Below are 109271 nucleotides of genomic sequence, written 5' to 3'. Positions count from 1 at the left end.
TGACACTCTGGGCACACATAGACACACACACAGTCCCAGAAACATTACATTATCCACATCTCTAAATATACAGTGTAACAGTGACATAACAAGAGCTCAGAGAATCAGAATCATAGCAAAGAAAATATGTAGATCAACCTATGCCTAGGTCTAATTCTGATAGTATGTCACTACTTAATTTACCTTTATTATTCAAATACAAACCGTTTCATTAAGAAGTTTCATCTTATTGACTCTGGTGTCGATGTCATCTTCCGAGTCAGCAACTTCAAAATCATCTCCCATGGGAAAGGCATTCATGACCTCTGGCAGACGTGGGTGTCGATGGAAGAGGAGAAAGTAGGGACTGTGTCTAGTGGAGTACTGATCACATAGGAAGCTTCCCATTAACTATTACATTTGTATTGAAGGGAAAAACTCCACCCTTGACATTACATATTAAATAAATTCATCAATTCAGTTTTACCATTGACAACTAACCGTAGATATTATATTTATAATAAGTAAGCATGTTAAAACACAACCTGCTTTGCAGTGTTGATTCCATACACCACAGCAGGAAGGTGGAGATCCCAGTCATTATGGTTGTCATTCACATACTTCCTGAGAGTACGCTTGATATTCTGATTGGTCCTTTCATCCTGTACATATCAATGTATTTATAAAGTTGACGAATAACCACAAGACAACAATAGATCTTACAGAAAAGATATCAAAGTGTTACCTGTCCGTTGGTCTGGGGATGGTAAGCACTGGAGACAGCATGTTTGATTTTCAGCGTACTGAAAATGCTGTTGTTGAGCTGTAGAGGGATTAACAGTTAAATTTGCAAGACTGGAGTAATTGTAGACAACAACATATATGTAGAGACTAGAGTAGGGGGAAAAAACATAATAAAACCTTTACAAAACTTCACCTTGTTGACAAACTCCTTCCCTTGGTCTGTAATGATTTTTCCTAACCATGCCGAACAAGTACAACTTTGTGGTTATTATTGCAGACACCTCAGCTGCTATCTTAGATTGCATTGGTTCTGCAATCACCCACTTGGTGTACAGGTCTGTCATGGTAAGGACATACTTGTTGTTGCGTGCTGTTTCTGGCAGTGGTCCAATCAAATCCAAACCAAGCTCTTCCCAAGATTCTTTTACCTGCATGGCACAAAATTAGCATCAGCCAAATGCTGGGAAAAATGTACACAAGCTTGAGACTAGCTTGTTAGTCTCATCAGTATGCTAAATTATTGTAAGCAGTACCTTAATGGAATGCAAGGCACAACAGTCTTGATGGGGTCATTCAACTGGAAGCGGTGACAAGATCTGACCTAAAAAGCAAAAAAAAAAATGTTTTAACAAAATATCTAGAAAAATATCCAGTTGATACAAGTTGGTGATGACAATAAATATAACTTCTAAATCAAGGAGGTATCGAAAAATCAGAGGTGGCAAAAATAGACACATCCTTAAGTACAGATACTTGTAAAGAAAAAAACTGGAAAAAGTAGAAGTAGAAGTAAAAGAAAAAGAAGAAAGTAAAAGTAAAGTACCACCAATAATTGTTTCACATCCTGGATAATTGTAGGCCAATAGTAGCCAGCAATAACCCTGTTTTGAGTGCCTCTGACACCACTGTGCCAGTCCCAGGGTTCCCTATCGAAAGGTCTCTCCTATTGCGTAAGTAGCTTACGCTATGGGAAAACTCCGTTTCTCGAGAAATATTGAAGTCTTTATGTAAAACGCATTGCAGCTGCACAGCAGACAGTGATGAGCGAGGCAGCTCGGTCATTGGCTGTGCTGCGGCAACTGCTCGAACCAGTGACGGGGCGACTTAGAACGCGCGACCAATGGGGCGCGTCCGCATTCGCGCGCTCAGAGCCTGCTGAAATTAGCATATGAGGGCTATATAATGAGCGTCCGTCATGCCAGTTCTTTTAGATTTAATCTCCTTCAGCGAAGACCTTCTCTTCGCTGGATCCTCCGGATTTTTGGAGTCTTTCGCCGCCGTGGACAAGCTTTCAGCGGGACTGCTGAGAGGACGCCGGCATCTTCAGCCGCCTTCGAAGCCTTCTGCTACGCCATCCGGCGCGCATCGCATATCCTTTACTGAACAAGCGTTCGCCCCCGCGACGCTTTTAAGAGTAAAAGAGTTATTTTCCAGGCGTTGTTTCAAATGCCTTCAGCCTGCGCCTCGTGCAGAGGCCCTCTTTCCGACAGAGATCGGCACATCATCTGCACTCGCTGCCTGGGTCTGGACCACGCAGAAGCTGCACTCATTCAGGGCGGATGCCCCCGTGCTGCCACCTCTGTTCGAGCCGCGCAAGAAAAAGCGCCGCTCACAGAGGCTGCCAGAGCACCCCGACTCCGGTGATGTCACGCCGGCTCAGTCCCCGCGGGCATCACCGCTACCAGATGTCTCCCCGCCGCCGGTCCATTTCGCGAGAGCGGACCTGCACCCCTCCAACAAAGCGGTGGGTCTCGTCTCGTTTGGCACATCAGGGGACGACGACAGAAAGGATGACAGCCTCTCTCTTGACGCTGCATCCGACGACTGGCCGGGCTCGTTCGACCCCGCGCCATCGGCATCAGCGGACACGAGCACGGGCAACAGCATGGACTCGGAGATCGTCCGTATCCTGTCTAAGGCCGTGGAAGACCTCGGGCTCGACTGGTCTTCTCCGGAAGAACCCGCCCGCAGCCGGCTGGATGAGTGGTTCCTGCAGGGGCGCCGGCAGGCCCCCCGACAGAGACCCTCTCCTTTCTTCCCTGAGGTGCACGACGAGCTCACAAAGTCGTGGAAAGCCCCGCACTCGGCTCGCCTAAAGCCTTCTTTCTCTTCTTCGCTCTCCTCAGTGGACGGTGCGAGAGAAAGAGGCTACGAGGCAACTCCGCCCCTAGAGGAGACTGTGGCCAACCATCTATGCCCACCCTCCACCGCTGGATGGAAGGCCAGAGCTTCTCACCCATCGAAGCCGTGCAGAACCACATCAGCTCTCACCGGTCACGCATACGCCACCGCCGGTCAAGCTGCGTCAGCGCTGCATTCGATGGCGGTTCTACAAGTGTTTCAGGCCAAACTTCTCCGCTCTATGGACGAGTCTGGACCTGAACCCGACGCTTTTAAGGACCTGCGCAGTGCTACGGACGTAGCTCTGCGAGCCACAAAGGCCACTGCCCAATCCATTGGCCGGGCTATGGCTAATTTGATCGTCCTTGAGTGCCATCTGTGGCTAACACTAACGGAGATGAAGGACGCGGATAAGGCACCCTTCCTTGACGCACCTGTCACTCCGAGCGGCCTGTTCGGACCTACGGTGAGAGATTTCACGGAGCGCTTCACTGAGGCACGGAAGGATTCGCAAGCTATGCATCACTTCCTGCCTAAGCGCTCCAGCTCATCTGAAAAACTGCCCCAGCAGCAGCAGCGAGCCAGGGCAGAGCCGCCCGTCTCCCAGCCGAAGAGCAGACCTGAAAAGGACGCTTGACGCCGCTCGCGTTCCGCTGGCCGAAGAAAGCCGCAGGAGCAATGAGGCCCTCGACCCAGAATCACCCTGAACACAGAGCCTCGTAAGTCTTCCTAGCAGCAGGAAGAAAGAGAGGGAGTACGCGTCTCGCAAATGCCGGACCGCTCCCTCGCAAACATTTAAAACATTACCCAGTCCCCTTACAGGCGGCTGGAAATGTCTATACAGCAGTCAATGGGCCAGTCATAAAACTCGCTCACCTGCAATCAAACGCCGTTTTCACGGCGACACACAGAAATCACCAAAAGAGTCATTTTCTGCCTGTGTCACTAAGGGTTCACATGTCCACACTAAAGTGCACATTCCCACATATCAATACTGTCCAAACAGTGACAAACACCTCCCCAGCTCAGGCTGGATGTCTCAAAAATGTAGATCATGTGCCTATTGTCATGTATGCACCACTACACACAAGCACTGTTCCCACAGTTATAAACACTTCCCCAGTAAAAACGGGAAGTGCTATAAGTGTAGTGCGTGTGCCTGCTGTATTGCACGCAAAGGAAAGATGTGTCACATGTTCTACGCACCGAGGTGCTCAAACTGATAGAGAAGAGCGCTATAGAAACTGTTCCTCCCTCTTTGAGCGAGGCAGGTTTTTACAGCCGCTATTTTCTCGTCCCCAAAAAGGACGGTGGCCTTCGCCCCATCCTGGATCTCAGACATCTGAACAAAGCGGTAATGATTCGCTCGTTCAGAATGTTAACAACCAAACATATCCTCGCGCAAGTTCGCCCCGGGGATTGGTTTCTATCAGTGGATTTGAAGACGCTTACTTTCACATCCCGATAGCGCCTCACCACAGGCCCTTTCTGAGATTCGCTTTGAGGGACAGTCATACCAGTACACAGTACTACCATTCGGCCTATCATTGGCCCCCCGTACATTCACGAAATGTATGGACGCGGCACTTTCCCCTGAGACAGCGGGGAGTGCGGATACTGAATTACCTCGACGATTGGCTAATCATAGCACAATCAGAGGTTCAGTTAATGACACACAGATCTTGGACTATCAGCCATTTAAAATGCCTGGGTCTGAGAATAAATTTTGCAAAGAGCGTGCTATCCCCCAGCCAGAATATTTCTTTTCTGGGAATAGTGCTAGACTCAGTGCAGATGACAGCGCGCCTCTCATCAGAGCGCACGCTCTCTATTCGACGCCTTGCAACATCGTTCAGAACGGGCGCGCACACCCCCGTCAAACGATTTCAGAGAATGCTCGGTCTCATGGTCTCGGCATCAGCTGTACTCCAGCTAGGATTGTTGCACATGCGTCCTCTCCAGCGCTGGCTCAAGAGCCGTGTCCCCACTCACGCGTGGCCCTCGGGCCACTTTTTGATCAGAGCGAATCACGGCTGTATAAAAGCCCTGACGCCCTGGAAAGCCATAAACTGGTATCAAACCGGCGTGAGTCTTGGCGTGAATACGCGGAGAAAAATGATCACGACAGATGCCTCCAAAATAGGATGGGGGGCCCTTTACGAGGGCAGGCCTGTTTCCGGCTTTTGGTCAAACCCGGAAAAGCGCCTACACATAAACTGTCTGGAAATGAAAGTGGTCGCCTTGGTTCTCAGAGCCCTGCTTCCGTACCTGCAAAACGAACACGTCCTGGTCCGAACGGACAACATGACGGTAGTTTCGTATATAAATCGCCAAGGTGGACTCAGGTCGAGCTCCCTGCACTCTATGGCCAGGGAGCTCATCCTATGGTCACAACACCACCTGCGCTCGCTAAGGGCAGCGCACGTGCTAGGCGTCCTGAACCAAGGAGCGGACATGCTATCCAGAGACAAAGTTCTCCCAGGAGAATGGTCTCTCCACCCTCTGACGGTTCAGTGGTTATGGCGAACCTTTGGCTAGGCAGAGGTCGACCTCTTCGCCTCCAAGGAAAACGCGCACTGTCCTCTCTTCTTCTCAAAAAGCACGGACACGCTCGCCCAACTTTGGCCGAGCCGCCCCTTGTATGCTTTTCCCCCGATCGCGATGCTGCCTCAGGTCATCAGTCGGATCAGGGAGGTGAAATGTGCAGTGCTCCTGGTAGCCCCACTCTGGAAAAACCAGACGTGGTTTCCAGAGCTGGTACAGATGATGCAATCTGCCCCATGGCTGATTCTACTGAGGCAAGACCTCCTCGGACAGGCCAGCGGGATGATTCTTCATCCCCGCCCCGATCTGTGGGCCCTCCATGCATGGCCCCTCAACGGGTTCCCGAGAACCTCCCCAGTGGAGTTCTGAAAACCATTACTGAGGCGCGAGCCCCTCTACGAGGCCTTGTATGCCCAAAAGTGGAAAGTGTTCAGTGACTGGTGTGATACCAAGAGCTTGAACCCCAAAACGTCGCGAGATACCAAGTGTACTCGCCTTTTGCAGGAGCTGCTGGAGGCGGGCCGCACACCCTCCACGCTCAAAGTCTATGTGGCTGCCATAGCGGCATCACACAATCCTGATAAAGGACATTCATTAGGAAAAACGATCTGATCGTTCGTTTCCTAAGAGGCTAGGAGGATGAACCCTCCTCGCCCACCTTCGGTGCCGATCTGGGACCTGGCCACGGTCCTGGGCGCACTCAAAGGTGCCCCGTTCGAACCTCTCCGAACCGTGCACCTCAAGCAGCTCTCGCTCAAAACCACGCTCTTGCTGGCACTCGCTTCAGTTAAAAGAGTGGGCGACCTGCACGCGCTGTCATCAAGCGCTGCTTGCCTGGAATTTGGACCTAACGACTGCAGAGTTGTCCTTAGGCCAAAGCACGGGTATATTCCTAAGGTGCTCTCTACACCCTTCAGATCACAGGTGATATCTCTGGCAGCGCTATCGTCCTCAGCAGACGAAGGTGATGCAAATTTACTCTGCCCGGTCAGGGCGCTCAGAGTATATTTGGAACGTTTTGCCCTGTTCAGACAGACGGAACAATTATTGGTATGCTTTGGCGGCCGAACTAAGGGTCTCGCTGTCTCAAAGCAACGAATATCGCGCTGGATAGTGGATGCTATAGCGCTAGCTTATGGAGCCAAGGGCCTTCAATGCCCCTTAGGCGTCAGAGCTCACTCTACGAGGAGCATGGCCTCCTCTTGGGCATGGTCGAGTGGGATACCCATTGAAGATATTTGTGCGGCGGCAGGCTGGGCCTCGCCTTCGATATTTATCAGGTTTTATAACCTACAGGTCCCCTCACTGCATTCCAACATTCTATCAGTCTGACTGTGGAATGAACTGGAGTATGTATATGCTGGGCATCATCTCCTCCTTTATAAGGTCCGTCTCTGACCGACTTTATTATGCGTACCAGTACACAAAAGCTCAGTACCTGAGATATGTGCTTGTGTTTGTACAAGGAGCGCCCCACCTTGAAGGCAAGGGCACCCTGTCATACCCCACTATATAGCTCGCCGCTGGAAAGCTCGTGGAATATCACTTTGCTTTAAGGCTCAGGCACCAGCCTCTGGCTTTATAGAGCGAAGTCAGCACGCACAGCGTTTTACATGGTGTTCCCATAGCGTAAGCTACTTACGCAATAGGAGAGACCCCTTGATAGGGAACGACTCGGTTACTAACGTAACCTCGGTTCCCTGAGAGGAGGGAACGACTATTGCGTAAGCTGCCTTGTCTGTGCTTGGTCAGTTCGCTTCAGTCGATTGAACCTAAAAGAACTGGCATGACGGGACGTTCATTATATAGCCCTCATATGCTAATTTCAGCAGGCTCTGAGCCGCGAATCGCGGATGTGCCCCCATTGGTCGCTGCGTTCTAAGTCGCCCGTCACTGGTTCGAGCAGTTGCCGCAGCACAGCCAATGACCGAGCTGCCTCGCTCATCACTGTCTGCTGTGCAGCTGCAATGCGTTTTACATAAAGACTTCAATATTTCTCGAGAAACGGAGTTTTCCCATAGCGTAAGCTACTTACGCAATAGTCGTTCCCTCCTCTCAGGGAACAGAGGTTACGTTAGTAACCGAGTCGTTATTGTGGCACTCCATAAGAACAGACCTCTTCTCTTCCTCTGACAGGACAACTAGCCGCATGTACTGCCTACTAGGACCGATGTAGAAGAGTCTGTCGTCTGTTTTTAGAGGAAAAAAGAAAAAGTTGGAAAAAGTAAAAAGACTACATTATAAACTACATTATATTCCATTTTTTTTTTAATACCTATGTATTAATATCCAGATAAGTGAGCTGAACAAGTACAGTTAACGTAGCTTAATATATTAGCTTAATAAGATATTTTAAACACAATTTGTGAATTAAGCACATGACCCTGGTTGTTCCAGACAGTCAGTTCTCTTTTTTCATTATAAAATCTCTAGGTATAAAGTTACCTTTAATTGTAAAATTCGTAGACGCCCGTTTCACCTTCCGACGCTCTGTGGGATTGTCGGGAATTTCTCCTTTTAAGAGAAATTCTTGAATTTGTACATACAACACAAAATAATCCATATTTAATTCAGTCACTCAACACCCCGACTCTATAAATCGAGCACATGGTCAGTACAAATCGTGACAGTAAAGGTAAAGTCGACCTGTAGTGCATACTGTCGTAAAAACGTTGGCGATGACAGGAAGTGACATCAAATATGAGTTTTCGCCACTGATCTATAATATGTATGTTTTTTGTTTGTTTGTTTTTTTTATTGCTTAAAGAAACATACAAAATACCAAACAAACCTCAAGATACAAATCTTATCCAATTACAAAGAAGTCTAAATAGCAGCACAAAATATAAATAAATACCATAAATCTGAGAAAAAAAAAAAGAAAAAAAAAAGAACTTAAATAACAAATAAAATATTACACAAGGGGGTAATCATCAAAAAATACCTTCAAAAGATTATACAATTTAAGGGCTTTTTTGTTATGCACAAGTCTTAAAGATTTAAAGAAGATCATTAAATCTTTATGGAAAAGTAAGAAAATGGGAGGGTACTTAAAGAATCTGCATTTGTGTATGAAGTAATTGGCCAACAGCACAATATTGTTCACCAAAAACTCATGATCGTAATTCAAAGAAAAAAACAAATATTATATAGTTTTAAAATTAAAATTAAAGTCAGGTATTTCATATTTCAATCTTAACCAACCATAAAGGTCATCCCAGAATTTCTTTGAGAATTTGCATAAATAAAATAAATGTTCCAACGACTCTATATCTGCTTCACAAAAGGTGCACTCATTACAATCCATATTAAATCTGTGTCTGAGGAAATCATTACAAGGATAAATATCATTAATAATTTTAAACTGAACCTCTTTTACCTTTGGAAAAAGTGGAAAAGTGAGAAATCTTGTTCTAATTTGACCCACTTTGTCTTTCAGGAAATCAAATATAAGAGGTCTCTTTTTAACTTTACAAGGGAAAGTCTCTATATTTACCAATGTTCTTAAAACTTTAATCTTACATCCCTCCTCTGTAAAATTAAGACCAGAAATTGTTAAACTTTTCAATCTCGGAATCACAGGTGAATAACTCAATGCACCTTTAACCATCTGAACCAAACCACCAGGAACAGCTTGTAACAAAGTCACATATAATTTCTGAGTGCAAATAAAATTATATCTTTCACAAAAATTGTCATAACTAAGGAAATTTCCTTCCCCATCCATAATGTGTACAATGGACCAGACACCTTTATCCATCCAGTCTTGAAAGAACACAGATTTCCTATTAATAAGGATACACTTATTATTCCACAAAGTCAAGTCAAGTCAAGTGGTTTTTATTGTCGTTTCAACCATATACAGTTAGTACAGTACACAGCAAAACAAGACAACGTTCCTCCAGGACCATGGTGCTACATAAAAACAACAAAGGACCAACACAGGACCACATGAGACAACACAACGAAATAAAATACCTATATAAAATACCTACATATACCTATATAAAGTGCACGTGCAAACATGTGCAAAAAGTACGGGACAGTACAACAAATTTCTGACAATGAACAGGACAATAGACACAGTGCAGCGCCGATCAGTACTAAGTAGTGCAAAAAGATGACAGTTTCTAAAAATGTAAACATAACATACTATGAGATAATGTTCTATGCACATAGCAGTTATTGAGGTAGCAGACAGTTATAAAGTGACAGTAATTAAAGTGCAAATCAGGACACGTGTGTGTGTGTGTCAAACCAGTCTCTGAGTATTGAGGAGTCTGATGGCTTGGCCCGAATGCTTCGCTACCTCTTGCCAGACTGGCAGGAGGGTAAAGAGTTTGTGTGAGGGGTGTGTGGGGTCGTCCACAATGCTGGTTGCTTTGCGGATACAGTGTTTTTTGTAAATGTCTTTGATGGAGGAAAGAGAGACCCCAATGATCTTCTCAGCTGTCCTCACTATCCTCTGCAGGGCTTTGCGGTCCGAAACGGTGCAAGTCCCAAACCAGGCAGTGATGCAGCTGCTCAGGATGCTCTCAATAGTCCCTCTATAGAATGTAGTGAGGATGGGGGTTGGGAGATGTGCTTTCCTCAGCCTTCGAAGAAAGTAGAGACGCTGCTGGGCTTTCTTGGTGATAGAGCTGGTGTTGAGGGACCAGGTGAGGTTCTCCGCCAGGTGAACACCAAGGAATTTGGTGCTCTTGACGATCTCCACAGAGGAGCCGTCGATGTTCAGCGGAGTGTGTTCACCTTGTGCTCTCCTAAAGTCAACAACCATCTCTTTTGTTTTGTCGACATTCAGGGACAGGTGGTTGGCTCTACACCAGTTCGTCAGCCGCTGCACCTCCTCTCTGTATGCTGACTCGTCGTTCTTGCTGATGAGACCCACCACGGTCGTGTCATCAGCAAACTTGATGTGGTTCGAGCTGTGCATTGCTGCACAGTCGTGAGTCAGCAGAGTGAACAGCAGTGGACTGAGCACACAGCCCTGGGGGGCCCCAGTGCTCAGTGTGGTGGTGGTGGAGATGCTGTTCCCGATCCGGACTGACTGAGGTCTCCCAGTCAGGAAGTCCTGGATCCAGTTGCAGAGGGAGGTGTCCAGGCCCAGCAGGTTCAGCTTTCCAATCAGGTGCTGGGGAATGATTGTGCTGAATGCTGAGCTGAAATCTATGAACAGCATTCGAACGTATGAGTCCTTATTGTCTAGGTGGGTGAGGGCCAGATGGAGGGTTGTGGCGATGGCATCGTCCGTTGAACGGTTTGAACGATACGCAAACTGCAGTGGGTCTAGTGAGGGTGGCAGCTGGGTCTTAATGTGCCTCGTGACGAGCCTCTCGAAGCACTTCATGATGATGGGTGTAAGTGCGACGGGACGGTAGTCGTTGAGGCAGGACACTGAAGACTTCTTTGGCATGGGTATGATGGTGGTGGCCTTGAAGCACGTTGGAACGACGGCGCTGCTCAGAGAGATGTTGAAGATGTCGGTAAGAACATCTGCTAGCTGGTCTGCACATCCTCTGAGCACTCTGCCAGGAATGTTGTCTGGTCCAGCAGCCTTCCGTGGGTTGACTCTATGTAGAGTTTTCCTCACATCTGCCATGGTAAGACAGAGCACCTGGTCGTTGGGAGGAGGGGTGGTCTTCCTCGCCATCACGTCGTTCTGCACTTCAAACCGAGCGTAGAAGTCGTTCAGTGCATCTGGGAGGCATCTTTGTCACAGGCAACTGATGTTGTCCTGTAGTTGGTGATGGCCTGGATGCCCTGCCACATGCCGCGTGTCACCGCTGTCCTGGAGGTGACTGTGGATTCTCTGGGCGTGTGCGCGCTTTGCCTCTCTGATTGCCCGTGACAGTTTGGCCCTAGCTGTTCTTATCGCCTGCTCTGAAGGCGGAGTCTCGGGACCTCAGCAGCGTGCGCACCTCCGCAGTCATCCACGGCTTCTGGTTGGAGCGTGTGGTGATGGTCTTGGAGAAAGTGACATCATCAATGCACTTGCTGATGTAGCTGGTCACTGATGCTGTGTATTCCTCCAAGTTGGTAGAATCGCCATATGTTGCAGCCTCCCTGAACATGTGCCAGTCAGTACACTCAAAAGAACAATAATGTGGGGAAAAATTGTGTTTGTATATCAGTTTCCAATAGAATAATACCTGACTATGAAAAGATGACAATTTACACTTTAGTTTTGATGGCTCAAAATCACACCTCAAAAGAAAAATCAATGCCCCCCAAAAAATCAAAGATTTTTGAAGAAAAACTAGACCAAACAGAATGTTTATTCCTAAGGAAAGCTTGAAGCCATCTCAATTTAAGAGTGCCATTCATAACATCGAAATCAATAATATTCAAACCTCCCTCACTGACTGGCTTCACTACATCTGATTTTCTTATGTAATGGTGTTTGTTTTTCCAAAGAAATTTATACTGAATTTGATTAATATCCTTTATCCACCTGTCAGAGATAGCTAAAGAATATGCAGGATAAATCAGCCTAGAAAGTATCTCAGTTTTCTGTAATAAAATTCTGCCAAAAATGGAAATATCCCTTTGTAACCACACATTTAACATATTTTGACTTTTTGTTATATTGTCTTTAGTAATAACAATACCTAAATATTTTACCTCATTTTTTAATGGAATATTAAATAATTGAGATTCAGTCCGATTATGCACTGCCATCAACTCACACTTTTTTAAATTTAATGTCAAACCAGAAGCTTTGGAAAAATGTGACACCAAATGAATGGCAGCTGGGATCTGCTCTGCATCCCTAAGAAACAGAGTAGTATCGTCTGCTAGTTGACTTATTAACAGCTGACTCCCCAAAACATTCAACGGCTTAACCTCTTTACTATTTTTCACATAAATTGCCAAAAGTTCAGCTATTAAAATAAACAAATACGGACTTGTCGGCAGGGCGGCACGGTGGTGCAGCGGTTAGCACTGTCGCCTCACAGCAAGAAGGTTGTGGGTTCAAACCCTGGTTGCCCCGGCCTTTCTGTGTGGAGTTTGCATGTTCTCCCCGTGTCTGCGTGGGTTCTCTCCGGGTACTCCGGCTTCCTCCCACCATCCAAAAGACATGCAGGCTAGGTTAATTGGTGTCTCCAAAAAACAAAATTGCCCTAGGTGTGGATGTGAGTGTATGTCTGTCTATGTGTGGCCCTGCGATGGACTGGCGACCTGTCCAGGGTGTCCCCCGCCTTTCGCCCAATGTTAGCTGGGATAGGCTCCAGCCCCCCGCGACCCTGTACACAGGATAAGCGGTTGACGATGGATGGATGGATGGATGGACGGACTTGTCGGATCTCTTTGTCTAATACCTCTGTTTATGTTAAAACGCTTAGAAGTCCCACCTGGAAGTGATACTGAACTATTAATATCATTATACAACATCTCTATCAATTTAACAAATTTATAACCAAATCCAAAAGATGTAAGTGCATGTAAAATAAACATATGTTCTACAGTATCGAATGCCTTATAGAAATCAAGAAACAAAATAAACCCATCATCCTTAATCAAATGTGCATAATCAGTTAAATCCAAAACAAGTCTAATATTGTTGTGTATTAACCTTCCTTTAATAAAACCAGATTGTGTTTCACTTATAACTTGACTCAACCTAAATTTTAGCCTGTTTGCAACAGCAGCTGTAAGAATTTTATAATCAACATTGAGTAGGGTAATCGGTCTCAGATTATCAATAACTCTTTTGTCTTTGCCTGACTTTGGGATGAGAATGATCAACCCCTGCTTCATAGTTGGAAGTAAAGAGTTAGAATCAAAACATTCCTTTAAAGCTTTAAACATATGTATGTTATATATATATAGCTCAGTGGTTTTCGCACATACGCGGTACCAATCGTGTTTCCGGTACGGATCGAGTAGTGACGCCACTGATCTATATATATAACATAGATCAGTGAGTGACACGCACAACCAAGCTTCGCCCCGCCTACTTTTCTTTAAAGCAACAGAGGTTGGAAATACTCTTGTTCAGAACCCATCCAAATAGATTTATAGCGCCACCTAAAGGAAAACAGGGTCCTTTAACAAGACAAACGATTCAAATGGACGCAAAACCCCGCCTTAAAAGCGTTTCTGACCAATCCTGTTTTAGCAACTGTTGCCCTGCCGCCATTACTTTAACACGCGTTTGCTATTTTCCAGTGAGAGCCTATGGTAGTAATGTGCGTTTGACTACTTTTAAGCGGGGTTTTATAAAAATAATTAAAACAATTTAAAACACGTTGTTGCCGGATCATTTGTAATAGTGACACTAGTTACACAGAGAGGATATCCGCCGTGTTCTTCTTTACTTAAAAAATCTTTAAATAAATCTGGAGAAGAGTGGATTAAACTGTCAGACTTCGTTCCCAAGCAGAGCTTAGCAAAGGGTCAAATAAAGAGGCACTATTTTGATTGTTATCTTGGATTTACAGCGACTCATAGCTATGTGGATGCAGCATCATTCACAATCGATAGTTTTCAATTACAGATGCCATTGTAGAAATTCACTATTCAAAATCAGCCATGATTAAATTTAAACCAAGAGTGAAAGCGTCCAGACTGTTACTGAGATGAAGCAAGTAGTATTCAGATGATCATGTGATTCTAAAATGGAAGCCTCCACGAGGGTGCCCCTGCCCAATGTAGAGTAAACTGCTTTTATAAATTTACTGATATGACAAGAGTCCTCATCTCATGTGAGTCATCATAATTTTAAACATATTCCGTAAAATTACAGTTTATTTCTTTAGGAGTAAAACTTTTTTAAAGGGGAAAATTACTGAATGCACCTTTAAGTAAATTATGTAAAAAACAGAAGGATCCATTTAACATGCTTTTTAAAATGCATTTTCAATTACAATGTCCATGTACTGGAAAATTTAGGTTGGCAGCTGTTTCATCATATGGACTTGAAGGCACTTGCAGGATAGTTCACCCAAAAATTAACATTTACTTACCCAACTGTTGTTCCAAACATTTATATGCCTTTAATTACATCATAGCAGATTTGACCATTTACAGAAAATCATAACTACATGCAAATTTTTTTTCAAATTTTTTTTATGAAGAAGCGTTTAAAGGAATAGTTCACCCAAAAATGCCATCTCAGATGTGTGTGGCTTTCTTCTGCAGAACACAAAGATTTTTAGAAGAATATCTCAGCTCTGTTGGTCCTCACAATGCAAGTGAATGGTGACCAGAACTGGATCGGAACAGAAGGTCCAAAAAGCACATAAAAGCAACATAAAGTAATCCAAATGACTCCAGTTGTTAAATCCATAATATTATCTGAAGCAATATGATAGGTGTGGGTGAGAAACAGATCAGTATTTAAGTCCTTTTTTTACTATAAATCTCTACTTTTGACCAGCCACAATCAGTTGTTGGCTGAATGTGAAAGTAGCAAAAAAATTGTAGCCGATGGTTGTAAAGAAACACGGAATACAAAAATATTTTGGGAGGGTTTTATTCTGACGGCTATTTATAAAAAAAAAAAACAGTGGTCGGTATACAAAAAATGAAATAAAACAATGAAATACGGTAGAGGCCAGTCATTGCACGTATGCCAAAATGTGGTGAAACTCCACACACAATCCATATGCATCGCAAAGAATTCTCAAAGGATGAACAAAACCGGGAGCTCTTTTGGACAACGTATCTTCCTTCTCACGTCTCTTTACACAAGAGAGTACTGGAAAGCAGGTTTCTCAAAACTCCGGTCTTAAAGGGGCCACATCCGATTTAGGACGAGTTAAATTACACAAAATTTCTCCACTTGGCTACCAAAAACCCTCCCCACAAATTAAATGGTAGCATGCTTTTTAGATGCAACCAAAAAAATCTGGCAAATGCTTTTATCAAAAGCAACTTCGTGTGCTCAAGGTATACATTTTAACAGTATGTGTCCCAAGAAAATCAAACCCATGACCTTGGTGTGCTGGTACTATGCTCTACCAGTTGAACTACATGGACTATAAATAAAATGATAGCATATCACATTCATTTATGCACCACAATAGGGAGTATAATTCCAGAGGTTAAATAGGAATGATTATCAAGAAAAGACATGAAGAGCAAAATCCTTTATAAAAAAAAAAACTTTGTTTTTCAGGATCTCACAAAGCATAAAAATGGAAGATCAGCTAAAACAGACATAAACATACACACTAATCATGTAAAAAACAAACAGAAAAAAACAAAACCATGGTGAACAAACACTAGTTGATAAAATACACAGGAATATAGATATAGGAATATATATAAAAAAAAAATATCCTGAGGTCATACATTTGGACACTTCTGGTTTACTTCAAGTCTGATATGGCAACAGTCTAAAGAGCCCCCCCCAAAAACCAACATAATTGTATTTCATAAGTCTAGCCCAAGTTACTGTACATTAGTGTGTCTGTCCTTTTTCATTAGTAAAAATGGCTACATGTTACAGATACTGTACATCTGTACACAGTGTTTGAATTATGTTGTACAAGTAATGATTGTCCATGTTATTCAGTCTTAGTATTAGCTTGTGCACTATGCCTAAATTGACATCTGAATCCACTCAGTGGAGTCAGCGCCCAGTGTCAAGGTCCCGCATGTAGTCCTGAAGAGCCTGGAGACGAGCATCAATCTCTGACAGGTCAGCACCTGTTTCAATAGATGTGTCTATGGGAGAAAAATATGTCTAGCTCAAATTTACAATTTCATATACTCCCTTTGTTATTATAATGCATATTGGTAAAAACGGGAATTTATGGGGTACCTGCAGCTCTCATCCTTTGTGCTGGAGTGCTGCACATTGGTTTTTTGTTTAAGTGTCTTCCTCTGGTCTAGAAGGAAAAACAGTTCAGTTGAGATGCTAAAGAATTATTTTATGTCCAATATTGCCACAATTTCGACATATGCAGAGAAATAGGTTTTTCCATTAAAATTATTTTAACCTTACTAAAAATGCAACACTCCAAATTCCTACTCACCCCAGGAGGACAATTATTCACTAGTTTCCTTCCCCTGTAAAACCCAGAAAACATTATAAAATAATTCCAGATCATTATAGAACTAAAGGCATAATAGCATATTACATATCAACTCTACTTAATTCAGAATTCAAGAACTTGGCAGGGGTTTTGTAATTCATTTGACATCATATAGATACATTAAATGAGTATGCTTAAAGGTACAGTAGCAAAAACAAAAATTGTCATGTAAAAATGTTTTGTGCGTGCTAGAAACCTTACATAACACAATAAATTCTTCTTAAATAAATATATAAAATGTACAAAGGCCTCGAACATGGGCCTTTAAATAATTATTAAACAGTTGACAACAGTTTGAAATGATTATCAAATCATAAGTCAGCAGACATTACATATTTAAACAACTGACTAACATGCAATTCCTTGGATAAGCAACATATTTCAATGAAACACTTGCCTGCTATTTAAAGGCTTAGCAAGCTCTTCAAACTCTGCTACAGATCCTTCGGAAGAGCATCGACTCCTGCTTTCCAAAGACACACTCCTCCCCCTGCCAGCACTCCCTCCTCTCATCAGCTGAGGAACGAGCTCTCTGGACCGTGAACGCCCTCTTTCCATCAGAGATGGTGAGGCCAACATGTCCCTTCTAATTTTCCTCTGACTGTTGGATACAAAAGCAAACCTCATGCATGTCTGTGAAGGTAGGAAACAGGCCAGTAGCCTACAGATATATTATATTAGCCAAACCTCAGTCAGGCTTTTAGCACCAGGCTTTAAACAGAGGTTTTGCTATGATCTGCCAAATTCATGATTGATAATATATTATTTGAAAATAATGGAATCGTGCAAGTGGCAAAGAGAGCTTATAGTTCACACCTTTCAAAGTAAACTGTATTTCTGCTCACAGAGATGGCAATGCTTGTAGACAAAGAGATAACCAATAAAACAACAAAAATAAAACTCCAAAAAATACACTGAATATGCACCAAGAAAGCACTTAAAAAGTTGAAAGGCTCTTACTTTTTCAGCTCTGCATCTTTTTGGCGCCGTTGTCTGTCCTGTATGTAAGACGTAGGATCAAACCGAGGCACCCGTGACCCTGTCAACAACAATTCCTTTACATTTGTAGAAGCTGAAGTGTATAATTCCTGTAACACTTAAGTCACATAACGGAATTTCAAAAATAATCGCGGTATTCAAACTGATTCTAGAAAAATCCCCAGACTTCCACTGATTTTACAAATAGATAGTCCTGTCTGGGATACAAGAAAGAATTCGAAAAATAAAATCGAAAAATAATCACACATCAGCTGTAAGACTTAAAACAGGGGTTCATATCCTGACTTTTTCATGACCTAAAATAATACATCCTGTTCAAAACACGCAATTACCTGTTGGAGACGGTGAGGGTCTTGAGATGTAGTTCCGAGACCCTGAAGAATCTGCCCTCCTCACTCTCTCCTCTGATCTCCTGCTCCTATCCTCAGGCCTCTCCCTTGAGCCCGAGCGAGCTCTCACCCCTACACGGGTCAAACTGCGCTCTCTGGATAAAGACCGATGAACCCCCCCATCACCTCGGAGTCCACTTCGGCCAGACATGGCCGGAGTCGTCCGACTGTCAAAATGGAGGAAAGTAGAACATTAAGGCGTGCCAATACACAAGGTTGAAGTGCAAAGAGGAATTGCTTCCAATTGTGCAAAAAAAAGAACAAAGATGGCGATCCTTTTTACTTACCCACGATGTAGCAAGGCCAACTCAGTGGTCAGACTTTTAACACGTATCCGAAGAGCCCGCTCTGAAGCCCTGAGCTCCTCCAGCTACCAATGAGAGTGAATTTGAAAGGTGGTTACAATATGGTACATACTAACCATTTCATGCATGACTATTTTCCATTGCCAGCAGCTTGTCTAGAATGGTCTGTCCATCTATTGACCATTTAACAACAATTGGCTTGGACACACCTGTTCCAGCAGGTGGCGCTGTTCCTGGCCCCTCTTGCTAGCTGAACGTTGGCTTTTTGCCCTTTCCTTCAGTAGCTGTTCCTCAAGGCTGTGGACTGCCTCTCTGAGCCCATGAGCCCCAGGTGTGGAACCGGCACCTCCCATCTGCAGACGATCCAGAGCCTTGGCCAAGGCCTCCTTTTCATCTCTCACCAAAGCCAATCTGATGAGGAGCATTTAAAAACATGATGTATAATACTTCAAAATATAACATCTCCCATTTAACATTCAAAATTTTGTTGGTTCAATGTATATTTTTTGACATCATCAAAGAATACCGCAGGTCTAATCATCAAAGCAACACACAATTAGCCCTTTTAAGGCGAAATGGCGATGGATCTTGTGCCGAGCCTGTGCTTCGCATGGTTCAAGGCCGGGGCAATATGGTACATAAATCGGCTGCAACTTTCTTGAAAACCAAATTATGACGTAACAGGCTACATGGTAGTTTAACAAACACTGTGCATCAAAGTGTTTGAATACAGCTTTTACTCTTGTTTATGAGGAAATATTTAAACATATGAAGTAATGCAATCCAACATTATCACATTGCTCAACAAGATTTTCAGAGGTGACATACAGGTTAAAGATGACATGCAATGCAATTACATTACTTTGTATTAACTACAGTTTAACTTGCTACATACTGTAAACTGTAACAGTGGAATAGTTATAAACATTGGTGTAGCAGATAGTTACAGTATATTTGGATTTTTGCCATAGCATATAATATTATGTTTACGTCTTGGTTGAGAATCCCACTGGTTTACTTAACAGATAGCCGCAACCTTTCGAACTTTATAACTAGTGAGTAGATGGTCAAAAATCCCCTTACAGAACAAAACAATGCACAAAATAAGATTACAACAGTGTTAGGAAAGCTAAAAAAGTTGGCAAATATAATAACTTGCTAAGATCAACTGCAGAGGACACTAGCGATTCTGTTTATATTGAGCATGGCTGCTTGAATTCAATGCCCCAGTTAGATAACAGGCTGTCTGTTGTCCAAGTCCAAAACATTGTTGCTCTGTCCACTGCCGCTTTTGCTTAGGTCCTTCTTATGGTCCCGGTACTTCCTTAAGTGTTTTTCAATTTGTTTATTATTTGACCAATTGTCCGACTGTAGCCGGCGTGCACCATTTTGTGCTGTATCTTTGTTCTTGAGGAATATTTATTTCCTTTGTTATCTCTCTAGTTTATCTTGGATCCCTGTAAAGACCATATTGCATGTAGAACGCTCATTTCCTGAACACTTTTGATGTATGATAATCTTGCGTTTTTTGTAATTGTTTTTATAGAAGTACTCTTTGCTGCAGATGGTAGCTACTGTTGTTGTTTGGGAAAACTTTAACTGGTGACGAAACATTATCCCGCCTTTCACCCCTGGAGCTGACGTAATTGGTTCCTGCATGGAGACCAGTAAGCTTTTGGGGCCGGTGTCGAACCAGGTTTATGGCCACGAAACGGCCTTTTTCTGCAGTGGAAATGCTTGTAACAGTTCCAGAATTCGCACTAACCCAGGTACCCCCGAACCATGTCAGTGGAAAAGGGCTGAGTGAGGTTCAAAAGTCTGAGACCATAAGTGAAAATGTGTCTTTTTTGCATTTTTCCTTATTTTGATTGAACAGAAGTTTTATTTATTTCTATAAATGTATTTATTAGTAATAAATAACATGAATTTCACAATTTCTTAGTATTTGGTATGTCCCCCTTTAGCTTTATGGGCCCCACAAGTTTGTGCTACTTAAATATTTATTGTTCATTTTATGTTTTATTAATAATTTTTTTTTTTTAAATCTTACAGTTCGGTTTACTTCCAGGTTTAAATTAACTTTGAACCCCAGATTTTTCATGTGGACTTAAGACTTTTGACCTTAACCGATTATAAAATTTTTCTGAATTAGAAATGTAAACTATTTCTATGTAATAAATAAAATTCAAAGCATTGAAACTCAAAATGATTTTCTTGTTAAAACAACATTAACATTTCACAAAAGAAAGAACTAACTCTGCGCGTAGCCTGCGTGTCTCCTGGTCTGACACTTTGTGGTCTCCTCTCAGTCCTAGAGATTTCAGCTCAGTTCTCAGAGCTCGAATTTCTTTCTGAAGCTCTGCTGGATCAGGTTTTCCAAGATATGGAAGTGGAAGAGGATAGTGTATCCTACACACAAAAAAAATGTCATCCGTTAAATACTCTTTTAAGAGAGATCACTACAAACAGTGATCAAAGCCACACATACCTGTCAAATTCTACAGTGTAGATGAGGATGAGGTATCTCTTTGCACTGAGAGCAGGGGACTGTGGCTGAGGACGAGGTCGGCCAACGACACCCGCCTTTCTGTTCCGTAGAAGCTCAAGGTCTGAATAGGTCAAGAGGTCAAGGGTCACAGATTCACTGGACTGCAAAAAGACAATAAAAAAAATACTAATAACTTCGTAAAAAATTATCAATTAATTAACACTCATTATCAATTATGTTGTCAAATAAGCACAAATGAAATGAATAGCTGATTGTATGTAAAAAAGATGCAATAAAACTGAAGAGACTGAGACTAGCATACTGCCTAAATTCCCTATGACAGACAGTCAAATGGCTTTGGAACAACATGAGGGTGAGTAAAAGATGATGGAGTCGGAAGCCCTTCAGACCTACCTTGTTGACTGCAGATTCTAACATGCTGCAGAATACTGGAAACTGTTTAAAATTCCCAGTTTTCCGGGTCAAGTCTTCAATATCTAATTTTATAAGAACAATAGGTAGTTTAGAAAAAAAAACTATGGAAAGCAATATTTAAGGTAATTAACAGACTGAATATTTAGTTTCAAAAGCACAACTTACAAGAAGGATCAAACTCTCCTCTCCACTGGTCCGCTGTAACCACATCTGAAATCTCAACAATAAGTAACCGCTCAGCCAGTTCAACCTTGACAGCAAATTCAGCCCCCCGAAATTTCAATTCATCCTGCACTGCTCTGCCAACCTCCATTTCGTCTGACAGCCTATAGGGAATCATTGTTGCACTGGGTTCAATAATATGCAGTTTATATTGACTGAAAAACAATTTGTGAGGTCAACGAAATATGAGAGGTTTCCAAATTAAAAGACTTAAGGTGGCTGATAATAATAATAAAAAAAGGCTTACAGATAGATAGATGTGCACAAATATTGCAGAACATTTAAATAGTGTGTAATCATACGGTCTTATTGCATCATCAATAGTCATTTAAACAAAACAGTACGACTTCATAAATCCAGCTATTGTTGGTGTTGTCCATGTCAAATATTTTTTATAAATATAGATTTGTGTCAGGAACCATTTCAATGAATGAGACTGATATTTCTTTACACTTCACTGAAATGTCATTGTATCAGAGCTGGATAGAGGTTGAAACCTAATTTATTCATGACTCAATATCCAATAGAAGAACCAAACTAAACATCTCAGCTGGTAAGCTGATGGATGACTTTTGTTACCTTGCTAACCTTAAAATATTTAACAGATAACTGGCAGCGCAGGGCTAATCGCATAATAACGATTTAAAATCATTAGATATGAAATCAGACATGATGGTTTTGAAGACTACTGAGGAACATTAGCCTACAAAGGATGATAAATGCGTGTGAAAAAGTGAATGATTATGTTATGATAGATGTATCTCAGTCCATAACTAGCAAGCTAGCAGCAACATACCCGTTATTGGTGGAAATGCGTTAGGCAGGCACGAACTGTACGGTTACAAACCTGCATTTAAAACGTCAACGAAAATAAACCTCAGATATATGAAGTAAATTAAACGACACCTCTTCTAATTTCAAGAGTACATGTTCGGTAAAGTGGTCGTTGCAGAGCTCGAACAACTGAAAGCAGCGGCTCAATGACCGGGAATTTGAAACTCCCTCCCATAACTGATTAGATTGGTCAACTCGTATACATCTAGGAATGCTATTGGCTCCTCTATTTGTCAATCAAAAGGAAAGCTTTCATTGTGGCAACGCCCTCGGCCAACCCTTCACGCACTCCTAAAAGTGATTTTCGAAGCGCCAGACTCGAGTTGAAGAGTGGTTAAAGAAAGAAAAAAAACAAGAGACTTAAGTCCTCAAGAGGGAACTATTGCTCCATTAATAGAGTTCAATGGCCATTTGGTTCAGTTGATTGATTTGAAGTTTTGCTAAATTTTTATATCAGTCAAATGGTGACTATGATGCCATATCTGCAGATGCCATATATGAGAAAATCAGAGGCACAGAGTCACATCTTTATTTAATCACAGTATTTAAAATAATTAGGTGTTGAGTTAGGCATTTTACAAGTCTAGAAAAAGTTTTAAAGGCAGTGCTCGAATTGAGGGGGGCTGGAGGGATCCGGGACCCCCCATAAGGTATTAGGGACCCCCCCATAAGAAGTAAAAAATAGAATTGGGGGGGGGGGGGTCCCTCAGATTATTTTAGTAAAAAATAATAATAACAAATCTGATTAAATGCATGCAATGGATACGTTAATTTCGTGAATTGATTATTTACAATAATTTTTTTAAAGTTGGCTAGTTGCCATGTCTCTTTAAAATGTAAACGCCCCGCCTCACATCTAAAGAGTGCTGTGCGCATGACATCGTTGACTGACAGGACTGTTTGATTGGCGCCGCTCCGTTGAAGCTAATTTTAACTTTTAAAAAATGGAGAAAAATAAACCTCCACTCGAGGTCGGGAAGAGAAAGCTTCTTACTGACTTTTTTGAGGGGTAATTGTCTCTCTATATATCTTTCTACTTTATATCTACCCACACCATATCGGGGCTTTTGTATTCCTTGCGTAAATTGGAAACATTTAGGCTTAAGTTACTATTTTTTTCATTATTAATAGTCCTGGTTCTACAGGAGTGCTAGAGATCTCGACGGAGATGGATAACAGCTTTTTAGTAAAGGGAGCGATCGTTGTGTGCTTTCTATGCTTTCTAATTTCCATTCAGAATTTGTATAAATCTTGTTTTTCATGCTGCCAGCCAGGGCCAATGCCCACGTAAACACAAAGTTTCGAGAATTACATACGCATTTATGCGGGATTCACTCTTGAAATAGCAATAATTGACATTGATTGCCATGGCATTGTTTGTTTCTGAATAAAGCAGCCTTTTTCACTGAAATGGTCGTTGAATAGTTGCTGACTCACTCATAACAGTGCTTTTCCGCCACCTACTGGACGTAACTATGTAAAAATCGCGTGCTGAAATAGTTGAAAAATCCTCACCAACACACAGACTGACAGCCTGTTTTGTCACAATCTATATGTTTAATATCTAATAAACAAGTTTCATCCATTTAATCATTTAATCTTTGAAGTCTTTTGGAACAAACATTATTATCACAGTGTCACATAATCCACATTAATCATCCAGTTGTTTTTAGGGTAAAAACTACATTGGTAAAAAAAAGCTAGAATCATTCTGTTGGATGTACACTACTGTTCAAAAGTTCAAGAGTCTCTTCTGCTCACCAAGCCTGCATTGATTTGATGCAAAATACAGTAAAAACAGTAATTTTATGAAATATTATCAAAAGCGCATCCATCCATTAAAAAAATCATCCATACAGCTCTAGGGGGTTAATAAAGGCCTTCTAAAGTGAAGTGATGCATTTTTGTAAGAAAAATATCCATATTTATAACTTTATGAACTGTAAATACTGGCTTTCTTTATCCGCTGCGCTTTCGCGTTTGTCACTTATCACCGGAGCTTATGCTACGCCACGTCATACGCCGGAACTCGACTCTCTTGTGAGCGTGCGGACGGTGTTACCACATAACAGTGATAATAGTTTATAAAGTTAGAATATGGATATGTTTCTTAAAAAAAACGCATAACTTCAGAAGGCCTTGATTAACCCCCTGGAGTCTTATGGATTACTTCTATGACGGATGGAGGTGCTTTTTTGGGCTTCAAAATCTAAGGTTCCATTCACACCCATTATAAAGCTTGGAAGAGTCAGGATATTTTGTAATATAACTCTGTGTTTGGCTGAAAGAAGAAAGTCATATACACCTAGAATTGCTTGAGGGTGAAGAAATTATGGGATAATTTTCATTTTTGGTGAACTAGCCCTTTAATTATTCAGATCAATGTAAAAGTACAATAAAGTATTCCATTGAACTTGTGATTTTCCAAGTCTTCTGAAGACATGCAATATGATACAGTAAACTAGAAATCAAAGTTTAAAGGAATAGTTCACCCAAACATTATAATTCACCCTTATGATGAGTGATTTCATCAATGTCTTCTGAAACAATATGTTCTGTTTTGTAACTCTGTAAATCTTGTCCTCTCTCTCATGATTTAAAGCTTGATTACATTTCCTTGTGCTTGATGTTCGCATTGAGCACTGTACACCTGCTGTGGTTAACAAAAATTTATGAAGTTTAAAGTTTTGGTTAATGAACAGCCCATGGTCACTAGAATATATCCAGCACTGAACAGAAATTCACACTTCCTATTTTTCTTTCTCTTATAGGATTCAGATGTAGATGCAGGCTTCAGCGAATTAGATGTTGGACTGCTCACAGTTTTACCTGAAGGCAAGCCTGCCAAACATCCACATGCCCTCAACGTGGATGCAATGGAGGGAAGAATTGTCATGGATGATGTCCCAAATTTGCCACATTCTGTATGTCTCCACTTTGCTTTGATCTATGCTCTAAATTTAGACCATCCAAAGACAATGAGAAACACATTTGATTTTATTCAGCGGGTATTTCTGTCTTTGGGAGAAAAAAGACATTTCTGTCTTTTAAGGGTCTCCAAACCCTTAAAACTTTAAGCTGAACTTGTTTCTGGCATATTTTGCTGTAATTGCAGTTCAGTTTAAGAATCTTTCCAAAGACACATGCAGGTTTTTCCAAATTGTAAAGGTTCTTTTCTTTTTTTATTAAATAAATAATTTTTTGGAGTTTGCACAGTGCCTGTTCTGCAAATGCTCTATACCTTGTTTATGGTCCAGATATTATGTTGTCAAGCAGCAAGAGGTCGAAGTCTTGCGAACAGATTGTTTTTTTTATTGTGTTGTTCTTAGAGTTTCAGATGTTTATTATGCAAATAAACAGTTGAGAATTTCAAACTTGTTAGGTGTGTTATTTGAACTACAAAAATTATGTTCAGTTTACTTAAAGAGAATGTGGAAACCGATTGCACGTAGTATTTTAAGTGTACACCACTTAAAAGTGACACAGTAAACTCATGTTGAGATTAGTGGTTTTTCAGATTTAAAGTGAACAAATTGTATTAAAGTTAATTTACTTAATAGAGTATTCTACTAATAAATAATTAGTATGGTTACTAATTAATTTATAGAACATTAACAAAAAAAATTAAGTTAACTACAAATTTACTATTAAGTTGAATAACAAGTTGACATTACTTGCATAGGAACATTAATATAACTTCATTTTAGTAAGTAAGTTTTCTTTGCAGAAATAAGGCAATAGGTTTCCTTAATTTTTAAGTAAACTGAACATGTACAATTTTACAGTGTATGAAGGAAGTAACACATTTAAAATACTGTCTTGTGTAAGACGATGTAATGTTTAAACTGTATTGTACAAAGTATGGCTAAGTAATAACAGTTTGATATTGAAGACAAAGTGTGCAATTTGTAGTATTTTGAATAAGCCAAAGGTGTTACTGAGCATATACTTTTTACTCAAATATAATACACTTATGGTATATTGTTTGTATGTTTCGAATACACTTGCAATTAATTTGTAATGTACATGTAACACAAATATAATACACTTATGGTATATTGTTTGTATGTTTTGAATACACTTGCAATTAATTTGTAATGTACTTGCAATTAATTTGTAATGTACTTGTAACACAAATAAAGTATACTTTAATATCACTAATCAAGCATGTAATTACCCTACACTGGCATATACTTAAAGTATACTAAGTATACTTGAAGTTGTTCCAATTTAGTACACAAAAGTACACTAAATACACTTAAAGTTTTGTTTTACTACAATTTAAATACAACTAAAATATACTTAGTACAAAATTAGTTGTTTCAAAATAGCACTCTTTAAGTTAACTAATTTAACACAATTGAAGCATACTTAACTTAGTCTGGCTTCAAGTATACTTAGCATATTTTTTTTTAACAAGGGTGGGATGCCACAGGGATCAGTTTAAGGGCCTCTTCTTTTCTCCATGTATATGCTTCCCCTGTGATATATTATCAGGAAATGTGGAATAAGTTTCCACTGTTATGACGATGATACCCAACTTAATATTTCTTTGAAACTCAACAAAATTTCAGAATTCTCCAAAATAGCAGAGTGTATCAATGAAATAAAAGATTGGATGGCCAGAAATGTCCTTCTACTCAATTCCGACAAAATAGAGGTACTAATTGTTGGACAAAAACCTCTAAAAATAAGCCGCTAAAATATAATTTGACTCCCGATGGATGTACATCGTCTTCTAAAGCAAAGAATTTGTGTGTTATATCTGATACCAGTCTGTCCTTTGAAAATCTAATTTCCAATGTTTGTAGAACTGTATTATTCCACCTCAGAAATATAGAAGTTATGACAAGTTCTCAGTTGCCGAAAAACAAATGTGTTCATGACGTCAAGACTAGCTTATTGTAATGCATTACTGGGAGGATGTCCTGCAAGTTCAATAAATAAACTTCAATTGGTTAAACATACAGTAGCTAGAGTAACTAGAACCAAGAAATATGATCATATTAGCCCCATTTTATCACTGTTTCTTTGGCTACCTGTTAAATTTCATATTAATTAAAAAAATGTGTTAACTACGTACAAATCATTGAATGGTCTAGCTCCGCGGTACTTATGTGACCTTCTACCATGCTATATTCCATCACGTTCATTAAGATCGCAAAATTCTGGCCTGTTAAAATCCACAAAAGGAGGTAGATCCTTTTCCTGTTTTGCTCCTAATCTATGGAATAGTCTCCCTAACAATGTTCGGGATGCAGACACACTCACTCAGTTTAAGTCTACACTAAAGACTCATCTCTTTAGCCAGGCATACACCTAATTTATCCATCAACTCACAATTAGACTGCTTTAGTTAGGTCTGCCGGAACCAGAAATATTTATCATGATCTGTAATAGTGCAAAACAATTTAATGGCATCTACGCTACTATAATTCAATTTGTTTCCCTGTCTCAACCTCGGGATTCATCTCTCGAGGTTACCAGAGCTGGCCAGATCCAGCTCCGTTCCTGCTTGGTGTCGGACTCTACTGCTACGTGTCTCTGAGAGATGATGACTAAATGCATCCAGTGCCAGCCAGACATCACTTCAGTTAATAACTATGGACTTCAGAGTATGAACTGATGCCAACTCCAACCATAAGACATCAATGAAGTGCCAATAAAAGCCTTTATCAGCCAACTAACAAAAGACAATGCATCTATGTGAACTTCTGCAGTTAATCCAGGATGGACTTCAAAGGCATTAGTCATCAATCTTACAGTTCATACAAAATCTTTGTTTAAACACTGACCCTTAACACTTACTTAGTTTACTATTTTTAAACCACGACTTGCACTACACATAAATAACTAATATTGGCATTATATTCATGCATTTAGCCAGAGGGGAACTGGCAACCACAGTGTCTGGTTTCTCCCAAGGTTATTTTTCTCCATTAACCAACATCTTATGGTGATTTGTGTTCCTTGCCACAGTTGCCTTCAGCTTGCTCACTGGGGTTATAAATATAATTATTATTTAATCATTATTTTTTTTACACAATTTACAATCATGACTAAGAATTTATAGATATTACAGTTTATTTTTCTGTTAATGCAAGATCTTCTGTAAAGCTGCTTTGAAATGATGTGTTGTGAAATAAAAATGACTTGAATGTTGGTCCATACAATGCATGTAAATGGTGACCAGAACACAGAAGGTCAAAAAAGCACATATAGGCAGAATGAAAGTAATCCATATGACTTCAGAGGTTAAATCCGTGTCTGCGGAAGTTATATGATAGGTGAGGGTTAGAAACAGATTGATTTTTAAGTCTTTTTTTTTTACTATAAATTTCCACTGTTGACCAGCCCAAACCAGTTGGTGGCTGAATGTGAAAATCACGTCCACAACAGAATGAAAGTGTAGATTATCAATAAAAAAGGGCTTAAGTATTGATTTGTTTCTCGCCTACACCTATATTGCTTCTAAAGTCATGAATTTAATAAGAGAAAAATTCTTATTAATAGAGAAGAATTTAATAAAGGTAGCATAAAAGTAATCCATACAACTTTTATTTTCTCTTATGTCCCTTTTTGACCTTTAAAATTCTGGTCACCATTCACCTGCATTGTGAGGACCTACAGAGCTGAAATATTGTTCAGCAGAAGAAAGACTTACACATCTGGGATGGTATGAGGGTGAGTAAATAATGCTAGAACTTTCATTTTTGGGTGAACTATCCCTCAGTATCCCACATCCATTCAAGTTTGCATAGGCATCATTTACAGTGGGTCTTATATTCTACTATTTAGCTATTAATGGTGCTCACATATGCATAACTCAGATGATGTACATTATATACTGCTGCATTAGAGTCTGTTTATCTATGCATTTATAGGTCATAATGATTGGGGCTTGCCTTGTAACCCAATGAGTTCTTAACATCAGAATTATTATGAACAAAGTTAGGTGCTGGGAGGTAAGAGTCCTGCATTTCCAGCGTGAGCTCTGATATTTGTGAAACATCGACTGATCCTAGCAGGGTTGTATTGTATGTTGGGTTTTCAATAATTGAGCTCAGCTTCTCAACACAGAGCCACAATAATGAAGACTCCAATGAGTTGGAAGGGGTATCAGCTGGAGAGGATGAGACAGCAACTGGAGATTCAGATGTATTCTGATAGAAAGGACGTGCATGACATACTCTGGAGGTATGGCTGATATTGCCACTTTCTTGTGACGCTGGAAGATGCTCTGAATTGCAGCCCTTCTGAATCTCACACTTCATATACCCCTCAGTCAGCTGGTCGCAATAAAACATCTGCAACCAATAGAACCTTTGTTGAATATCAAGTCTTACAACAGTGGTCATCAACTGGACAGATTAAACACTGGAGATCAAGCAGTGACTCAATTACAGAAAATGTTTATCATATAAAATCAGTGTTGGATGTAATAGATAATTAATAATTAATAGATAAATGATAATTAAGTAATTAGTTACTGTAATCTAATATTTTTCCAAAAAGTAGTGTAAAGCATTGCAATTTAATTTCTAGTAATCAGATTACAGTTACTGACTTTTAATTAAGAGCATGGTTCAAAGGAAATGTGTACTTGGGTTACACATTTCTAAAATAGTATTATTTATGTACAATTTAAAACATGAATTTGAATGTTTGTGTTTCTGTGACAACTTAAGGGTGTACGCCCCTTAATGAGTCATTGTAAGGCATAAATGTGTGGTGTTAAGTGTATGAATTGAGAGTGAAACTGAACAAGAAGGAAATATAGATAGTATTTTGCATTAATTGAGCCAAAAAAAAAAAACTTTTCAGTGAAAAGTGTTTTAGAAAGTACTATAACTTAAAAGAAAACTAGGACCCACTTTATATTAGGTGGCCTTAACTACTATGTACTTAACCATTTGAGACAGCAGTATTCCAGTGTGTTTATTTATTGTGCTAAAAAGCCAGCATTTGTGTAGAGGCTGAATAGGTTGTGAATAAAACATTTACGTTTACTGTTTACTTGGCCCCCGCTTCCTCCTTCACGACATACAAGAGACCGGTCACAATAATATCTGTTAGGACATTTTGATCTATAACTCACCTTTTTAGTCCATTCCCCTTTAAGTTTTGGTGCAGGAATATCTGGATATAATATTTTCTTTAACCTGATGGAATTTTAAGGGAGACGTTTTAATTGCAGCACAAAATGGCAAATCTATTGAAAACTTAGCATATTTAGTTTTCTTAAACTGATCAACATGAATAAAAGATAACAGTTAACACATTTCCTTACCAATTTCTCTTCCTGAAGCAAAGAACTGAAATGATAACGAAGACAAGGGCCACTACGCTGGAGCCCACAACAGTGCCCACAATCATCTGATAAACTATGCAGATTTTGTCACGTTACTCACAATATTGTAACACGGTCACACAGTATGTATATACAGTAGATACATTTTACAGTATATTTGCTTATTAAAGGTGCACTTAGTAATATTCTTGTATATGTTGCACTGACACAGCGGCGTAAATGCAGCAACACATTAAACAGAGGTATTGATGTCAATATGATTATTTTATTACAGGGGATTATTGAGCAAGTACTATTTATCTGGTCATATGATCTCAACATGGCGGCGCTCATGAATGCGCACCCAGGAGCATGCAGAATAAAGCAGCTTTTTCTCTAAAACGAATATGACTTGAGTCTTCAATTTATGTGAAGTGTACATTTCAAACATATCGTTTATTTTTTAAATACCATTATACTATTATTGCTTTCTGTTTAATACATTTAGCAATTAGCAAAAACATCACTAAGTGCACCATTAAATATAATGATACATTTCAACAAAAAAAAATTCAGAGGTTTCATAGAACCCAATAACAATGTTAAAATACACACTTACTGCTTTTTTCCACCAGTAACATGAGTGTGGCGTTATCACCTTCTCCTGCAGATGTATATGCACTAACGTTGATAATGTAGGATCCAGGATCTAATGTCAAACTAACTTTAAGCTCTAAAAATGTAAACGTATGGTTATTTGAGATTCATAATATTGTCAGAAAGAAATGGTGAATGTCAATTAAGGAGGAATCGCACCCTTTGTTGTTTTAGTACTGATAGTTGTGTTGGAATCAGTGTGAAATGTTACAACCCTGTAACCCTGTATCAAGCCTCCTTGCTTGTCTAAGGGCACCGTGTCCCAGAAAACCTCAAGTTTTCTGCCTTCCTGTTTACCGATTTTCAGATTCTGAACTTTCGCAAAGGGTCCTGAAAACAGAGGAACCAGAATGTACAGTAAAATAGATAATGCAAACAAAACATGAAAAAATATGAACCAAAAATAAATAAATAAATAAAATCAAGGAAAACACAATAAACATTTTGTGCACAGACATAATGACATTTTCGGCATTTAAAGGCTACACAAAGTATAAAGTAACTAGAATCCAAACATTCATAATTTTAAAGATGGTGGCCTAAAAGACAACAGGCTTTTTGAAAAGCTGCCTGTAAAGGTCTATATGAAAACAAACAAGAGTCACTTTGGAGTCCAACATTCCATCAAGTTAATAAATGTTAAATCTTGACTGCTTACGTTGCTCTATGGCATAACCCTCTCTCCTCTGCAGAAGCTGTGGGGCATCAGCAGTACAAGCGTAGACCGAGATAGTATAGCTCACTCCTGGCTGAAAAAACTCTGTGAAAGTATCATTTGAGACCATTTCAGAGCAATTGGTGTAAGAACAAAAAAGATTATAATAATCATTATAAAAGTCACTATGAAATTAAAAGTTATTGTAACACAAGGTTGGCATTTTTGAAGCATTTGAAATATATTGTTGTTCACAAATACTGTAGTCGTGAACCAAATATTGTTCTAGTTTTATCACTCTCCCTTAATTACAGGTTCTCAAAGAGGACTTCAAATGACTTACAGTAAAGGACTGTTCAGCAGAAAGTTAACAATTAGAATTGCATCAATGTCTTAACATAATATAATGTTCGCATTTTCCCCTAACATTTAAATAAACAATCATTGTGTGATCATAACATTTGGCCCCTGCATTCACACATATTTCAAATAATAACTTACACCCATAGCAACATTAAAATAAAGCTGCTTTTAATTACAGCGTACAGCCCATAATCATTGCTTCACATTCCAAATGTGCACTAAGTCTGTATATCTCACAAGATGTCTATGCATTATTCTCTGTTGAGCAAACACCACTAATAAAGGATAAAGTCAAATTAAACATACTGGCCGATACCAATTCAGAAGTGAGTGTGAGTGAATGACAACCATACTCATTTCTTTGCTCCCAACTGACCTGACGGAATCCAGGTACTTAAGTGACCAGATGGGATCTTCCTCCATTTGACAGCACAATGTTTTTTACTGTAGGTTGAAACCCAATCAACAACATAGCCACAACTGGAGTTGAAGCTTTCTTTCCAAAAGACTGTAAAGCCACCATTACTGCTGTTGATATGGCTTATATTGACTCCATTGTCTGTGAAGAGTATTATAAAATATGATCTTCAAAACATTAAACTTTGAATGCTCTAGTGAGCTCATTTTTCACTACTCACCTGGATAGCTTGGGATGGTGATGCTTGAAGGTGGAGAAAGACCAGCTGAGTTTCTAGCTGTGATTGTGATTATTTGATCCCTTTTATCATTCCCATATGTGATATTGTGGCACAGTGGTGTCTCTAATCCTCTGTGGATGGTGTTTTTGGAGTCACTTATTGTAAGTTCATAGCCTGAAATTATCCCATGACTTTGTTGTTTTGTTAGAGGCTTTGAAACATAAAAAATAAAAAAAATGAAAATTATGATTAGTTTTGCTTTAGCCACAAAGTAAAGAGAATGGATTATTTTTATGATATGTTGGGAGCTTTTTTTATTTTTAGATTAAGGCACTATCCACTGCCTTTGTATTGAGATTTTTCCCCTTTTGTCTTCCGCATAGGAAAGAAAGCCATAGAGTTTTGGAACAATATCAGGGTGAGTAAATAATGACAGAATTTTCTGTCTGACCTTCATCATTTACTCACCCTCATGTTGTTCCAAAACTCTATGGCTTTCTTTTTTATGCGGAAGACAAATATTCTTCTTGAGTTATTGAAATTGTCTTGGGGTCTCTATTGTCCCCAAACAGAAAATGAGGATAAAACTGGCCCGATAAACACCAAATTCACTGTTTTGGCCCTAAAATAACAGGAGAAGATCTACAGCACTCGTCTATCCTTATAACCAAGTTTTCCTGGTTGGGATTTCTAGACGAATATTTAATCTCTGTTGGTCCATTCAATGCAAGTCACAAATGAAAAATGACACAAAGGCACAACAGTGATCCAAAAGACTCTAGTGGTTAAATCCATATCTTCTGCAATATAATAGGTGTAGATGAGAAACAGAACAATATTTCTAAAAAAGTCCTTTTTTACTATAAATCTCCACTTTTGATCAGCCCCAATCAGTAGGTGGCTGAATGTGAATGTCACTTCCACACCAGAACATGGAAGTGAACATGAAAGTATAGATTTACAGTTAAAAAGGACATAAATATTGATCTGTTTCTCACCCATACCTATTATATTGCAGAAGACGTGGGTTTAACTGGAGGAGGGTGTGGCCAGGCCATAAGGATGGACACCTGCCAATGAGTTGCCTCAATAAGCCAGCAGAGGAATAAAGAGGAGTTGCCTCCTCCTCATCACACTTTTATACTGCCTTTTGGGCCTTCAAAGTTCTGGTCACCATTCATATACTGTGAGAACCAACAGAGCTGAGATATTCTTCTAAAAAAAATCTTCATTTGTGTTCTGCAGAAGAAAGTCATCTGGGATGACACAAGGGTGAAAAAATTATGAGAGAATTGTCATCTTTGGCTGAAAGACCGCACATACCTCCCATACAATATATGTATTTTGTTCCAAATATTGCATCCAAATATCTACTGCTTCTGGAACTGTGGAGAGATTATCAGTGCAACAAAATAAAGTGACTCTATATTTGCTTTGGTTTAGTTACTTATAAGATAAATATGGTAGCTATTAAAATTGATATAAAAATTAATTCATATTAACACTAGACATAAAAATGATTCTAAAGCATGAATATATTCTATATTTTGTGTTTTGATGCTGATGTATACTCACTTTCTTCTTTAGTAGTGATGGTAGTCATTTCACTCCAGTCTCCCCACCTGTAAAAGTGTTTAGAAGACCCACATTGCACTTTAGCGGTGTAATAAGCAGAGGGCTGCAGATCTTCAAGGACAATTGATGACAGTCCCAGTCCATCGAAGGTTTTCTTTGAGAGACATGAAAATATGTGGAAAATTTGTAAGAATCCTTTTAAATGCATATAATAGCATAAAATGGACATGCAAGTACAATACAAACATTGGAGATCTGAAAAAGAATGGATGTTCATTTTTATGCAAGATAATGACTGATGACACCAACATTGTAAATGAATCCATTGAGCTCCACTTGACATGTCATTGGAAAGGAAGTATATTTTTCCATGTCCCAACTCCATTGAAGAGTGGCATTTGTTGCATGAAGCACACGGGTTTGTATGTTCCTTGGTGCTCTCAACCATACTGTGCAAGATGGAACAAAAGATTAAATAAAAAAAAGTGCCTACCTATAAATGGCTTGTTGTCTCTGCATATTAAAAGCCTTTAACATTGAAAAAAAAAAAAAACATGTCTCCTTTAAGATCAATGGTCTGTTTTACCTCTGTGTTTGGGGTCAGCTGAATCAGTGATTGTCTTCACACCAAGGGGATTTCTGGCAATCAGAGTCCACCTTGTGACATTGTTTTCACGTAGGACACATTGGTCAAATGTACAAACTCTATCAAATACAAAACATTAGGCATGATAAAAGACTTGATACATTATATTGTTCATGTTACATGATAAATTAACACCAAACAATTTGTCATGATTCTCATTGCACATAATGGTGTATGTTTTCTTGCGTACCTTCCATTAAGTGTGTATTTGGTACTTCTATTTCCTTCAAGATGGGTTTTTCGGCCATTTTTCCAGTGACACTCCACAGAGCTGAGATCCCGTGTCACACATGTAAGATTTTGGTCATCTGGTGGATCTGCACAATTCATTTAAATTAGACATTTTAGGCCAGAGGCCTATGACATCATTAATAAACCAATCAAATGCAAATCCAATGAATGGATACAGAGTTCAACATTTGGTATATACAAATACAATTGGAGTTTTTGTTTAAATTATTCTATTATAGACACTTAGTATTGCACATTTCTTTGAACGTTTGATAACTCTCTATAATAACTTTCATTAATAAATAATTAAAAACATTATGCTTAAAAGATTGTTAAAATTTGTAAATTGTCATTCTTTTTCCTATAATCTCAATTTCTCTGGACAGCAAATAACAGATTTAGACTATAAACCTAAAAATTAACTATTTAAATTGTATGGCTTTTTACTACTAGTATGTCACCAATTTTCAAGTCAATCTCTAGCAAAATGTAACTAATTTAGCAAAAAAAAAAAAAAAAAAAAACAAATTAAAGTTAGGAGCTTAACCAACGTGTGTGTAAAGTACATACAACATAAACACATGAAATGTCCAGTCTCATAAAGAAGGTTTTCATTCATTCCAGTCTGTTTGGGTTTCATTAAGAGGTAAGCAAAACAAACAAATTAAATCATGAAAAATGACAATAATGTTTATTACAATAATTAAGGTATTTTTTGCATTTAAAGCTTACACAAATTAACGGCTTCATCTCTTATAAATTTGTAAGAAGTTCCCATTTTTGGGCAAATGTGCGGATAATCCCATATGAGGGCAAAATATTCAAAATATCTAGGACTAATTTTCAACTATGTCCAGTTTCCCATGAATAAAAATCTACCTGACATTCTAAATATCTTACAGCTGACAGGGATCTAAACCATTTCTAATTTAATTGAATTTTTCAAATAAATTATTTATATAAATACCATTTAAACGAACCAATTCAAATTTGATACAATTTGTTTACACTTACAGCCAATAAATACTGTGCTTCCATCAACCATACAATGTTGGTCCACTCCCCATGAATCAGTAGGGGTTTGGAAGTGAACTGGTTCAGTGATGAATGTCCTGTTGCTGATGCGGATTTTAAATTTAGAGGAATTGAATGACTGAACCTCCTCTGTCCTCAAGATGCAGCAGAATGTCACGTTGCTCCCAACCAGGAAAACTTGGTCATAAGGATAGACGAGTTCTGTTTTGGCATTAATATGTAGATCTTGTCCTGTTATTTTAGGGACAAAACCGTGAATTTGGTGTTTTTCAGGTCAGTTTTATCCTCATTTTCTGTTTGGGGGACAATAGAGACCTCAAGAAAAATAGACTCAATTCAATTAACATGTAAAAGTCAAGTTAATACTATGAATTTTCCTAATCTTATGAGAAATTATTCTAAACAATATTACAAACTTAATAAGACACATCAAAGGCCTTTCATGAAATATGTTACATTACTTTAGCTTAGCGTCTAAGAGACCCTAGTTTAAAAACACAATAAAAAATTTTCTTTCATTTTCATGTATTTTTCTACAATGTACATTTGCTAGGGCAAACTGGGTGCAAACAAAAATGTTACTAGAATGGATTCCAGTCAAATTGTGCATATTTGCTTTGTGGTAACTAATAGGGATACCGCTTCAATAATATCTGACCAGTGGGGACCCGATTAGATCAGAAAAAACATATTGAAATAATTGGAATTGAAAATAATTAATTCATTTCAAAATTCCTATTATTATAGATCATTGCGGCCTCTGGGACCCCATACATTAAAAACTATAAAATCAACAGAACATGGTTAAACATGCATAACAATATCTCTTTTGAAGTCTCAAGCGGGTATGACCTTTGGCCACAAACCTTCGTAAGTGTATAACTGTGTCCAGTTGCTGGTCTGATGCGGATCTCTGCGCCTCAATTTGACCGAATGGGAGGTGCACTGCAGTGGTAAAGATGAGGTCCATTTCCAGTGATGAAGGACTGCTAGGTCTGGCGTCACCTGTATGGTCTCCTAATATAGCATTTCACATAAAAAAAATTAACTCTGGCATATTAGTCTTTCTTTTGCCATAATGGAAACATTGCAAAAGATTAATAGCCACATACGTAGTGAACGGTCGTCATCTTTTCAGTGCGAAGCACTTCTATGTCATAAGTGAGTTTCTCAGGTTGGTTACTTTCAGCAAACTCATCTCTCCATTTAACATTCAACACCCATTCACCATTATCAGATATGTCACTTTTTTCTGGATACACTGTCACCTCTTTTACTGACAGTTGGTGCCCTGCTGATACAGTAAATACAGACACATTCACAAATACATATACTGTATATACAAATTAAATGTAAATATATATATTCTTTTAATTCTGCTGTCAAAGGTCTCAGGAAGCCAACAATTCAAATAAGGAGCAATTTATTATTAATAGTTTACCAATAGTTAAATCTTTAATGGAGAACTTTTAAAGAGTGACACATGTCCATAGTTAACCAGCGTTAACTCTGCTGACTCTGTAAGGACACCTGTGTGAACTTGAGGTGAACTGATGTAAATGCATCCATTAAAATTACCTTGACAAGTCATTGCACAAAAGGTTAAGAAAAGTTATTTCTGAGAAAAGGTCTAGCATTGTTGTTTGCAGATGTCGTTTGGCATCTATAATATGACTTTCAGACATATTACTTAAATTTGGCATGAAATCAAAATTGAAACTTCTTATTTTCTTATTAGAAGTTGCTGTTTTTATTATAAACGATTAATCCATTCTTGTAAAAAAAAAAATATCTATTTTCTTTATGTTTAATCAAAAACAGTAACCCCCCCGCCCGCAACAACTTTCTCTGCCGATGTATTTCCTGCCACGAGGGCTGGGCAATAAGGTTGAGGCCAGTCGAGTTTCAACCCCTCCCATCATGTAATTCAATTAATGTGTTTTGTTGTACCAGGGGTGATTCTAGGGTCAGAGCTTTAGGGGTGCTGAGCACCCAATGAGCCCCACTGCCACCACCCACCCTCTTTTCACACAAAAATAAAAAATATGTCTATTGAAAAATAACTTTATCATTTTAACATTGGTTCAACTAACTCCAAAATTTGAGACCTTTTCAGAGCACCAGCTTAATTGTGAGAGTTCACACAGACAGCCCCCTGTAACAAACACAAAACCTTCTTCACTCAGCTGGTTTTCCTGACTGTTAACTCCATGTGCCTCCTTTTGTATCAACAGTCATCAGATTGGTTAGATTAGATTCAACTTTATTGTCATTGAACAAAGTAACAGGTACTTGGACAACAAAATGTAATTCATCTTCTGGAAATTATTTACAAAAAATGGTTCTTGAAAGGCTCTTTTTTGTGTGCCAAACTGAGTATGAGGGTATTGAGACAGCTTTAACTGTTTAGGACCAGTGTCCTTATCCCCTAAGTCTAAACAGCTCTCTTCTGTCTCTGCTGCTTTGGCTTGGTGGTCTCTATGTTGCACTCCCTCCGTCTCTTCATTTCTTTCACTAGTCAATTCCCTCTCATCCCTTATGGACTCTCCCTGTTGTTTTCCTCCTCCTTTATTATGAAAAAAATGTGGTGTAAAATAATGTTACAAAAAGTAAATGTAATATAGGCTACTTAATGCCAATAAGTTAGTATAGGAGTATGAGTAGTTACTGTTTTGCTTGCCACTATTCACTATATGTCAATTTATTGTTGTTGTTTCCTCACCTGGTTCTTCCTGCATGCTCTCCCTTTCCCTTTCTCCTTCTCCATCTCCCTGACTTGGCACTGACAATCATACACAAATATATTGTAGGCAGGAGAGATGAGGTCAGTTTGTCATGTCACAAAAAGTTTATGGAGACCATTTACAGATTCTAAGGATATGATCAAAAGGCACACAGAGGCGTGCCATTTTAAATGTCTTTATTATTATTATTATTGGGCTTAGAAACTTTTTTAAATCACAAATTCCTTCCACAAGAGAAGCTGTATTCTCCATTGTGGGTTTGAAATAAATAAAAAAAATAAAAGCAGGGGACCATTGCCTAGATAAGTAATTTGATACAACAACTGATAGCTGGTTTGCATTATCTGTTACTTTAGCTTAACACTTTTCAGAAGAACAAAAAAAAGACAGAGGTCATTATGGACTGTCTCTAGTCTCTCACCTGAATCTGTCTTTTTTCTTTTAAAGAACTGTCGTATGTCCATTGCTCACTGGCAGGCCACACACACACACACACACACACACACACACACACACACACACACACACACACACACACACACACACACACACACACACACACACAGAGAGAGAGTAATGCTAGGAGTTCAGGAGTTAAGCCTGGTTCAGGTTAAATCCTCTGTGTGTGAGGAATGAATAAATACAGCAAAAGAAAAACATTAAACTTTCTTTTATTGTCTAGTTTGATAGTCAGCCACAACTGAAAAATAACAGATATAAATCTAGGAATGAATAACAATTCATTTAAAAAGCCACAGTGAGTGTTTTCACACATACTGGTGGTGTAACAGTGATATGTTTGTTTTCACTCTGGTCCAAACGCCAGGGCTTCATGTTTCCATGACGACTGACCAGAAAAGACGCACGTGATGTCATGTTTACATGACTCCCGATTGTTAAAATGAGTATCAAATTAACGATAAACTTTACCAACAGAGACACACGTACGCACTACACAGGTACGCAGTTTATTTGTCGCGCTGCTGTTTATGTTTCACGCTCTAGCAGTTAATAAACAGAACTGCATGCATCTTGCGGAAGAACATTGTAACCGGCGCTACTTCTCTCCGTTTATGACTATGGACCGAGTCACCCAGGTCCTGTGCTACTCCACAGCGCGGCGACCAGCTGGACTAAAATAGTCCGAAAATAAACACTTATTATAGGTGTACCATGGTGATTTAGGATACTGACTCCAGTACTCACCGATATGGTTTCGGAATCGGAACAACTCTAGGTAAAAGGAAAGAAGTGTGAGACACAGCTTTGGAGCAACTTAGTTGATTCACAACACTACATAACGGGTTCTCCCTCTGCGTGTGTTTTGCGCTGGATGACGGTCGTGCTGAGCGGTGCAGGTACAGAGGAGAAGTAGAAGAAGAGAAGAGGATGACACCATTTGCTAAGCGGGGGTGTTTTCATTTTCATCCTTAACACATACATTTTAAACCACAAACTACAGAGTATGTTTTGGACATTATTTAACCTTGTCAAAGACGAACAAAAATTTTAGAATAACAACATTTCTTACTCCAAGTTTTAGGGGTGCTGAAGCACCCCTAAAAAGGGGCTAGACTCGCCCTTGTACTGTACCCTTCTCCATATTGCGGCACTGTTTCGTGGCCCACTTCATCATATCACCACTCACTTTGCCATGTCACAGCCCTATTTCTCAGTCGGCCCTGGGGGAGATGTCCCAGTTCTCCCAATGGCCAGTCCGCCACTGTTCACATGAAATGATCATAGTGAAGCGACTGCTTATTTAGAGTCTGGGTTCCAGAAGTATTTTTCCCATAAATGTTTTGCATAGGCTTTTCATAAAATCCACCATAATTTTTTGAGGCAAAAAAATATTTTAAAATCGAACAAAAAGACAAAGGTAAAAGGCTGTTTACTTACTGTCTTTTACGAGGGTACAAACTACAATCCCATGAAGCATTGCAAATTATGGAATTGGATAAACAAAATGATGGGAATATCAAACTTTTTATTTTTGGTTGTTGATTATAAGTATAGAAACACATTTTTTTAAGTTTATTGCGAAATATCCCAATATGTACAAATAAATAAGCAGTTTAAAGGTGAAATGAGACTCGATTACGTCACTTATGGCACTTTTCCACTGCACATTACAGTTCGACTCGCCTCAACTCACTTTACTTTTCTGAGCTTTTCCACTGCAGTTTAGTGCCGCAACAATGTGGGTGAGATTATAGGCTGATCGTTATAGTTGCGCCGCCTCTACTGCCGTGATGTCTTCTTAAAAATGACACAAACGGACCAAAACAATAACACAACCTCTAGCTGTTAGCAAGTAGCTCATTGTGCTGCATAAAGTAGTTGTTGCATGGTGATTTTTTTCACACAAGTGTAACAGTTAAAATGGCCTGGCTGTTTTAGAAGCAAGCTTCCAGTAGCTGGTCAACTAAATAAAGTGAAGCTTTCAAGCAGATTATAGTTAACATAACAAAACATACATCCTCCATCATGGCTTTGTCCAGGCACACTCCCTCCCATTGCTCGCCGGTTTAGATAACATCCATTTGGTCGAACCACTTCCACATTTCCTTGATGGTTCTGTAGTCACTTTTAAGTTTTTTTTTACTTTTCCCTACACTGTTGGTAGGTCAAGTGGTAGCTGTGTGCAGCCAACAGATGAGACACTTCCTGAGAGACTTTTTAGTTTTGCGTCTTTTCTTTCTTCGCTAATGAGTGGACAGTCTGCACCTTGTTTATTGACCATGGCGTGGTTTTGCTCATTTGGCAGACGCTTCTATCCAAAGCAACTTACAAAAGAGGAATACATTATAAGCGAATGATTTTAAGGAGACAGTGGTACGAAAAGTGCTGCATTACAAAGTTTCACTAGCATCAGAATAGTAGTATTCAAGACAGATTGAAGTGCTTATGGAACAGATGTGATTTTAGTCATTTTTTGAGTCAGCTTCACGGATTGAGTAGATAAGTTTATAAGTTATCATTAAAATCAATTAATCTATGAATTGTTGCACTCTAGAAGAAAACGAAGACATCGGTTTTACATATTTCTCCAAACTCAGCTTTTTCTTGATTTTTATAATTTTCTTGAAAGACTACCCACAAATTTCTCTGATCCAAGATTCATGCTTTCAAAACAGTAACACAGACAACTACATTAAAGTTATATTCTCAAATTCACGTCAGGTTGTCAAATCCCTTTAAATAGATATCTGCTGTGCTAGTAATAATCACAGCAAAGAAAATACTATTTTTCACACAACTATCATAACTTTGCCATCTATAAAAGAGGTCAAATATGAATATTCAGAGCAAACAAACAATGAGAAAGAAGAAGAGGAAAAAAAAAGACTAAGAAGAGGTGCAAACTGAGAAAAGGCAGAATGGGTAAAGGAAGAGGAATTAGGAAGAAGTGATGAAAAAAGAGGAAGGTTCTCAACTCTTTCAGGGGTGAGCATAGAAAGAGTTGAGGAAACAAGGATGTGTGCCGGGTCTCCCGGAAACAAAAGACAAAGAAAGCATTAGGCAGCAATGGTGTTTCACCCATCTGTTTAAAAGCCTGTGCTGACCTGCTGGCCCCATCTTCACACAGATCACTAGAGCAGTGTGAAGTTCCCTGCTGCTTAAAACACTCCCAATGTTGCTGCAGAAGGGGCTGGTATGAGTATTTCTGTAACTGCTGATCTCCTGTGATTTTCACACACAACAGTCAACAATTTACTCAAAAAACATCCAGTGAGTGACAATTTTGTGGACGGAAATGCCTTGTTGATGAGAGAGGTCAACAGAGAATGGCCAGACTGGTTCAAACTGATAAAGTCTATGGTAACTCAGATTACCGCTCTGTACAACTGGGGTAAGAAGTACAGCATTTCGGAATGCTATTCTGAACTGCAGATTGGCGATATTTTTTGCGGCATAAGGGGGACCTACACAATATTAGGCAGGTGGTTTTAATGTTGTGGCTGAATGGTGTATATATACTGTGTGTGTGTGTGTGTGTGTATATATATATATATATATATTAGTAACTAATGTTTTATAAGCATTACATTACATTCAAATCATATTACAACAAATACTCAAACTCACCATCCTGTTCTGTTTGATCAATCAGAGAAAGGAGCAAAGCACATAAACACCAGACTGACATGATCTGAGCTCCGAAGATTCTGGGTGTGTAAATGCCCACCAATGCTTCCATTAGCAACTAGATCTGCAAGAGAAACAAAAACAAAAATCCATTAATCATGGCTAAATGACTATAATGCAAGTAAACTGTCAACAGCTCAGAACTCAAAATGGAAAATTATCTTTCTTTCTCATTAATTTTAATGGCCTTTTAGGCTTTAATTTATAACAAAGTGTACAAAGTGGATGAATATAAAAAAGGGATGAGATCGAGACATGACACAAGCAGGATTCAAACCTTCATCACCAGCAGCATGTGTATAACCACTACACCACAGCCCATGCCCCCGAAACATAAATGTATACACACTGCCTGGCCAAAAAAATAATAACAATAATAAGTCGCCATTTGGATTTAAATACGCAGATCCTTAAGAGCCAATGATTGCATCATTATTGCAGTGATTAATATGTTTCAGCTGGCAACAATTCTTTGAACCCTAACTGATGCAGCATGTCACTTCTCATTTACTAAACAGCCATGTCGAAAGACGTATTCCGTGGTCGTGGAAAATATGTTACTGTGTTTCAGAAGGGGCAAATTATTGGCCTTTATCAAGCAAAAATTGCTGAAAGTTTCACACATGAATTGGCCACCACAGAGTCCTGACCTTAACCCCATTGAAAGTCTTTGGGATGTGCTGGAGAAGACTTTACGGAGTTGCTTGATTCTCATATCAATACAAGATCTCGGCCAAAGATTAATGCAACTCTGGATGGAAATAAATGTTGTGACATTGCATATTGTTGTCGAAACAATGTCATGACGGATACACATCGTAATCAAAGCTAAAGGCGGTCCAACTAAATATTAGAGCATGTGAATTTTTTTTTTTTTTTTTTGACCAGGCAGTGTATTCAAAACATAATTTTTTGACTTTTGAAAACACTTTGATGGTCAATACTCTTTGGATGGTCAATAAAAAAACATCTTGTTAATTTGGAAGCATAGGAAAGACTCAAGAACATGAAATCCACTGAGCAATGAACACAAATTCAATTTGATCAAATTGATCATGATGTTAAGGCAAAGCAAAAACTAGTTTTTGGTGCATGTCTACGGTATATTGGAGTATTGACATTTGGAAAATTGAGACAATGAAAGGCTAAATATCAGTTGTAGATAAGAATTACAACAATGCGGCTATATGAAAATGAATCAACAGTTTACAGATCACAGATAGGGAATGAATTAAAAGGTTTGATCAACACAAATGTACACATAATCAAATATATATTTATCTTGTCCAAGAGATAAAACTCACTTTCAAATGCACCAAGAACAAATACATCAAAACTAACTTAACCATCTAAAACAACACAAAAAGAATAGTAAGCCTACTACACTCACAGCAACAATATCAAGGACTCCAGGGACATCACAATAAATAAAGTGCTTTGCTTTGTTTTTATGAAAGTAAGTTATCACTTAATATCACTGATTCAATTTGTCATGTACTGTATGTCCAAGCTTCATGTCATGCTGCTAAGGGGATTTAAAACTCAATTAATGTTCATATACTGTAGGCCTATATACAGTACAACATATAATGTCTATAAAACGCAATTGATATATAAAGTAAATGATCAGTGAATTGCAAGGTCACATAGCTTTCAAAATCTTAATTATATTTGTATTGAACCTAAATGGATCCTGAATTTTTGCCTTCTCATTTGGAGGATCACACACATCATTTCCTACAAAACAATGACTTCAAAATGTTTGCCTTTTTGCATTATATTGCAGTTCCTGGTGCTGAGGTGAGATTATTCAAAACATCTGTACAATTGCTGTATTATACATTAGTAGATCATTATGGAATTTCATGCAAAGTAATCATTCTTAATGGATGAGGTCATGACCATGGGTCTAATGACTATTTTCTATTAAAATAAATGATTTGACCATTTATTCTGCAAATACTGAAAGAATATTTATTAATGTTGCAAATAACATATGTTTACAATGCTTTACTGTAAAACTGTATCCAGTTGATTTTACAGTAAATATAGGCTACACAGTCTCTTTAAAAAAGAACAGACCCCTTGAATGAGGCAGACAAACCAAATGCACTTTACTGCTTAGCTCTCATTAGATTTCTGGCTTACTTGGTGCCCTAGGCCAGTGGTTCCCAACCTTATTTTGTCTGAGACCCCCTTTTTCCCAAGAAAATATTTTAGGGCCCCCCCTTCACATTTAATGATATTATCGCTCTTGTAAGCTTGCAGTAAGGATGACAATTTTTTTTGTTTTCAAACAAACGGTATGTTTATTACTGTAACCATATATATTTATGCAAAAATAAAAGCCATACTATTGAAAATACAATAACAAAAACATCAGTGGGCCATTTGTAATTATTTATTTACTCCTAAGTAGCCTATAAATTGGCCCTATTTGAAATGAAATAACAAAAATATCAGTATTCACATTAGTGTGTATGAAAAAAAAATGAATATAGGCTATTACAAAATGAATGCTGTCTGGGACCACAATACTTGTATGTTTACTGCATGTTATTTGTGAGGCTTTGTCAATCAGTGTGAGGATTGTTGCTGGCAGTGAGTAATAATTTGGTCAATACGTGGAGCGATCTTTGACAAAGCAAGACGCATATCATCCTCAAGGGTCAGTCTGGCCCTGTGTTTGGTTTTAAGGGCTGTCATGGTTGAAAATCCAGCTTCACAAAGGTAGGTGGTGCTGAAGGGAATCAGCACCTTCATTGCAGCTGTGTGACAGACTGTGTGTTCTTCTGCAATTTCAGACCAGAATGATTCCAATGGGACCTCACTGAAACGGCTCTCAGGCTGGCATCAGAGGATATTTCTATAAGCTCATCCAGAAGTCATGATGGCAGAGTAGCTGGAAGCTTTGCTTCAATGTTCTCAGTGAAGGGGTTTCTGATCCACAGAAAATCAGCTGCTTGCTCCTCAGTTAGAGCTGGGAAATAATGATCAAAGTTATTTGATGTTGAATGATTTTAAAATTAAAATGTTTTTCTGCAATAAATGGATGGGTGTGCTCGAACATGTCACTGATTCCGGAGGAGACACAGGTTTTCCACATGTGTAGTTTTCTTTTGAAAGCCTCTACTCGTTCATGCTGCACCACAGTGTTTATGTTTGAACCTTGCATTGCTCTGTTAAGCTTGTTCATTTCACCGAATATGTCTGAAAGGTAGCTGAGTTGAGCGAGCCATTTGTCACTGTCCAAAAACTCAGCAAGGTCTGGTCTCTTGTCCGCAAGAAATTCAAAGCAGTGCGTTGAAATCGCAAGGGGTGCAACACTTTTGATACGCTGAACTACCCCGGACTGCCTGCCAGTCATCGCAGCAGCTCCATCAGTACAGACCCCAATACAGTCGCTCCAGTTTATCTCATTTGATTTCATGAAATTATCCAAAGTTTCAAAAATATAATTTGCCGTCGTCGTGGTACGCAGCTCTTTACAAAACAAAAAATCTTCTTTTATTTCGTTTTCCCATTCATAACGAACGTATGCGAGGAGTTGTGCCATTTTTGACACATCAGTAGACTCGTCTACTTGAAGTGCGAATTTATTACCACGAAGTCACGCAGAAAGCTGATCTCTCACGTCTTCTGACATGGTTGCGATGCGACGTTTGACTGTATTATTTGATAATGGTATCTTGGCCAATTGTTTTGATTTATCCTCTCCAAATAATTCCTTGACAATCACTGTTGCGCATGGCAAAATCAAAGTCTCTGCAATTGTATGCCCTTTCTTTGCTTTGGCGATTTTTTTCAGCAACTGTATACGATATTTTTGAAAGTTTCTTGTTAGTAGCTGTGACTTCCCTCATCTCATTTTGCGAGAGTGTCAATTCTTTTGCCTTGCGCTCAAAAAATGCCCTTGGCTTGTCACGGTATTGGGGATGAGTTGTCTGAAAATGTCTTATTAGTTTGGACGGCCTCATGCATTCGTTAGCAAGGACTTTGGCTCAGAAAATGCACTGTGGCTGGGGCAGGGACTCTTTGCTACGAGAAAATGAAATAAAACCATATTTCAGGTAGAGCTATCTTGGTATTTCCTGCATTTCGTGTTTGCCGTATTGCTAGCACTGGTAGCACCGCGATCAGACTTGGTGGGAGCTTCCTCACCTGGGTCCAGTATTCCTGGGTCATTACTATCAGCAGCTGTAGGCGAATCAGTGGGACTCTGTCGTTTTTGTGGAGGACGAATTACAAATTTGTCCATTTTTTGGTCAGATAAAATTAGCTAATCTAATATAATCTTCTCCTCACTGCTCAACACTTTTCAAATTTTTCGACCCCCCCCCCCCCGAGCTCGCTGAGGCCCCCTTGTGGGCCGCGACCCCCCTGTTGGGAACCACTGCCCTAGGCACCACCCAAAAAAACAAAACAAAAAACACAACAAAATTATGAATTTTACAATGTTAACAACTTTTAATAACACAAAATATATAAAAGGGATAGTTCACCCAAAAATGAAAATTCTATCATCATTTAATCAGCCTCATGAAATTTCAGATGTGTATGACATTTTTTCTTCTGCTGAACACAAATGAAAACATTTTTAGAAGAATATTTCAGCTCTGTATGTCCATACAATGCAAGTAAATGTTGGTTAGAACTTTGAAGAAAGAAATCCATGTTTCTAGAATGGCATGAGGGTGAGTACATGATGAGACATGTTTCACAAAAGCATTTGTCTTAAGATGGTTATTTCTATCTTCAGCTTTAGTGTGTCAATGGGAAATACAAATGTTAGACTCCCAAACATTACTTTTGCAAATAGAAAAGATTAGAATAGATGTCATGGCCCCCACTGAACATTGTGTCTGTCTGAGATTACATATAGCAACAGAAGCAATTGAGACAGCCTAAATAGATAGAAGCACTGTGGTGAATTGTCTATGAAGCTTGAAACATGCTAGCTGCCAACAACCAAGAAAGACTGTGTCCAGGTGTACCTAGGAGAATTGGTGCTGTTTTAAAGGCACCTTTGTCAAATTTGCCCAGCAATCACATGGTTGATACTTATTTTCTCAAGACCCTGTGTCATGGTGTACCTATACCGTTGTTTATGTTATCCTTTGTTTGTTCAGAATTTAAGAATGCTTAATGAACATCTATAATCCTAACCATTTAGAGACTTTAAGGCTGAGTAGCCTGTCACGAACAACTCAGGGCACCTTTCCCCCACCTTGATCTAGTATGTTTAGTATGTTGACTTTCATAGAAAATATAGACATTTTCCTAATTTCATTCAAAACCTTTTTATGAGCAGTTAACAAAGTTTAGAAAATAAACCCATTACACTCCAGTGTTATTACGCTGAAAAAATATAGTCGGAGCAAATGGCCGAACAAATTGTGCAACGAGAAGCGTAAAAAAATACGTTCTTATACTTTTTGTAGACACTGCGTCTAAAAAACTGATCGAAACGCTGAAATCAAGCGAAACTTAACATAGAACTTACAACTTAAAAACAGTTCATAGGGAAGGAAAAACGTGTGTGAACGTCCCCCTAGAATAATCACCTACCTGAGAGAAGACGTGTTTCGTAGCCACATATAGCACAGTCGGCAACTATCCGCCTTTGTTTATTCTCGTACGTATTCGCAAAAGTCACTAAAAAACATTAAAACTTCAACTAACTGAGCTTTACAGAGCAATAGAAGTTCATTTCGAAGTGAGGGAGCAGATGACGTGCAGTGGGAGGATCTCAGTGGGGAACGTGCGGGAAGTTGCGAGTTAAAGGAATTGTTTGGAAAAAGCATCAAATAACAGCTGTCGGTTAATGGCAGCAATACATAAAAAAAAACCCTAAGGCATTTGGCTACAAGATCTACGATTTTACAGGGTAGGGCACTTCCACTGAGAGTAATATTGTTTACTGAAAGGTTTGTTCCTAAGAACACAAAAAATGTGTTCTTAGGATGTTATTGGGTAATGTTTTCACGAAAGGTTAAGGTGTGTCCAATGAACTTTATGTATGGGATCAAAATACCGTAAGTAGGCCTATTGCGGTCACGGATCCAAAACTAATAAGCAAGAATAAAAAAATAATAAGTGCAGATAAAAAAAATAAGCATGAATCACATTTAAAATATTGAAACAGAAAAATTAAAGCAAATTCAAACAATATTATGTTTTCCTTGCTTATATGATTGTTTTTTGTGGTCTGACAATTCTGCTTATATTTTTATTTATTTTATTTTACGCTGAATTTTTCTTTGCTTTTGTTTCCAAGACTTTCTTTACATATTTTTTTTTTTTTTTTTTGCAGCAAATTTTAAATGTGTTTATATTTTTTTGATCTGCGCTATTTATTTATTTTTGCACTTATTATTTTAATCTGCACTTATTATTTTGATTCAGGCTTATGATTTTTGGATGCGTTAGCGCAATACATTTGACGGGATTTTGATCCCATATCTATGAACCTGTACTGTGTCCAGTGAACTTTTTTTTACTCTGGGCAACAATGTTCAAAAGCTATTTTCCAAAACTCGGGTATGCAGCTATGCAGAAATTGACCTTTAAAAATAAACCTACCCTAAGAAAATTAAGTGGAGTAAAAACTGAGCACCCACTCTCTACTATTTCATATTTGCGATTGTGAGGGAAGATCTGAATGGATTTATATGGTAAAAATGTGTTAAATGGAGATGTGAGTCCTACACTGTTATAAGTAGCCACCAGAGCATTAGATAGCTACTGTTTGTAATAAACAAATCCGCAGATGTTTAGAATTTTAGGAATGCCAAACAATTGTTCAAATTCGGTGGAAATCTGCTGAGCTTTCTTATAGTGATGGGTCGTTTGTGAACGATTCGTTCATTTTGAACAAATATTTGATGCGACTCAGAAGAACGATTAGTCTCAGCGCGTAATTTGTTCATTTTGTGCTGGCCGCGCATGCGCATTGCGCAACCTCCATTCGTTTTGTTATGTGAAAACCGAACAGGCGCTGTACAGGAAACATAAATTATTAGTTGACCTTTCAACTCTTTTGGTCCGAGTCGTTCGTTCTTTTGTCACGTGTTAGCCTGAATACAGTGCATTCAGAAAGTATTCAGACCCCTTAATTTCTTTCCGCATGTTATGTTGGAGCCTCATGCTAAAATGCTTTAAATAAAAAAATTGTCACATCAATCTATACTCCATACCCCATAATGACAAAGCATAAACCATATTTTTTATAACTTAGCAAATTTATAAAAAAACAAAAACTAAATATCACTGTGGTCATGTGGATGTTGCCGAGTAACGTCTGTGGAGAGCAAGGCCAGGAGAGGAAGAACAGTAAAAATTGAAACCTGTGGGAAATTACCTCTAACAGCTGTTTTGTGTTGCAGTGAGAGCTGGAGTGGGATAAGAGGGCAGTACAGACTGCCAGAGGAGAGAGAGACAAATGCAACAGATTGATCTGTTGTTCTGAAAAGCAAACCATTGTTGCAGACTGAAAAGTGTAGGCTATGAATAAAAATATTTACGTTGGATTGTTTGCCCGGCTCTTGATTCATCCTTCATAAAAGAGCTAGAGACGTGTCAGAAAGGTGTCAAAACCCAGGATTAGGAGTAACTAAAAGCTGCCACGAAGTAATCAAGACCCTTACCGGCATCCACCAAGCCCAAAAGCAGGCCCTTTTGCCTGCTTGGTACACCAGAAGGGTTTTTTTTAGCTGCGACCCTGGACCCACCTATGGCCGGCACGGCACATCACACTTATGAAAACGGGCGCTCAGGACGACCAGGAGGCTTTCCATGAGCTCTTTGAGCAGACGGCTGGAGCATGGAAGTGGCCCAGCACTCAGTGGGCGGCCCGCCTATTGCCACTGTGGTCTGGAGAAGGCCAACTTGTGGCCCGACAACTCCCTCCCGTTCGGATTCGCTCGACAGCTCCATGACACCTGCCAAAGGTGGCTGCTGGCTGAAGATAACGACGTAGTACAAGATTTGATTTGAAAAGACAGGATCTTCCACACCGTTCGGATTACACCAATTCATGACGCTTCTGTTCAGTTTGTTCGGGGCCCCGGCTATGTTTCAGCGGCTCATGGCAAAAATCCTCAGACCGCACACTGCTTATGCCGCTGCCAATTTGGATGGCATCATAATATTCAGTAATGATTGGCATCGGCACAGGAGGTCTGTCCTGAGATTGTTGAGACAGGCAGGACTCATGGAAAAGCCAAAGAAGTGCACAACTGAATTGAAAAAACTAGAGAATTGAGTCAAGGAAATTGAGGTTTATTTTTAATGAGGATGCATCCCTTTTATTAGATTGTTTCTCAAGGCTCATAGCTAATGCCAGCCCACATTAAATTATAAAGAAATCTCAGAATTAAGAAAACATCATAAGTATGTACAACAGTTTATGATTTGTTTTCCCTTCAGAAAAATATAAATAACACTTCTTCCAACTGTCTTTGCTATTTCAGTATTAAATGGTGCTTACATTTCATACAGCACTCTGCAAAATTATGAGTGCACTTAAAGAAAATCACTGAAAGGTGCAATTGTTTTAGTTTTACAATGAACAAATTTACATTTAAAATATATTCATTTGTTTTAGCATTAATGGTGATGCAATAACAAATCCCCCATATTTGGAACTTAGTCCACAAATACAACTCTTTAGTATTTAGTAATAATTGCTGCTTTCATTATATTTGATTATGGGTTTCTACACCAGCCCATTTATTAACAGCATTACTCTTTTAAAAACAATTAAACAATGGCTGCCAGTCATCCTGAGGGGTACACATAACCCCCAGTGCAAGAAAAAAGAAGCAAGAATATAACATGATGTAACACTGGGGAAAAAGACCCTCAAAAGAACCATGTGGCATTCTGGAATTATTTCACCACACTCTTTTAAAATGACATGAGGGCTGTAAGTAGCACACTTTGTTTCTGAAATTAGTTTTCGAAGAACACTTCAGAAAATATTAGCGGGACGTTCCAGATTTATTTAATTAAAAAAAATAGTCAATGGTTTAATTTTGAACTAATTTCACCAGCCATTATACAGTATAGCCTAATCCAAAACTTACACTTTAAAGTATGCAGCATCATATAAGCCCACAGATCGCCATACTTCTATCTTTTCAAAGCCTTCTATTTTGATCCACTGTTTTTCAGATAAGGGGTAAGAATACACATACACTTAAAATTTGTTCCAGAAGCCTTAATTACTACAATAAAAACTACTATTATTATTGCTGGCCATCTCAGACCTTTAAGTTAATCTTTCACAATACAAAAGTAATGGATGTTTAAACCTTATGCGTAATTATTAGTATAGTATTAGTATAATAAATCAAAGAAAAAAAAAAAAGGACAATTTCATTAAGTTTAATAGGATTAAAACGAATGCAATTAAGGCAAAATAATTAAAGCTGCCTAAATAGCCCAAATAAATGGTCCAGCCAACAAGAAAACAAATCGGTCATCGATTCTTCATTAACAATTCAATTATGTATATAGAATAAACAGGCACATTGCATAGAAATAATTCAGATATTAACTTCAAATTCAAAATTACAAATGGGGATCTAACCATTTTTTTTATGTTTTTATGCAATGTTAACAAACTATGTTGAAAAGACATTTTGAGAACTCTTCAGACCAGAATGGCTATGTGCAATACTGACAATTACAGATATAAATATTAAAGATGATAAAGTAGTTCATTGTTGACTGTTTGCCAGTAAAATTTATAAGCACAACATGTCATTTTAATCAATGGATTGTGGATCAGTCATTGTTGAACAAATGATGAACATTTCTTGTCAGTTTAACCTTAATTCTCCTGCTCAAAATCCACAAACCACATTCAAAAGTAAAAACAAGACTGACTGTTGATGACTTATCAAATACATTTGAAACAAATGAATGCTTCTCTAATGTTAAAGGAATGTTCCGGGTTCAATACAAGTTAAGATCAATCGACAGCATTTGTGGCATAATGTAGATTACCACAAAATGTAATTTCAATTCGTCCCTCCTTTTCTTTAAAAAGTAAATATGGAGGACAAAGTGAGGCACTTACAATGGAAATGAATGAGGCCCATTTTTGGAGAGGTTAAAAAGGCAGAAATGTGAAGTGTATAATTTTATAAAAACACTAATATTAATTATTCTGTTAAAACTCATGTAACATTTGAGCTGTACAGTTTTTTTTTTTTAATCTTTTCACTTTTAAATGTAAAGTCTTTTTAGGATTTTTGGTTTTGTTGACATTACATCGTCATGGCAACGATTCCGAAGATGTAAAATTGGCTATAACTTTACACAGAAAAGGTTAGTAAGTGATTTTATCACACTAAAATCATGTTAACATGCATATTGTTTATGTAATGTGGCTAAACTTTTGAAACAGTATTTAAAATAAAAACAATTGACCCCCATTCACTTCCATTGTAGGTGCCTTAACCCAGATTTGTGCTTATTTTTAAAGAAAAGGAAGGACGAGTTAAAATACATTTTTGCAATTTTGCTTAAATGTTGATTTAAACCTGGAACATTCGTTTAAGGAGACAACTTTCTGAAAGCAATATTCCTACAGTATGGATAACTCCGTTAGTTCGCTACAATCCATTTGATTAAACATCACTAATATTTGAAATGGAGTAAAAGTAAAACTGCTGAATAGCAATGATGAAATCCATTTAAATTTCCTTTTTTTAAGCCTTTACCCATTATCTACTGTCATTAACTTAAAAGGTGACAATGTACTGCACAGTGACTGTCAGACATAAATAATGTAACTATAGTTTAACCCTGGCTAATGAGCTAGAACTTAAGTACAAGGGATCTAGGAGCTGTGTGGACCAAACAATAAATAAGTAAATAAATAAATAAATATCTTGTCTACTGTTGGTTTAAATGTGAGACTTTTTTGAACGATTGAAAGGTCAGATAATTGTCCGATTGTGTATCTACACCTCCAAGTACATGTGAATAAATTTTCAGTGTGTAGGCCTCATTTCTGAAACATGAGCAGACTGCATACTGTGTAATTAATTAGTAAAACCATTGTTGCGTAAATTGTCGTTTAAAATAACTGAGATAATTGAGAATGGTTTTATTGATGATTTTCTTACGGTTTCATGTTTGAAGCCCTATGACAAGAATTGATTCGAATAGGCAGAAAAGACCCATTTTGTGTGTCAGTTACAAAAAGGGAAATAAATATTGGCAGTTTCTCATTATTACTACTTAGTGATAATTGTCTTATATTTCAATCACATCAGGACTAAAGTGAAGTGCTTGCTTATTCTTGTTGCAATAGCCACTTCATATTCCTTGAACAACCAGAATTAGAAAAAGAGAATTCCAACTGGAAGGCAATCAAACCAGAATGTTGTAGTGTTGAAGGATCCTGCATCAAGGGTACATTTTGTTATGTGCAACCAGATGCATTGGCCTTTAAAAAGGACAATAACAGCCAAACAGATATTTAACTAACCTAAGTAATTAAAAAAACTTGAATGTCTTGAATGATTTTGCTCGCTTACATTATAAATACCATTTGCATTGACTCATTTATTTTCTGCAGTAAGTCAGTCCAGTTATTTCATGTTTCACTTTTTGTTCAATGCTCTACAGTTCATAACTGTCAGTCAAAAGGAATATTTGGTTACAGCATCCACTGCAGGTGGCTACAGAGCATCTGTGTAGAGTGCATTTGTTCATTTGTGAAGAGTTTGTTCTTACAACGTACCGCTCTTCCGCTCTTGATCCACCCATGTTTGTTCCATAGCCCTAGTCTCTTATTGCGTAATCATCTTAAGTGCACAGCCAGACCAGGGAAATGGATTGGTAGCTTGGTGTATCATGAGAAGAAAATATTATGAAAAACATCTAGAAGTTCACGACTCTAATGGAGGATCTAGAGTGGTAAACTTCTTTGGCATTGACAAAATGCTCTGGGCCTCTTCATACATCTACAAAAAAGCAAAAACAAGCAGTGTTAAGAAATGTATGTTTCTTAAAGGAGAAATACATATTTTTTGGGATGTTGAAATTCTACTTTTCCAGTTTAATATGCAGCGACAACCATAAGTAAAACCACCAATTCTCACCCCAAGTGGCAGAGAAATTACACACTTTTAGCTTTAACCAACATATTTGAACAATGACCATACCGATACCAAGGCATAGATTATTCTTCATGGAAATCACCAGTATCTCCAATAATACAGTATATTTTTGTACTTTTTTGTTTTCAGCATCATTCAAAATCAATAGTTTTGAGTTACAGATGCCATTGTAAAAATGCAATATTCACAGTCAGCCAACATACCTTTATTCTATGAGTGAAAGTGTCCAGTAACAGGGTGGTTACTGAGATTAAGCGAGTAGTATTTGGCTGGTCATGTGATTCTAACATGGCGGCCCCCATGAGGTAACCCTCTACATGTTTAATAAAACAGTTTTTATAAGGTACTGACATGACTTGAATGAGTCTTCATCTCATGTGAGTGCTCACGATTTTACATGTTTCAAAATTACAATTCATTTCTTTGGGGTTAAACCTCTTTTAAATGATAATATAATTGTTATAGAACCTGAGACTAATAATGTCTAAATTGTTCTTATGATTTGTAATTTCAGTAGCAAAAGATACCTATTACATTGAATTCTGTGCAATAGAATAAAATGAAAATAAAATCACAATTATGGTTCAGTAACACAATTCTGTTTGGACATAATTTAACATGACAAAATTCTCATGAATATTACCGGAATGAACTGAACGTCTTGGAAAAGTTCCTGAATGAAGCGTCGCGAGGCCAGTCTGAACATGCAATTAGCCAGCAAGTAGGAAACTTCAGAATACAGACAGATGTCATCAAACGCATAGGGAAACTTTTCCTTGATTCTGCAATGTAAGCAAGTTTGCAAGGGATTTTATTCCACATTATTTCATAAAATCAAAACAAAGTTCTTTGTATACCAGGATTTCATTCAAATGCACAATTCTTGATTCTCCCAATTATAGCAATGCTCAAGTGTGTGAAATGGATTAAGAAACCATTTTGACAACGTAAATTCAAGTCAGCATAGATGAAGAGTCTCCTTACGTGAGGAGTCCAGTTTCATTCCCTTTAGTCCCAACTGAGGAGCTGAGGTTGATGACCAGCCTAAGCACCTCCTTCCTCAGAAGAACCCGGCAAGCTGGAGCATCCTCTGGAATGTTTTTCACCCCTGGCAGAGAGATAGAGTCAGCATGCACATATTAACGATTTTACCTCAAACTATCCAAAATGAAGTGCTTGTGACTGAATTTGTAATCTGACTCTTAAAGCTTAAATTTGATTCAAATTGCACTCAATGTTAAGCAATTCCAAGAGTTTCCCTACCAAGAACTAGCTCAGTGCTGGGTGTGCTGCCACCAGAGCCCTGAGAGACCGCGTCGCTGCAGCCAGACACTCCCGAGAACTTGGACTGAGGCATAACTTCCAGGTTGTGTATGGTCTGATTGCACCATTCTGAGTATGGAGCATCAGCATAGTCTGAAATGCAAAAAAAAAATTACATCAAACCACCAGAAATGATTTACTAGTAAGAGATGTGGAAGAACCCAGAAGATGTTTCCAGTGCCCTTAGCTCAAAAACAAAAAAGACTGCAGATTACCTGGGCGTCTTTGGGTGGGAGTGTTTGAATTGCAGCCGAGCACATATATCCCTGCACAGTAAAGGCAGTTCTCATCACTGTGCTCCTGCAGGCCAGTCTCTTCCGTGCCCAGCAGCTGCTGCTGGTCCGTTCGGCTTACCGCAATCAGCTCTGTAATACTCAACTGAGACCTCAAAACAGAATGCATAGAGCCTTCACTGGAACCTGAGAAAAGAACGGCCATGAGACAATGAAATGGGGGGAGCGGGGAAGTAATGTTGTTGTGGGGTGGTGGTGTTGACCAGTGGAGCTGACCAACACAACATGTGCCTTTACCATCAGCATCCCCAGAGAAGAACTTTGCAGATCGGTCTTCAGATGGTGGGCTCGTCCTCTTCTGGAAGTATGGTATGTCTTTAATCTAAGTAGCACCCATAAAAGGAAGTAAAGTAAGTTCCAGACAAAAGTTGTAAAGCTTTTTTTGTAATGGTATTAACATTCATCTTGGTTGATCTGATCCCAGATGGACAGCACAAAATTTGTTTGTAAATGGGGCCAAATGTGGCACTGAAACAATTTTCGGAGATTGCATGAGATGTATACGCCCACATTGCACTTCTAGTGTACATGCTAATGCATCCTGATGGTACCAAAATCCAAGGATTGTCTACTCAAGTAATATACTGTATAATTATTGTGGCAAAACAATGGTTTAAACTTCTCTGGCTTGGTACGGCAAAAAAGAGTTGGGTCATCTTTTGCATACCTGATATCAACATGCCGTGATAAAGTGAAGTACGTAGTCACAAATCAGACATCTTCCTCTTGTTTTGATTTACTCACAAGTGGTCATTGGAGAAAACTTAGGTATGCATGGTGAAACAGGTAATCAGTTGACCACTTGTTACTGAATCACCCAAGAAAAATGTAAAAAGGGCCATGCAATAGTTAGTACCTGGAACATGCTGTTGATATCCATTGGCAGTGCAAGGCCAATGTATTCATCAGAGTTGCCGTATGTGGCACTGGACACCATGGAACGCACTGAAGAAGAGCGCTGTAGAGAGGTTTGACTGATGGGGCTTAGAAGATCCTCTTTATCCAAAGAAGCAAAACTCAGAGCCTTGATAAACCTGTGCTTGCAGAGAAAATTAAAGCAGGGAAGAGATCAGAGAGAATCGTTGGGAGGAAAAAAAGGAGAAAGAGAAGGTTTCATCTGACACTTTGGAAACAACTTGCACGAGTGCTGCAATATTGCAGCCTTGCTAACAGATGATTGATTGGTTTGTCAATGTAGGAACAGGCTGGTGAAGCATATTCACATTTCACAGAGTGAGCAGCTGTTTTGCGCTTGCTGCATCATGCATATACTTTATAAAAAAAACCTCTACATGCTTCAAGAATCAAATGCATGAAAGTAGCTAGTGTGGCGAGGGATTTTCACCTGGTTCACATGATACTTGGGGAATTCTGCACCAACAGGGACAGGAAGTTCTTTTGAACTACATACAATCAATGGAGGAATGAGGAGAGTATATTTTTTGGTCTTGGGAGGCATAGGTGAAGAGAATCAGGTTAAGGTATGGGTTGTGGGAGCGCTATTGAGAAATGAAAAAATAACAAAAAGGGCAAAGTTCGGCAAAAAGGGAGCCGAGGAGGCCAGGATATTTAAATTCTAAAACTGGACAGAAGTGGATGTTCAAACTGAAAGAGGGATGGGTGCGTCAGCCCAGGGGGTGGTCCACGCACCGTGGGAACAGAGATCTGCGATGGAGCCTGCTTGAACCTTGGCCCAGACATCTGAAGCGCTTTTTAGTATACCTGAGAGGGACCATCAGAAACATAGACCACATTATTTCCAAAGGGGAGCAGTGATTTCAAAGGGGCTTTTTTTGGCAGTGTCATTTCCCATCAAATATTAAATGGTGGATTAAAAAAACCAACAACATTAGTGAGCACTCTAGTGCTCAATTCTTGTAATCTGACTGCCTTTGTGGTCACATATTGACACTTATAGAATTGTTAAAATCCTGGGCTGTGCGGATTAAATAATATTGTTTCCTATTGTGCCGAAATGGACAAAGGTGAAGTGAACCGTACAAGAGATTTAAAACTGATCAGATTCAGAGTCGCTCTCGTGGACATGCTTGTTCTCTCGCCAGTTTGCTGCAGTTTCAATTGTAATCCAGTTATGCTAATATGATGCACTGCAATGTATTGAATCGTGACATGTATCACACTGTATCTCATATTTTGAGGCAGTTGGCAATACCCAGCCCTGAGTGTGATCCTGTCAGGCAGATATGCCTGTTAGGTAAGTCTATGTTAGAAAGAAGAGTGTTATCACACAAAACTTCATCTTTAACATCTTTACTTCTGAGAAATGAGATGTTATGGTTCTATCCATAGAGTCAAGAAGATACCTGGAAGATAGCTTTGGAGCAGGATAATAACATAAGGCTTGATAATCAACCATAAATGTGGTATTTAACCACCTTTCTGTGGAGGCATTTTGTGATTATTGCTTGACCTAACTGATGCAGGGCTATTCAACTCTGCCCCTGGAGGGCCAGAGATTAGTTCCAGTGCTGCTCTTACACACCTGCCTTTGATTAGATGGTTCATGTCTCTGCAGGACGATGGCCCTCCAGGAGCAGAGTTGAATAGCACTGGTGTAAAGTGTAAAAAAAAAAATAGATGTGTAAGGAAAGGTGGCATAATGCCAAAAAAAAAAGGAAAGAACCTTCGACCAACTCCAGGCCCAACTGGTTTTACCTGCGCGGTGTGAGTCTGGAGTCCAGGCTGCCAGTTTTCATGGTGATTGCATCAGTAAAGAGAACATCTTTGGCTGGAGAGGCAAGTGCCTCACTATGGGAGAGGGAGGACTGGATGCGCTGTTGTTGCAGTCGTTTGAGGGTAGCGTAGCCCAGTGCGTCCCGTGGGCTTGTGTACATGAAGCTGCAGTCTGTCAGGCTTGAGATGGTTGTAACGGATGGGGATTTAAGGGACTGAGCCCTTCGGGGCAGAGTGTGAGAGGAGCCAGGGGGCATCAGGAGCACAGAGTTAGATTTGGACAGGGGCAGATGATTGGACTGGGGTGTGAGAGCATGAAGAGTTTTGATAGTTTGAGTACTAATGACCGTATTGAGACTAACGCAGTCCGTGTCGATGGTGGAAGAGTCTATACCCCCAACTGTCTCTCGAGATGGGCTGGAACTCATGGAACTGATGCCGCTGGTGGTTGTGTCAGTGTTGAAACTCTGACTGCGGCTTTTAAATTGGCTCACACCCCCAGAAGTGGTGACATCGCCGGCCAACCTTTCTCGACTGATATGCTCTCGGTGGGCGTCTCCACCCCGTTCCACAGCTCTGTGCAGCTGTACCTCTGGCTCTCCAATGCTGGATGTGCTGCCCTGGGAGTCCGAAGTTTTGCTGCCCATAAAGGAGGTCTCCAGACTTACGCTTGGGCTTTTCGGCAGATGCCCATCAGTAAATACAGGACTGAAGACATCTGCTTGACCAGGAGAAAATATAGAGGGCTCCGTGATGGTGCGAACCCTCCTGAGGCCTCCTAAAGTTGGCTCACCATGGAAGTTACTGCTGCTGCCAGTGCCTTTGGGATCACTGGTGCTGCGAAGTTTTTTTCCAGAGAGCGAAATCAGGAAGCGGTTACGGACAAGGCGGCTGGAGGCCAGAATGGTAAATGGACTGAGGTCCTTTAGAAGTTTGGGCCTGATGTACAGTGGCTGGTCCTCAGAGAGCTCACAGCTTTCAAATTTATCATCATTCAGGATGTACATACCTGCAAGAAAGGCAATTTCAACATATTTACTTTTTCAAATGACAATTTAAAATGTTGTTATTTTTAGACCAAAATATTTTTATAATGTTGGTGCACCCCTATTTTCCTACCACACAACTATTATTACAAAAAGGGATATTTGATTATCATTTAAATAATTACATAATTTTGAAATCTTTAGTTGTATTTGTACTAAAATCAACAGGAGTGCAGTTTCTCTTTGTAGAAAAAGATTGTACACCACTACCAAGCCCCGGAGTTCTTAACCAGAGGTCAAAATGTCACCTTGTTATAGGACCATTAGAATGGTGCTATAAAAACACATTTTGATAATCATGTGCAAAATTGATTTACCGGTCACATTGTGAAAGAACAGAAAACAAAAAAAGGGTGTGGCCACAAAAATGATAAACATTTGAAACGTGTAACACTTTTATTTATTATTTGCATGGTAGACTAGTTTTGGTAGGTGATTGTGACGCTAACAGAAATAAAGTAATTTGTAAAATATGACCAAAAGTTCTTAAAGTAAAGATTTACATACAGTAGTGGGCACACAACTACAATGTCTGGTTTGTTTTGAAGTGCTGGCTAAAGAAGGCCTACATTTGTTTTGTACCTTTTTTGACCATTCATGTCATCAAAAAACAAGTACAGAGCCTGCCTAAGGATAGAGGACTACAAAGCTGTGTCTGGAAAGCCTCTGTGCATCAATGTCAAACAATCCAGTAAGTATCCAGTAAGTAAAAACAATAGTTATTTTAGCGGTTAGAATCTGGCATCAAAGCAGGTGCAAAAAAATATCAATTATTTATATATCAAGTAAATCAATGTCTAAAAAATGTTTTGCCCCAACATTGCAATATTGGCTCAGTCTATGGCTGGACTAACTGTTTGTCCAAACCATGGAAGATGGTGAAAGTGTCTGGACACCTGTTTGGAAACAATCATTATTTTTGCATTTGGTGCTGCTAGTCACACAGAAATTATACAATTCACGTTTAAAATACTGGCAATTTATCTAGGCCAGGTTGCCCCACCAAATTCAGCCAAAAACAGAGTGAACGACACATAATGTAAGTACGAAGTGTTAATATATTGTATGGAATTTGAGTACTGGAGGAGATCTGTCAAAAAGTGAATCTTGCAACAATACAATGAAACAAACCACTCAAGCAAATCTACACAGAATGGCTCAAAGGGATCCTATGAAATGGGAAAAGCAAAAAAAACATATTACAAATGTAATATGCCAATAAAGTGTGGGGGAAGTTGTTTTGTTTTTCAGTTATTGCAGATCTGCATTGAGTTCCATGTTTGCATTTCCTGTGTGTAATGATGTAGATTGATGAATAGAGAATACATAACATTATATTTTGAGTAGAGCACTGTTGCATAAATCTACCTCAGTGTAGTCATTAATTAGATGTGCACATATATTCCATTCCACTCAAACTGCCAACCCCATTAATTACATATTATTTAGCGTTCTTTCCTTAAAAAGTCACTGAACATGTAAAATATGAAATTACATAGATAAATTAAAATTGTATCAACTGACAATCCTACCAAGAATTCTTTATATTGCTACCAATAGATCAATCCATATCTTTTGTTTGTACATGGAAGTGTTGAAAGGCACCATCTAATGGGGAGTATTATTTATTCACAGTCGAAAGTGGAACGGTTTCTTTTCGAAAAGTAATTTGTAAAATATGACCAAAAGTTCTGAAAGTAAAGATTTACATACAGTAGTGGGCACACAACTACAATGTCTGGTTTGTTTTGAAGTGCTGGCTAAAGAAGGCCTAAACTTTTGACCTTTCCCAAATTCTCTAAGTCAGGATTACTGACTGGGCTTAGTCATCAAAAAACAAGTACAGAGCCTGCCTAAGGATAGAGCACTACAAAGCTGAGTCTGTGCATCAATGTGCATCAAAGCCTCTGTGCATCAATGTCAAACAATCCAATTAAGAATAATAGTTATTTTAGCGGTTAGAATCTGGCATCGAAGCAGGCATCAAATTGTTCCTTAAAAAGTCACTGAACATGTAAAATATGAAATTACAAGATTAATTAAAATTGTGTCAACTGACAATCCTACCAAGAATTATTTATATTGCTACCAATAGATCAATCCATATCTTTTGTTCGTACATGGAAGTGTTGAAAGGCACCATCTAATGGGGGAGTATTATTTATTCACAGCACTTTAATATAGTCAAAGCAGAAGTCTAAGATGATATGCTTGTAATAGGCAGCTATAGGACCACTCTGAAAAAACTGACTTTCACCCAAAACAACAGTTTTGCAACAGTGACCGTTAGTAATTGCTGAGTGGATGGGAGGAGCACTCACTGGGCTGAGTGGAGTCACTCTCACTGTTGTGTCTGGAGCTGGTGGACTCAGAGTTCAGGCTGAGGGTGCTGGGAGCTGAAGAAAGCTGGATGAGGGGCTGCTGCTGCTGTTGTTGCTGCTGCTGCAGCTGCTGGAGGTTCTGCTGCTGCTCCACCTCATCTGGCACTACAGGCCAAAGCTGCCTGCGATTGTGCCTGACCGCATCCCAGCCATGCAGTTTCAGTAACTCACAACCCTGCTTAGTTTTTGAAATGAGTCCCAGAACATAAAGACATGTCCTGAGAGAGAAAGGATAGAGAAACAAAGAGCGGGTTCATAAGAAAGCCATAAGGAAGAGATCAGAGTGTATAAAACGAATGAATGCATGATTGCCAAATAGGAAGTTAGGAATAATTACACAATTCAAATGAGTCATAGTTACAACCAAATAAAAACCTGCTGACAGTTACTGAGAATGTAATTTTGAAACGATGAGTCTTCGCAACAGCAAGAGTATCTGGAGAATTCAACATATGGTTAATGCTTGGTCATCTCATGTCTACCCAACAGTGTTGCAATAACTTTACTGCAATTATAAGTTGGAAACCAGTAAGTGGAAATGGAGACTGAATGTCGCAGTGCATTTGAAAGATTTTCTGGTAACTGAAACAACATACTAGTACCCATTGAGAAACACATTTGCACAACTTTTCCAGTATTAATTTCTAAAAGCTGTCATTATACACTCAAACTAAAACCGTTCAAATCACTTAATTAAATTGAAGAAAATTTTCCCACACATGCATTGTTGTGAAATGACTATTTTAACATAGTATAACACATATTGCTACTTTATATTACTAAATAATATCACATACATTGCTACTGTTTATAGTTATATATATGGTTATTTATAGTATAGTTTTTTTCTCAGGCATACAACAAGAAATAATGAAATAACCATTTTTTTATTTTGTAGAGTACCAAATTAAACTATTTGGATGTTAGATAAAAAAAATTAAAAAAATTATTCAAGGTATTATTATTCATGCAAAAATACATTTGTGAGTCTTAGCCTCATATGGTCAGAAGCCTATGATACTTTAGCTTTATTATGTGTAAGCATTATAAGATCCTTTTAAACATGAGACACAACTGTATAGCATTACTTTACTAAACACATTTGTCAAGAAATGACCTGCACATGTCAGACCTCATGCACTATCCCCCAGGCCACGTTTCTGACCTAAATGCCATTTCAAAATGTTGGTATTATGGCTATATCAAAGGAGCTTGATTTTGGTATCAAAACAACATACCCTCTAATAGACAGAACCTCACAGTCATGAGCAAGATTGACGATGTCTGGAATCACATTCTCCTCCTGCAGGAGGTTCAGTCCCCAGTTAGAAGTGCCAATGTTTCCCTTGAGACAAACAGTTAAGAAAAACAGTTTAGAGTAATGAGTTCCCACCTGACTAATACAACTTGCAAACAAAACAGTTATCAAAAAATCAGAATAGAAAACATGCTTCAACATTACTTATTTTCACAAGACGAACTCTCTCTCTCACTCACACACACACACACACACACACACACACACACACACACACACACACACACACACACACACACACACACACACACACACACACACACACACACACACACACACACACACCAGGGCCCAAAGTGCAGCCTTAAGTTGTTTGATGCCCTCCCATTTGTCCAGCACTGGGCAGCGCACTGTGTAGCTCAGATCTGGAACTACATTCTGTCAGAGACATAGAAACAAGGCATTAAATGGACATCTGTGTCCAATCAGGCCGTGTCATAAATAATTTCAAAGCATATACCTGAGCTTCCAGTAAATGACAGCCTGTCTTATCATGCACAAGTTGTCCATATAAATGCACTGGAAGATAAACATTTGGCCTTTGTAACCTGTAAGAAAATAAATTAAGAACTGAAGGAACTATCCAAATAACACACAAAAACATGTGGTAACTTGTCAGTATGTACAATGCTGTGAAAAAGTATTTGCTCCTTCCAGATTTCTTCTATTCTTGTGTATTTTTAGATCTTCAGACATGATATAACATAAAATCCTATGTCACCCATGTGAAAAACCACCTTCCCCCTTAAACTTAATAGCTGCAACAACTGCAACCAAACACTTCCGATAACAAGATATCAGTCTTTCACAATGCTGGGGTGGAATTTTGGCCCACTCTTTTTTGCAGAACTGCTTTAGTTCAGCCACATTGTAGGGTTTGAGCATGAACTGCAATTTAAGTTCCTGCCACAGCATTTTGATCGGGTTCAAGTCAGGACTTTGACTAGGCCACTCCAAAATGTAATTTTTGCTTCTTTTGAACTATTCAGAAATTGACTTACTCCTAAACTTTGAATCGTTGAAGCGCTTGAGCTTCAACTCACAGGCTGATGATTGAGAGCAGAATTCAGGTTTCCCTCAATTATTGCAAATCACCCTGGCCCTGAAGCAGCAAAGCATCCCCACACCATCACACTACCACATCATGCTTAACCATAGGTATGATGTTCTTTTGTGGAAATATAGTCTTTATTTACGGCAGATGTAACGGAACCCCTGTCTTCCAAACAGTTCCACTTTTGACTCATCAGTCGACAGAACATTCTCCCAAAAGCTTTGAGGATCATCAAGTGATCATCAAGGTGTGTTTTGCCAAAATTCAAATGAGCCTTAATGTTCTTCTGTGTTAGCAGTGGCTTTCTCCTCACAACACTTCCATGGATGGGATTTTTGGCCAGTGTCTTTCTGAAAGTGGAGTCATGAACATTGACCTTTATTGATGCGAGAGAGGCCTGCAGTTCCTTGGCTCTTTTGTGACTTCCTGGATGAGTCGTTGTGTGTTCTTGAAATAATTTTGGAAGATCGGCCACTTCTGGGAAGGTTCACTACTGTGCAAAGGTTTCTCCATTTGGAGACCCAGAGCCTTTGAAATAACTTTGTAACCCTTAGCAGACTGATGTATTTCAATCAACTTTTCCCTCATGATTTCTGGAATTTCTTCCGACCTTGTAGTGCTACTGTGCTACTGGGTGAGACCTTTTAGCCAACTTCATGCAGCTGAAGAACTTCTATTTAGGTGTTGATTTGATTGAACAGGGCTGGCAGTAATCAGACCTGGGTGTGTCTAGTCCAGCTGAACATCATTATGAATGCTGTTTAATTGATTTGGGGATTTAGTAACTAAGGGGGCAAATACTATTTCACACATGCCCAGTTGGTATTGGCTAACTTTTTTGCTTCAATAAATAACATTATCACTTAAAAAATGTTGTGTTTACTCAGATTGCCTTTAATTTAGTATGAGATGTACACAAAAACAGAAGAAATCTGGATGCAGTAAATACTTTTCCACAAATAACCATTTTATATAAAGTTTTATATATATATATATATATATATATATATATATATATATATATATATATATATATATATATAATAGAAAATAAAGTACAGGATATAAGTATCAAGAACCTTTGGTTGCTCCGTCGCACATAGTTATCTCCATCCACTGGTTTACGGTAAGTTGTGAGAGCTTCATTTAACTGTTCCTCTATGAGGTCCACATACTTGAGGTTGTATTCCTACAAGGGAACAAAGGTGTGTTTTCTCATTAATTATTAATAAGTAGATGGAATATTCACTTTAAATAACCTGATAAAAGCTATGAAAAAAATGTAAGCACAAGCAGAATATCAATTACTGATGTTGAAAAATTGCAAACGAAAGTTATTTCACCGGGATGCAATCTCATGAGAGGTGAAAAGGTGAGAAGGTTCTATCAAGTGTTCCATGGGTATATTTTCACTTGATCTTTTTGATGTTTATTTATTTGTAAAGAAAATTTGTCAGTGTTTAAAGTACCCCTTTAAAATTATTTTAATAAGTAAAACGTTACCAAACAATTTGGGCAAATTAGCTTAAAAAAGGCGACCAGCCAAAAGGTGAGTAGTTTGCATCCCAATCTCAAATCAGTCTTAACAGTGCAGGATGATGTCAAATATAAGGTACCTTCTGCCACTTTTCGAGTTGCCTAGTGACATACCCCCTCTCATTTAGATAGGAGAACCCCTTTGGAATGGACAAGAACCTGGAACCATGGATGGAAGATCATCAGAAGAGAGGGAACAGTTTGTTTCTTATACAAAATAGACCCCCATTGCAACTTATTGTTGTTAGTGATGCTTCTCAGAACTTATTTACAAAATCAAATGAACAAAGTATTTAGTGTGCCTCAAAATTGATAGTATGCCATTGACCAGGACTGTCAATTTGAACTTTTAAACATCATGACAATCAAGAGACTCTCTGTAAGTATTGTCAAAATAATTGCTTTGCTGACTTGTATTTGTCTTTCTAAAATAATTATTATCCTACCCAATTAAATATAATTTGGTGTAACAAAACTAGGAATTTGAATTTACAATTGTATATTGTGAATATACATTTTTCATAAATTTGTTTTAAACATATTGGTGACTTTAATATTTCATGAATTTCCAGGACTTTTCAGGCCTGTCACAACTTTCAAACTCCCTGATATTTACAGGTTTTCTATGAATGTGATCCGATTTTCTACGAAGATTAATGTTTAATCTATGCCCCTGATATGAGTCTTCCTCTCATGTGAGTGTAGATAATTTTAAACAGATCTTTTAAAAAACTACCATTCATTTCTTTAGGTGTAAAATGTAATTTATATATATTTTTTAATGGGGAACCTGTCACTAAGGGGGTTTTCTTGTAGCCTAACAGGTTTCTTGCAGTTGGGTCCAGACCTCTAATGTATATTATATTATTAAACATATGATTTATTTATTTAAAACTGAATAACAGTTAAGGGGAACATCTGAGCTTTACCTTAGCAGCAATAGCACACCTTTGTCTCCCAGGTGAGTTAGTGCTGGCTTCATCTGAATCAGAGCATGAAGATTTGCCTAAGAAGTCAAGATCATAAGAAAACAGCAGGCATTGGGAGTGAAAAGAGACATGTATTCACAAGCTATGACTTGGCTTATAAAAGAGGTATAATTACATGATGACACAATTTTGACTGTGACTACAGTTACAAAACCTGGCACTCATGCTTTAAAACTATGCAGGAGCAACATTGTAAAATCACACAAATGCCTCCAATTTCAACACACACATTTCATAATTTCACCCTGACTCCATCCCTCAGATATTTCATTCTTAATGTAATAACACAGCCTCTCTTTTCCCTTATGGGTTGATTGATATCACCTTGTCTTCACAGGCCTCATCCAGTATGTCCAAAGCCTCTATTGAGACGGCCTTGTTGCGGTCATGTAGCTGTGTCACCAGCAATTCAATACCCCAGTTGCTGAAGAACTCTACATTGGCTCTGAGTAGTACCCGCAGATGCTTGGTGGCATACAGTCTGCAGTTCTGCGGCAAAATAATGTTAAAAAATTACATAAATGACGTAGCAGCATGGGGGGGGGGAGTTTTGCTAATTACTGCTCAATAGCTTAAACCGTTTGGCACTTGGGACATATTCACACTAGGGCTGTTGTTGCAGACCTGAGTTTGTTTGAGATCAGAATTTGGTTTGTTTGGTTGGTGTATACTGACTTCTGCTGGTATGGTTCACAATTAGTATGACAGTAATTTCTTAGTAATGCAACAATCTCTCCTAACTTGCAGAAGTTAACCATTAATTATGACATTTAATGTACATCTTTGCATGCATCCATGTGTAATGCATTTCTCATAATGAATCATTATCTTGTTATTGTTGTTTTACCTTGCTACTGTTAGTTAAAGATGTACTCAGTAACTTTTTGTTGGTGTCATCTTGGACTTACAGTGACACCTAGTGGTGTGGATGCAGCATCATTCAAAATCAATAGTTTTTAGTTACATATACTATTGTAGAAATTCACTATTCACAATCAGCTATGATTAATTTAATCCAAAAGTGAAAGTGTCCAATAACAATATGGTTACTGAGATTAAGCGAGTAGTATTCAGCTAGTCATGTGATTCTAAAATGGCAGCCCCAATGAGGGCCCCTGGCCCACATAGAATAAAAAAGCTTGTACAAGGTTTCTGATATGACTAGAGTCCTCATCTCAGGTGAGTGGTCATGATTTGATACATACGTTTCAAAATTACAATTAACTTGTTTAGGTGCAAAACTTTTTTAATGGTGAAAACTACTGAGTGCACCTTTAATAGTTGTGTGTTGATGCAAAGAGCTCATAGTTTAACTTAATTAGGTGTTTTGATTGTCACCGTTATTGAGGTCTGTGTGTTAAGGGTTAAGGTCTATTGTGTGTCTGTCAAACAACTGTATGTACTGTCTTGCCTTGCAAGACACATCTCTCTCATCAGAAGCAACGATTGCAGTTAAATCAATGTAAAAGTAATTTAAAACCATATGTAAGATTGAAATGCTGAAAAAATGAAAGTCTCATATTGTGAATTGATAGTTGGCTGAACAAGAAATTAGTTGTTCTCTAAACAAGAATTTTTGCATTAAGTGAATTAACAGATTCAAAGCAATGTCACCGAGGACAATTATTAAGACAGTTGTTGTGCGAACTCAAAACTGATCTGCATGATTTTGCCTTGATTTTTTAACTGCTCAACAATTCCTTTTTTACAGTTCACGGTGATGCGTTGACGACGCAAACTTATCATGGTTCAGACCCATATAATAATACAATGTGAAAAGAGACGAGCGGAGGCAGGGGAAGGGGGTGAATTTGAACTCTGGTCGAACCAAGCAATCCAACCAAGTGTGAAAACAGTCTAGGGTCAAAATGCCAAAAAGGACCAAGTAAAGTAGATGTTTGTCCCACATCAGTGGCAGCAGTGAGGATCTTTGAGAGAATGACTCGTGCCAAGCCATCACGGCTGTAGTCCAGTGTGGAAACAATCAGCTTTAGAAGATGGTCCTGATTCTTCAGGGAACACAGGTTCAGCAGGCTGTCAAAGCAAGAAGGAAAGAAAAGAGAAGATATGATACACAATAAAGGATGTTATTTCAAGTGTTCCATGCCCAACAGACAGTATACAGTTGCAGGAGTATTTTATGACATGCTGTCATCAATAAACAAAAATGTATCAGGACATTTGGCAGAAGAATGTGAAGACATCTGACTGGCAACTGAAGCTCAACAGAAGTTGGGTGATGCTACGGGACAATTACCTAAACAGGAAATACTCAATAATAGAATGAGCCATCTGGAGTCCTGATCCGATTGAGATGCTTTGGAATCAGTTACTCAAGGGAGTAATTCAAACCTCTTATGCATTACAGGAAACGTTTGATGAAGGTAATGCCACCAAAGGCGAATCAACACTTATTAAATTCACATTATTAAATCCATACATTTTACATTCTGCACAGTGAATGTTAACATGGTATGTTCAATAAAGACCATAATGACAAAATGTGTGTTCTTTATTAAAGTTTGTCTGTTGTTGTGACTTTAAAGATTAGTTCAAATGTTATGACCAATTTATGCTAAAATCCAGGTAAATCATAATATTTCCAGGAACTCTATACTCAAGGTGATTTCTATAAGGTCCAAGACTAACCATTGGAAGACACTGCACTTCTCAAGCATCTTAACACCCTGCGGGTTGGCTGAAAGAGTGCCCAGGAAGAGGAAATAGTACTGGCTGAGGGTAGTGAGGAGGCCATTGCTCTGCAGACTACGGTCTGGTTTGAGTCCAGAGGACAAGGACAGCCACTGCACGATGTCCTTCACCAGGTCTTCAAGATACGCCTGCCCATCCTGAGCAGAAGGCAAAGTGGACAATGAACACATGCTGTAACTACTCACAGTTTTAGGCTCAGTTTATCTATAACGTTGTATTCTCACCTCATCGGACTCTATAAGGAACTCAATGAACTGACAGCCCACCACCGTTAACTGCTTGGCCTTGCTGTGGTCCAGCTCTAGGCTGGAATACAGCTTACTGCTAGGCTTGTAGAAGAACAGAAGCCTTCGCACAAACCTGAGAGAAAGTGCAGTTTTTTTATGCAGATGAAAGGTTAACAGCAACAATATATTAGAAGATTTCTTGGAAACCGCAATCCAAACGTGCTTACCTGTGCATCTGTTCATCTTTGTTGTTCCGAAGGTTGACATTGGGCCACTGCAACATAAGCGCAAACAGAAAATGAGAAAATACAGCACATTTCACAACTAGACTTGTGAGATTAAGATACATGTTACTTGTACATTGCAACAAATCTAGGCTGTGCCTAAAAGCTCCCAAACCGCACACTTCTGCACACTATGCCATTTTGCAGTGCAAGTAGTGCGAGTAGTATGCTAACACTGAAAACGCAACGGAAAAAAGTGTACTTTAAATACCCGGATGATGCACTTTTTCAACCGTCAAAATGGAGTGTGAAATGTTGGACAATTCATGCACTCAGCACATGCAGTTTGCCATACATAGCGGAAGGGGTGGAGTTACCTGGCTGCGCTGCTGGTCTGACAAAACAGTTGTAAATAATAAAGAATGTAGCAGCTAGCAATTGAGTTGAATGCTTAACCATCACTCCAAGCTGTGTGAATATGAACATTGTTTAAGATAAAAGTGTTTACTGAGGTTGGCAAACACACTAAAGCTAGCGGCAACACATCACAGCATTTGAAACGTCACTTCCGTCAGCTGTTAAATGGCTAACGCTTCAGTGCAGTAAAAAAAACAGGTAAGAGTTCCATTTGGGATGATACTACACTTTGAAAATGTATTCACTACATGGCTGAGTGGTTATATTACATTATGTAAGTGCATAGTGTATAGTGTAATTTGGGACACAGCTAGGGTGTTGCTACTGTGTGTGGTTACTAATGTGTTGTTAGTGGTTTTTAAAACATTGCTATTTAGATGTTCTGGGTGGCCCAAATAAAATCAGTCCACCACATATGACGTAATGGCCTACTGACATTTTTTTCAAGAACAATGTGTACTGTGATGATTCCTAAATGGTTTAAATGCTGAACAAATCATTTAGGTATCCAATCTTTTTTGAAGCAGTATAATTCAGTGTCAGATGTGTATATTCAAGTGGCATGAATAGTTCTGGTCCAAAAACAATGGTTTGTTCATGTTTTATGCTTTTGAGTCATTCAGTCACATTGGCCTCAATGTAAACAAGTTTTAATTCTGTTTTAGAACACAACAATTGAATCATCTAGTTTGCTCACCTTCAATATGGTACTGATTAGGACCCAGTTCCAATCCAAATTTTGTTTATGATTGAGAATTTGACTGTCTCTGAGGATCATCATTAGGGCCTCCTCAGTGTCCTAAGAGCACAACGACAATAATAATCACATCCCAGCTGAAATTTCTGAAAAATATCTCTCCTCCAGACACAAGCACATACCTTAATGACAAAAATGTCTCTTTGGGGTCTGAGATGCTGGTCCCTAAAGCAATGAGCAGCCAGTGATTTGCAAATAATGAGGTCCAAGTAAAGACTGCTAGGTTTGGGGCCTCGTTTCTTCTTCTCATGAAATCGGTTCAAGTAATTCACTGCAGCGCTTGCCCGCCTAGGAATCAGAAACAAACAAATTAAAATGTCAGATGGACATTATTACATAGCTCTGACAGTGTACTGTTTTTACTACTAGTTGTGAAGGACAAGACAAGCTAACTCACAGTCTTTTCTCCTGAGGAATATCAAAAGAAGCAGCCATGTTCATGAGAGTGGGCAGGCAGTGCAGGTGGTGACTGTGGGAGTGAGGGAGAATGGTGTTGGCCTGCAAATAAAATGGGCATAGTCATTTGAGGTATGGTGCAAGATTAAAGGAATAGTTCACCCAAACATTTACCCTCATCCCAGATGTGTATGACTTTCTTTTTCTGCAGAACACAAATTAAGATTTTTAGAAGAATATCTGAGCTCTGTAGGTCCCCACAATGCAAATGAATGGTATCCAGAACTTTCAAGCTCCAAAAAGCACATACAGGTAGCATAAAAGTAACCCATGCAACTTCAGTGGTTTCATTAATATCTTCTGAAGCGATACGTTTGGTTTTGGGTGAGAACAAACCAAAATGTAACTTCTTTATAACAGTACATCTTGCCATTTCAGTCTCTAAGCAAGATTTCTAGAAATGAGCTAGAAACCATGATCGCCAAGGACACCGCTGATGTCAAGGTTTATAGTGAAAAAGGAGTTATATTTTGGTCTGTTCTCACACAAAACCGATTAGATTGCTTCAGAAGACATGGATTAAAACACTGGAGTCGTATGGATTACTTTTATGCTGACTTATTAGCTTTTTGGAGCTTCAAAGTTCTAGCTACCACTCACTTGCAATGTATGGACCTACAGAGCTGAAATATTCTTCTAAAAATATTTATTTGTGTTCTGCAGAAGAAAGAAAGTTATTCACATCTGGGATGGCATGAAGGTGAATAATTGATGAGAGAATGTTTCCTTTCTGGGTGAACCATCCCTTTAAGACGTATTCACTGACTGTTGCAATAATTGTGTTAATTCCAGTAGAATACCATGTGCAGGAGTTCTCCTAAGAGGATGGTTGCACGAACTGAAATGCTATCATCGCTGCTGGTAATCACTTCAACCAGACCCTATAAATAGAGTTTAGATTGGTTTAAACACTTACAAATGGTTCTCTTAACACTTTAGCAACATTTCAACATTCTCTTGTATGTCTCAGTAATTTTTAGAGATGCTTTGCTATATTTCTTCTCAGTTTTCTATTTTCTGTAAAGGTGGTTTGGAAAAATATGCATTGTAAAAGTGCTACACAAATAACACCGAATTGAATTAAAAAGCCTCTTTTCCTCCTGTAAATATTCACAAAATAAAAATAATCAACTGGATATGTATTTGGTATAATACCTCTAAAAGTCCACTGTGGATAAAGGCAGAAAGTAGCAAGGCGAGATAGTTATCCATCAAATCAGGTCTGGGTGGATGGATGGACAAACAGAACACAAACATACATCACCTCCTTTAAAGTGGATCATTGTTGTTTAGATTTATTTTTACTTAAAAGGTGAAGTGTGTAATTTCTTCTACTGTATAGTAAAACACTTTCCCATATTCCAACTTAAAAAGCAGAGACAAGTACAGAACAAATATGCCATTAGTAGTTTCATTTCTCCCAAAAACACTTGAGCTCTGCAGCACTATCAAAACATTGTTTGAGCATCCCAATCAGTCTGAAACAACAACATTTGCTCAACAATTGTAGGATTTTGGGGATGGAATCTGTGTGGAAGACAGAGTGGGTTGAAAGCCAGTTTGAAAACGGTCAAGATTTTTGTAGTTCCTTTTGTTGCCACTAGTGGCGCAGAAGTTACACACTTCACATTGAATTAAGTATAAGCTTAATTACAGGGTTAATTAGGCCGATCAAATCTTCCTACCTGGACCGTGCTCTATGGGGAAGTATAATTTTTGCTTCTGAGGCTACAAAACCATCTGACAGTCTCCAGCTGTCCTGAAACCTACTGGGATCTGGAAAGAGGTCACATGACATTGTTCCTGTCAATATGACTTCACATCAAACACAGTAAATGTGTGAAAATGAATATATGTTAACCAGCGTGAGCAGAGAGCAGTAACACTCACCCACACTGAGAAGAGCTTCTATAAAATCTTGTGTCATCACAGGAACAGGGAGCCTGAATATATCATACATCACCTCCAGCAGACCTTGCTGAGAAGAATTTAAAGAAATGTACATATTGTAGAATATATGGATAGCTGACAAAGTCTAACATGTCCATGAACTTGGTTTCTTATTTAACAACAAGCTTGTAGCTAGGTTCTGTAACTGGTCACTATTTCTTTTAAAATTTTCAGCATTTTTTATCACCCTTTTTGCCTACTCTAATTCATTTAATTAGTCCTGTGATGACTGGTGGATTTTTATGTAGTCTTTCAATTACTGCATGTACAGTCTATTCAGTGTTCCGTTAAAACTGCATGTATATTGTGATGAGGAGGATGGCAGTGCCGGGCCGTGAGGACACACGGCCGGCCCTGAATTGGGCTAATCAGCTGGGAGGGGGATAAAGGGGAGCTGGTGGTGCCAGTTAGAGAGATGCACGTGGCCGTGTTGAATGTGTATCGGTTAATTTATGTTTTGTTGTTTTTTTTTCTCCCCCTTTCTCCTCAATTTGGAATGCCCAATTCCCAATTTGCTGTAGGTCCTCGTGGTGGCGTAGTGACGATGAATCTCAGTTGCCTCTGTGTCTAATAACGTCAATCCGCGCATCACGTGGCTTGTTGAATGCGTTACCACGCAGACCTAGCGCGCGTGGAGGCCCACGGACAACTCACCACGTGCCCAACCGAGAGAGAGAACCATATTATGGCAACCACGAGGAGGTTAACATAACGAGATAAGGTACCCACCGTAGCAACCGGGCCAATTGGTTGCTTAGGAAGCCTGTTTTATGTTGTTTTAAGTTCATTTATATGATTAAATGTTATGCTGACTGTTCAGCCGGTTCCCACCTCCTCCTTGCCCGTCCTTATACTGTTACAGTGGTGCTGAAACCCAGGAGGGAGGAGGGCTGCACTGTTGCAGAGTCCTCACAGCTACAGTCCACCAAAGGAGAGGCCGTGGCCATCTGCCTGGGGACGGAGGGGTTGCTGCCGGCCGGCGAGAGCCGGAGGAACCACTGCCGGTCGCCATAGAAGGGGAGGAGTGGTTCTGTCCGCCAGTGGCCAGAGGACTCGCTGCCGTCCGAGGAGGAGGGCCGGGCTGGGCCGAGAGGACACATGGCCAGTCCTGAATCAGGCTAATCAGTCGGGAGGGGTATAAAGACAGTTAGAGAGAGAGAGACGTACGCGGCCACATTGCATGTGTGTCTGTTCATTTATGTTTTATGTTGTTTTAAGTTCATTTATATCATAACATTTTACGTTGACTGTTCAGCCGGTTCCTGCCTCCTCCTTGCTCGTCCTTATACTGTTACATATATTAATAATAATAAAATAATAATAATAATAATAATAATAATAATAATAAGGAATATTCTGGGTTCAGTACAAGTTAAGCTCAATCGGCAGCATTAGTGGCATAATATTGATTACCACAAAATATAATTTCGACTTGACCCTCCTTTTCTTTAAAAAAAGCAAACATTTGTGCTACAGCTAGACACTTACAATGAAAGTGAATGAGGGCCAATTTCTGAACATTAAAATACTCACGGTTTCAAAAGTTTAGCCACAACACATAAACAATATGTGTAAACATATTTTATGTGTTTTTAAAAACACATACATTGCCCCCATTCACTTCCATTGTAAGTGTCTCACTGTAACTTTGAATTCTGCTTTTTTTTTTTTTTTAAGAAAAGGAGGCATGAGTCGAAATGAATTTTTGTAGCAAACAACATTACGCCACAAATACTCGATTGGGTTAGTTCACCCAGAAATTAAAATTCTCTCATCATTTACTCTGTTCTCTGAGAGATTTACTGATATCTCAGGTGTTATTGACTTTCTTTCTTCAGCTAAACACATTTGAAGGAAAATAGAAAAATTTCTCAGCTCAGTCGGTCCTTAAAATGCAAGTGGATGGTGATCTGATTTTTAAACATTCAAATATATACATACAGCATAATGACATCAATATGACTCCAGAAGATAAAGTAGTCTTCTAAAGCGCTACAATTGCTTTTAGTGCGAAAAAGATCAATATTTAAGTACATTTTATCTCTAAATGATCGCTTCCAGTCAGCAGCAGTAAGCGCGTGTGATTTAATCGCATTAGCACTTGAGACACATGAGAAACGAGGCATGTGCGACACACATGGAAGAGCAGCGTTTTTTACAAGTGAGTAGGAGGAACCCTGTACAGAAGCTTTGTTGGTTTTGGTTTAGATCTATATTTATCGTTTTCTTTACTCACAATGGTGTTTGTATGCTTATCCTGAATGTCTCAACCACTGATATATATATATATATATATATATATATATATATATGATGAGAGCGGATATTAAAGTTGCATTTAAGCCCTCTAGTGACAATCATGTTTAATATTTAATTAGCTTGTTGTGGATAATATTCAGTTATGAGGGAGACGATATACATGGATTGTGATGTCGGAGCATTTCTAAATCACCTAAATTAATATATATATATATATATATATATATATATATATATATATATATATATATATATATATATATATATATATATATATATATATCTTAGTATGCCATCTATTTGCATATATCCATTTGCATTTTAAGGACCTACTGTGCTGAGATATATTTCTATTTTTCTTAAAATGTGTTCTCGTGAAGAAAGAAAGTCATACACACCTGGGATATCATGAGGATCAGTAAATGATGAGAGAATTTTCATTTTTGGGTGAACTAACCCTTTAACTTGTATGTAACCTGGAATATTCCTTTAGAGCTTTGAAATGTGCCATTTGTTGAAATGCCAACTACCCATATACAAAAATTAAAATACATGCACCATACACAACACTTAGTTTTCAATAAGAGTTACTGGTTATTTAATTTGCATACTGTGTGTACTGCAATTCTTCTAAATATATCTCATCATACCCTCACTTCCATATTTGGTATACACAGCAGACCAATGAGAGACTGGATTCCAGAGTTGCCTGACTTGCACAGGTTAATGATGCCTGCATGTACAGTGGAACAAAATAATTGGTTGTCTGAGTCAGGATTGCAGAATCCACAATATCCAAACAACTACTGTAAATCAAGTGTACTCATCCCATGTGAAAGATGCATCCTAGCTGAACTAGTTTTACAGAAGGAAAACAATAGTCTAACATTATTCAATACTGCCTCAAGGCATAGGAGGGATTCTTAAGTAAACTTTTTAGCTATTCATGAGTGATTAATACTTTATTACACAGTATTAATAACTTCAGCTGTGTAAATCACAAATCAGTTGTTAATGAGATTTGGTTCAAAAACATTTACCCTTAAATTAAGCCATAAACGGGCCTACACCAAATCTGCATCCACAGATTTTCCACAGAAGTCAATCGCCCCCCATACCCGTTTCCCACATTCTAATTGTCTTTTAACAGATGTTTTTTTTTTTAAAATAAAGAGGCCTATCTTTCAACAACCCTTAATAATGTTTTACACCCTTATTATTTAATTGTTTACATTTTTAAATCCAATCCACAGAATTCTAGTCAGGGAAGAAAAATGTTTTAAAATTGAAATTGCATGTGGATGTGCATCCTTACTAGCAATTAATGATGTCTTACTCTTATTAGAACAGTATACTGAGATATCCTTACCTGACCAGGAGCGAAAGGAAGCAATAATTGACATCTTACTAGACAGAAACCGAGCCTCCCTGTCTTCCCTGTAGAGAAGAAAACCAAAATACATCTAAAAGTGCAGCCTGTAGGAGCTGCACGCTTGCATTTACCACTGTAAATACTATGATTATGAAGGGTCTTTATGTTGCAAACTCACTTGAGTTGACCATCTGATGTGTCTGGATTGTGTCTGTAGTGAAAGTCAGTGTAAGGTGCCAGGATTTGCTAAAAAAGAAAAGGCAAATCACTTAATTGTTTTTAACTGTATTTATAAAAATTCTGATGGGTTTGTTGTCAGATAGAGATCAATACCTCAAGTTCCACCTCCGATCGAACATATTGCCGTGTGTGTGGGTGGTTTAGCAGGTGCAGGATGGTGGTCATCAGAGCCTCATTGATGCGACTGAGCTGACAGTCGATTACATTCTTCAGGATGGTACTGAGACCACCCCTCTTAGCCACAATCTCTGGGTTCTCCAGTGCTGCACGCACAATTAGACAAGCATGAGGTTAACATCTGCGTTCATGGCTTGATACGTAACAGAATACTCTTTAAGCGCTGTTGGAACCCACCAAGTTCACAGATAATGGCGATGCAGACGCGTACCATACGGTCCCGGTCCTGGAGACCATCGTTGCCCACGGCCATGAGGGAGTTTGTGACTGAGCTTGGGAACAGCAGGGCATTCACAGTGATCATCTGGAATGAAGAATGCAATTCATCAGAAAATGTATATTGTTACCTGGCCGGCTGGCCCCAACTAACATTTTAGCATCTTAGAACGTGCAGCCTAAGACTCAGGCTAAGGACTAATTTTAATGTATAGGTCTTGCTAAATAAACGAGCTTGCTCATATCTGTATACTTAATTATTTTCTTATATAATCAATGTAAATGAACAGGAAAAATATTTCCACTTCACCTTTCTCACCAGTCGGAGAGCTTGTGTGCGTTCCACCTCGTTACTCTGCTGGATGTCAATGCATCTACAGGTCAAAAGAACATTAGTTATCAACACTAACTGAGATATTCACATGTCAAATATGGGCTGGGAAGGGTAAGTAGAATATTAAATATATGCAGTGCATAGATACTGTCTACTACAGTATATATGCATTTCTTTATTAAAAGAATAGTTCACCCAAAAATGATAATACTCTTACCATTTATTCACCCTTATGCAGTCTCAAACTCATATGACTTACACTCTTCTGTGGAACCACAAATATAGGATACATTATTCATGTTTGCCCATTTAGTGCATGTCAGTGGGGTTTAAAACATGCTCTGCACATGCGCCACAAGTGAAAAAGTGTAATCAGGCTTCTCTCATGAACATGCCAAGGACACTGCAGACACCAAGATTTAGAGTGAAAAAGGTGTTACACTTTGGACTGTTTTTCACCCAAAACCGATTGTATCGTTTCAGAAGACATGGATAAAACCACTTGAGTCTTATGGATTACCTTTATGCTTCCATTATGTCCATTTTGGAGTTTGAAAGATTTGGACACCATTTACTTGCATTGTACAGACATCATATATACTTAAGAAAATCTTTGTTTGTGTACTGCAGCAGGAAGAAAGTCATACGAGTTTGAGACTATTCCTACAATATTCCTATGCAAGGTTTAAGTTACTGAGTGTTCAGACAGGCAGGAGCACAGTGAGAGGGAAAGATATTGCTGCAGGCTCAGTTCTGCACCAACAGCGGGTTGCAGAGGAAGTCACAGCCTTACTACACCACTGTGCTTCAGAGTGACTTTAACTAGACTTGACTAGCTCTTCACATGAACTCTAATTCTCTCACACACAGAATGAGATGTTAACATGAGATGACTTATAACTCACTGAGCATTAGTGTCAGGTCTTGTTTCTGATGGAAGCAATTAGCAATTTTTTCACTGTCCCTAACCAAGTACTGGCTCAGACCTAAACCCAACCGTCTAAGTGACTGGGCAGCATACATAGCTCGGAAAGCATTTCATACTGACCTGGCAATCAGGTAATCCACCTGGAGCCGCAGAACTTTTTTGAGTATAGTGCTGTCTCTGATGAGGTAGCGGAGAGCACGCAGACCAGCCGCCCGCACCTCCTTAGCCTCATTGAGCAATGCCAACCTGAGGCTGAAGAGGCAGATTAAAATACCATATCAAACAGCGTTCAAAACACATTTAACTTTCGTAATATGCAGGGTTTCCAGACCTTTATAATATTAGATTTTTATTTTTATTTTTATCCCCTTTTCTCCCAATTTGGAATGCCCAATTCCAACTACTTAGTAAGTCCTCTTGGTGATGCAGATACTCACCTCAATCCGGGTGGCGGAGGACAAGTCTCAGTTGTCTCTGATTCTGAGACAATCAATCCATCCATCTTATCTCGTGGCTCGGTGTGCATGACACCGCGGAGACTCACAGCACACAAGGCTCATGCTTCACTCCGCGATCCATGAAAAACTTACCACGCGTCCCATTGAGAGCGAGAACCACAAATTCTGTGGTTCTCACACATACATGGCCTTCACGTACCATGTATGCGTGTCAACAGAGCCGGCCCATTCACTAACGTGCTGCGCATGCATACTATATATTTACTTATTAAACACAGCCTTTTGCGACTCACAAAGCTACTGCAAAGTAGCTTTGAATAAAATGCATGAGTCATATGGACTACTAAACTGGTGCTTTTATGGTTCCGATTCATGTATCGGATCGGTGCATCCCTACTGGATGTTAATTTTAAAGAGATTATCCTCTCAAAAAGTAATTTCTAGCAGATGGAATATTTTAGAGCTAATCATACTTGAAAAACAATATCATAGAGGTTTTCACAACTTCTCTATGACTAAGATTTTATTTTAGGATTTCCATAACTTTACAAAAGAGTTCATTAATTTCCCTTGCTTTTTCAGGCCCGGAAAATAACTATTTTAAAATTCACTGATATTTTCAGGTTTTCCTTATGACATACACTGGCGGCCAAATGTTTGGAATAATGTAGATTTTTGCCATTTCGGAAGGAAATCGGTACTTTAATTCACCAAAATGGCATTGAACTGATCACAAAGTATAGTCAGGACATCACTGATGCAAAAAACAGCACCATCATTATAAAAAAAATAAATAAAAAAAGAAAAGTCATTTTTAATAAAATCTAGACAAGGCTCCATTTCCAGCAGCCATCACTCCAACACCTTATCCTTGAGTAATCATGCTAAATTGCTAATTTAGTACTATAAAATCACTATAATTATATAAAATACTGCTGAAAGCTATTTAGTTTGCTTAACATTGTCTTTGTTTTTGAGTTGCCACAATACTCAATAGTCTGGCATGACTTAATGTCAATATTAGGTCAAAAATGGCAAAAAAGAAACAGCTTTCTCTAGCTGTTCATCAGTCAATCATTGTTTTGAGGAATGAATGGCTTGAAATTGCCAAAAACCAAAGAATTCATACAAAGGTGTAAACTACAGTCTTCAAAGACAAAGGACAACTGGCTCTAACAAGGACAGAAAGAGATGTGGAAGGCCAGATGTACAGTACAACTGAACAAGAGGATAAGTACATCAGAGTCTGTAGTTTGAGAAATAGATGCCTCACATATCCTCAGCTGACAGCTTCATTGAATTCTACCGCTCAACACCAGTTTTATGTACAACAGTTAAGAGAAGACTCAGGGGTGCAGACCTCATGGGAAGAATTGCAAAGAATAAGACACTTTTGAAACAGAAAAACAAAAAGATAAGGTTAGAGTGGGCAAAAAACACAGACATTGAACAACAGATAATTGGAAAAGAGTGTTATGGATCTTAACCGCATTGAGCTTTTGTGGGATCAGCTAGACTGTGAGGTGCGTGACAAGACAGCCACATCTATGGCAAGTGTTACAGGAACCGTGGGGTGAAATGTCACCTGAGTATCTGGACAAACTGACAGCTAAAATGCCAAGGATCTGCAAAGCTGTCATTGCTCCACATGGAGGATTTTTAGATGAGAACACTTTGAATAAGTTTAAGAAGTTCTGAAAACAAAATTTAAATTGTAATAGTATTTTTCACATTATTAATGTCCTGACTATACATTGTGATCAGTTGAAAGCCACTTTGGTGAATAAAAGTACCAATTTCTTTCCATAAGAGCAAAATCTGTACATTATTCCAAACTTCTTGCCACCACTGTATGTCAATTTCTAAATAAAAATAAAAAATACCTTAAAGGTTGCACACCAAACCTTACAAGTTACAATGTTTATGTTATGCATTTCAAGCAACGCTTTATGACTCACCAGATGATAATTTCTTCATAGGTAAAGCCAAACTTTTCCTCTGAAAGCCCAACATTGGAGAGCAGCTGTTTTAAAAAACATAAACAAGAATGATTAATTTGACATGGCTACAAATAGAGACATTAATGACTCTTTTAAATGACAGTCTCTAAATCAAGTAATGTTGGAATACTTCAGGGAATTTGACACAGAGCAAAAGCATTTACAAAGAGTTGGAGGGTAAATTTTTGTCTTAGGCAGTGGTTTATATCTGACAGCATGGTTGGCTTGCATAAACCTGTCAGACTAAAAGGGCACAGAGTCCACTTACGACACCAACCTGCATGATCACCTGCCAAAATCTAACAATGCTGTATCAGCTTTCCTAACATTGTCACTTAATGGTGAATTCATGACAGATAGATAATACAAAACAGTGATTCTTGGGCCTTTGGCACTTAACTTCATTATCCCAGCATTCCCTGTTCCACTATAACACCTATTTGATCCAGTCACATTAAAGACGAACCTTGACAAAGTTGTTAAGGTGGCCAAGTTTGCGCATGTTCGAGACTCCCTGCTGTTTGGCCACATTTTGGAGGATCTCTCGCATGTTCTCAGATGGGTCTGGAAAAGGAAATGATTGAAGAGTTGTGAGAAAACACACACTGGCACAAAGCAAATTAGCTTTAATCATTTATGAGCACTGAAGTATGTCACAGTGGACCTTAGTGCATCTGTGTTGACAAATGATGCTTAAACATAGTGGGACGACCAGTCATCTCACAAATGAAGATATAGTTAATGACTTCTCATAAATAACATCTTTTGCTCAGGTTTGTAAGGTATTCTTTTAGCATAGATCCACAAAAATAAAAAAAGAAAGAAAAAAAAAAGCATTCAAAACAGATCATAACAAGTACATTGCATTCATGACACTGTATGGTTTTCTACAATTCTGAATCAAGGACCATTTTAAAGAAACAAGCTACAAGAATCAGTGTGAAGTGAGCACCAAAACAGCAACAGTACATCATGACAGCAGACATTAAAACAAGAGCAACTCAAAATGTTTTGGAAAACTAGCTTGCTCATCAAGAGGAGGAAAAAAGATGGAACTTAAACTGCATTCATACTATTTCGCTATACTTCCTATTATCAAAGCAATTTGGTGAACAGGTGAAAATGTAAAGAAGCACTGTGTATTCTGTAACATCAGAGGTTAATCCCCAAAACAAACCTCCCCTCTCATTATATCCCTTCACAGGAATAAGGCTGACCCATCTGGAAAAAGTGTGGCGAAGACATGAAATCAAACTTGGAATTTCGTGGCTAAATCGACTGGCTATTTTTTCCTTTTAAAAAGGGGGACATGTCAATACAAAAAAAAAAAAAAAAGACTACCCTCAAGCCATTTGGGTTCTTTTAAAGTAATGTGATTGATTGTCTGAATTGTGGTCTTTCTTTCTACAGTAAGGGAGTCCAAGTCATATTACTTTTGTGCTACTACATCAGCGCATTACTCCTTAGGCATTCACGAAGAAGTCTTTTTTATAAGTGTTTGATTTTCTCTCACTTTAGTAAAGACGTGCTGTATTCTAAATCGAACCTTGATCAATTATGATTTTTCATTGTGTGAAAAATGATTACATAAAATACACACACTCCAAAACACTAATACACATACCACGCTTTACTACTCATATCCCACAGCAGTCACACAGGAAGTATGTTCAGTCATCTGTACTAGAATGAAACAAAATCCCCTAATTTTCCTACAGAGAGGCTCACTGTTGGCTCTTCATACCGGAACCAAAAACAGTGAGGCTCAGGGCTGGTTTAAATAAAGCTATGTCAACAAGAAGCCACAATGGAATCAAACAGCAAGTGCCATTGTCCAGTGTTGCTAGAACACAACTACAAGATAAAATACAAAGGGGATTTAAACACTTTCCAGACAATTTAGCCCTAAAGATTTAGCCTATAGCACTGGGAAATGGGACTTTATACAGAAAACACTATCCAAGCAGAGGTCATATGGTAAACACCCTCAAGGTCAACCAGTCTGCAAAAACAGCCCACAATCATGACCTTGTTTAAACAACACAATGAGACAACAGCTAATGAGGTATATTCTCCCACAAAAATAAATAAATAACAATGTACACTTAAACATAAACAACAGCTGTCTTACATACAACATGTTAAAAGCTGACAAATATAAAAAAATATATTATTTTTATTACATAATACTCTTGATTCTCTAAATCATGTTACAGATTTTTGTTTTTTAGGTAATGGTACTTTGTAAGAGGCATGCGATATAAAACAGACCCAAAACAAATGCACTGGCATAATGAAAAAAAAACAGATCCAAAGTCTAAATACAAAATGTTTTTCATTTCAGTTCGTTCTGAGCAAAAACAGTATTTTTTGTTCCAGTTCAGAAGTTCTGCAGCTTCTTATCCAAACGGTAACCAGTTTGATCAAAATGAAAGAACAGTTTAATAACATTAAATTGACAGCACTCTGGGCTAAGGGGTGGGTGAAATACCAATTGCAGTGTTGCCAGATCTCGCCAGATCAAAACAAGCCCAAAATAATAAGAAAAAATAAATAGTTTCCGTGTGGTGGATTCATAGGTATAGAAATCATAATAAGCAGTTAATTAACAGTTAAGTATAATTTCATTTACAGATTTGTGTCTCAGTCAAAACCTGGGAGCATCACATCTATATGAATGCATCATATCTAACAATAATTCAGTGAAGACTTGGAAACAACTGAGAAATTTACTTTTTACCTCTAATAATGTTTTCCTTATACCTGGATTAGCTGTGCATGAAAATGTAGTAATTATACATAGTTTTTGAAAAAAAAAACAGCAATTTCCTTCAGGATCAAAGCACGTGTTTCATTTTCGGGCAACATGAAGTGGTGTAGTTCCAAACATTTACTACCTTGGCTTTAAGTTTCATGAAAACATTATTACCGGTTACCAGCAAAATAATGTTTACACTCCGGAAAAAGTGAAAATCACTTTGTTCTGGTTTTCGGTTACATTCATTTTCTGTATTTTTGTTTTTGTTCCTTCAACCATTTTAGACCCTATCTAAACCAAAACAAATATAATAGGCATACTAAATAAAACAGACTCAAAAAAATGTAAGAGGCACACCAAATAAAACAGACCCAAAACAAAAAGTAAGGGGCATCCCAAATAAAACAGACCCAAAACAAAAAGTAAGGGGCATCCCAAATAAAACAGACCCAAAACAAAAAGTAAGGGGCATCCCAAATAAAACAGACCCAAAACAAAAAGTAAGGGGCATACCAAATAAAACAGACCCAAAACAAAATAAAATGTAAGAGGCATACCAAATAAAAAAGACCCAAATCAAAACAAAAATGTAAGAGGCGAACTAAATAAAACAGACCAAAACAAAACAAAAATCAAAATGTAAGAGGCACATAAAATAAAACAGACCCTAAACAAAAAGTAAGGGGCATACCAACTAAAACAGACCCTAAACGAAATGTAATAGGCATAACAAATAAAACAGACCCAAAACAAAATGTAATAGGCATAAAACAGACCCCCTCCCCCTAAAAAAACTAAACTAAAACAAATGTAATAGGCATACTGAATAAAACAGACCCAAAACAAAACAACAAAGATAACAAAATATCTCAAAAAAGAATCTGCAAGCAAAACCCCTACCTATGTTTGTTATGATCATAGCTATGATCAACAAGCCCCTGTAGAGACACTGTTTACACCAACATTTTGTGTACAGCCCAGGGGGAAACAGACTTTAAGAACGGTTTTCTTATGGAACAAAAACTGTATAGCATAGAATACTTTACTCTAGCATATTATTCTGCAGAACTGTATGCAAATACATTTAAATAAATATTAAAACAATACATTAAATACAGGAATGTGTTAAAATGCATTAAAACATAATTAAACCACTCTGACAGAACTGTCAATGTTTAGATTTTTCTGGAGAGCTGTATTGTAAGAAAACAGAAGCAAAATCCACACATCAAATTCAATGCCATCAGCTGCGACAGATAAGGACTTCTTTGTCATGTTTGACAGTTCATTTGACAATCTAACAACTGACCTCCCTATATAGGCTCAATGCAACCGATGAATGAAAAGCAATGAGTTAAGACCGCTCATGCCTTACAATAACACCAGTCTATGTAACATAACAATAACAAAGCACACAATGTCACACATGATCACCAGAATTCGTACAATAAAACTGAAATCAAGCCACAGCCATCATGCTGACATGGGATTTTAGAAAATATGAAATTACATATGATATAAACGCTTTCCTACTGGAGCGCACTGTTGTTTTGGTCAAGACTAGAGGAGGACCCGTTAGTCCTGCGATATTGGACACGAATAAGAGATGATGCACATACTGTATTTAACACCCAACCCTTACAAATAATCAAATGCACCCGTCTTTGTCCAAAACCATCTGTTTTCCCTGTCTTTAAGTAATGTTTTCATTATCTAAAAGAGTGTTTTGTGCATGATGAGTGTGTTATATGATGACGACTGCTTGTCTTATTCTTGGAACCTAGTGAGCTGCCTGCCAAGACAGCAATTTTTTGCACCATAGGCGTCTTTGAAATGTCCAGTCCGAACATTCCAAACACGCCTGTGAAGACCAAAAATGCTGTCTAGGTGGGCAGTTCACTATGTTTATAATCTGACTTACCTCTCGTGAGATCAAGTGGTACATTTTCCTCCCCACTGTCATTTCGACCTGTCATGCAAGGACAAAAGTAGACACTGAGAAAACGATACTTGGTTCAGGCGTAGCTGTTGGAAGTGGCATCATATTATTTCCTACACAGATCCGATGAGAGTAGGTTTAATCTTACCTCGCATCCGTATACTTCGGATAGGACGGCCTCGGATGCTGAGCGCCATCTTTACCAGACAGATTCACAACACCGGAAACATCGAGGATCATCGCGAGAACTGCTGGCCAGGACGCAGACTGTTGTTTTTGTATAAGGGCAAGTCAGTCCACTCGGCGGCCATCTCTGGAACACTCTCGGGCAGGCTGACCTGATATTTTTCTATGTTAACAAGCGTCATACAAGTGATCTGAAGACTGAAATATACAAAACGTTTGGTCAAGATTACGATCAAATATCATATTTCAAATCAGCAGTAAAGTCTGACAACACTGGTTAACAACGATATCTTGTCTAGCTACTGCGCATGCGCTTTCTCGAGTTGATTGGCAGGCGATGTCTGAATCTGAAAGGCGATTGGCTCTTTTACCTAAAAGGCGCGACATCCTTCTCTACATCTGTTAGCCATTGGTCGTTCTAACTTCTCGACGTGGCTAGTCTCTGTGGGCTGTCTGACTCTCTGGTCCATAGAAATACAAATCAAATATACAATTGTTTCTACAGAAATGTACACATACCCTTGCACGCTGTTCGTTTGATTATCCCACTTGTGGTGTTCACTAGTCAAAAGTGACCCGAACATACATGTTTATATATAAGTCATACAAGTAATTTATTTATTTTTGAAAGATATGTCATATCACTAATTTCATTAAAGTAAAGGCTTTAATTGGGGGATTTTATGGTATTTAGACATTATCTAATTTAATAAATTCATTCCATTCATTCATATAAACACCATTCATATAAAATAACAAACGTAATCACTTGTAATGTCAAGTTTAACCACTAAATGACTGCAAAGATCCACTCTTTGTTGCCTGGTTGTAGAGAAGAGGATTTCTAGACATTCTCACTAGTTGGTATTGTGTCACAACATAACAACACAACATCACCGTGCAGCTGGGTACAACTACAGTATCTCCTTCCAAAACGGTCAGATACGGTCAGAAATCTAGGGGTAACCATCGATAACAAGCTCAATTTCACAGACCACATCTCAAAGACTGCAAGATCATGTCGATATACACTCTATAATATTAGGAAGATAAGACCCTTCCTCTCTGAATATGCCACATTGTTCAGTCACTTGTCATAACTAGACTAGACTACTGTAACTCTCTCATTTCAGGCCTTCCTGCATGTTTAATTAGAACTCTGCAATGATCCAGAATGCAGCAGCACCAGTCTGGTCTTTAATGAACCAAAGAGAGCACATGTTACACCACTATTTGTCTCTCTCCACTGGCTGCCTGTTGATGCACATATTAAATTCAAGGCTATGATGCTGGCATACAAAACAGTCACTTGATCTGCTCCAGCATACCTAAAATCATCTCTGCAGAACTACATGCCCACCAGAAGCCTGTGGTCAGCTAAGGAACGTCGCCTTGTCGTAACAACACAAAGAGGCACCAAAACACTTTATCCCGGACTTTCAGTTTCATCATACCACGTTGGTGGAATGACCTTCCCAACTCCCTCCGTGAAGCAGACTCACTCTCTGTCTTAAAAAAAAAACGACTTGAGACGCATTTTTCCATGAGCACATAACCAGTCACTAAAAACAAAACAAAAAAATACTTGTTGCATTTTAATCTGTTTTGAAAACTATTCTGATGCTAGTGAAACTTTGTAGTATGGCACTTTCATACCACTGTCTCCTTAAGATGATTTGCTTATGTTTTCTCTTCTGTAAGTCGCTTTGGATAAAAGCATCTGCCAAATGAATAAACGTGAAAGTAAAATGTGGTATGTTTAGGCATTATCGAAGACAATTTTTTGTGAAAGTTTAACATTTATTTGTTTGAAGTATTGTTCTGAATTGTCAGTTTTTGCAAATGATGCCACATTATGATTATTTTCAAACCTGACTATCGTGGGGGCCTGGAATCACGAGTTCGAATCCAGGGCGTGCTGAGTGACTCCAGCTAGGTCTCCTAAGCAACCAAATTGGCCCAGTTGCTAGGGAGGGTGGAGTCACATGGGATAACCTCCTGTTGGTAGCTATAATGTGGATGGATTGTTATTGTGCATGGATGCATAGCGTGAAGCCTCCACACCTATGTCTCCGTGGTAACACGCTCAACAAGCCATGTGTCACGTTCCTGTGTTGTCTACCCTAGGTCCTCTGTTTCACCCATCACGTTTATGTCATGTTTCCGTGTGGTCTGCTCCGTGTTTTCCGTTTCACCCGTCACCGATCCGTTCCATGTCACGTTTTCCCTGTTGTCCGCCCTGAGTCTCACTGTCCGTGTAAAAAACTACATTTCCCACTATCCCCGGCACTCATCTCTGCCAGCACTCATCATTGTTCTCACCTGTGTCTCGTTTAGTCTTTATTGTGTCTTTGTGTATTTAAACCCTGTTGTTTTCCTTTTCCCTTGTCATTCGTTGTATGGTTATATGTCGTGTATGGTTTCTTGTCGTGCCTTAGCCCTTGTTACCTGCCCTTAGTGTTTGTTCTCCCAGCCGTGTGTCATTTCGTGTTTTAGTTTGATTTTCCCATTGTGGACTTTTCTTTGCTCCTGTGTTTCATTTTGTGTTTGAGTTTAGTTTGCCCATCGTGGTCTCTTCCTTTGTTCCTGTGTTTTCCTGATTATTGTTTACAAATAAACCGCGCTTGGATCCAACCCCTTGTCTGCTTCCTCAAGTCATTACACCATGTGATAAAAAACGTTACTGATTGCACCTTTAATATAATAATTTCCGCAGCTACTGTCATTAAGTAACACTGACATATTGGTTCTCTTGATAGTTTGACATAAGCTTTTTCTGTTGTGTGGCAGCTATTCAATACTGTTTGAGGGAAGTGATTTAAAATTGAATCTGTGTTTAAAATTATGTAATTAAAGGGGCGCTCTTCTAAACACAAACGCGATATTTACTATAGACTGGCGAAAGAGGAGGGCTGGAGAGTGAGCCATGATGACCTTGATGGTCAGATACAAACAAATGTTTTTATGTGTTTAACATGATGTCGTCCTCCTATTTGGTGCTGATCCCTCCCATGCTCTCTGTGATTAAATCTTTGATTTTTTTAGTCTTGAAATTGACTTTTTCTCATAGTCGACTGCTGTTTATTTTCATAGTTACAGGGCTTCATGATGTAGATGGGTACATTCAGGCACAGCTCCTGCTAGCGGTATGTATTGCCTATTTGAATCATATTACTAACATTTAAAAGCAGGTTATATTAAGTTACACACAGGAACAGGCTTTGATCTTGAGATAAAGATGAAGTCTTTATTGTAGTATAGCAGTGACAAAGTCCATGAAACACCTTGGATTCAGCGGAGTCAGGCTGAACAACGATTCATCATTGTAAACTCAAACCTTTTTACTAGTTTGTGAAATAGTTTAACGCTCACAATGTAAATGAAGTTGGGCTCTTCGTGTAAATGAAAATCCCTAAAAGATATGGTCTGTCTATTAATTAAGCTCAGGCACATTTGGGAATATAAATTTAAGAATGAGTTTAAGAATATGTTTGTTTATTAAATGTGTATCAGACTTGGTAGTTTAGAGAAGAAAGTATTCAGCGTCAGCTGTATTACACTGTTAAACAGAGTTGCTAAGTGGAGGTCCCTGCCAGATCCTGTTCACCTTTTTGTGAGTCAAATAAGAATGGCTTACTGAAGCTATCACCTTTGGTATGTGTTGGCTCTTGGTGCCTATATAATGGCTTGGGTGTGGACCTGCTTTTATCTCAATGATAATGAAGTAGTCTGAGTGATATAGTTATGCTGATTGGATTAAGGACTGGTGAATCTCCAGGGTATGGGAAGGGTTCCTACAACTGCTTACTTCATTAGTATACTTTGTTAACCATCATCAACCGAGTACTTGTCTATAAAACCAAAATGTCTATAAAACTACAATGTAAGTCTCACTTAGTTAGACTTGATGACTGCAGCGCCACGCAGCACGTTCTCAATAAATAATTCTGCTGAAGACATACTCTGAGTCTCCTGGTCTTCACTTCTGAGTTTCCAACACACCCCATTAACTGAGATGGTTCTTCATTGCCAATTCCTGTGCCTGTGTGTATTATTCGTTGTTTTCATAATAAACAAGCCATTTAGGTGATTCAGTTATTTTGAGATCAGGTCAAGTGGAACTTTTTAGGGCAGAGTACTGTAAATTCTTAGTTACAGAAATACACAAACCAGCCCATCTGGCACCAACAATCATTCATGCGATTATCTAATCAGACAATCGTGTGGCAGCAGTGCATCAAATCTAATCCTAAATCAGTTTAATCTATGTCTTCTGAGTGATATGATTGATTTTGGGTGAGAAACTGTACACATGGGTTTTGGATCCCATTGACTTCCATTGTATGGATATAAAATATGTTAATTTGGGTTCCACAGAAGAGAGAAAGTCATACTAGTTTGATACCACATAATAGTGCGCAAATGGTGAGAGAATGATAATTTTTGGGTTACGTAAATTCTTTTATGGTTATTATTGTTTTTTTTGTTACTTTTCTAGTGTTTGCAGTGAGATTTTGGTTTACCAAATGACTGCTAGCCTTTTGATCACGATAGACTTGTAAGGTTTTTATATTTTTATTAATAGGCTCTCAATATTACCACACATGTTCTCAAACCAGGTGGAAACTTTGTCAACAAAGTAAGCTTCCAATTACCACTAATTAATTTGTTAAAATGCTTTTGTCATTGATATTGAATATTACTATTATGTCTGACTTTGATATGCCAAGAGATCTCTAAAGTTTTCGACAATAATATTTACTGGATTTTCATGTCTTGCTATTCTTCTACATAGATTTTTAGGGGAAAAGATGAGACCCTGCTGTACTCCCAGCTCAAGATCTTCATTAGTTCTGTTACTTGCGCCAAACCAAGCTGCAGTCGCAATTCAAGCATAGGTGTGTGCTTTGACCACATCATGACAAAAAATTCTTGTTGTAAAAAAGTTGTTGTTGAACATCAGAAAACATTGCATTTAAAAGGAATTATGTCATATAAATCTGTTCTCTATCACCCTGCAGAGGGTTTTTTGGTGTGTCAGAATTACTCTCCACCTGAGGGTTATGTCCCCAACATGTCCAACCCACTACTGGATCACTCTTATGGTAATTTAATGTGCTAAACTTTAAATTTTTCACAGCCAATTGTTTTAAATATGTCTCTGTGTTTTACGTTTTTGCACTGTAATTATTATTGTGCTGAGATGCACAATTTCGCCTAATGTACTCTGTACAACCTGATTCACTCATGCTTTTTTATGGAGCATAAATGGCTACAATACACATTCTCTTTCTCATTTTTCCTCCCATATGTAGATTTTAACCAGTTAGAGGGACCAAACAGGATAATAGTTCCTTTCCTTGCTTGTGGAGATCTCAGTGCATTTGATTCAGACAGGACCTACCCACTTCAGGTGCTGATCTACTTCTTTTGAAGACACGTGTCCCAGATTTTATTGTTTACCTATATTGTGATGTCAGCCTCATGTATGTTTTTATTTTTGCTTGATTCAAGTAAAGAGTATCAGTACATACCACTCAACCTCCGATTTGGCTCCCCTACCCCTGTCAGCTCCATCAAGAATAATCTGTTAGCCAAAGAGGACTCACCCTTTGGCACACTAGATGATGCCCTGTCTAATTTAGACCTAGACATCAGTCAAGAACAGAACCCATCAACATCAGAAACACTCTAACTAATGGAGATTTGTGATTTGAACAGCTTTAATGTTTAAATCTCTCAATTGTTTTATTGTGATTTACCCACATTTATTTTTAGAGTTTAAACATAGGCTGTTTGTAACTAATTATCTTTTGATGTATTTAATAAACCAGAAAACGTTTTGTTGTTTCTATGACTTTTTAACTCTTTACACTTCTTAAAGTTCTCCTTTATGAATGTTTTCTTAGTATGATCTGTGTCACACAAACGGGCAAAATTAAAACTTTTGTCTGCAGCTCTACTAGAATCTACCACAACACAAACTTTGTTTTTATTTGCTGATCAATTTTCAAACTTAAAGGGATAGTTCACCCCAACATGAAAATTCTGTTTACTCACCCTTATGTCATCTCAGATGTGTATGACTTTCTTCTGCAGAACACAAATCTGCTCTGTTCCTCACAGTGCAAGTTAATAGTGACCAGAACTCAGAAGGTCTGGTTATCAGTAGGTGGCTCACACAGACCCAACACATACAGTGCAGTATTAATATATTACATTATATATTAATGTACAATTATGATACAAGTATACCATTAATATACGCATTTCTCCTTAATTTGGAATGCTCAATTTCCAAAGTCCTCATGGTGGCGTAGTGACTCGCCTCAATCCGGGTGGCGGAGGACTAATCATAGTTGCCTCAGTGTCTGAGACCATCAACCCTGCACAACTTATCACATGGCTTGTTGAGCGTGTAACTGCAGAGACATACCACGGTGTGGAGGCATACTGTGTATCCATGCACAACAAAAATCCATCCACATTATAGCTACCACCAGGAGATTACCCCATGTGACTCTACCCTCCCTACCAACCGGGCCAATTTGGTTGCTAAGGAGACTTGGCTGAAGTCACTCAGCACACCTTGGATTCGAACTCACGACTCTACTACGGTGGTAGTCAGCATCAATACTCGCTGAGCTACCCAGGCCCCCATATTATATACTTTTAGTATTTGTAGAATGTTAAAGATTAAATTATTGCAAATTATTAGCAAACATTTTGTAAAATTAGCAATAAAGGGTATCTTGTGGAGCTCTTGATTCTGTTTCACACATGAAACTAAAATACTGAGCAGAAGATGGTCCTGAATAGAATAATGACAACTGCGCATGTTACTATTTACAATTTAAATGTATCCAAGTGGCAAGAGTGTTTTGACTGTGTTCACCAAAATTCATTCAGATCTATTAAATGATTCATTCAGTGAACATTTCTGGTGATGTCATGTGTGAAAGTCAGAGTTAGTCACTGAATCAACGATCAAAAGAACATTTTAATCCTTTAAAATTTGTATGTCTACATACCTACAAAGAGATTTTAGTCTATAGGTTTTAAGCATTATAAGAACAAAGCAAATCTATAATTTCCCTACAGTTTATGAGCTGCTGAGAATGACTTTTCTCAAAAGACAACAATGATAGTCATATAATAATTACGAGTTTCAATAACATCCGTACATTTTCATGTATAAAAAAGTCTCTCCATAGCAATTCCCTTCAGTGTTCTAAGAACACAGCAGATCTATCTTTTTTCAGTTTGTTAAACGCACACCAACATAGAGGTAAAAATAGGAGCTGATATTAATTAAAATTTAATTAAATTGCTTTACATATGTGCCAAAACAATGTTCCTCATCTCTAGATTTTGAATTTTGATCAAGATCAATGGCATTTTTGCCTTTTTAAAGAAAAGGAGGAACGAGTTGCAGTTTTGCGGTTATCACCATATAACATAAATGCTGTCGATTGAGCTTAACTTGTATTGAACCCAGAATTTTCCTCTAAGTTTTAAGTCTTAAAATCTATTCTAAAGATTTCAGACCTTTTTTTTCTTCCAATTATTCTCAATGAAAATACTGAAAAATACCATTGCTCTTAGAAATCTACATTGTCAAGAGTGTGTGTAAGAAGATCATCCATCTGTTTCCTTCTTTCATTTCTGCCCAATAGACCATGACATGCTAGACAGTGTCTGAACTCTCGCAGTTGTCAGGGTCTCAATAAAACAATTAAATGCATCAACTTTTTGTTGAACATTTCGTATTTATCTGCATTCTTCTTGGCCCCACTGATGCTGTCTGTTTTAAATCTTGTAAAACAGTTATTATTTATTTATTTGTTTATATATTTTACTTATTTAAGTAACTGTGGAATCGATAGATGGTCATAGATAACATTGCTGTGGAAATCAGTTATGCAAATTGCCTTGCCAGAGTTTGGCAATAAATAGAAAAAAGTGCAAAACCAGTGACTGTGAATCCTGTTCTGTATTTTCATAGTATATGGTGACGTTGTCATGCTAGATATAATTTAAATGCCAAGTGTAGTCCTAAATTGTGTTGCTATATCAGCTTGCACATAGGAAATTATGATCCAGATGCTTCACTTGTTTATTTTCTGTAAGTAATAAATATGAATTTGATCTGTTAAGTATTTGTGTGATTAACAAATGTTGGCTCAACATTAACGTTGTTCTTTTCTTGTTTTTATTCAGTTGGTCATTTTGCCAATTTAACAAATGCAGGTACAGTATGTGGCTAATCTTGTTGTTTTCCCATGCATTGTTTTCAAGTAATTTCTAATTAATTATTGTCTTATGGATTGAGAGTATGCATTTGATTATGTTTGGACTTATTCACATCTCAATTTACTGTAGATGTTAATTTGGTTGACATCAACACTTTGTTTCCAGCATTAATTATGAATGACTTCCAATCTTTCTTTGAACTTGTAACCCCTACAGATATTACTGTTAGTTTTAAAATGATGACTCTTTTTGACCAAACTAAACTGACATGCTGTGATAAGGGCCAGCCTATATCAGAGTGCGTTTTCTACACTGACTCAAAATACTTTGCCCAGAATAATTCCACTGACCATTGCTGTGAGCTTATTGTCAGTGGAAAAGAACTTGTACAGAATAAAACTGGAAAGCAGCTCCAAACAACAGTTAACGTCCACTGTATGACCAAACCTCACCATGGAATCCACCAAAATGTCACCATTACAGTGTGGAGACTATGTAATTTTCTTTCATTCATTCATTCATTCATGCGTTTGTGTAATTAAATACTTAAGAAACAAGGCTTTATAAATACAACTGATATTAATTAAAATTTAATTAAATTGCTTTACATATGTGCCAAAACAATGTTCCTCATCTCTAGATTTTGAATTTTGATCAAGATCAATGGCATTTTTGCCTTTTTAAAGAAAAGGAGGAACGAGTTGCAGTTTTGCGGTTATCAACATATAACATAAATGCTGTCGATTGAGCTTAACTTGTATTGAACCCAGAATTTTCCTCTAAGTTTTAAGTCTTAAAATCTATTCTAAAGATTTCAGACCTTTTTTTTCTTCCAATTATTCTCAATGAAAATACTGAAAAATACCATTGCTCTTAGAAATCTACATTGTCAAGAGTGTGTAAAGTATGTGTGTAAGAAGATCATCCATCTGTTTCCTTCTTTCATTTCGGCCCAATAGACCATGACATGCTAGACAGTGTCTGAACTCTCGCAGTTGTCAGGGTCTCAATAAAACAATTAAATGCATCAACTTTTTGTTGAACATTTCGTATTTATCTGCATTCTTCTTGGCCCCACTGATGCTGTCTGTTTTAAATCTTGTAAAACAGTTATTATTTATTTATTTGTTTATATATTTTACTTATTTAAGTAACTGTGGAATCGATAGATGGTCATAGATAACATTGCTGTGGAGTCAGTTATGCAAATTGCCTTGCCAGAGATTGGCAATAAATAGAAAAAGTGCAAAACCAGTGACTGTGAATCCTGTTCTGTATTTTCATAGTATATGGTGACGTTGTCATGCTAGATATAATTTAAATGCCAAGTGTAGTCCTAAATTGTGTTGCTATATCAGCTTGCACATAGGAAATTATGATCCAGATGCTTCACTTGTTTATTTTCTGTAAGTAATAAATATGAATTTGATCTGTTAAGTATTTGTGTGATTAACAAATGTTGGCTCAACATTAACGTTGTTCTTTTCTTGTTTTTATTCAGTTGGTCATTTTGCCAATTTAACAAATGCAGGTACAGTATGTGGCTAATCTTGTTGTTTTCCCATGCATTGTTTTCAAGTAATTTCTAATTAATTATTGTCTTATGGATTGAGAGTATGCATTTGATTATGTTTGGACTTATTCACATCTCAATTTACTGTAGATGTTAATTTGGTTGACATCAAGACTTTGTTTCCAGCATTAATTATGAATGACTTCCAATCTCTCTTTGAACTTGTAACCCCTACAGATATTACTGTTAGTTTTAAAATGATGACTCTTTTTGACCAAACTAAACTGACATGCTGTGATAAGGGCCAGCCTATATCAGAGTGCGTTTTCTACACTGACTCAAAATACATTGCCCAGAATAATTCCACTGACCATTGCTGTGAGCTTATTGTCAGTGGAAAAGAACTTGTACAGAATAAAACTGGAAAGCAGCTCCAAACAACAGTTAACGTCCACTGTATGACCAAACCTCACCATGGACTCCACCAAAATGTCACCATTACAGTGTGGAGACTATGTAATTTTCTTTCATTCATTCATTCATGCGTTTGTGTAATTAAATACTTAAGAAACAAGGCTTTATAAATACAACACAAAGAAATCATAAAGATCTAACATTGTTGATGTTTTTATTGTATTTTTATTTATATAGCTCTTTCTGGCGAACAAACTCTCGTTGTACTAGTTATACTGGGGACACTGATTCTGGTCTTTTTGCTCATGATAATCACCCAAATTGTCTATATGGCCAAGCAGCAAGGTAGGAAACCAGAATGCTCTCTTGTGTAATTAAGATTATTTGTGTGTAACAATTATATTTTCTACACAATATTTTAGACAAACTTGATAGAATTTATATTTTTCTTAATTTTAAAAACCTTTTCATCTAATGGATATGCCTTTGATATGAAGGTTTTGTAGATAAATATAAACTGTGTAAACTGTTCTCTGTCAGTGAAATGTTCGGTCCGGGCTACTCTCACGTGATCCTGAGACCCCGACTGGGCTATGTGCCCAAGGTTCCCACGACCCCTTTCAGGGACCAAGTGGTGAACCTGCAAGCGCTGCTGTGTCCGCTGTGCGCTTTACGCATCTATTTGGATCGCACGCAGAGCTTTAGGATCTCTGAGCAGCTCTTTGTCTGCTTTGGGGGACAGCAGAAAGGAAACGCTGTCTCCAAGCAGAGGATCGCCCTCTGCAGGCCTATGGGCCACTTCCACCAGGGGTGTGGCGGCCTCTTGGGCTCTGACCGGTGGCACCTCTCTGGCTGACATTTGCAGAGCAGCGGGCTGGGCTACACCCAATACCTTCGCAAGGTTCTGCAATCTCCGGGTTGAGCCGGTTTCTTCCCGTATCTCAGCAGGAACGAACAGGTAAGCTGGGTCAACCGGCCAGGTATATAGCTTGCACCTAGCACCTTTCACCTCTCCTGAGCTGAAGATGTGCATTGTTGATTCCCAGTAGTGTTCACAGATGTGCTCCCTGGTTGATTTCCTCCTAGCCCTGCGGCAGGTGAGTTTGGCGGAGAAACTCACTGCCAGCCCATTACTGGTGCTAACTAAGCCCCGTTCTGGGATAGGTGCTCCGCATGTGTTTGTTCCCTGTAGGCAATCCCTTGCAACGTATTTTCAGCGGAAATAAGTTTCCCTGTTGGCAAACGGCCAAAAAGAGGCCCCTCTGCCCCGGTCTCCATGCTCGTAGAGCTTCCTCCCCAAGTTGGACAGGACCTACCATGGGACTTCTCCACATGGCATAATTCCGACTAGTCTCGGCAAGACCATGTGATGTATTACCACTTAACATTTCTTCCCTCTCTAGGCGGGGTGTGGTCTCCGCGGTGTCTTCCCCTTGGGGAGTGACACCCCCCGACGTGGACACTGGCGTTCCGGTTGGTTAGAGAATTCCCTCTTTTCTGGGGAGAAAAGAAAGAAGGAGAGGAAAAGGCACGACTAGGATAAGCCTGTCCCTATTCTTGGGTAGTTGACTCGTCCCCAATTGGGTTGCACAACACTCACACTGGCATCAGGGGATGTAAAGTGGCGGCTTGATGCGCTGTCTATGCGGCACACAGCAGTCTGCCAACCTCGCACAGCCAACCCACGTAACACAGTTCAGCTAGTTGTGCCATTTTTATAGGGGAACCCTAGTGTCACTACATCGACACAACGTCGAGTGAGTGACAGATAGGGAACGTCCAAGTTACTTCCGTAACCTCCATTTCCTGATGTAGGGAACGAGACATTGTGTCCCTCCAGCCACAATGCTGAACGTCCCGCTGAAATAGCTGGGACCTTTTTCTCGGCTCCTCAGCACGAAATCTAATGAGCGGTGTGCAGCGTCCCCTCCTTTATACCTGTATGTCCAGGGGAGGGGCATGCAAATACCACTCACCAATTCTCATTGGCCATTTATTAAAATTCAGAGGCGTCTCGGGCTCTCAAGAGTGACCCCTAGTGTCACGATCGACACAATGTCTCGTTCCTTCCATCAGAGAACGGAGGTTACTGAAGTAACCAGGACGTTTTGCCTGGTTTAATTTAGATGGTATACCTACCAAGATAATGTTATATGTTCAAGTGTTGTTTCTGTCCAATGTCTTCAGTATGCAATTTTAATATTTTAATGTTTATTTAGGGTGTAGAAGAAAGTTTTCTCCTGCAAGGTCAGTGCTGCCTCATAAACACTCATAAACATACACAGACTTATTCAGCCAAGATATTTTAAAAACTGCTGCTCTCTAACTGTTTTATTTTGTTTTTACTGTGACAGAGCTCAAAATCTGGACACCGGTGAGTGGGTTTGGATATAGAAATGCTTCTGCAAGTTTTGTACACATGTGCATTTACACCTCTACTGTGTTTTTATTAGTGTCACACTTGTGATCATTGTGGTAGTAAGGCTAGGTGTGGTTTATTTTTAATAAGTTACAATTAGATAATTCAATGCATGTTAAATTCACAACAAAATCTCTCTTTTAGGCACCCAAGATGCAAATCCTGGTCCTGCAGAAAAGCAGGAAACTGTGAAAACAGAGGTGCGTTTTCTTCTCATCGATCTGAAAAGAGAAACAAAACTACACTTTCAGTGTTTTCACTTTGATTATGGCATTAACGTTGAATTAAACTCAGTGACACATATTGTAGAGTTTACACAATTACAGTATTTGGCTGCAATTATGAATGCTTTTATGAACAAAATAGTGAAAAATGTCTAAATCGAGGATAATGCAATGTTGCATTTGAACAGAAACTCTTTAACATGTTTTCACAGGTAGTGGAGGATGAGCTATTGTATGCCACAGTGAATCATTTAGCTGAAAATTCAGTTCTTGCAGTAAAGTTTGAATCAGGAACCGACTACGCCACAGTGGTCATAAACTAGACACCCGGCAACATGAAAATGAAACTATATATGAAATCTTTGATATAAACAGGGGGTTTTGTCATCATTTATGACCTTTCTGTAATCAGTACCGAAATTGACTGTGGCACCACCAGATGGAGCTGTGGACCAATTCTGCCCCTGTACTGTACCCTTATGATAACTGATATCAAAAATTGTGCTGTTGTGTTTTAATTGCCCTTTTCTCTGATGTAGAGTCTAATATTTTAATTCCATATTAATAACACAATAAAATGATCATCAACTACTGGCAGCTTATGTTGTATGATAAATACACTATCAACATCAAATCACTTCATTGTCACAACACCATACACAAGTGTAACCATGAGAGAAAATCTTGGGTGCAGTTCCAGTAACATTGCAGTCATGTAAAAGCAAGACAGTATTGATTTACATAATGCACCATACACTCACTGCATCCGTAATACTCATTTACCACAATGTACACTTAGCACACACAGAAGGCTTTAAATATACTGAGTATTTGTAATTTTTCTATATATGAAATGGAATGTGCCTAATGAAAGGCACATTCTTTAATATATTTCTTTAACAGAGTGTCTATTTACAATAAGTGCAAATAACCCATCTTGTTGGCAGAAGCTATTTACACTAACTCTGCCCACCACTGCTCAGACCAAATTCAAGACAGCCATGACAGATTTATTTGGGGTAAAATTAAGCAAATGAAGGTGGGCATATTAAAATGTTTTGTGATGGGGCAGAGACATTACATTTACATTTATGCATTTGGCAGACGTTTTTATCCATAGCGACTTAAAGTGCACTTATTACAGGGACAATTCCCCCGTAGCAACCTGGAGTTAAGTGCCTTGCTCAAGGACACAATGTGGGGATAGAACCACAACCTTCTTTTTACCAGTTTTGTGCTTTAGCCCTACTACGCCACCATCACTCCTACGCGTACTACGCCACACCACACCACACCACATTAAACTGGTTAATGGGTTAGATTGTGGATTTAGAGATTGGATAACTAAGTGACTATATGCACTCCAATAGAAGCCTTTAATTTTTCACACATTATACATTTTGAAAATATACAGTGAATAATTTTTTTTGGCATATCCCAGCTAAGCTTGGGTCAGAGCGCAGGTTCAGCCATGATACAGAACAGTTAGGGTCAAGGCTTGAACCCCCAAACTTCTGGTCATTAAGCCAGAACCTCAATCGCTGAGCCAGTGTGGAAAAAGGATTTTTACACAAACTGCGCCCCCATGTCCAGTTGTAGTAGCTCTTGGTGTTACGTTGGTATGTGTTGTCATGTTGGAGATACGGAATTGAATCTCACCCCTTGACAAACTTTTTTCCCATGTCTCTACTCTTAATATTTCCTATAATACTACTTATAGTAATAAATAAAAGAGATTCCTCAAAGTGATTTGGTCACAGTGAAGGTCGGGGAGTTGAGAGAAGGATTCGATCTGAATAAAATTAACCTTGTGTTTTGGTGGAAACTAAACAGTTCTGATGTACTAATCATGGTATTACTTCAGTAACATGATAATAGTAACCACGTATAAGTTGGTTGTTACTATGATTTTACAAGAAAAATACCATGGTTATACTATGGTCACTGTAGTAAAACCATGGTTAATGTTTGTAAGGTAGGGTTAAGTGTAGGTTTAGGGTGTCTGTAGGACTCCAAATAAACACAATAAAAATGTTGCAGTGATGCCACTATACTAAGGTGACCAGATTTTTTAAATGAAAAACTGAGACATTTCTAGTTCAGTGGTAAATACGTCATTGTAATGTTACTTATCTATTAATTAAAAAAGGGGGCCAATTCTGATGTCATGTGTATAGTAATGTGATGAACTATGGAATATCATACTCTGTTGAATATGTATAGGAACTAATGCAGTTGACTCCACATAACAGGAACACCTGCCCTTGGTCACATTTTTTGCATCACTCTTCTTACTCTCTTCTCTTTTCCTTCACCTTTACCTGGCATTTTACTAAAAGTAAGATGGTTGGCTGCTAACTTGCTGGCAAACTGGCAGAGGAATCTCAAAAGAAATGAGCTCACTTGACTACCATTTCCCTCAGCATAACAACTGAAATCACATGAAAAACCTATGTAGTATATCAGGGCCTGAAATGAATTTCTGACAAACTAGCACGAACAAGTAATGAGTGAAGGAAGATGAATGACTTCAAGCTGCTGTAGCGAGCAGCCCCCTCTGTTGGTCGAAATAAACAGTACATGGTAAACCTTGTTGCCAGTAGGCTTTTATAGGGTCTTTCTTGCCATGTATTTTCACTTTTCGGACTGTTTTGAATGCGCAGTAATAATGGGGACATTTCCTGGGGATAGCTCCAGTCATGACCAGACATTCCCGTTTTCTGGGGACAGACACGGTTTTTGTCTGTCTGTCCCCAGAAAACTGGAATGTCTGGTCATGTATGCTAATCTTTAAACAGGGGTGTAAGAGCATCTACCAATAGCATCTAACGCTATAAATAATTTTTTTTTGGATTTAATTATACACATTTAAATTTGATGTCATTTTGTTATATTGCAATATGTAATCTAAAATACACCTCTTCAAATGCTACCTTTGTGTATGCATGCATGCCAAAAAAATTTATTTACATACAAAAAATAAATAAAAAAACTAACTAAAACTCCCACAGGGGGGAAACAAACATAAACAACCCTGTAGGAGAAATCATCTCGGTTACATACGTAATCTCGGCTCCCTGAAATGAAGGAAACAACACGTTGCTAACGCACATGGGGAGTGTCCTTCCATATGACCTAGTTGAAACCTCTCTAAAATAATGGCAATTTTCTAATATTAGCTATGGTGTTTGAGCCCCGTCTTTTTAGGCACAAAGCTGTCTGCTATAAAAGCAGGTGGGCAAAGATCATTCCTCCGAATTTTTCTGACTGAGGGACAAGGAGCGCATCGCTCGAACCTCAGTAGAACTCTGAGTCTGAGAACCAAAGTTAGGTATGTATGTAGACGTTCCCTTACGACTCAGTACACTTGACATTGCGTGCTAACGTATTTGGGGTCCCACGGGAATGCGACCGACATGAGTATGCCACAAGTGAGTGATCCTCATGTTCGGCCAGGAGGGGCTCACTCAGAATTAATATACTATAGTCAGAATTAGCCCCTTCACGAACCCAGTAATAAAAGTGCTTGTGACTTTATGGTAAATTACAATGGCTTGAATGCAGGCGGTTGTGTAAAATGATGTGGAGCCTGTACTAAAGGGGAGGGGCATAAGTATATGTTTAGCAAACGAAATAGCAAGCGCTCAAAACAGAGATGACTTGTGAAGAGAGAGAGACGTTACGTCTAGGTTGTAAAACCTTGCAAATGTGTTTTGAGAAGACCATTCTGCTGCAAAACATATGTTTTATAAAGACACACTGTTCGTCCATGCATATGGTCACCACATAAACTTTGAGCATTGACGGAGTGAGTCCTGCGTCTAATCGCACTTGAAGAAATATGAGAATTTCATGTATGGGGCAGTTTACTGGGTGTTCCCATGTGAAAGACACCAATCAGTGAAAACATTCCACGTTAGCTCCTAGAGGACGTGGACAGCACTCTGGCCTGTAAAATGGTGTTCATGACTGAATACATCAGTTCTGGCGTGTTTAGTGTGCTCCATTCAGGGGCCACACATGCAGGTTCCACAGCTTGGGATGCCAGATTGTGGTCAGCTGTATTTCCCATGGCAAGCTGTATATCATCTCTATCATTTCTGGAAACCATGGCTGATTGGACAATTAAAAGAACTGATTCCATGTCCACTCAGACTTTGCTGATGACAGAATGAAGGAGGCACAACTGGGGAAGCGCATACTTTCGTTTCACCGTCCATACGTGGGCCAGTGCATTATGGTGACATATATACACCACTACTGTTATGTTATCCGAACGAATCATAATGTGGTGATTCACAATATTGGAATGAAAAGCTCTCAAAGCTATAAAGCTTAGCTCTTGGCGGTTGACATGTCAAGACTGTTTCCAGGTGTCGAAAGTCCATTACACACTGTACCCCAACCTGTGTTGGATACATTTGTGGTCAGCACCCTCTTTCTGAAAACTTGACCCTGCATCAAACTTGACCCTCCAAGGTGCTAGAGCAGCCAGACAGTGGTGAGTTACCACTATACACATGAAAATTAAATGACTTCAGTGGTATGGTTCAGCGGTTTGAACTGAAAAAGACATTGAAGAATGGTCTGTCCGCGCGTGTTCATGAGGTGTGCACACACTGTTCATTTTCAATGGGGCGAAACTTTAAATTGATAAGCATTTTCCTAGAATGCGAATCTATTGATATATATATTTATACCAGTGGCGGCTGCTGGTCTTTCAAAGAGGGGAAGCTCATTTTCGGCCTACATTATAAACTTATTTACCCTATTTTTTGCACTAAATCAATCTTAGGTGTTGATCTGCCCTGCTGTTTAATTCTAATTTTTTCCTCGTAAGGAAGACTTTCAAATGGCTTTGCCAAAATCAGGTCGACAATATTAGCACCGTCTGCCATCATGCGCAGTTTCACCCGTACGACGCTAGCCTAGCCTACTGTATGAATGAATGAATGAATGAACGAACGAACGAACGCTCTAAAACAAAATATATTAAACTTGGTAAAACTGAAACAAGGAATGTGGTGTATAATTGTGTGAAATGTATTATGCAAATTAACTAGCAATTTTGCCAAACAAATATAAAGAAATAGGTTGCAGCAGTTTGTCTTTCAACTACACTTGAGAAATCCGCGATGGGACTGAGCGCGAAATAGCTTCAGTGACTTCTTATAGTACAGATTCGCTGTCAATCAAAAGGAGATGCAGTCTTTCGACAGATCCTCCAATCATCACGCGGAAGCCCGGAGTCCGTGCCAGCCCACTCCTCATTCACCCCCAGAGACGCTGAGCGTCCGTGGGCGGGACATAATCGCAGCATTTATCCAATGACCGTCTATTTTCGGAGCACTGAAAAAAACTGTTCAGAGCAGCCCCATTGAAGTCAATGGACGCTCGGCTTCAACAGGGAAATGCACTGACGCTACGGGAATGTATGAGAAGTAAATCGAGTCAGCCGACCTGCTATATGTAATGTAGCTGATTCTGAACGAACTCGTCTTCGAGATGAACGTGTTCTAACGCATTTTTAGTCAATAAATTGTTTACACAATAGTACATATTTGACCATTATTTTTTTGACATTATAGGGGAAGCTGAGCTTCCCTTGCAATCTTAAAGAAATCCCCACTGATTTATACACACAAGGATCCACAACTCCTGATGAAGCGCTGCAGGGAATCAGGATGCTAAAGCAGCCCATTCACCAGCGAAGCATCAAGCGGCGAGAGAAGGTTCTCTCTTCCAAAAAAAAAATTTCTCTTCCAATTTTTTTTTTGTCTTCCAAAAAAAAATTTTCTCTTCAAAAAAATTTTTTTTCCTCTTCAAATTTTTTTTTCTCTTCAAGTTTGTTTTACTCTCTTCCAAAAAAACACAATTTCTCTTCAAAACATTTTTTTCTCCCTTAAATTTTTTTTTCTCTCTTCCAATTTTTTTTTATCTTCAAAAAAAAGGAATGCTTTTCCTTTTTTTTTTTGTTGCTTTTAATGCTTTCTCTGTTGCTCAAAATGCGAATAGAACAATATAAATCAGACTACACGATAAACAAAAAAATCGTTAAAATAACCATTAGGCTATAATCCAAAACACATAAACAATAAATGCATACTTTTTTATTTACAATGTAGTGCCTTGTGAAGAGAGAGAAACATTTTTTTTTAGAGAAAAAAAAAAATATTTGAAGAGAGAGCGAGAAAAAAAATGTAATAAAAGAAAAACATTAAGACAGACTCAGGAAGGAACCGGTTTTTTTTCCAGGGCTTCCGTAGTAGCCTATCGCGGACCGCTTTCGTATTTCTACCCACAGATTTCACACCTTACCTAATAATGGTCTCGCCTGACAAAAATACTTAAAAATAAATAATGATAAAGGTTATGTTGTGGCTATTTGAGTCTTGGAGGCTCATTGTGCGTAACGCATTTTCAAAGCATATGACTTGTTACGTATTCTCAAGAATTATCTGGGGACGCAAAATCACAGAAATTAAAACTCCAGCAATTAATCTGCAAAATAAACTTAATATCGGCAAAGATCTGCTCGTTGAGAGGTATGTGTATATTGCTATTACTTAATTTTTTTTTTTGTTTAATACATGTTTAATAAAGGCTCATATATTTGAAAAAAAAAAATATATATATATATACTATATACAGTATAATATAATATTTTAGAGGCTGTGTTTCTATATATATAGGCCCTAATTACATTATTTAATATAGGCCTATTACTTTATTTAAACTTAATTTAATAAATGTATTTACTTTATAAAAATTTAATATTTACTTTTTGTCGTTTACATTGACTTTGTACTACATAAACATTTACACAATTAGGCTAGTCAGTTGACATGAACATTTCAAGAATTGTCAGCAGTGTCACATAATATACTACTGCATCTAGAATTATTATTATAATTATTATTATCATTTTTTTTAGTTATTAAGACCATGCTTCTAATTCTTGTATAAATATTATACAGCTTTCATAACCTTATTAATTAAGAAGCTACTTTTTTGTTCTTTTAATAATTCACTCGTCACGTCACAAGATTATTTCGTTAACAACAAGTTTATAGGTGATACATTTTTTAATATATATATATATATATATATATGTATTAACTAATAGGCAACTAATAGCACCTAGATACCAGAGCTGGGCAGATTACTTGTGAATTTTAATCCGGTACAGATTACAAATTACATGACAAAAAATGCAATCAGTAACATAATCTCTCAGATTAGATTTTTTGGGGTAATCTGATTACTTTCGGATTACTTTTGGATTAATTTCAACCTACTTCTATTTTATTTTTATCTCACATGCATTTAGGATAAGTAAAATCACTGAGACATCAAGTTAATATTAAGTGTATAAAACAATAGCAACATTATACGAACATTAATGGCCATAAAATCAACATCAGTGAAGTTGCTAGGTCAAAGCTTTCATTTAAAAACACTGAAACACTTACTCTTTACTGATAGTCCATCACATATTCCAAAGCTGATGTGCAAGACATTATCTTTAGAACAGCAATCATATTCTAAAAGAGCAGAAGGTTTTAAAACATCTGAGATCCACTGAGTCACACAAGGAACAATTGTGTCAAGTTTTATACAGTGGACTCCACTGCATCAGCAGCAACAGTAGAGCGATAGGTTTGTTCCATATTACTGCACATTTTGCAGTTGAACTGCAATTACCCAGAACTACTAGATGCACAGGTTCCCTAATACATTCATATTCATTCAATTTAGCCTAAAATCCTATTGTTGGGGAGGAAACATTTTCCTGACTGTTGATGCCAACTACCCAGCTATAGTGTCAAGTTATTTTGGTGCTTAACCTTAAAATAAAATAAAGTAATTGTCGTGTTTGTATTGAAGCACCAATGTTTAGCGATGATAAATTCTTACTGTATGTCTTGTCACTAGTGTGTCCACATTATTTCAACATATTTAAAAGTGATGAACTACACTACCTTTGATCCTGATGAGAATGATCCACCAATTAAAAAAAGAATTGAGCTGGTCTCTCAAACTTCTTATATATTTGTATACTGTATGTAAATGTTTTGCAATAAACGTAAAATACATTTTTATATTTACAATCAACAACTGTAAATTAATAGATCGCAATGCTTCATGGGATTGTAATTCATTCACTTTTACTTTTTTGCTTTAAACCAAAGTTTGTAATGTTGTGATTCACCTCGAGGCTGGTTAGTTTGGTTCATGTCTTAGAAATTCTCAGAGACTCAGCATAGCAAAATTGCAACATTTGTTTATAGCAATTAAACAATACTTTTATTATTATTATTATTATTATTATTGTTTTAAATATAAAAAAAAACTAAAACACTAGCTGACACTCTAAAACAAACACTGCTAAACCAAACAAACAAATAAATAAATAATAATTCACATTGTTTTCTGAAATCACACAAAATTCACCCCCAAAACAAAAGCTTATAAATCAAGAGTTTTATAATCAGTGGCTTCCTAAAAACATGTTCTAGAAGAGAAAAAAACATACCATGGGTACCATATAATTTGTTTATAAGGCATGTGAAGTAAACAAACGGTTTTAAACACAGTTCTGATAAAAGTGTAAACATGTTTATTCCCTTTCTGACTGTAATCAGTAGATCAGTTTGATTCAGAGGAAGGGAACATTCAAGCAGGTGAGTGGAAATGTGCAGCCCAGTGTCATGACAAGCATTAATAAATATGACAGATCTGTCTGAGGTTGCATGACTCACCACCTGCATTTCACCTCAGATGGGCTCTGAATTGTAATGCAATGATGATCCCTTTTCATAATTGTTTCTACAATCAAGCATAAGCAATATGCATATTCATTTAATATAAACAAACATAAAAAATAGCCTAGCAAGCTGTATCCCACCTGTTCACCAGTAACACATAATAGTCTGTTATTATGGGTTATAAAAAAGGGGATGTTTCCCTCTAAATACAAGA

The 109271-nt window shown here is 38.4% G+C and overlaps 4 protein-coding genes and 1 pseudogene across 11 annotated transcripts; 2 read left to right on the top strand and 3 right to left on the bottom strand.

Moving 5' to 3' along the window:
• Positions 1-14800: 14800 nt before the first annotated feature.
• LOC127624659 (centrosomal protein CCDC61) lies at positions 14801-22471 on the bottom strand. Of its 4 annotated transcripts, none has more exons than XM_052099484.1 (13): positions 22175-22471; positions 21212-21372; positions 21026-21108; positions 20612-20772; positions 20380-20532; positions 18333-18534; positions 18106-18188; positions 17762-17985; positions 17391-17469; positions 16828-17031; positions 16371-16404; positions 16157-16223; positions 14801-16059 (listed from the first exon to the last, which is right to left on the bottom strand). In XM_052099484.1, exons 2-13 carry the CDS (start codon positions 21357-21359, stop codon positions 15965-15967), a joined length of 1533 nt encoding a protein of 510 aa, XP_051955444.1. In that variant the 5' UTR covers positions 21360-21372; positions 22175-22471; the 3' UTR covers positions 14801-15964. The 4 variants fall into 4 exon arrangements, with proteins under 4 accessions (XP_051955444.1, XP_051955441.1, XP_051955442.1 ...); XM_052099482.1 differs by having other exon boundaries at positions 14841-16059; positions 22065-22470; XM_052099483.1 differs by having other exon boundaries at positions 14841-16059; positions 22116-22470.
• A 2456-nt stretch (positions 22472-24927) lies between these two features.
• LOC127624653 (leukemia inhibitory factor receptor-like) lies at positions 24928-48855 on the bottom strand. 2 transcript variants are annotated; one of them, XM_052099469.1, is made up of 18 exons: positions 48654-48855; positions 43026-43149; positions 37305-37483; positions 37059-37209; positions 36172-36423; positions 35117-35243; positions 34867-34985; positions 34590-34729; positions 34281-34434; positions 34029-34090; positions 32706-32916; positions 32444-32626; positions 31708-31809; positions 31209-31379; positions 31012-31125; positions 30393-30486; positions 30201-30264; positions 24928-29409 (listed from the first exon to the last, which is right to left on the bottom strand). In XM_052099469.1, exons 2-18 carry the CDS (start codon positions 43135-43137, stop codon positions 28981-28983), a joined length of 2664 nt encoding a protein of 887 aa, XP_051955429.1. In that variant the 5' UTR covers positions 43138-43149; positions 48654-48855; the 3' UTR covers positions 24928-28980. The 2 variants fall into 2 exon arrangements, with proteins under 2 accessions (XP_051955429.1, XP_051955428.1); XM_052099468.1 differs by having other exon boundaries at positions 24929-29409; positions 37305-37486.
• A 3567-nt stretch (positions 48856-52422) lies between these two features.
• LOC127624652 (rapamycin-insensitive companion of mTOR-like) lies at positions 52423-87486 on the bottom strand. Its single transcript, XM_052099467.1, has 38 exons — positions 87429-87486; positions 87263-87310; positions 83050-83147; positions 82542-82606; positions 80246-80377; positions 79174-79237; positions 78825-78951; positions 78564-78733; positions 78409-78476; positions 78228-78295; positions 77509-77591; positions 74540-74627; positions 74335-74425; positions 73805-73871; positions 73450-73530; positions 72591-72691; positions 72316-72481; positions 72134-72235; positions 71023-71069; positions 70793-70928; positions 70506-70705; positions 69764-69890; positions 68181-68345; positions 67797-67873; positions 66948-67026; positions 66411-66520; positions 64738-64825; positions 64563-64655; positions 64198-64304; positions 62900-63177; positions 59515-60541; positions 57695-57872; positions 57076-57160; positions 56761-56964; positions 56486-56638; positions 56207-56330; positions 55866-56004; positions 52423-55066 (listed from the first exon to the last, which is right to left on the bottom strand). The coding sequence occupies exons 1-38, from the start codon at positions 87475-87477 to the stop codon at positions 54992-54994; spliced, it is 5160 nt and encodes a 1719-aa protein (XP_051955427.1). The 5' UTR covers positions 87478-87486; the 3' UTR covers positions 52423-54991.
• A 2958-nt stretch (positions 87487-90444) lies between these two features.
• LOC127624869 (putative tRNA (cytidine(32)/guanosine(34)-2'-O)-methyltransferase) lies at positions 90445-93052 on the top strand (annotated as a pseudogene).
• Positions 93053-95521: 2469 nt separating this feature from the next.
• On the top strand, positions 95522-100862 carry LOC127624671 (uncharacterized). Of its 4 annotated transcripts, XM_052099500.1 has the most exons (9): positions 95567-95591; positions 95687-95716; positions 97221-97250; positions 97470-97748; positions 97884-97991; positions 99866-99893; positions 100001-100020; positions 100210-100265; positions 100502-100862. In XM_052099500.1, exons 1-9 carry the CDS (start codon positions 95570-95572, stop codon positions 100610-100612), a joined length of 684 nt encoding a protein of 227 aa, XP_051955460.1. In that variant the 5' UTR covers positions 95567-95569; the 3' UTR covers positions 100613-100862. The 4 variants fall into 4 exon arrangements, with proteins under 4 accessions (XP_051955462.1, XP_051955464.1, XP_051955460.1 ...); XM_052099504.1 differs by lacking the exon at positions 97470-97748 and having other exon boundaries at positions 95565-95591; XM_052099502.1 differs by lacking the exon at positions 95687-95716 and having other exon boundaries at positions 95522-95591; positions 97221-97748.
• The last annotated feature ends 8409 nt before the right edge of the window (positions 100863-109271 follow it).

This window comes from Xyrauchen texanus, chromosome 31 (genome assembly GCF_025860055.1).
Source record: "Xyrauchen texanus isolate HMW12.3.18 chromosome 31, RBS_HiC_50CHRs, whole genome shotgun sequence".
Classification (NCBI taxonomy): domain Eukaryota; kingdom Metazoa; phylum Chordata; class Actinopteri; order Cypriniformes; family Catostomidae; genus Xyrauchen; species Xyrauchen texanus.
The sequence above is the reverse complement of the archived record's forward strand: the minus strand, read 5'-3'. Positions and strand labels throughout refer to the sequence as shown.

Bases quoted from the DNA above. Each gene is read 5' to 3' on its own strand.
- LOC127624659 (XM_052099481.1), bottom strand. From the start codon at position 21,386: ATGATTCCCTATAGGCTGTCAGACGAAATGGAGGTTGGCAGAGCAGTG. The intron at 17,986-18,105 runs GTAAGTAAAAAG...CCATTTTGACAG, and splicing joins TTGGCCTTGCTACATCGTGG to TCGGACGACTCCGGCCATGT. The intron at 16,224-16,370 runs GTGAGTAGGAAT...TTTTCCTTCTAG, and splicing joins TGAATAATTGTCCTCCTGGG to ACCAGAGGAAGACACTTAAA.
- LOC127624653 (XM_052099468.1), bottom strand. From the start codon at position 43,137: ATGGAAGCATTGGTGGGCATTTACACACCCAGAATCTTCGGAGCTCAG. The intron at 35,244-36,171 runs GTAAGTGTAAAC...TGAATTGTGCAG, and splicing joins AAGCACAGTATTTATTGGCT to ATCCACCAGATGACCAAAAT. The intron at 30,265-30,392 runs GTAAGGAAATGT...AAATTCCATCAG, and splicing joins TGCTTCAGGAAGAGAAATTG to GTTAAAGAAAATATTATATC.
- LOC127624652 (XM_052099467.1), bottom strand. From the start codon at position 87,477: ATGGCGCTCAGCATCCGAGGCCGTCCTATCCGAAGTATACGGATGCGA. The intron at 68,346-69,763 runs GTGGGACAAACA...ATTTTGCCGCAG, and splicing joins TCCTCACTGCTGCCACTGAT to AACTGCAGACTGTATGCCAC. The intron at 63,178-64,197 runs GTATGTTGTTTT...TTTCTCTCTCAG, and splicing joins GAGGTTCTGTCTATTAGAGG to GACATGTCTTTATGTTCTGG.
- LOC127624671 (XM_052099500.1), top strand. From the start codon at position 95,570: ATGCTTCACTTGTTTATTTTCT. The intron at 97,251-97,469 runs GTACAGTATGTG...TAACCCCTACAG, and splicing joins TGCCAATTTAACAAATGCAG to ATATTACTGTTAGTTTTAAA. The intron at 97,992-99,865 runs GTAGGAAACCAG...ATGTTTATTTAG, and splicing joins CTATATGGCCAAGCAGCAAG to GGTGTAGAAGAAAGTTTTCT.